This window comes from Vulpes lagopus, chromosome 5, assembly GCF_018345385.1.
Source record: "Vulpes lagopus strain Blue_001 chromosome 5, ASM1834538v1, whole genome shotgun sequence".
NCBI lineage: Eukaryota > Metazoa > Chordata > Mammalia > Carnivora > Canidae > Vulpes > Vulpes lagopus.
This window is the reverse complement of record NC_054828.1, coordinates 11,841,701-11,963,140: the sequence shown is the minus strand read 5'-3', so window position 1 is coordinate 11,963,140 and position 121,440 is coordinate 11,841,701. Positions and strand designations below refer to the sequence as shown.

The following is a 121,440-nucleotide window of genomic DNA, read 5'->3' as shown; positions in this document are numbered from 1 at the left end:
CAGGAGGGAGTCGGGCAGGTGTATGGGGGGACAGGGGAACAGGATGGGGAGAGCGATTGTCATGATGAGCACTGAGTAACGTACGGAACTGCTGAATTTCTGTATTATACACCTGAAACTAATGTAACACTGCATGTTAACTATACTGGAATTTGAAATTTTAAAGTTAATTAATTTTTTAAAAGAACGCACTTCTTGTGATGCATGTTGAGAAACAGAAAAAATGGTTTCATCATATTGTGCACCTGAAACGCATATAAGACTGTATATTAACTATACTTGAATAAAAACAAAATAAGAAACGAAAAATAATAAATCCCTAAGCCCAACCTTGGTGGAAAAAAATAACAGCACCTGACTCCTCCGCGAGGGCTGTGCAAAGCATTCTCCCACATGACGGTATTCGCTACAGCAGTCCCGGGAGGAAAACTTTTCGCATCCTTGTCTCACAAAAGAGAAGCCTGTGGTTCAGATGGCTGAAAGGACTTGCCCACGAAGGGGGGAGCGGGTCTGGCCTCCCTGGTTCGTGTTCTTGGCTCCCTGGCTGTCCCCCGTGAAAATGTGGGACACAAACCATCCCCGAAGGTGGAGGGGAGCCTGCAGCCCTAAGAAGGCAGATTGGAATTGTCTTGACATGGGAGGATGCTTTCCATGTAGGGATTTTATCCTCTGCTGTCAAGAAAAGAAAGAAGATCCCTCCCTGCCCAGCCCTGACACGCTACCCACCACTGGCAGCCAGTGAGCAACTGCACCAACCTTGAATTCCTCTTCTTCCCCATGGAGCTTGTGTTCCAAACAACCCTCCCGGATTTCCTCCAAAAAGGGAATAAAAGCTACCTCGCCTTTGTCTCTCCTGACTTGCCATGGTTTGCTCTGAACTGCCATTCCTCTGTTGTTCTTGAATAAACTCATTTTGCTGGTAAAATGGCCCTTTTATTTTTAAGGTTGACAGCCCAGAGGGAGAGAAATCCTTAAAACCCTCAAGTATTCTAAAAATGTGGTTTTCAGCCCTAAGTTCTCCCTGTTGGCTGGAGATGAGTCACAAAACTTCCAATACCACGAGAACTGGCTGCTGGATTTCAGCCGGCCAGTGGGCGCGCCCGACAGTCTGAGTCCCCAGTGGCCGGGCCGCAGGGGGTGGGAGCTAGGGCTGGCTGGGCCCATGTTGGCCCACAGCCCCTGGCACAGGTGTCAGGTGCTCCTGACCCAGCTCCCCACCTCCAGGGGGTCGGACAAGCTGCCCTGAAGTGCTTCTGTCAGGGCGCTGTAGGCCTGAACCCCGCTGTGTCCAGGTCTCCCTTCCACAAGTGGTGGAGACTTCGGAGCATCACACAGCCCTGCTCAAATGCCCCCCTCCCAGCTTCTCACAACACCTCGGTTTCCTTGCTTTTGGAAAGCGTACATACCTGACTGTGGTACTGAGGGGATGAAGAGAGGAAGGGAGGAACTGTGCTCGGCACACAGTAGGTGCTTAATTAATAAGAATTGCAATTTCCTGAGCACTCGCTGTGTAGCTCAGGCACTGAGCAGTCCCAGTATCTGCATGACCTCCGTCCGTCTTCCCAGCACACCCTTGAAGGCGTCTGCTGTCCCGGTCACCTCCATGTTCAGACGAGGACACACACGGACTTGAAAATCAAGTCCTTTCCCCCAGATCATGAAGCTGCCCGTCACCGACTCCCTTGGTCCTGCTCGTCCAGAACTCAGCTCCGGAGGAACCTCCAGAGAGCAGGCTTTGTCTGACAGTGAAGGAAGCTCCTGGAACTCAGCACCTAGGTCCGTGTCCCTAACCCCAGTCAAGCACACGTAGGTACTCAGTAACTGAAGTCAGCAGAAGTTTCCAGGAGATCCTCTTAGCGCCCTTGCCCCAGGCCCAGCCTGCCTTTTGAGCTTACCCTTCCCTGCACGACCACCGCCCCTCATCCAAGCCTGTGCCTCAGCCATGTTGCACTTCCAAAAGCTTCCAGAAGATGCACAAAAAAAAAAAAAATGCCCGCTGCAGAAGCCCAGCACAGTCCCATCCAGGCCACCTGCTTGGACACACAGACACCACCAGACACAGGGTCATAGCACATGGTTCTCTTTATTGTGACGCTCAGTGGAAAACATCTGTAAACCAGCTTACTGTAGTGGTGACAGCTGTAACACATGCTAAGGCACTTTTAAAATATAAAAAAGGGGTGGGGCTGGGAGCTCCGTTCACTCCTTTGTGACAGCAACTGGGACCTGAATTCAGAGCTTTTTAGCCATATGTAGCTTTCATATATCATCATGACTTCAGTTGGTTTTTCTTTAAAAAAAAAAAATGCCTTCTTTGCTATAAGTAAGTCTAAATGCAGCATATACAAAACAGTTAGGAATACAGGTAAATTCAGCAACCAGTGTAGACCAGTGTAGGACAAGCTACTCTCTTCTAAACATGGTTCCAAAGGAAAGGCAGTGATAAAGACTTGGAATTTTATCATTTATTATAAGGGGAGGGAAACTTTTTTTTTCCTTTCAAACACAACCGTGCAGATGACAGATTTTTAAACCATACCGAGTCCTCGGTGCAGATAGTCTACAATCGGGCCCCAGTCTCTGAGTAGGTACAAGGTCATGCGGGAGGGCCACTGGCCCTTTGCAATGCTCTGGCTGTCAGACTCGGGACAAGTCCCTTAACCATTAAATATATTTGGTCCCCAAGAACGTTGGGAGAAGCCACTGCTGGCCTTTCCAGCTTGGCCCCGAGGCCCTGTCTGCTCGGCCTGGCCCCGCTGTGGCAGGGGCAGGCTGCCCTCGGCAAAGGAGGGAAGGGGGTAGTCATTGCACTTGAGACACTTTAGAAACAGGAGGGGACAGTGGCGCTGCCCAGAGCAGGTGGGGAGGAACGACTCTCCTTCCCCGCCCCCCGCAGTCTGTGCCCCGCACAGAGGTGGCGGCCCTGGGCCTGCTCTTCCCCAATCACCCAGGGCCCACGGGAGTCGGGGGGGGGGGGGGGGGGGCAATGGGGTGGAGGTCGTGAGGTCGCCGTGTGTGATTGCCAACAGCAAAGGAGGAGGGGGAGCTGGTGGCGGAGGTGGGGGAAGGTGACAACTCTCCTGGGGTGTCGGGCTATCAAAACTTCTTAGTCTGAAGAAAAATAGATTCGTAGAAAACTCTTTGCCCCTCCCCGGTGGCCCGCCCTCCTTGCCTCGCCATCTTGTGCTTTTTTGGCAAGAGAGGGCCAAAGATCCTGCTGGTCACTCTGTTCCCAGGCCAGTGGCCCAAGACTCTGACTCTTTGGTATCAGGTTCTGGGGGTAGGAGGGGAGCAGGAGGGGGCTGCAGCAGAGAAAGCCGAACGCCCTGGAAAGGCCTGGGGTGGGGAGCGGGCAGGGAGGCACAGGCCTGAGGTCCCCTGGCCTGGCGGGACTGGGTGAGGAGGTCATAGTCACAGCAGTCCCAAGAAGGTGGACGGGGTGCTGTGGGGCTGGAAAGGGGAGGCGGAGTCGTCTGTCGGTCTGTCCGTCCGTCTCGGGCAGCCGGAGGAGTGGTTACTCGGCAGCTTTGGCCTCAGCCCCGTCCGCCTTGCCGTCCACCTCCTCGTCTGAGCAGTCGCCAGCACCTTTCCGGGCCACCCGGCGGGGCACAACAAACGGCAGGTCCCCTCGCCTGGGGGCAGAGGCACAGGGTCAGCAGGGTCGCTAGGGTGGCCGAGTACCGCTCTCACACTTCAATGCCATCTTTAGAGGGACACGAGGCCCAGACATCCGACAGGGCCTCGGGCCCCCCGGCCTCCCACTTTACCCCAGAACACGGGTGCACAGACGTCACCTTTCATACAGATGCTCAAATGGCATACAAAATGAGGTGAACCCAAGAGGTCACCGAGTGACCATCCTGTAAGCACATCCCAGCACCTTCTGATCACACATAAGAAAGTTAATATTTGTTGTGGGCCAGAATGTTGGAGAGAAGTGAGAATCCTGGAGAAAAAGACCCTCTGCCTCCACCACTTGAACTTCTTCAGTGGACCCGCTCCTCGGGATCCACACCACAGCCCCCCAGGGGCGCAGGCCTAGATGGTCAGGGCCCTGGGCCACACCCAGCCCATGCGTACCAGGGACCGGCAGGCCACCTCGGGCCACCACTGGGGCGAAACACCCAGCCTGGACACCTTCTCATGAGGTTTGGAGCTACCAGGCCAAGTGTGCAGACGAAATGGGGACAAAGGACCCCAAGAGCCGCCATGCACCCGGAAGGCCAGGGAGCTGTCCAGCCGCGGAGGACAGCGCAGCATGGGGCGCCTGGCTACTGACCGCCAGGGCACAGATAGAACCAGCTCTGGAAGCTTTGTCCACAGTGCACCCTTCAGAGCCCACGGGCTTCGGGGAGGGGAGGCAGGGCTCACCTGAGCTTGTTCTTGAGGGAGCTGACCTCGCGGTTCATGGCATCGGCGGTCTCGGTGGCGTCCTCCAGCTCGCGCTGCAGCTTCCGGCGGGAGGCATTGGCCCGCTGGGCCTCCTCCTCGGCCTCCTCCAGCTGCCGCTTGAGCTGCTTCAGGCGGGTAGATGCCTTGTCGGCCTGCAGAGACAGGCGGCCAGTGGCCCCGGTTAAGGACGGGAGCGTGGGAGGGTCCCGGGGCCCCACCGCTCGGTGTGCACACACACCTGGTCCTTGAACTGCTCGGCGTTCCTCCGCTCGTCATCCACCTGCAGCAGCACGTCCTTGAGCTTCTTCTCGGCCCGACGCACCTGCTTGCAAGCTGCCTGGCGCTCCCTGCGAGGCACAGACGAGGCGGCTCAGGGACCCTCCTTCACAGGGTCCTGCCACCTGCCAGCAGCCGGATGAGCTGTCCTTAGACCTCGCTGGCATCTCCCCCACCTGGAGGCTCTGAGGCTGAGGAGGGCGCTCGTCACTGAGCACCCACGACCGTCGGTCTACGGGAGGCATGGTGACCAGCTCCATTTCACAGATGAGCAAACGGGCTCAGGAAGGGAGGGGCACAGTCCCAAGAGCATGTATGTGGCAAGGGGAGGGAAAACTGAGATTTGGGGCCTGGGGCGACCTGCCCATTACCACCAAAGAAGCCTCAGTCTTAACTGAGCCCGCAGACTGGCTGCCCGATGGGACAGGAACCCTCACCTCTGCTGATTCAGCCCCCAGGGACAGTCACCAAAGCCCCCAACTGCAGAGGTGGGCCGTGGGCTCCTCGGTGAACTCCGTGAAGCTCAGTGGAAGGGATGAGGGCGGGTCAGGAGGGGACATGGGCCCTGGGACTTGGGATTCGGGCAGGCACAGAGCACCCTGCAGGTTGTTGCGGGTGATGGACAGGAACACCTACTTGGTCTCGTTGTCCAGCTGCTCCTCCAGCTGTGCGATCTTGGCCTCGAGGGCAGTGATGGAAGCTTTGTACTTGGACTTGACGGTACCCTCCATCTCCTGCAGCTTGACCTTGAGCTCCTTGTTCTGGCGCTCCAGCTGCTGCCGCGCGTTCTCGTTCTTCTGGGCGTGGCTGCGCTCGAGGTTCAGGTCGGTGTTGATCTGGTCGATCTGTGGGAAGGAGGGCAGGTGACCTCGAGGAAGGCTGGGCATGGGGGGCAGGGAGCACGATGGGGCAGAGGTGGGGCCGCTGGGTCCCACAGAGCCCCAAGCTCTGGGCCCTCCCAGGGTAGGGAGCCCTGCCACAGCCAGGGTCCAGAGAGGGAAACCAAGGGAGGCTGTTGCAGGTGCCAGGATGCACTGGGAGGGGCACCCAGGGGCCCGACCCTGCCTACCTGCAGGTTGGCCTTCTTCAGCCGATCGTTGACCAGCTCCGTGTTGCCCTGCTCCTCCTCCAGCTCCTCCTCCAGCTGGGCAATGCGGGCCTCCAAGCGCCGCTTCTCTTCCAACGCCAGAGCTCTGGGTGAGGCAGGGAGGCAGAGTGAGACGGTGCCTGTCCCGGAGGAGGGGCGCCCCCCACCCTCAGCTGAACACACCACGCCAGGGCTCACCCCTTGCCGCTGCTGTTGGCGATCTCGTCTGCCAGCTCGTCCCGCTCCTGCTGGGCCTGGCGCTTGGCACGCTCGGCAGCTGCCAGTTCCTGCCACGAGAACCCAGACCGTGACCCGCTGGGGCCACCCACCTGAGGCCCCGCAAGCCCCCTCCCCCGTTCCTGGCACTCTACAGCACCATGCTCCCCAAGCCCCCCAAGCCCTGGCCCTTCCTCTCGAAACCTCTCCCAAGTCTGCCTCCTCCACGAAGCCCTTCCTCATCAGCTCCTCTGATTCCTTCCACTGAGGCCACAGCTTAGGCACATGTTTGCAGAGCCCCTAGATCTAAGTGTGGGAACCAAGTCATGTGCTGGGGATGTAGACATAAATAAAAAACCGTCCTTCCCTGACGGGAGGCTGGTTCCTCTGCATCCCAGGGAAACCAGAAGTCAGAGGAACGAGGCAGGGATGGGAGTTAGGGCAAGAGCACAGGGCCTCTGAAAGCCAGGTGGGTAAGGTGGTCTCAAGAGAGACCCACACATGACCTCAGAGGGAGGGATCACCTCAGGCCAGGCAGGTGAGAATAGACTAGGACAGGCCTGGACACCCAGCCCAGCAGGAGCACCGGGTGGCCAGTCAGCTCACGCTGTAGACCGCCTAGGGTGGAGGGGAGGCCTCTGGGATATGGCTCACAGGTGACCGACAAGGCGGTGCGGGTCTGGGAAGGTTCCCCCTTGACAGGAGCCAACGCCCAACAGGAGGTGGTGATTATCACAAAGCCTCATTTCACGCAAGGGAGCTGGCCCCAAATGGCGACAATTTAATTCACACAGCGTTTTAATCACACCAGGGAGCCCAGCTACTTAATGAAACCCTGCAGGGAATTGTTTCACGAAGCCAAAACCACCCCCAACCCACTGCTGGAGTCAGGCTAGTTCGCTGCCAGCTGCGCTGGGTGGCCCAGGCTGGCCCAGGCTGGCTGGGTGGAGGCCCTGGGTGGCGGCTCTGGGCTGCCCCCTGCTGGTGACCCCGAGTGCCCCTCTGAGGCCCGGCCCACCTCCTGCAGCTGGATCATCTCGGCCTCCATGCTCTTCATCTTCTTCTCGTTCTCCTTGGCCTGAGCCAGGATCTCCTCACGGGAGGCACGCGTGTCATCCAGTTCCCGCACACAGTCCTTCATCTGGGCCTGGGGTGCAAGGACAGGCTTGGCACCCTCACCACGGCCACCGCCCCTCGCAGGGATGCCCCACCCCTGGAACCTCAGGCGGCCCTGCAGCCCGGAGCCATGTTCAACCGACTTGGCGGTAAAAGGGCAAAATAATAGACAGTCGTCTCTTTTACCCTGTGCCATTTTCACATGATTTTGACCATCAGGATTTACCAAGCACACCTCTGGCAGCGTTAACACCGCTGGCTACACCTTAACCAAAGCTGCAACTTGGGCCACACTTTCTACAACTGGCTGTTGACCCGAATGCGGCACTCTGACACCATTCCCGGGACACCTGCCACTCTAGGTCAATGCCCACCTGCCGGATCAGCCCCCACTACAGGGTAGAAACACGTCTCCTTTGTTCTTCTCCCATAATTCGTTTTAACTCTAAAGATCTTGCTCAAATAGGGTTTTTTTCCCTCTTCTGCAGATAAATCCCAAATTGAGATTCCCTGGGCCACAAGGCAGCAGATAGAATTGCCACCAGCAACATCGGCATCTACACCCTAGGACCTCACCAATGGCCCCGACTACATTCTTCCTGTGGCTGCTCTTCTGGGTGCGATGTGGTTTCGGATAGCTGTTTCTTAGGATTTTTATCTTTAATGCTTATCTTGATGAACACTGAGTTCAGACATACCAACACATCAGTGCATCGTATGCCTGAAACTCATAAATAACACTGTATATTAACTACGCTAAAATTATTATTAAAGTACAAGAAGGAATACATGAATAGACAAGACTTGTGATTTTTAATCCTTGATGAGGGGAGTATCTCCTAAGTATGTGTCCTGTGCTCTGGGCTGCATGTGGGGTTCTGTGCTCAGCTCAGAAGCTTCACTCACTGTCCACCAAGACCGGATCAGGTCGGGAGCCAAGGCTCTCTCTGGTTTACTCTGGAAACCCGCCACCAACTGACTACCTCCCTAACGTCACTGCATTTCGAGGTTTCCATGGCTTTGTTTCCTTGTTTACTAGACACACAGTCAATGATCTCAGCGCAGCTTTGCTTCTGTTTTGCTTCCCCTCAACCCCAGGGCCACAGTCTCCATCTGCGAGACAGGGCTAAGGGCACCCCATCTGTCTGCGGAGAGGGGAGGGTGGCACCTCTCAGCATGTCCCGACACCATGCTGCTGGTCCAGCCGACCTCACCTGCAGCTTCCGCAGCTGCTTGATGGCCTCGTCTCGGTTCTTGTTGGCGGAGTCGATGTGGGCCTCCAGGTCCTTCAGATCCATCTCCAGCTTCTTACGAGCAGCCACCGCCATCGAGCGCTGCTTCTTCTCATCCTCCAGCTCAGCCTCCATCTCCCGCACCTGGGGCACATGCCAACAGCTTGGGAGGCTGCACCCACACCCAGACCCAGGCCCGCTCTGAGCCCGGGTGGGCTACACAGGGCCTCTGGGGGCCCATGAAGGTTACTGGCCTTAAGGAGAAGGTCCCTGAACACTGAGACAGAAGAGTGGAACATAAGGACAGGGGAGGTGTGGACAAGGAGCCCCCAACACAACCCAGGGAAAGGGGAGCCAGGGCGGGGGGCGGGGGGCTGTCCCCAGCATGCCCCTGCCCAGAGCCGGTCTCGGCCTTGTTCCAGGGAAGGGCAGTGGGAGGGCCTCCACACCTGTCTGACCAGCTGCTTCTTCTTCTCCTCACTCTGCTCGTCGCGGCCCTGCAGGTCCCGCTCGAACTGGGCCTTCATGGCCTGCAGGTTGACCTCCAGCCGCAGCTTGGCGTCCTCGGTGGCCTGCAGTTCGTCCTCCAGCTCCTCTAGCTGGGTCTTCATCTCCTCCACCTGCTGCTCCAGAGCCCGCTTGGACTTCTCCAGCTCGTGGACCTGCCACCCCAACCACCAAGGAAGGCTGAGTCAGGAACAGACGGACAAGGTCCCCAAGGTCCCTGACCTCAGGGTTCGCTCAGCCCCTAGTCCCTTGTGACTTCCCCACTCAGGTCCCTCTAGAGCCCTGGTGGCTGACATGGTACTCACGCTCTTGCCGACGTCATCCTTGGAGCTCATGAGGTCCTCCATCTCAGTGCGGAACTGTTTATTGAGCCGCTCCAGCTCCGCCTTCTGCTCCATGGCCTCCTCCAGGGCCCGGGCCAGCGACAGCGCCTTGGTCTCCTTCTCCCGGGCCTCTGCCTCGGCCCGGTCACGCTCCTCTGCATACTTGGCAGAGATGGTCTTCTCCTCGGCCAGTAGCTGGGGAAGAGGAGGTCACCGTGAGCATGCTGACCTCAGGTGGGCTAAGCACCCGGACCCAAAACTCCTTGGGGAATGAGCATCCTAAGTGCTGGTCTAAGGGGAGGGGAGCACGAAGAGCTGCCACAAGGCCATCACCCAGGGTACCCAGCGGGCTCCAAGTGGGGCACATGTCGTCCAGTGTGTCCTCGTAACCAGACAAGGTGATCTCTGTCAGCACGCTGTGAGGTCTGTTTAGTTTGGATTATTTGAGAATCATGATTCTGTACGTCATATGGCGACCCTTCCATGAAAACCCACAGGAAGCATGACACAAGAAAGGCCCTGTTCTCCTGAACAACCACTTGGTGTTTCCTTTAAAACCCACGTGGAAAAAAAAAGAAAGAAAAAAAACATGTGAATCGGGACGCCTGGGTGGCTCAGCCGTTGGGAGCCTGCCTTCGGCTTAGGTTGTGATCCGGGATCTAGAATCAAGTCCTGCATTGGGCTTCCTGCGAGGAGTCTGCTTCTCCCTCTGCCTAGGTCTCTGTCTTTCATGAATAAATAAATAAACCTAAATAAATAAATACATACATACATACGTACATATTTGAATCTGGTTGCTTAGAGGCCCAGGCCCCACCTGCAGCCCTCATCAGAGATGCCCAGGTGTTCACTCTCCGTGAGGGCCCACCATGGCCAGACCTCGTCTCCCCATCTTCCCAGTCCCTCTTGTCCCGGTACCTCTTTATTCCCCAAGGCCCTTAAAGGGCCAGGCCATGAATGCTCTAGACTTTGCTGGACTCTGCTGCAGAAGCACGGAGCAGGCAGAGACAGCCGCAAACAGGGGAGCGTGATGGAATCCAGCACACCTTCACCCCCAGCACAGGGGCACAGGGCTGCACTCGGCTGGTTTTGCTGACCCCTGATTTATTCTATTTTTCTATCCTACCCCACAATCTGGGTCTCTGAAAGCTGCCTCAGACCTTGTGGAATGAGGTGGAGGTATGCCAGATAAATAAAAACCCTACATAACGGGGGTGTCTGGCTGGCTCAGTAGGTAGGACATGCACCATCTTGGCCTTGGGGTTGTGAGTTCAAGCCCCATGTTGAGGGTAGAGAAAAAGAAAAAAGGCAGGTGGGGGGGATTCTACATACGAATAAAACTGGTTCCATAGAAACAATCTGAAAAATGTAATAAATGGGAAAGAGGAAGAGATGCCCTGCCGTGAGGGGGACCCGTGTGCCTGCCCCGCGGCCTGTGCCAGGTGGGAAATGAACGGTGGGGGGGTGCCTGGGGCCCACACCTGGTCAAACTTCTTCTGCTTCTTCTCCAGGTTGGAGGCGGTCTGGCGCTGGTGGTCCAGGTCCACGAGCAGGTCGTCCAGCTCCTGCTGCAGCCGCGTCTTCGTCTTCTCCAGCTTGTCGTAGGCGGCCACCTTCTCCTCATAGCGCTGGCCCAGCCCCTCCAGGTCCTTCTGGAGCTTCCTCTTCGCTTCTTCCGCGGTCTCCAGGCACCCCACGCCATCCTCCATCTTTTTCTTCATGTCCGTCACCTGGGCAGGAGTGTGGAGTTAGGGAGACAGCCCCGTGCCCCAGGGCAGTGGCAGCTGGCCTACACCCCATGAGCGGAGGCCCAGGCACGGGGATGCCCCTCTTCCATGGGGGCAAGAGAAATGGGGTTTCTGCAGAGGGTGTCTGCCCAGTGCATGCAGTCCCGGGGAAGGCCTCTCAGTCAAGACATACACCAAGCCTCTTGTTTCTTGTTTTACAGACAAGCCCAGAGAGGGGAGCCTCCTCCATCGGCCTCTGCCCAGGGACAAAATCTGTCTGCTGGAGGCAGGAGCTCTGGGGGGACCCACCCCACAACCCCTCTTGGCACCCACAGACAAAACTGTCTTGACGCACACACATGGGCTACCCCACCCAGACTGAACATGGACTATGGGCCACCTCCAGGAGGTGGTGTAGATCCTGGCCCGGCACAAGGAGGACCCAAGACAGGATGTGCAAAACAGGGCTCTTGATCTATTTCTGGTTGCAGACCCTCTGGGAGTCTGGGAAGAAACTATAGCCTCCTTCTTATAATGACGTTTTAACAGGCATAAAATTCATAGGATCAGCAAATAAACCAATACAGAAAAATGCAGGTGACGGCGGTGGTGCTGGCATGGCTTCCTGCCTACGTTGGTGGTATAAGAAAATGCTACACATCTGTCAGGTTGGTGGAAATACAGACCTGATATCTCCTCCATCTAAGCTGACAGACCCCTGAATTCTACCTGGGGACCCTGGCTAGGAGGTTCTCCAGCTGGAGAGGGCAGGAGGTCCTGCAGGAGGACACCCGGCTTGGGGCAGGCCTGGGCCTCCTCTGCCCCTCGGGCCTCCCCTGCTATGTCCCAGGCGCCCCCTGCCTCCTGGACCCCCTCTGTCCTCTGGGTCTCCCCTGTCCCCCGGGCCCCCCCTACCCCCGGGCCCCCCTTACTCCCAGGCCCCCTCTGTCCCCCGGGCCTCCTCAATCCCCCAGGCCTCCTGTCCCCTGGCTCTCCCGTGCCCCCTGGACCTCCTCTGTCCCCTGGGCAGGCAGGTGCCCAGCAGGAACTCCCCAGCCTGCAGCACCCCTGAGTCATTTGGGTGGCACGCTGATAAGAACCTGGGCATGGAGGGTGGCGATCTGCTTCTCCAGGTTCCGCTTGGCCTCCTCCTCCTCTTCCAGCTGCTCCTTGAAGGAGTTCTTCTCATCCTCCATCTGCTTCAGCTTGGTGCTCAGGCTCAGCTTTTGCCGGTTCTCCTCCTGAAGCAGCTCCTACACCAAGGATGGGGGGGCCGTGTGTGCTCAGGAGGCGCAGGGTCAGACCCGCATGGGCCCCACACCCCCAATGGGAGGGAGGAGCTGATCCCTTGGATCCAGCTGAATTCCTGGTTGGGGAGGGGGTGGAAGATCCCATGGATACAGGGGAAAACGGGGCATCAGAGGAGCTGGGACCCGCTGCCACCTTTACCTGTGTGTCCTGAAGCTGGGACTCCAGAGCAGAGAAGTCCTTGGTGAGTTTGCTGGACTTGCTGTCAGACTGGGTGAGGAGACCCATCACATTGTCCAGCTCAACCTGTGGTGTGTCGGGGAGAGATGGGACAGGAGGGACAAGGCGCATGATTGCTCTGGCGCCACCTCAGCAGTCAGGCAAAGGGGAACTGCACCCCGAATGCCTCACTGACAAGCCAGTTTGGGGGGCGGGGGGAGAGAGAGAGAGAGAGAGAGAGAGAGAGAGGTGCACAGGCGGGGGAAGCCCTGGAGATCTGGGCCAAGGCCCAGGAGCCACAGGCAGGCACTCCCGGCCATGGAGGCCTCACCTGCAGCTTGGTAACCTTGTCCGCCAGCTCCGTGCGCACTCGTTCCCCCTCGGTGAACTTGACCTGCAGCTCCTGCAGCTGGGCCTCAGCCTTCTTCCGCTTGTGCTCAGAGTCCCCTTTGCCCTGCTGCAGGACCTTCACCTCATTGGCCAGCTCCCCTCGCTCGTTCTCCAGGGTCTGCTTCGCCTTCTCCAAGTTGGCTTTCACCTGGTGGGGACACAAGCCAAGATGTGGGAAGGGGCGTCTGTGTCAGGGCAGAAGGCTGGTCCTCCTTCCAGCGCTGGGAGAGCTGTCAGCTCCAGATCCAGAATGTGCTCTTAGCGAGCCTGCTGGCAGGCCAGTTCAGGGATGGTGTGCTGGCAAGAGCCCTGGACCCGGGAGCGCAGGCCTGACCCACACTCATCACTCGGCTGAGCGTGACACGTGGCCTGGGTCCTCACCTCTAGAACGATCCCCGCCCAGCCTCCTTCACGTTCAAGTGTAAAATGTAATCATCACTGACGCTAGGACTTAAGCAGTGTTAGAAGATGAAGGAAATTATAGTTGCTTGGAGTCAGGCTTCCAGTAAAGCCTCTGAAATTTGACATTCTGGCTAATAACGTAACGATCTTCCAGAAAATATAAAAGTGGCATTTATAGAGTCCACCTGACATTCCCATTCTACTGGTTCTGGGGGAGCCCACGCACCCGCTTTGTCTGCTCCAGCTGCTCGGCCAGCTCCTCCACGGCCTGAGAATGCTTCTGCCTCATCTCCTGGATCTGGGCCTCATGGGTCTTGGCCTCTTCCTCAAGGGTCTTCTTCAGGATGTTCACTTCCTGTTCACGTTTGGACCTGGAGAGAAGCACGGAATGTCCTCAGAGCGGAGGCCCGGGGCCGGGTGTGCCGCCGGACTCTCCCTCCCGTGTGTCTCGGCTGTGCGTCTCCAACCCACACTCACATACCCACTTTGTGGAGGAATCGGGGCCCTTTCAGCCTGAGAGCCCACCCTGGCCTCACTCGAACTCCAAGCCAGCTTCCTCGACGGGCCTCCCCCTCCTGACCGACCTCTGCCTCCCACACACCCCCCCCCACCTCAGGGACTTGGCCACTTGGCCGCATGGCACACCTGAGCTCCTGCTGGGCAGCCGTCGAGTCCAGAGTGTCCTCCAGCTCTGTTTTCAGCGCCTCCAACTCTTCTCCAAGGTCCCGCTTCTGCTTCTCAGCTTTATTCCTAGAGGCTCGCTCAGATTCCAGGTCTTCCTGGAGCTCGGAAATCTGCGATTCCAGCTCTCGGATCTTCTTCAGGGCCATGTTCTTCTGGGTGGCTTCCTCCTCCACTCTGCCAGAGAGACCAGCAATATCAGGGGAGACTCTTCCCACCCAGAGAGCAGAGGGTACAGAAAAGGCTTCAGAGAAGAGCAGCCACCGCCGCTTCTGGAAGCCATAACCACGCCCTCAGGTGCCCCTCTCCGCAAAAACATCTAAAGCTTCCAGGAGATTTAAGAGCAAAACCACTTTGAGAACTGGAAAACCTCACAGGGGAGCCACGTCATTTTCCAAACTGAAATTCGGTGCTCTGAACATAAGGAGAAGAAAAACTAAATATTAAGTGAAAATGAAATAAAATGCTAGAGTCCATCATTCCAGCAACCAAGGAAAAAATACGAAGGTGCCAGAGACGCTCTCTGGGTGATGGCCACCTGTTGGTGCAGGTTCGTTTGCAGCAACCAGTGTGCCTCCCCGGACTGGGATGTGATAGTGGGGGATGGACAGGGGTGTATAGGAATTCTCTGCACCTTCTGCTCAATTTTTTTGTGTATCTAAAACTAATCTTTTTTTTTTTTTTTTCCCAAGCACATCTGTAGTCAGAAAATTTAAAAATGCCTGAAAGACCTATGGTGCTTGGGTGATGTTGTGGGTGACTTCTGGAGGGGTTACAAATAAATGACAACAAAGGAGCCACACGGGTGCTCTTAGTGGACAGGACAGGTCTTGCTGTGCAGCAGCTCCAAGGGCAAGGGGTGCTGGCCCCACCATGGGCTGAAGCAAGGCCCTCACCTGGCCAAGGCGGCCTGCAGCTCCTCCTCTTTCTTGGCCAGCTGCATCTTGAGCTCGGCGATCTGAGCCTGCAGCTCGGCGATCTGGTCATTGAGGTCGGTGGAGTCCCCCTCTAGCTTCCGACGGGTCTTTTCCAGCTCTTGACGCTGCTTCTCCTCTCTTCGGAGGCGCTCTGAGGAGGGAGCCCGGGGAGATCAACAGAGCCCTCAGTGCCCACTGATTCTTTTTCCGTCCTTGTTTTTCATTCTTATGTAAAATACTGAGTTTTTGTTATAACCCATGTGAGCCTTAAAGGATAACGATATGGAGATACTCGTACCCAACACCCGGATGAAAGAAAGCACATCCCAGGTCACCCCAAACCCTGTTGACCTGCCCCGCCAGGGACCTATGCTCCTCTGCAGGTCGTGTTCACAGCCCCCTTTAAGGCTGCACCAGGTTTGCCTTCCTAAAAACCAGCTTTAGTTTTGCATGAACTTAAATTATGTAAAGAAAGTCCTGCATGAATTCTATACGGTCGGCATGGGTCGTGGGTCAGGGTCCAATGTCTGGCTTTACGATTTCCACTAGGACGTCCCTCAGGTAATCCCTTGACCTTGCTGTGGGTCATCTGAGTAACAAGGATGATGAGACAACCTGCGCCATTAGGTCGTGAGGCTCATGGGCATGAGTATCTGCAAGCACTCACCACAACCCCTGACCCAGTAAGGGTTAGCGACTTTATTCCCTGACTTGTTTTTGTCAGTCAATATTACAACCCTGAGACTTAGCCAGGTAAGTGTCACTGCAGTTGATCCATGTGGACCAGTCTGGGGCTCTGTTGCGTGAACACACCAGAGCTCATCTACTTGTTCAACTGGCGGCATTCGGGTTGTGTTCACTGCACACCCTCAGGAACAGTGCTGCTGGGCGAGCTGTCGCACACACGGCCCAGGGTGCTGGGCTGGTTGTAGGCCCGTGAGGCTCCAACTCCGCCAGGCAAGGCTGGACCGTTCCAGACCACCTACCCGTTCATGCTCCCACCAGCCGTGTGTGTGTGTGCATGCGCGCGCATGCACATGGCTCACTTGGGCTATTCCACATCTTTGTTAATACTCATCAGGGTCAAACTAAAACCCTGTGTGTTCGCCTGCCCAGTGGCTGTGCCCTCCTGGACCTGAATGACACTGTGTTTCAGACTGTTCCCGGGTGACGGAGGGAGATGACAGGCAAGGCCTCTGCCAGCACCTCGAGTCCCCTTGCCACCCTGTCTCACCACATCCCCCAAATGTGAGGGGGGCAGGCGGGGCTGGGCAAACCCTCCTGGTGGTCAGCCTGGACAGTCTGGGCCCGACGTGTGCAGGGAGTCAACAGCTGCCTTGGACACGCCAGGTGGCCCCACATCTCTGCTGAGGGAGCACTGGTTTCTGGCATGAGCTCGGAGCCCCCACAGCATACTACTCTCTCCTCTCCCTCTGCTGTCTACACCTCTCAAGAGGCAGGGGCAGGAAGTCCTCAGATAGACCCAGACCTGCATGCTACCCCGTCCTCCTCCCGGGACTCAGGGAGACAAAGGCACAACGGGTCACCTGGCCTGAGTCAAGCAATGGCCTGTCGCGGCATCTGTTCAGCACAGTAGAGCATGCATGGTGTGTCTGTACGCATGACTCAGTTTAGTCCCCAAGGATACCCGTTCCCTGTGCCCCCTTAGAGGGAAGAGAAACCAAAGCCCACAGAGATGATGGGATAGCTGTAAGATGACCCAGAGCTGGGCTCAGACCTACGACCTCTTAGCAAGTGAATCTTGTGCAACTCATGACACAGACAGTAGAGAAATGCCAGTGTTCTGAGAGCCCTTCAGGTGGGGGGGACATTCCTTCCCAGTCCCGCCAGTGCCTGGAGGCCCAGACCCCGTAGGGACCAGAGCTGTCGCTGCGGTTTTCAGGGCAGTGGCTGGGGGGTGCAGACAGTGAACCCGAGACCAGTGCAGTGCTCCTGATCCTGGCAGCCGGGCCCAGGAGGGCCCTGGAGCAGCGATGCCTCGGTTCCTAGGTCAGATGGCTGTTACCCTCTTACCTTCCAGGTCGGTGATCATCGCCTCATGTTTGTTCTTGAGCTTCGCGAGGCTCTTTGATTTCTCCTCCTCTTCCATGAGATTGGTGGTAAACTCAGCTATTCTGTCTTCAAGAAGCTTCTTCTCCTGGGGGGGGGGGGGGGGGCGCCAAGGGTGTCAGTTGAGCACAGAACACTTCAGCTCTCTTCAAAGTATGACTTACCCACAAATTTAGGATTAAACCAAGGAGTGGGCATTGGTTTAATACTTCAGATTCATTAGGATTTTCTGGATCAAAGGATAACCTTGAAAGGTCACTAGCACCCCTGAAATAGCTGGATAAGTTTCCTTAGGATCTACAAATGTGGGTGCTATGTCACCCTTTGGGCTCAGGTAAGAAAGGCGTCCAGCCAGCATCGGCAAGGGGGTGGCTCGACGCTCTGTACCTAGCACTCATCCCCTGGGCAGGCTGGGATCTCTGCCTTCCTCATCTCCCCAAGCACCCAGGCTGCTCTCCCCACTTTCTGCTGCGTGGCCATCACTGGAGTCATAATCTTAGCGAGGTCCCCAACAAAGCTGACTACACAGGTGACAGCACGGGGATCTCAGTCTCGTGTCACAGGGTCCACAGGCAGGCATCCTGTCGCTTCAACCCCCACCACATGCTCGGGACTGAGAATAGCCTTCTGACCCTGTCTTTCTTTCTGTGACACGACTCTGGGCTTTTATCTGCTCAGAAGCAGACTCTGACAGGGACCCAACTTGGCTCTAAGAGGAGCAGTCAGTACCCTGGGGACAGTTGGAGGAGGGCACCTGCCCCTCAACAGTAAGCCACCACGGTGCCCAGAGCCGCTGGTGACAGACGTGCAGAACCTCCCAGGTGGCTCAGCTACAAGTCTCAGGAACCTGTGGAGAGCTTCGCTGAGGAGGCCAGACCTCTCCCTTGGGCCCCACATAACGGACACATGCCTTCAAATAGGATGCTGGTGCTCGGAGGCCACGGACACCCAGGAAAACCATAGTAGGCAGGAGAGGGAGGGTGGTGGTGGGCCCATACCCTGCCTGCACCCAGCCACCAGCACTCCACAGCACTGTGGGCCTCACCTTGGCCAGCTTGCAGTTCTGGTCTTCCATGATGATCTGGTCTTCCTCCAGCTTCTTCAGCTTGGCCTCGGTGGTCACCTTCTCCAGCTGTAGCTTCTGGCGCGCGCTCTCCTCCTCCTCCAGCTGCTCCTCCAGTTCCTACCACGGAGTCGGGGAGACCGTGAGGGGCGCAGACCACACAGACCCCGCCTCGGGACCCAGACCTGGCTCCACCCAGTTGAGGGGTCCAGTCTTCCAAACTGAGGCCAGGGCACAAAGGACGCCAAGGCCCCGGACCCACTGTGTGCTCGGCTTGTTATGAGGGGCTTCCTTGAGCAAGCTGCCCACCAGAGGCGTGGGCAGAGCTGCTGGCCCTGGCTCCCGGGACTGGCCGCGGTGAGGACAGAGGGAGGGAAGTTAGTTAAACTGGCTTTGGTGCTCTGCTGGCGGTGCTCGCAGAGGTCTGAGCCCGTGGGAGAAATCGCTGCCCCCAGAGAGCAGCACCAACAGGCAGCCCAAGCAAACAGAAGAGGGGCTTTCCATGGCCCTGGGATTTCTGCGTTTCCTCCAGCTCTGGGGGCACACGCCTCCCTGCACCCCATCCCCTTTGCCCCTCCTTGCAGGGAGGGAAGGGGCTCACTTGGATGTTTTGCTGCATTTTCTTCTTCTCTGCCTGCAGATGCTGGCAGCGCTCCTCTTCCTCCTCTACCCTGGCCTCCAGGTCATGGCAAATCTCTTCCAGCTCCTGCTTCTTGGCCGTCAGACGGGCCCGCAGCTCCTCAGCCTCAGCACACAGCTCTGTTTCTGCCTGGAGCTGCTCCTGCAGCTGCAGCTTCTCTGCCATGAGCTGCCAAGAGCACGTGAGCAACGTGAGCCCCTGCATGTTCCTCAGGCCCCAGCAGTGCAGAGAACCCCTCACTCGGCCTCCCGTGGTGAGGAGACCGTCCTGATGAGACCAGTTCCCATCTCTCATGTTCTTGATCTTCACCACTACCCAGCAAGCTGGGCACCGCCATCACCAGGAACAGGCTCATAAGGCTAACCCAACACTCAGGAGCTTTCCACCCCACCGGGGGCCTCCCTACATCACAGGACCCCGAATGGGGCCTGCAGGGAGATGAGCTGCTGTTACAGTGACAACAAAACCTGGCTGTCAACTCCAAACACGCCCCGCCCACTGGTGGCCAGCAGGTGGCGGCACCTGGAGCGGCCGCCCCAACTCCCTGGGCAGAGCCTGCTGACACCTACCTGGGACTGCAGAGTCTCCATCTCTGTGAGCCTGTTCTCTGCAGCCAGCTGCTTCTCGCGGACCTTCACCAGCTCCTCCTCCTTGGCCATCATCTCCTCCTCCTGTCGGCTCACCTGCAGCAGTGGCTTGACCTAGAAGAGACAGAGGTAGAAGTGTTTGGCTGACGATAACCATCGAGGCCAGCAGTCCCCTCACCTGTGCCCAACGTAAGCCCGAGGGAGTGACGGACACCCAGACACGCTGTGGGGAGGAGGCACACACTCAGACCATCTTTCTGGAGATGGATTCGGTGCTATGCTGCTAAGCACGGGTCAGAGAGAGGACCCCGTGTGTGCATGAAGATGTGCAGGGCGGCATTGTTTACAACGGTGAAATACTGGGAATGAGAGAAAGAAACAGCGCGGGAAAGATGACCAGATAAAATCGGAAACGGCTCCAGGGAACGACATGCTAACTTTTAAAAGATGATGCTCGTGAAGGAATTTTAAATGGAAAATACGAACACAAGACTGTTTATGCAAGTCAGAGCTCAGCTAGGTAAGAACGCATACGGTTTACAGAGCGGAGATTTAAAGGGAGTAAAGACAGGGGATAAACATGGAAACATCTGCCAGATGCCAGCGCTGGCTCAGGGCTGAACAGATCACACGGAAAGTTTTATTTTCTTCTTTATGCTTTTTGTTACCCTACCTTTCACCAACTGCCAGAAGTTATTTACTACAGACAAAAGCAGCCTGAATGACTTTTGTGATGAAGGGATTGGGAGGGGTGGGGAGGCAAGGGAGCAGAAGGCCTGTCCAGCGGTGTGCAGGTTCTGACCCACCGCCCTGCGGCTCCCTGGGAGGACTGAGCCCCCAGCATACGGGGCCCCAGCAGCCAGGGCCCTCACACCCTGGGAGCTGCTCTGAGCCTGATGGCAGGCTGCGACCCTCCACGCCACATGCTCTAGACCCTGGGGGGCAGGCCCAGCTCAGGTTCACATCAGCAGGCTGCAGGGCGGTGGGTGAGAGGCGGAGTGCTGCTCCCAGGGCCCTGGGGCCTGCAGAGGCCAGTGTGAGGCCTGCCTGTCCCCTCCACATCAGAGGCCGTCACAGCGCTCGTAGGGCTATGGTGTGGGAGGGGCCCCTTCCAGAACCCACCTTGGTGAAGAGCCTCCACCACTGCCAGTTCCGCAGCTTCAGGTAAGCGGCGCAGTTCCTCTGCAGGACCTTCATGGCTGTCAGTTGCTGCTGCCGCTTGGCAAAGGCCCTGGGGAGAGGGACATAGTCAGGGCAGGGGACCACAGACCTTCAGGAGACCAGAGGTTTTTTCAGGGGACCTTAACCCTTCCTGCCTGAGACACCTCAAAACAGAAGCATAGGGAAGGAGCCTGGCCTTGGGGTTGAGTCCTGTGGGTGCCCCTGTAGAGGGTGACAAGGACCTAGGTCACCAGGCCACTTTCCTTCACCAAGGGGTAGGTGAGTTCATGAAGTAATGAGTTCTGCATTGAGTATGACACTGGTCATTAAAGAGATGCAGTGACTTCAGCTTCCCAGCCTCCTGCCACTCACTATCAGGGGCCTCTGATGCGGGGGGACAGGAGGATGTCAACAGCCAATGTCCTGCAAAGGTGGGCTTAATGTGTCGGCTTGGGGGGCTTTGGGATCAATGAAAGCTCCATCTGCCCAACCACAAAGCCATGCTGTGTCTCCCAGGGCTCCCAGCTCACACCGGAACATTCGGCCCCGAGCACAGACACGGGTTCAGGAGGCCAGCATGCAGCTGCCATGCCCACTGACTGCTGCAGGTGAGCCCCTCTCTCAAACAAACTGCTCGGGACTCAAGGACGGTCTCCTGCCCCAGGAGCACAGGTGACTCTGGGGACAGCCAGACTCCAGGCATCATCCCCACACGAGGGACATGCTGAGGAATACTGGTAGGCAGGCCTGTGTGGAGCAGGCAAATCAGGCACTGAGTCACCCCCTTCCCAGCCTCAGGCATAAATCCAGAAAGCAGGGGGCAGGGAGCTCCTCCTGAGCGCCCCTCAGACAGACCGCCGACTGGCGCCAGAGCCCTGTACAGCAGGAAAGCCGGGAAGGGTCCCTTTAGGAACTCACTTCCTGGCCAGGTAGCCCCTGCAGCAGGCCTGGAACCCGATAATGACGTCTGTGATCTTCAGGTCCCGCTCCTCCTCCAGGTGGGCCAGCACGCCGGCCCGGAAGAAGACCTTGCTCTGGCCGATGCGGTACAGATTGCTGTCCAGCTCCAGGGCTTTGATCTAGACGGGAGCAGAGCGATGCATCACACAGCGGAAACACACAGAACCTCCACACTAACGGGACCTAAAGGTCTTCCCTCCTTCCACCTCCCGCCTCCACGCTCTGCAATCACAGCCTACAAATGCCCGGCTGGGCCACCCTCCACCCAGAGGTGGCCGAGCATCATCATTATTGTCACGACGAGGACACGCTCCAGTTCAGGCCAAGCCCAGGACCAAACGCTGATTAGGTGACCTGGGGCTGTGCTTCCTCAGCTAGAAAATGGGAATAATGCTTTCTTTAATTAGAACTGAAGAAATCCAGCAACTAACAGAGCCTCCTCCCCAGTATGGCTGTGAGAAATGAACAGGAGGGCACAGAGCTTGGCACAGGGCGTACTGTGTACGCAACAGATCTGCGTGCTCGTTACCATCACTGTGTGGTTTGGGTACAGGATGGGCTCTCTCTGCCTGGGAGAGGATTCAGAACAAGCTTTGAAAAGGGAGGAGTGGGATCCAAGGGAGCTTGGGGCCCCCATACAGTCCTGGTAACCGTGGAAGAGGCCCCAGGAGGGGCCAGCACAGGCATCTTCCCTCCCTGTCTGAAGGAGGGATACCCCTCACTGGGACAACCACTAACCATGTCTCCTGGAGAAAGGGTGGCCCACGCACCCTCCCTGGTCATGCCCTGCTTCCCCCCAGGCTGGTGAGCCCTGGACAGAGGGAGTAGTCTCCTCCCTCCTCATCCCCACCTCCCAATCACCTAATGCAGAGCTTTCCACATAGTAGGAGGTATCAAATCCCTTCTTCCCTTTCCTTTTTCTGCCAATCCCCCTGCTCATCCTCTCTCCTCTTTGGAAAAGAATGCAGAATAAAGACCACAGAAGGCAGTCGCCACTAACCCTGGCCCTGTTAGGAACAGTGTGACACCCATATAGTGGGAAATATGACAGGGTGGGATCCAGCCCCAGCTTGCCCACTGAGTCACTGTGGGCCACCATGCATTCTAACAGAGGTCAGAGAGCTGCTGCATGTCAGGCACTGCTCCAGGGGCCGAGAGGAAATGTCCAGAAGCAGGCACTGCAGGGGCTAGGGGCAGCTGCCATGCTCCGGGCCTGCTGCCCTGGTGCCAACCATACGGGGCATGACAACCAGAGGAAACGTGAGCCAGAAAGCATGAGAATGTGCCCCAAAGGAAGGGACCAGCTCACAACAGTACCCTGCCATGGCCACAGAGCGTGTCCTCCACCCTGCCCACATGCCACCCGACCATCCCAGCATCCCAGTGCCGAGGGGGCCTCTGCTCGAGACACCCTGCAGATACAGGACTAGAGCATCAGCAGGATGACAGGGCACAGGCATCATCCAGGTACAAGGATGTGGGTGCCCACCCGCCAAAGGTCCACCCCCAGAGGGAGGCAGAGGCAGCAGCTCTACTCACCATGAGCACGCACGCCTGCTTCCCATCCATGAAGCCCTTAGGAATGGAATTTGGTGTCAGGATCTCATACCTGAGGGAAAAAAATAAAAGATAAAAGGCTGGTCAGTCTACCCCTTGCTTGGATTCCAAGTGGCCTGGAACGCACAGGGGAGAGGAGAACTGTCCCTCTAGGACAGCGCATGTAGGATCCTCCTCCCAAAGTCTCCCAAGGAAGGAAAATGTTCGGTAAATCCCACCCTGCTCTTTCCTTAGACTGAATGACCCAGAAAGGCTGCGTTGTTTTCCAGAAAGAATGGAAACTTACATTGGACTGTTTGGATCACACTGGACCGTTTGGGTCACTCGGACCTTGTGAGTCACATTGGACCACTTGGGTCACTCAGGGGTGAGCTTTAGGTTGGCCTCACCGACTGCTCATGGCCTGGTGTCCACATCTGTAACCTGGGGTGGCCACACTCCCCATTCCCCCCAGGTGCTGCAGGGACTGCTAACAGGTGGGATGGTCGCAGAGTCAGAGGGCTGCATGGCGCCAGCAACTGGCACTAAGCGTGGTTATTACATGAATGGGACCGTGTCACCCATGCCCCTCTCTGCATTCATGGCCAGGAGCCACAGTGCCCTGCGACCTGCATTTCTATGAAGCTCCTCTGGCACCCCACTTTCTGGCTGATTCCTCTTTAATGCCTCTTCCAAGATCCTCTAACGGTAGCAAACAGGGCCAGGCCCCCTGGTTGCTAGGCGTGACAGCCAGCTAGGTAATTTCTGCTTCGGTAATAAAATGGGGAGATCCCTTCTCATACAGAGGGTGGCAGACAGCAGGGACGGGAGGAGCCAGCCGGACCTCAGCTCCATAGGGATGAGGAAACTGTTCCCTCAAGCAGTGCTCTGCACCGGATGAGGCAGGCTACAGGCCCCGCTCACCTCTGCCGGAACTCCTGGAAGACCACCCTGTTGGGGAAGCCCTGGCGGCAGATCCGGATGCCCTCGAGGACCCCGTTGCAGCGCAGCTGGTCCAGCACCAAATGCGGATCCAGTTTGCCAGCCTGGAGACAAAAATATATGCATGTGGTCTTAAATCCGTGCCTAGGATTGACGGAGAAGGGTGGGGCAGGCCTCTGCGGACTCAGCAGGTAAAAGCCCCCAGGAGGGGGATCACTGCAGCCCACAGGTTTGGACAGTCAAGTTTCCTGACTGTGGCTCAGGAAAGGCTCCAGTCAGGTAGTGCACCCCAGCCGGAAGACAGGCTACCACTGCAGCCTATCTGCTAAGAGTGCCTTGTGCTGACCCGCAGAGGGTCTCCCCTGAGGCTCACGTGTCGGGGCGGGGGGGGGGGGGGGGGCGGGGGGGAGGAATCAATCACTTCTGCTCAGGGAGACAGACAGGGGCCCAGCACCCGCACCTTCTTCTCGTGGTTGGGGATGATGCAGCGGACAAAGTTGGGGTTGGTGTTCCTCAGCGTGGCCATCAGCTTGGCCAGCTGTTCCTTGTAGAGCTGGCCCACGGTCCGGAACATGCCCTTCCGCGTTTTAAAGGCCCCGGGCAGCGCCGTCTCAGACATGCCAGCCACCTGGTCCAGGCCGATGATGCGGTCCACTGCAGATACCACCCGAAAAGCACATGAATGCCCAGTGGGCCTGGAGGGGGGTGGAGGGACAGGAAAGAAACAGACACCCAGACAAAGGAGGAGAGACCACAGGACAGCAAGACCATTTCTACTTGGAATCTACACAGATGGCTAAGATAACTCCAAATGCTCAGCAAACTTGACTTTGTGAACAGGAAGCAGGAAAGGGTTTGGAGAGCCTGGAAAGCCACAGGGGGGTGGGAGGGTGCGCGGGGAGTTCATATTGCACATCTTCAGCCCTACTCAAGCTCTTACTGCCAAACAGATGTACTAAAGTGGCAACACTATTTCAGAATAGCAAGGGGGCTATTCCACTAGGCTGGCTCTAAGGAGGTGTTAAAATCTGACCTACAGAATCCTGTAGTAGTTTCCTAGTCCCATTAAAAAAAAAAAAAAAAACAGTATCCTGAATTCCCACTGACCTTTACCTAAGAGCAGTAGGAGTTAGAAAGTAAGAGCTGTACAGCTACCTACCATTGTCTATTAGGATTCTAGATGATTCCCTTACCATTTGGAAGCCTGCCTGTGCAGAGCCCCTAAATCAGGGACTTAGAGCAGCACATGGCGTCAGAACAGAGGCCCCAAGAACCAGCACTTGTCACAATGAATATTCTGAAGTCTGTACACCCCCCCTTCGTGCTCTTGTGTCTTACTTGGGCTCCTAGCACATGGGTCTTTATCATCTCAAACACCCTCCGAGGACATAGCCCTTGCCGCCATGGCACCTGCCCAGAGCAATGAGGAACGCTTTCCTCAGGGGTGAAAGCAAAGTAATAAGCAAACCCAACCAAAGTGGCTGGTGACTTGAAGTCAGTTTTAAGCAAAAGCCAATATTCAATCTAAAGCCTTCCATTACTGGATGTAAAAGCTAAGAATTCTGTGACAAAGTCACAAAGTTTCCTATTCCTTTGTGACCAGACCTCTAGGATTTGTCTGAAGACAGCAAAATGAACAGGTGCTCAGGACAGAAGCCGGGAGTGAGGATAGACCTGCTGAACCGGTCAATTAAAATGGGAGGCACTTTTGACCTCACGCACCGGGGCACATTTCACTGGCTACTGAAGGTGTCCTGGGAGTGGGTGGCTGGCGAAGGCCACTCAGGTTGCCCAGAGAAGGTCGAATGTGCCCCATGATAACCGGCCGTTTCATGTGAGCATGTCCTGCCCCCCCAGAGGCCCAGCCCAGAAGGAACAGGCCCTTGCTGACAGTGCCAAACAAAAGCAGATGCTATTCTAGTTTTAGCTTTTGGGTGCAAATACACACAGCAGGGCGCACGACACCTAAACCTCATGCTGAGACACCCACAGCCATTCAAGCAGCAAAACAGTGCTGCCTCCCCGGGGTGGAGCTCTGAGGAGGATATGAATGTGTACACTGGGCTTTGTGGGGGTTTTCCCCCCTCTCTCAGATCTCTATACAGATCGAGGTTGACAGCCTGCCCACAGGCCAGAGGCAGACCAGGGAAAGGGGCAGTCGGGCAGGAAGAGCCAACAGGTAAGAAGACTCCACAGAAGCGTGCCTCACACAGCCCTGGATGCATCACACACAAGGGACAGCACTCCGGGGGGGCCAGTCACCTGGTTCTAGGTGGAGAATGGGAAAGCGCTGATAGAAATAGGCTCTCTGAGTGCTCTGCATCTCTGCAACAGAGAGGTCAAAGCAAAACCAGGCAGAGGGAAAGGAGGAACCGACAGAAGCAAGGAAGAAGAACTCCCGAGCAGCAGCCGGCCGAGGAGGGGCAGGCCACCTGCACCACGAGGCTCTGGGCTGCCGGGCCGTTCCCACAGGTGGAGGCTGGAGGCCCAGCCCTCATCCAGGGCGGGAAGAGGCCCGCCGCGGCCAGGGGGCACGTACCATCCTTCCACAGTTCCGAGACGAACTTGTCTGATGACTGGTGCAGAAGCGTGGCGATGTTGTCGTTCAGGGGGTCCATGTTCTTCATCAGCCACTCGTCGGCTTTGTAGTCCACCTGCAAGGGTTGGGGGCCCAAGTCACAGGTTGCCCTGGAGACACAAGCTCTCACCCAAGTGCTCTGGAAAACAGCTGGCCCCCATGGGTGGCAGGGTTTAAAAACGCGGACATCCCTTGACCTGGTATTTTCTTCCTCAACAAAGAAGTGAGTAGCAAGGGCGGTTGGTCGTCAACAGGACATTCTCCGCGGTGGGATGTGGAACAGCAAATAAAACTAGACAGGACACAGATAGCCAGCAATGGGGGATTGGCTGAGAAGTGTTATGTTGCAACCTTTGATAGAATAGCTGGTTTTTTATATTTTTAAGGTAATATAAAAAAAAAAAAATCCTGGCAGGACATAACCAAAATCTTATAGTATTTCTTTTTAGTAACAGGAAACAGATTTTTGTTTTATCTTTTCAGGATGTGTGAGTTTCCCCTGAGCTTGTATTCTTATCTTTTCTGAAATACGTTCTTAATAACTAATCCATTGCACTTTTACTGCAGAACTGCCTCAGCCTCCCTCAGTGTAGAGCTGACCACTGTTTTGGGGCCGATACTCCTCTACAGCCCCTTTTGGAGGCTCTCGCACATGTGCACTGCTGTGGATGATGGGTTGTGTGATGTTGGGTTCTTGTTACCTCCTGGAAGGTGAACAAAGGCCCAGAGACAGCATCTTGGCAACCTGGCCATAGCCAGCATGCTTGTCCTTTTAGCTGCTGCCCTGCAGCCCAAGCGTGCACACACATGGCCAGTTTCGTTTGGGCTCGCCCCCAATGGGTTTTCAGGTGTGCCCATCTTTTTTGCATTATAAATAATACTGCAATAAAAGCCCTGTGAGTGGCTCTGTACGTGCATTTCTAACAGAGACAGATGGCAAGAAACAAGGTTGTTCGGATTTTTTTGTGTTTTTAATGGTTTCTATTTTTTTTATTATTTTATATATATTATATTATATTATATTATATTATATTATATTATATTATATTATATTATATTATATTATATTTTAATGGGTATTTTTAAAGTCAAGAGTTGTGTGCTTCAGCAGCCATAGGGACCAGACGAGCTACATAGAAGAGGCCGGGCAGTGTGGGGCCACAAGAGCAGCAGGTGGGGACCAGGTGTGGCTCGGCAGCAGCTGTGAAAGCTCACGGCTCGCCTCACCTGATTCATCACATGTTCTGGCCACGAGTGTCAGGAGCTTTGAGAAAGGAACACAGAACTTGCTGCAACCAGCTTGATTCCCAGCACAGACCTCTGTGGACTCGGGACACCCCTCTTCGGTTAGCAAGGAGAGCGGTTTTGCCATTTTGTGGCTGGTCAAACTTGGCCATGAACAAAGCTGTCACCCAGAGTGGTGGCTCTCAACCAGGGTGACGGTGCATCGCTCGTGTTTAGCGATGCCTAGGGACCTTTTTGTCTCATCTAGGGAGAGTGCTACTGACCTCTGGTGGGTAGAAGCCATGAGTGCTGCTGAACAATGCACATGACAGTCCGGGGACACCGCAGATGGTACAGCCCATGGTGTGAGGAGCGCAGAGGCTAAGCAGCCTTGCCCTAGACTGCTGACCTGTGCCGAGCACTGGACTTCACAAGCTCATTTAGGACACCTAACACTGCCCAGCGACGGTTACTTATTTTCCAGATGAGGTGATCAAGGCTCAGAGAGATTAACTGGTCCAAAGTCACACCGCTTATGAGTGACAGGGTTCTAGTTCAAACTCCAGTGTCTGCCTTAGCACAAATGTCACTTCCACACCCGGAAAATGCCACTAATGATGGGACACCTGACTAGCAGTCTGAGTACCTTACAGGACTGCTGCAAGCCCTAAGTACAATGGTGCACAGAACAGTGCTCTCGCAGGTGTGAGAGCCACATGAATGTGAATTCCTGCCACCAGGCACACTGCTGGAGGCATCACGAGATAAGCACTGTCCTTGCCAGCCCCCCCCCCCCCACCGGGCTGCCCAGCTCCTAGGCCTAAACAGCATCATCTCTGCCCCCCCCCTCCCCAGGAAGGGCCAGCCGGCACCTTCCCACCCACGTGCTTGCCTCACCTTGCCTGCATAGTGGATGATGCAGAAATCGGCTTTGTCCTTCAGCTGCTTGGGCTTCTGGAACTTGGGGTGGGTGCCCTGCTCCTGCACCACCTTCTCCACGAAGCTCTTGTCAGTGGCTTTGGGGAACCAGCATTCCTCATCCAGTAAGGCCAGGATGCCAGGGGGCCCTGCCTGGGAAAAACACAGCATCACACAGGTGAGCACGACCTGGGGAACCCACCCCACCCCTACCCTCACAAGAAGCCAGAGGTTAATATTCAGAATCCCCAGAATCTCAGCAGACGGTAGGTGGCACTTGTCACCAAAGGCGGCTGGTAAAAGAAGCATTAGCAGAACTCAAGAATTCTAGTCTGGGGGGTCTGGCCAGCTCAGCTGGTGGGGCACACAACTTTGACTTCAGGGTCATGAGTTCGAGCCCCACATTGGGCATGGAGCCTACTTAAAAAAATTTTTTTTTTTTTTTTTATGATAGTCACAGAGAGAGAGAGAGAGAGAGGCAGAGACACAGGCGGAGGAAGAAGCAGGCTCCACACACCAGGAGCCTGATGTGGGATTCGATCCCGGGTCTCCAGGATCGCGCCCTGGGCCAAAGGCAGGCGCCAAACCGCTGCGCCACCCAGGGATCCCCGAGCCTACTTAAAAATAAAAGGTAGATCTAGTTTAAAAAGAAACTTCTGGGGTCTCAGCTGTGGCTGACACACCTTAACCAGATGATCCATCACCAAATTTCTCCAGCTTTGTTGCACTGGAAATCCCCTGGGAGGTCTGACAGATGTGGGCCACGGCCCCCATGCCCAGGGGCTGTCCTCAACAGGCACCTCTGTCCCTGGAGCCACTGAGACACTGCCCCACATGCTGTGTCTGTCCCACTATGTGGTGAAATGTGACACTTCAGTCAAGTCCTCCAAGGAAGCCCCCAGAGCCCCAGGAGCACACTGAATTGATAAGAAAGCCAATTAAAATGCTGCGGGGCCTAGCCAAGAAGACTCTGAGCCAGATGGGATCCTATTCATTGGAAAACTTAACTGAGGGGGCACCTGGGTGGCTCAGTGATTGAGCTCAGGGTATGTTCCCGGGGTCCTGGGATTGAGTCCCACATCGGGCAGGGAACCTGCTTCTCCCTCTGCCTGTGTCTCTGCCTCTTTCTGTGTGTCTCATGAATAAATAAATAAAATCTTAGAGGGGAAAAAAAAAGGAAAACTCAACTGATTTAAGAGAAGCTCACCATAGAAGTAAATTGCTTAATATTAGGATCACCAGTCATTTCAACCCCTGCCCCCTGCCTTAACTAACACTTCCAAGCACCCAAACTTCTTCCTAGATCTTCCAACTAATTGGCATTTTGGTATAATTCTGGTTGTACCCATTTTCAGCAGCTCAGGACTCTAGGAAGATGTGAGTTCAGTGCTTTTACTCAATCAAGAGATAACCCAGGGGCACCTGGGTGGCTTAGTGGTTGAGTGTCTGCCTTTGGCTCAGGGTGTGATCCCAGGGTCCTGGGATCAAGTCCCACACTGGTCTCCCCAGAGGGAACCTGCTTCTCCCTCTTCTTATGTATCTGCCTCTCTCTGTCTCTCATGAATAAATAAAACCTTTAAAAGAGAGAGAGAGAGATATAACCTAGAAAAAGAAAGGGCACACCCTGTCCAACCTAAAACACAAGATGACCCCAACCACACCTGGCAAGACCTTTCGCTATGAAGTGAAGGCAAAGGAGAAGGCTCCTTGGCTACCGCCACCCACCAACAGCCAATGCTGGGGGACGGCAGCTCTGGCACCGAGTTAGTCCTATGGAGTCCTAAGGGGAACAGACCACGCATGCCTCAGCACCTGTACACCCTGGCTCTGCACAATGCCACGCTGCGGCAAAAGCACCTGGGATAGGATGCTATGACACAGACGCATGTCTGTTTAAGACAAAGAAAAGCCTGTTGAGCCCACCCGTCAGGTAAACACTGGGTGGTCTTCCGAGACTGAAGACGGGATCCTTGGGCATCAGCCACAGCCTCACCTGGCCAGCAGCTGGGTGAGGCCCTCAGGCACCAGATCTGAGCCCGCAGGCTTATTCCTGCAGGTGGCACCCACAGGGCGGGGTCCCAGACACAGTCCCCCATCGGTGCCCCCCCCCCGACACTCAGTGTCCAAGGGGGCGAGTGGCAAGCCAGGTCTGAGCAGGTCTGGCTCTTACTGGCTTCTCGATGAGGTCAATGCAGGGCTGCAGGTCAAGGCCAAAGTCGATGAAGTTCCACTCAATGCCCTCACGCTGGTACTCCTCCTGCTCCAGGATGAACATGGTGTGGTTGAAGAGCTGCTGCAGCTTCTCGTTGGTGTAGTTGATGCAGAGCTGCTCGAAGGAGTTCAGCTGCAGGGAGAGAGGGCTGTTAGAGAGGGGCCCACTCTCCTGCCATGACACCGTGGCCCTCCTCGGGCAGCTCGGTGCTGGCCCTGGGGAGCCCCAGTGGGCAAGTGCCTTCCCTTACCAAACCCAGAGCAGGGGCTCCTGCTTTCCGGGGCCCAAGGACCTTTCTAGCTGCTTGGGAAAGCCTCTCTCAGAACAAAATTTGAAAATGAATAAACTAGATTGATGACAAAGGAAAGGATGCTAAAATATAATCATCAAATTACTGTGCCATACGAATAGATCATGCTTCCTTATTAAAAAGCACGAGCTGCGGGCCTTGTAACTTCCAGAAGTTTGAGGCAGATGAGTGTAAATGACATCAGAACATCTCTACAACTGCTATGCATGAAAAGCATCTGATTTCCACTAGAGACAGACCCCAAGCACTCCTGGGGCCACTTGCAGTTTGTATATTTTGCTCAACTCACAGCTGAAAATAAATGTGCCACATCAATGAGATGTTAGTGAAAAATAAAGAGGTCATTTCCACCCCCACCGAGTTCATGATCTCTCTAAAACCTGCCACAGACCCCAGGTTAAGAACCTCAGATCTCCTGCAACTATCATTTTTCCCAGGCCTTGCGTCTTCATGGGCAGAGACAGTGTCTTGTCCCAACGCTTAATAAATAGTCGCTGGAAGAGTAAATCTCAGAAAGCACCTGCCCAGGAAGGCTCCCCTCCCAGGACACCCAGTAAAAGGTCCCATTGTTTCTAGCACTGCTGGTTGGGAACGGGCATGAAGCCCCAGAGGGGCCTTGAGCTTAAAATATGCCCAAGTGAGGTGTCCTGTCTCCACATGAGGGAGGAGGTGGCCCACTGAGATTGCCATGGGGCCACAGGAAAGAAGATTCCTAGCCCCAAGAGCTAGGAGAGGAGCTCACATCAAAGATCTCGAAGCCAGCGATGTCCAGGATCCCGATGAAAGAGGCACCCTGCCTCTTGGTCTTGTCCAGAGCCTTGTTAATGCGCAGCACCAGCCAGCGGAACATTCGCTCATAGGTGGCCTTGGCCAAGGCCTCAATGGCAAAGTCAGCCTGGGGTCGGGGGAGACAGGGAACACACCCAGGAGAACAGAATGTCAGATGCAGGTGCTTTTAAACTTTGTAACCCTTTGCTCCAATAACCCCCCTGCGGGGGGACCTTCCCCCAGAGACAGCTCTAAGGACAGGGTAAAAACACTTCGAACACAAGTATATTCACTGCAGTGTCATTTATAATGACCTAAAATTGAAACAACTTCTATGCCCAACAATACAGGCATAGCATTAAGTACTTAGATACTCACAAAAAAATTTTTAAGATAAAGAGACATACTGTGGTAAACTACAGAAGAAATGATGAAACATACGAGGTTTCCTTCAAATAACAGGTGTGGGAGGTGGGGGACTAAGATTAATGATGAGCCAAGACCTGCCAGGAGTCAGTTAACTCTTGAAGCTGCCTGTGCAACAGGCACGTGGGGCTCATTTCTATTTTGCCAATGTTGGAATAGTTCTATGATTTTAGAAAAAGCCAGGGCGACAACTAAATTTTAGGGAAAAAAAGCCTCAGGGTGCCAGGGTGGCTCAATCGGTTGAGTTTGATGCTTGATCTCAGCTTAGGTCTTGATCTTGGTTGTGAGTTCAAGCCCCACGTTGGGCTCCACGTTGGGCATGGAGTCTACTTATTTATAAATAAATAAATAAATAAATAAATAAATAAAGCAAAAATGTAAAAAAAAAATAAGTAAGTAAAGAACCTTGTAAGAAATAAATATCCCACAAAGGTCACTGGCTAGTACTGTGACAATTTTTTTCCCTTTTTCTAGCTTCTTTTTGTATTTTCTGAACCTTGAAGTGTTCATGTAGAAGTTTCGTAACAGAAAGATAAAAGTTCTTTAATTATTAGGGAACTGAAGAGTTGGTAATAACTACATGCACTGTCTTTAGAAAACAGTGTCCCTGGGACACCGGGGTGGCTCAGTGGTTGAACGTGTCTGCCTTTGGCTTGGGGTGTGATCCCGGAGTCCCAGGATCAAGTCCCACATTGGGCTCCCTGCATAGAGCCTGCTTCTCCCTCTGCCTGTGTCTCTGCCTCTCTCTCTGTTTCTCATGAATAAATAAATAAAATCTTAAAAAAAAAAACAACAAACAAAAAACAGTGTCCCTGGCTGTGGTGGGACAGCTCTGCACAGCATTGCCTGTGGGCCACCAGCCACCAGCATGGGGCACTGTGGACAGCACCCTTAGGAAAAGGGACTAATCAAGATGAACTTTGAAGTATATTTGAGAGGTGGGGGGATTAGCACCTTAAAAACACCCACCGCCAGTGGCAACAGAGGGGCCTGGCGAGGTGAGGGGACCCAGCTCCTGGGGGAGTCAGGGTCCCTGGTGAGGGTGCAGCTGAGGCAGGATGCTGCTTTCACCACACACAACAGGACAGCAGGTGGCGGAGAGGCAGCTGCTTGGCACAGGCCCGAGTGTGGGGATGCCGCCGTCCTGGCCCCAGAATGAGCTGTGCTAAGACAAGCAGCAAGTTCTCGCTTCACCCTGTACCAGCACAGGACGTGCCCCACAGTCGCCGACCAGCCAGTCTTGACATCGACTCCATGCAACGGGACACCACGTACATGTGGCCCTTCCCTAGCCTGCAGTTTCGGGTAGCATCCTGACTCCCAGGGCCAGTTTCCTCGTGTTCCTGCTGCAGGTAAATGCCACCCTGCTCCCCGAGCTGCTGTGGGGACTGGACGAGGGCCCCTGGCCAGGTGTCTATTGCTGCAGTGGCCCAGAGTGGGCCCAAAACCGGCTGCTGTGGCCAGCGACCCTGTAAAGGAGGCAGCCCGATTCCCCGGCCAGAGAGCCTACCTGTTCCTTTGTCTGCGCCTTCTGGACGTAGTCCCGTCCCACCTTGATGCGCGGCGTGAGGATGCCTCGGGTGAAATCCGTCACGTTGATCCCCAACAGGTGGGACACTTTCTGGGCAGCTGCGATTTTTCAAAGAGTAAGGAAGGGAGAGATGAGAAGTTTTAATTAAACCCAAGAGATGGGCACCTGGGTGGCTTAGTGGTTGAGTGTCTGCCTTTTGCTCAGGTCATGATCCTGGGGTCCTGGATTGAGTCCTGCATGGGGATCCCTGCAGGGAGCCTGCTTCTCCCTCTGCCTGTGTCTCTGCCTCTCTCTCTGTCTCTCTCATGAATAAATAAAATCTCAAAAGAAGAGAGAGAGAATGAGTCCCTCTGCTTAGCTGAGAGGTGGTAACCGAGTGGTCACTACTAGGACAACTGGCTCCAGGCCCTTCCTCAGCAGGGTGCAGAGTGCCCAGCTCGCCGCTCAGACCCCATGGCCATGGCACCGCAGCAGCCACTATCCTCACCAGGGCAGGGAGGCATGTGTCCTCGCTGGGGGCCCGGGCTGCTTCCTCTGCCCATCCTTGGCCACAGTGAGGAAGTGGGCCCTACCCGCCAACAGGATGAGAGGAACAGCCCTGCCACCCCACCCGCAGTGCTAGGAGGCGCAACAGCACACATCCCACGGAAACAGCTTTTATGGTCCAAACACGCATGCATTACTATGGCTGATGGCTCAAATGGAGTTCCCTGCAGTGACTCAAGGGAGCGGCAGTGGCCGAGGAGCAGGTGTGGCGGTGGCAGTGTTTCGTGGTCCTAACGTGTTCATGGGTAAGGCACGCACGAAGATGCAGCAACAGCAGGAATCACTGTTTCACTAACTGGGACAACTGGTTTGGCCTCCAGAGAGAGAATGAAACCCTGGTCCACACGATCAAGGGCTTTTCTAATTTGTCCTGATGCTTACTCCCTGATGCAGCACCAGAGTCACGTTCCTGTATGTTTTACTAAAAAAAAAAAATTACAGAGCATAGCCAGCCATAAATACACATAAAATGAAAAAGAAAGAACTGACTGGACTTCCTACAAGACTTCTTCTCCTGAGCGAATCCAAGCCCAGACCCCGGGCCCTGTGTTCCAGGTGATGGGACCACGGGCGTTACCTGTGTTGTCGGGCATGGACGCCTGGTCGGTGTTACGTTCCTTCTTGAAGACGATGTTGCCGAGCTGGAGAACCCCTGAGATGACTCGCAACAAGCCTTCAGGGGGCAATTAAAGGTAGGGATTTGAGTAAGCCCCTGGGTGAGGGCAATCACTCCCCCAGGGGCCCTTGGACATGTGGAGGGCCCAGCCACCCCAGAAAGCTCACTACCAGAGCCTTGGGCAGCCCTATGCTTAGACCTGAGCTCTGTTAAAACTCCCAAAACTTCTAAATCTGGACCAAGAACATGCCTCTGACCTAAAGGGCCCACTGGTTATTTTTGCAAATGAAGTTTTATCAGACAAAACTGTGCCCACCATTTACGTACTATCTGTGGCTCAGCCAAGGTGGCTCCAACCCTCACGTTAAGAACAGGGTGTATTCCCTTTCTCCCCCAGTCTTTTAAAAAATGAAGCTAAGAGGCCTCTTTACCCTCTTTCTGGGGAAACAGGAAGACACAGGCATGTTCCACACTTGACCAATGCAAAGATCCCAGCCCCAGCCCCTTTCAATCCTCCACTGAGATGAAGCAGAGATGTTCCTCTTTCAGCAAATGGCAAGCCCTGGAGCAGGAGGCCCTGAGCAGTGAAGCACCTGACCTTACTCCCCGTGTTATCACTGGGAGCAAATAACCCTGGAACTCCGATCTGAGGTACCATTTCCTCCTGGCCTCTAGAGGACTCTGAGTCAGAGCCAACAGGAAGCTCTCCCCAGGCTGATCAGCTGCCCCAATGCCTCCAATGGCGCAATGACCAGTCTCCCACCTCCCCTCCCTCACCCCAGAAGGGCCAGCTCTGTACCCATTTGTTCTTCTTCTGGGATGCCCATAATCCTCATGGCCTCCATGGTCTCCTGGAACATGTCCTTGTCCTGCTGCCCAGGGATGGTGACATGCCCATTGGACAGGAAGCGGTATTTGTTGTATGGTTCCAACAGGAGATCAGCTGAAAGGGGTGGAGGGCAAAGGTGGGGTCGGTGAGGTGCTGCAACCAGGGTTCTAGTCAGCACTGACTGTGACCTCAAAGGTTTTGGAACATGGGAAGCACCCCTGAGGCCTGAGCTATCCCAGAACTGCAGAGTAGCCAGTCCCTCTGGGAGACTGACCCCTGGGAGCGTCAGGGCCCCGTGATTCACAGAGGCACACTCCACCACCCTGGCTTTTCTCCGGCGTGCTCAGCACAGAAGGCCAAGGCCTCGGAAGGTGCCTGGCACTTTCACTCCCCGACTACAGTGTGGCCCGACTGGGGCCAGCAGCCCATGTGCCAGGTTGCTGGGCTCAACTACTCACTCTTCAGGTGCTCTCCAGCCCCAGACAGGAGGTAATAGAAGATGTGGAAGGTCCGCTCCTCCTTGGCTTGGCGGATAGCACGTGATTTCTCCAGAAGATCTTTGCAAACGTTAAGGAGCTGTGTAAGCAGGAGGGAAGGCAACTTTCCGCTTTCCCCACCCCCATCAAAACGAACTGAGGGACGCCTGGGTGGCTCAATGGTTAAGCACATCTGCCTCCAGCTCAGGGTGTGATCCTGGAGTACAGGGATCAAGTCCCACATCAGGCTCCCTGGATGGAGCCTGCTTCTACCTCTACCTGTGTCTCTGCCTCTCTCTTTCTGTGTCTCTCATGAATAAATAAATAAAATCTTTTTAAATATAAATAAGTAAATAACCAACTGAACCTCATGAGGTAGCAAAGGGCAAAACAAAACAAAAACAAACTATCTTGACGCTCCTTCCGGGGAGGATAGCCTGTCAAACAGCAGCTCTGACACTCAGGAGCCCTGCCTATTTAAATAGCCCCTGCCCATGAGGGGCTAGAGACCAGAATATTCTTGCCAGTGAGACTATAAGGCCTACATCCAGGAGACATAAAGTAGCACCCACTCAAATTCTGCCCCTCTGGGAACCTCTTCATCATCCCATCTCTTCCAAAGTACAACTCTATCCTGCCACTAACGAAAAACCTGAGCTCAGGGTTGGGTGTTCAGTGAGCTTCTCCTGGTACCCTTGCCAATGCCACAGGTGAGGCGTCCCAACAGGCCCATAAAGGGGGGAGGACAAGAGCTGGAAGCGGCCGCTTCCCTCCCCACCAGACCCAGGATTCCTGTGGCAATCAACCAAGGATACAAGTCTCAATGTTGGCTCCAACGATATAGCCATTGACATCAAAGTTGATGCGAATGAATTTGCCCTAAAAAAGACAGAGGAAGCCATCAGAGGCCAGAGGCCAAGGGAGAAAATCAGGAGACCGCCCACCTCGGAGGCCAGGGGCCCTGCGCCCCGCACTACAGGGGTACTCAGGACTACCAGGGCCACGCTGCTTAGAGCCCGGCCCGCACATGGTCAAGAGGGCCCACGTTCCCCACAGAGGTGCAGAGATGTTCTCTACTCCTCGAGCTGGCCCTGGCTTCTAACCCACTGCAGCAGGTTGTTGCAGCAGGTCCTACAACAGGACAACCAGTGGGACTGGCAGGTAACTCCCCACTGCTTTCTGCACTGCTAGGTTGAAGAAGCCACTTGTACAGGCCTGCCCCGACTGGAGTGTGACCCAGCCCACTCCATGCAACAGGCCGGGGAAGGCAATAGGCGCCAAAGCTGGGGATGGGTGCGCTGGCCCCGTAACTGGCCGCTACTCACAAATCGTGAGGAGTTGTCATTCTTCACAGTCTTGGCGTTCCCGAAGGCCTCCAGGATGGGGTTGGCCTGCAGCAGCTGCCTCTCCAACTCACCCTACAAGGGAACCCAGACGTGCAACTGAAGTCCGGGCAGCGGCCTGGGCTGTCACGCCTGCTCTGTCAGGCAGAGGGGACACTGGCAGATCCATGTCTATGACCCATGTGCTGGGAACAGAGGCTTCCAGATGAGCCCTGACCACACCGGCCCTGGCCTCACCCCAAGTCACTCAAGAGCAGCCTTCCCGACAGGCCTTTGGAAATCTTCAGTGGCTTGGACTTACTTCCCAGGACTGACCAAGTAGTGTCCCTAGAAAGGGAAGGTGGGTGGCTCTCCCGGCTCTAGGAACCTGGCACGACGGTCCAGACTGCCAGGGAGGACGTGCTGGGAAGCAGCCTGGGAGTCAAGGAGAGGCACCGTTTCTTCTCCTGGACAGAGTCCCTACCCTCTAGGACAATGGCTCCGCTCTGCCCTGCCTGCCGCTGGGCCCCACCCAATACCCGACAACACTTCTCTTCCTTTTTACAGGACAAGGAGAGAACCAGCTCCAGAAAAGACACCAGCTCATTTCATCCGTGTCCCACTAAACTCTGCCTTTTCCTTGCTGGACCCTGGCCTGCCACCCTCCAAGCCTGCTGCCAGCATGTCAGGTGTCCGACAAGGCCCACTACGGGCTTTGAACCGCCTATCACTAACACGGACGAACTCTACTGTGGTCTTATGGGACTCCATGGTTGACAAAACACCCCCTTCTACCTCCTATCCTGGGTCCTCATGATGCTCAGGGTGATAAACAGGGTGGCCCCAGTTCCCGGAAAAGAAAACAGGTCGAGGGAGAGGGCATGATTTGCCCGAGGTCACCCAGCTGTCAACCAGCACAATGGGGACCAAGTCTTCTATCTAGCACCTGTTGGTCCCCGCCGTAGCCCCCACCCTGTACAGCCCTGCTCAGGCTCTCCTCTGTCAGGTTAGATCAATTCTAGAAGCAGCCATCACCTTCCCAGCAGGCCTGGTAATAACCGACACTGGCTGAAGAAAACTCGGCTCTCATTCACCTTAATACCTGGATCCTCTCTAGGGGGAAAGAATATTGCACAAGGGCCAGGCTGGCTTTTGTATTTATTAGCAAGGCTGGACCCCGGCCAGGACTTTACGGGAACGGCTGCCTGTGAGTGATGAAAAGGAAAACTGGTAGTAGCAGGAGCTCCCAGGAGAGTCGTGAGGTACAGCCTTCCAGGCACACCTGCTGCAGACAAGACTTGTCTGCTGAGCTCTGAGCCAGAGACGGGAAGGGGCCCGAGCAGGCCCTCCTCCTCCAACTGCCGTCCTCAGCCAGGGCTCCCCACAGGGGTCTGGGGATCTTCTGTTTTCACACCACAGAGATGAATGAACGAAGGTCAGCAGAGCCACAGTGAAGGGCAAGGGGTCCCTGTGTGCTTGGCACCAGCAATCCCAGGACACTGGGCTTCCACCCACAGGGCTTGGGTGGGTCTGCAAAGCCTGCGAAGCCAGCCGATGGAGCCCGATTTGGATGAGCGCTGCTCCCCCACCCACTAAAACGGTCCTCTTGAAGCACAGGCCAGGCTGCCAGGCTGGCTGAGCCACTCCCATTCCTATTTCCACAGACTGGGAGCATGGTCCCCACCAGAGCCTGCTGCCAGCTCCTATTTGAAAGCAGAGCTAAAGTCTGTTTTGGGACCCCACACTGTTGCCGTGGAACGTGGGACCACCTGGCCATCTAGGGAGTGGCGACGTCAGGCTCCAGAGCCAGGGTCCATGCAAACAGTGGTGAAGGCCAACCTATGGGCTCTTCCTTATTGACCCATAATGGGCACAGGAGAGACCTTTATTTTTCAATAAAATCTGCACACTATGACATTCGGAGGGTCTGTTGGCAGTGTATGCTCATAAGATATGGAATTACCCATCCAGTTTATGAAAGGCTTCAATGGGTGGTGTTTCTGCCAGTGGCTTCCAAACTAGCACATAAAAAACAGAGGGAGGAAGGGGAGGGGGAGCCAAAGGTCACTGCCCAGGCTACAGAAGTCTACCTGCAAAGTCCCTTCCCCCAAGCTGTGCCTTGCCAGGCTGCAGCTCTGGCCAAAGCCTGGCCTTCCCATGGCAAGGTGAGATTTGGGACATTCCAGTGGGTAGTCTCGGGACAAGCAACTGGGTCAATGCAAGGGAGAGCTCTCGCCCAGTGTATGCCATGATAGGTTCCAGAATACGAGAGCCACAAACCCAAGTTTGAGCATCTCGGGCCCCAGCTGTGTGCAGAAAATCACTGTACGGCTTCAGGCAATAAATCAACCCAACTGTCAATGGCCTTTACAACTGAGAGCCTGAGCAGTAATCGGAAGCCAGAGGCAACCTATTCAATCTCCGGGCTGGGGACAGAGTGCCTGTCACAGGCTACGACCTGAGACATAGAATGTGACAAGTTTGCTCCCACTTATCACCCCACCCCCAGCACACAGTCTTCTCCAAGCGGGGTGCCAGGGGCCAGTCGGCCCCCCCTGCAGCAGGAGCCCCATGGGTCTCCATTCTTGCTCTGTAACTGTGGTCCCATCTCCCATCCTCCAGGGCAGGGACTCCAAGGTCACCCTCCAGAGACCCAGGAGCATGTGAGGCATTTAATAAATAGCTGGAAGATGAATTTGACTGCAAATTCTGAGAAGGAAAACCACAGCTAGGGGACTCCTAACCTCACAGTCCTGTGTTTAAAATAGGCCTCCTAAAAAGAATGGAAAATGGAGGTTGGAGAGAGAGAGCAAGAAAAATTTTATTGGTTTCTAAATATAACCCCTGACACCCCACGGAAAAAGATTCAGAATGTCTTGAGGAGTTTGGCACATGAAAAGTTACTTTTGGTTCAGTTCCAGAAGACTGTACTCATTAGGACATTCTGCAGGACACACCCCAGGTCTGCATGCAAAGAGACACACACCGCTACTTACTGACACGCTGTACACAGCTCCCCAGTAAGGGGGAGCCACAGAGAGACGGCGCAGGTGCCCCCCATGGCTTGAGGGGACACCATGGGCACTTAGACTTCACAAGGAAGCTTAAGAGTGTGTGCTTAGGAGAAAGAGAGAGAGCACCACACGGGCATGCTTTTGACCGATCACCCTGAGCCCTGGGAAGCTCCAGTGTGGGGCCTTCTGGGCGCAGCTCCTGACAGGCACACTGGTGGCAGGTGGGGGGCCAGCCATCTCCATCTGGTCCGGACACTGACCACGTGGGGCTCCAGGGGAGCAGATGCCCGTTCCACTGTGCCCCCTCCCCCGGGTCGGGGTTCTGCACAGGGCCTTATGGCTGCCGCGCACGTGGGAACAGTGGGCCTGGCCAGAGCTTCTGAGAACAGCTTCCGGGACAAGGCCCATACCCGCTCTGCAGGAGCTGACATTTCAGAGTGCACAAGAGGTCACCGTGTGTCACACACCCCCCTCCGCCCAAGACAGTCAGTGAGCCGAGCCTACGAGAACAGGTCTAGCTGCAGAAAGTGACAATGGTGTGGAGTGAAAAGCTGCTCAGGAAAAAAAATACATAATTCAAGGGCACACGATGGGCAGAACACGCATTCCCGGTGCAGAACGTGCAGTAAACGTGCAAGCTCACCTAGCGAGGACACTGCTGAGTTCGACCATAATCCATCAAGAGGGAGGGGGAGAAAAAGGGAAGTGAGATGACTTTCCAGTTGCCCTTCCTCTCTTCACTGGGGGAATGTCCACCCAGAGGCATTTCAACAGCGGGGAAGAGAAGTGGGGATGCAAATGCAGGCCTGCCCGAGAGGCTTCGGGTCTCCATCAACTTGAGAACCAAGTTTTGGGATCTCTCTTCTGACCTCAGGGGTAGGAGGCCACACAGCAATTAGCTGCAGACCCCGGGAGGGCTGCTTCGCAAAACCCGGTGCTCTCCCGTTTCCAAAGCAACTCAGAAAGTTAGGAGGCTGGGGGAGAAGCGGACTGGCTACCACCGGACCCACTCCCAAGACGGCCACGCTGCAGCCGCCGGGAGAGTGGGTCCAGCCTCTGCTCCAATTCCCAAAATGCTCCAAACCACAGCTTGTTAAATGCTCTTCCTCGGGAGGATCGGGCGCCTCCATGGGAGGAAGGCCCGCACTCACCTGGTCCTTCTTGCTCTTGTGTGAGGAGGCCACGTGCGCCAGATACTGAATGACTTTCTTGGTGTTTTCTGTCTTGCCAGCTCCAGACTCACCCCTGCCGAGACAGCCATGAAAGTTCTCAGGGGAGACACGGCCAAATCCCCAAAGTCTGTCCCTTGCCCAACGTACTGCGCTCCACTATCTCCCACTCTGCTGGCTATTAGTGGGGGACCCAACAACACCTAGCGGCGGGAAAGGGAAGAGGCAGATGAATGCTGGGTTCTGGGATCCTCACTCTGGCCGCTTCCCATGGCCCTCGGGCAGCCGGACAGCAGGACAATCAAACACATTGCCTGCCCTGGTCACTTGGCAGCCCTCGTGTCCACAAGTCTCAGGCATCAGTTTTAGGCAGCTATTGACTCAGAGGCCAAAGGCACTTATACATGTCCCTTCGAAACCCCTTGAAGGAATGTTCTGTGCCATCAGCTCCCCCAGCAACAGGGTTTATTTATCTATCTCCTTGTTCGGTTCAGAGGAGGGCAAGCAGCCCCAGTGTCTGCTGCAAAGCAGGTAAAGAAAGCCACTGTTCAGAACCAGAAGGAATGTGTTCTGGAGGGGCCAGTCAGTTCCCAACTGTGCTTTGCTGAGAAGACTCCTGCCTCTCCCTGATATGAACCTCCCCACACTGGGAACTGGCTCCTCCGAGGAGGGTGAGCCAGTCTTTGACCCTGAAATAAAGCTCATCCGTGCTGGGGGGCTGCCGAGAGCAAACCTACTACCTCAATTAAGACACATCCCTTGGGGAAGGAATGGAGGCTTGACGGGGAATGTTACCCATCGGTCTGGGTTGGGGTAGGAGCCCTCAGAGTCAGAACAAATTGGGGTGACATAGGCCCGACCCCCAGGCAGAAACACTTACGTGCACAAAATGGACTGGTCCTCTCGGTCTGAAACAAAGGAAACATCACGTTAACTTCTACGGGATACAAAAGCCTCCCCCTCGGGCTTCTGAAGAGCGGCCCGTTTCACAGAAGCAGAAAGCCTTGACTACTGCCCTTTGCAGAGGGCCCCGCACACCAGCCGGTGACACCGACCCAATGCCTCATTGGATGAGGGAGGGACATGGACAGGTGGCAGGAGCTCAGACTGCCCACCCTCGCGCCTGCCCGGCCCCTAGGAGGCCCCCTCCCAGGAAGCTCCCCAGGGATCTGCTGCACTGAGTATTGAGGGATGGGGTATGCTCTGAACTGGGGCGGGGGATCCATGTGCTCTGAACTGGGGCGGGGGCCCCGTGTACTGTGAACTGGGGCGGGGGGGCCCCGTGTGCTGTGAACTGGGGCGGGGGGCCCCGTGTGCTGTGAACTGGGGCAGGGGAGACCTGTGTGCTGTGAACTGGGGCGGGGGCGCTGTGTGCTCTGAATTGGGGTGGGTGCCACAGGGAGAGGAGGCCTGTGCAGGTGTGGGAAGTACCGTCCCGTCCTCACTCAAACAAGGATCACAGGTGAAGCGGCTGGGTGCGGGCTGGGGTAGACAAGGCTGGCTTCGCAGTGGATCGGCCCTCGGGGTGCATGGGCCCCCCAGACACATGCACGGGTGCCCAGAGCCCCAGGCCCCTCGTGTGATGGGGAGGAGAGCACACATGCACGAAGCCCCCACGGTGTCTGGCACATGGGGGCCGTGACTCTGGTGCAGGGGCCGTATGGAAGGAACAAGATCACAGCTTCCGACCGGCCTCTGGGACAAGCTGGGTCTCGAGGCCCGACTGTCGGGATCTTTCAGCAACAGTCTCCAGCTGCACCTCAGTGAGCAAGGAAGGATATAAACAGCCCACTCCCCTCGCTGCTGGAAGAACAGTAACGTCCACACTCTGCAAGCGAAGTTTGACAGAAATGCTTGCAGGTGTTTGGGCTGACCTGGTTCAGTGCGGGGGTTGGGGTGGGGGCAATTTTAAAGTGATAACTGAGAAGACAAACTTATTTTTTTCCCTCTTCATCCCACCCCATGTCATACCCTCAACTCCTTGGGGTCAAACCAGCCAAATCCTGGACCAGGCCACTTACTAATATTTGAGCTGCAGTGAGGCATTTCAACCTCATGTCTCAGTTTCCTTATCTATAGAGTAAATATGCTACGAGCTCCCTGGCAAGTTTAGCTTGGAAAACAGAAGTAACAGATGAAAAGAACCCGGCAAGGAAACAATGAACTCCACACATGGCTGCAGTTTACTACTCCGTCATGAAGTCTCCACGATGGGTGGTGGTGGCACTGTCAGGGCAGTGGGAGTACTAGTCAAGGAGTCATAGGAGTACTAGTCAAGCAGTAACAGAAGAGTACTAGCTGAGGAGTAATAGGGAAGTAGCGGGTACTAGTCGAGGAATAACAGAAGACTAGTCAAGTAGTAATAGAGAAGTGCTAGCTGAGGAGTAACAGAAGAATGCTAGTGGAGGAGTGACAGAGGACTACTGGTCAAGCAGGAATAGAGGAATAGGAGCTAAAGAGTAATAGAGGAGTACTAACTGAAGAATAAGAGAGGAGTGCTAGCCAAGGAGTAATAAGCACTACTCAAGGAGTAATAGAAGACTACTAGCTGTGGAGTAATAGAGTACCAGCTAAGGAGTAATAGAGGAGGACTAGTCACTGTTAGCATTAGAGGTACTGCATGAAACCCAACGTTGGGGACCTGGAAGGACAAGCTTACTAGCTGCCCCTGGCCGGCCAGGCCCTGCAGAACGGGACAGTGGGGAGTGACTCATGGCTCCCTGTGTGCACAGCCTCAGGAGACGGATTTAGCCATTCAACACCAACAGAAAGCACTCAGCTGGGTCACCTGCTGGGTCACTTTCCTGGTCGCCAGGAAAGCCTCCAATGTGCCCACCTCAGCAAGCACACGGGGCTGGGCATTCCTACCATCTCTGCCCCCAACTGACGGTCACTCGGGTGGGGGAGAAGAGGACATGCAGAACAAGAGGCAAATATGAGCCACACACCCAACACCAGTGGCAGCTGCTCCCACCCTCCCCCCAAGAAATCCACGGTGCAGGGGTGCAAGGGAACTCAGCCAGGCACCCTCACACACGTACCGCACACCCAGCTCACCACTGTGGAACTGCCCAGAGCAGGCAACCTTGCTTCCCCACTCCCGGCCCCTGTCTCCACATTCCCACAAAACAGAGACCAGGTGGCCAGGGTCGCAGAAGCCTCCATAGCATCTCCATAAGATAGATGGGACGAGGCAGGGGCTGAGGGCTGGAAGACGGGGCAGTCGCCATCACCTGCCCCCCCCTCCAAAGACAGTGTGGCAATAGGCACGGTCTGGAATGCGCAGGGCTGTGATCCCCAGGCCTGGCCTCCCCCACTGCCCACCCCCCACCACCCCACCCCACCCTGCCGCCCCACGCCAGCCCCGGCTGCAGGCATGTTTAGTCACTGCTCCACAAGTGGGCAAGAATGTACCTGCGCGTGCTGGCAAGCTGTAAGGCAGCAGCAGCCGATGCTACCATAAAAGGAAACATTCCCATCCCTTCCAGAAGGAACCGTTTTCCCAGGGCTGTCCAGGCCCCGTCCCTGGGATGGCTGGAATTCCTCTAATTGTGTGAGGAGGAGTCAGATGCTGGGCTGCTGAACAACAGGAAGCAGAGCCCCACAAACACACACACACACACACACACACACACACGGGCATGTGCACACACACGCACACAGACATGGACAAGCTGCACGAGGACGCAGAGACAAAGATGCGCATGAGCACAGGCAACACACGAGCACATACAAGCACACACGTAAACACGGACACATGGGGGGGTACGCAGGTGCCTGCGCACCTGCACATGTCAGTACATACACAGAGGCCTGCATGCGCTTCAATTTCCAATCTGAGACCCAAATTCTATGCAATCTACATCCACCCCACCACCACCACTCCCTCCGCTCCTGACCTTTCACCTCCAATCCCTGAAGCATAACTATCGACACAACCCAAAAGGATACATGCCCATACTTTCATTTTACACTTTAAAGAAGCGTCAGTTCACTTTGCCAGAATATTCTTGTGGCAAATGCTTTTGCAGGGGAAAATTGATGGAGGCCCGTCTCATCACCTCAGCTCTTATCCCCACTGCTTGGCAGCCCAAATCCACCTGTCTACAGTGAAGGACACCGTGGCCCCGTGAGTCTCGAAAGGCCCTTTCAGTTCTTACAGTGAGTCTGGGTCTGTCATCTTGTGGCCTCACCACAACCTGAGAGTGAATAAGGCAGGCACCGTCCCTGTTCTGCGTGTCTGTTCTCACAGTGCTTCTGGGCTTGCTCCTGAGCTCTGAAGCATCTGTTCCCAGTACTGAATGGTCAGAATTCTCAGCCGCCAACAAGCTCTCTGCCTCAGTTTACTCTGCCACACTCCAGTGCATTCCAGCGGGGACCCTCCCGAACACCCACTCCCTCAGCCCCTCCCCACACGGTCACCTCACGGCACACACACTCCAGGGCTCAGTCTGCTGTTGTGACCGAAGTCCTCCTTTGGGCCTATGAGACTGAAGGCTTGTCTGAAAATGCCCTTTCGGGATCCCTGGGTGGCACAGCGGTTTGGCGCCTGCCTTTGGCCCAGGGCGCGATCCTGGAGACCTGGGATCGAATCCCACATCGGGCTCCCAGTGCATGGAGCCTGTTTCTCCCTCTGCCTATGTCTCTGCCTCTCTCTCTTTCTCTATCATAAATAAATAAAAATTTTTAAAAAAAATGAAAAATGCCCTTCCTTATGCCACACCAGGAGACAGACAGCTAGACAGGAACCTCATGGCCCAGAACCATGGAGGACACCCACCAGAGACAACCCAGTTCTGGGAAACGGGTTCCTTCCCGGAATGAAGGCATGTTAGCCTGCCAGAGGCCCCAAACCCGTCCTGCCTGGTCCCTAACTTGGTGGGAGTTGAGTAGAGACAGGACACGAATCTCTCTATAGTGATTTTCAACTCTTTAAGAGAAGCAGCAGCCTTGCCTCAGATACAATCTTCTCGAATTCCTCATTTGAAGAACAGGAGATGAACACCAGAGCTGTCTGCGTAGTGGAGACAGGGTTCATCAGAGCACCCTTAGCAGACCACTGTCCAGGCATGCAGAGCAGTGCCAGAAGAGAGAGGACAGAGATTCCCACTCTGCACTCCCCATGGAGATGCCTGGCCCCTTGGCCTCTCAGAATCAGAGGCCAGGGCCTCACCAGCAGGGCTGCTCTAAGGACTAAATGACATCAATGCCTGAAGCATGCAGAACAGCCCAGGTGCCTGGAAACATTGTCCTTAATAACCCCAGGCCTTTTGCACCTCCAGAGCTCTGCACTGTGCACCATCCCCCGAACAACAACAAAAAGGTTTTAAGTTACACGTTCAGCAATGAGGCCATTCCCTCTCCTGATTTTTTTTTTAACCCCAAGCCCCCAGAGGCCTTTCGGAGCTGATGGACATCCAATGCAGACAGGTGTTTCCAACCAGCTCAGAAGGCCCAACGCAGGTGGGAGGAGGGGAAACCTGACCACAGGTCTCTCACCCCAGGTACAGACGTATGCTAGGGGCTTTATTTATCGTTCACTTCCTCAGCAAGAGGAGCTGCTGATTCTTGTCCATAAAAGGCCACAAGGCTCACAGAGTGGTGACATCAGCCCCAACAGGAAGTACAGAAGGAAGAGACCGGGCCTGGTCCACCAACAGCCGCTGCCGGGACTGACTCATCAAACTCTGAGATAAAACCTCTCGGGCCTCCTGCGGACCTGCTCTTGGAGGCACACCTGGATGAGCACTGTGCCCTCAGGATCTGTCTTCAGGCCAACCAGGCTTGATCAATGGCCGTGGGCCAAGAAAAAGGGAAAGCAAAGGGCAGGTTCAGGTTAGCTGACACACCTGCGTGGGGTGAGGCTGACGAGGTGACGCACGACCAACAGGCCTACACTTTCCACCACCCTGGGTCGCTCACTGTGCGAACTCCTGCTCCTTGTCGCCTGGGACAGGAAGCATCAGGCTGCCCAGGGCAAATCCCTGGGCTCCAGAGTCAGTTCTCCCCAGACTCCCATGAGTGTCAGGATCTCATGGGCCAAAACGCAAAGTCTTTCACCAGGTTCAAAATGTGGAAAGACCTGTGGGTTCAAGCTCAGAACTCAGAGGGCTGGGAAGGCCCGGAGCCACGAGCACTCCTGCCCCAGGCTGCAATGAAAGAGCTATCCACTCTCTTAGGAAGTGTTGGGGGCCTTATAAACTCATCTGGGACTCTGCCCAGAGCCAGCCCCATTCACGAGCTTGGGCTACAGGCACCTGGGGATAAGTAGGGAGGTGAGAACAGTAGGTACAGCTGGTGCTCCATGTCGGCACAGGCTGCACACCGACGCCAAGCCCCAGCCCCCTGGGTCATGGAGCCTCTGGCAGCCTGCTTGCTGAGCCACCCACTGCCCCTGGCTCCTGAGCACGCAGCGTGGTTGCCAGCAATGTCCTCTCCAAGGCACAAAGGTAGGCCCAGACCAGGGAGATGCTGGCTCAGCAGCAACCCCAGCAGGAACACAGCTGGACTTGGCCCAGAGTCTCCACCCACACCCTCCCCAAGGTGAGGCCGTGTGTGAACCCCACTGAGGCAGCCCACGTCTCTAGTCCCAGGAGGCCAAGAGGCGGAGAAGAGGCACCTCCCCCAGCAGGCACCCTCAATAATTAGAAAGAAGCCCCAGGGCCTACACTTACAACTTTCATTATGGTAGAGGGCAGGCGAGGTCCCAAACAAGCCCTCTCTCAGCCAAAATGCACCCAGCCACTCACACAAGCCGAGCTGAGCTGCCAAGCTCCCGGTACGCAGGGACACCCGCCAGGAACAACTGCTGGCTGCTCAGACACCTTGTCCATGGGCAGGGCTGGGAGTGAGAACGTTCTCTGTGTGGCACTGCTGCTGAGACAGCTCAGACAGGTTTGTCAGGGTGGAGGGAAATTCAAAAGTCACATGTGAGTGCAGACAGCCCACAGCAAACACCACTGGGATGCTCAGAGAGACCAGACCTGGAGGTCAGTCTGCTTTGCTCTTGAACCACATTCCCCTTGGGGAGCAATAGGAAAGAGAGAGGGCACTGGGTGGCTCAGCGGTTGAGCGTCTGCCTTCAGCTCAGGGTGTCATCCTGGGGTCCTGGGATTGAGCCCCGCCTTGGGCTCCCCGCAAGGAGCCTGCTTCTGCCTCTGCCTATCTCTGCCTCTCTCTGTGTGTGTCTCATGAAAGATAAAATCTTAAAAATAAAAAAAAGGAGAGAGAGACTTGGGGGGGTCCCAGCGGAGTCCGACAAGCCCCAGTCCACAGCTCTGCAGAGCATAGGAAGGAAGACCAACAGGACGCTGAGAACAAGGTGGACAGTACCAGGCAAAGCTCTGGCTTTGTGAAATGCCCTTGGGATGAGTTTCATCAGGCTTGTTGGAGAATGGCAGGAACATCTGTGCCAGGAGGTGAACAGTAATGGCATGGAGAGACACATCCTAAAGAAGCCAGTTGCTCCCGTCGCCCTGACAAGGGTCGATCAAATGAAATGAACAGTATGTTGGTAACTACTAGGCGAGAATTCACTCCCAGGGCACAACCTCTGTCCTTGGCTCTCAGCTTAGACCTTGGCCCTGCTGTATTTGTGGACTGGCTTCAGGGTGGAAACCAGATCTTCATCGAGTCACAAAGTCTGGCTGGCATGACATACAGGGCCCCGGTCAGTACTGACTGTCGCCCAAAGGAGCACCAAGGGTCCTCAGTTTTCTGCAAAGGGGGACACTGGGCCAACAGCCTTGGTCCAGACCAGAAGAATTTTACAGAAGCCACTTAATGAATCCTGACTTTCATGCCTGCAGACTTTGAGCACTGACTTTTCTCTTTAGACAATTGGTCCTGTTCTCATCTGACAGCTTAATTCCAGAAATCGGGCAGGGGGAAGGAAAGCAACCCTTTATTCTGAACACACCAACATTCAGTCCTGACCTATTGGAACACGGCTCCGCTGGAGTCTCAGAGCCAGAACCTGAGAGAACAGGAAAAACGGCGGTAAGCAGGGTTCACAGGCAGCCTGGGAGGAGCACGTCCAGGGGGCATTAAGAGCACAAAGCAGCTCAGCCATTACTGATTGTGCAGGTGACTTCTGGTTGTTTGGGGGTGAGGGGTGGTAACAGAGATGCCACATCTTCGACCACCCTCAAAATTTCAGTTCCTGAAGAGCACTTCATTCTTGTCCCCGACTTCAGGTGGCCTGGTGCAAAGCACAATAGGCCTACTGGGTTGAAATTAAAAAACTAAACAGAAAAGTAAGCCAAAATAAAGCTGAATCCTTGAAAAGGATCTGTGAGCCACAGATTCCTCTTCTAAAGATTTTACAGAAATGAGACTGGCAGGCATGACCACATCATAACTAAGCAGCCTCGTTCCAAGGAGCAGGCTTTGCTTCCGGGGGCCTAGCAGGGCAGTGGTCCGGGTTCTGCTGGGCCCAGAGCTAGGGTCACAGGCCCCCCACCCCGGGTCCCCACCACACATGGCCAGAGGATCCCTTCAGTGTCACTCAAGGGCTGCCTCCCAAGGGCATGTCGTTCCCCTGAGGCCCCCTGAAGCCACGTGGGCCCACGGGCCTCCTGCAGCCTGCTTGGGGCCGCTGACGAGACGGGACAAGTCTGAGGCCGCGTCTGCCTGCGCACGCCCGTGTGCTACGCGGCCCTGCAGGGAGGCGCCTCTGACAAGTCACTTCCTGTGTGTGCTGCCACCCGGAGCCCCAGCTCTCACAGGCCTCCTAGAGATGAAGAAGTCCGCCTGGAGGAAGCATTTGGTTATCACCTGCATTAAGAGAGTGGGAGCGTGGAGGGAAAGAATGCAGTGCAGGGAGGGCAGGGGCGGTTCGATCAAGAGGCTGCATTTCCAGGCGCTCCCCACTACCTTCCAGGGGGCGCTCGTTTCGGCCCGGCACCATCCACATACACCTTGGGTCATCCCTGCAATAACCCTCCAAGGAAGTAGGCGTCACTAAGCCAAGAGGCCACAGGGAAAGAAAGGCTCAGTGAAAGTGGCCCCCTAGTCCACAGGGACCAACAGAGCCAGGCCCCAACCCAAATCCAGTGCAAACCCAGCTCGCTCTTCCTCACACACGTCTTGCTCCCAAGGCAAGTTGCTCCTCAGGCTGAGGCTTACAGAGGCCCAGCAAACTGGTGCCGGTGACTTTACTTGTGGAGGTGCTGGGTCATTGGCCAAAGCCCCTCACACTTTGCCCCAGCCCCCGGGCTAGGTGGGGCTCCCTGCCCGTGCCGGGCTCGCCTGCTCTCTCTCTCAAGTTCATCTCCCTGCCTCTCAGGACCTCCTCCCGTTGGGCCAGGCCTGGTGAGCGCACAGTGACCATGTGCGGCCGGGAGCGCGCCCCTCTGGGGTGGGCCAACGCGGCACCCGCGGCCTCCACGGCACAGACGGGCACTCGGGGCCTGGCTCCGGAGCTCCCCGCAGACAGCGGGCCCTTTGTGTGCAGCGGCGGCGGGCAGGGCTCGCTGGCAGGGCCCAAGCCTCCTGGCCGGCGCGTTCCTGCTCAAGTGGAGTCATCACATCTGTGGCTGCCTCAGCCGCCGGTCCTGGTGAGTGTGCTCGCAGTCATGCTTCACTGTACCCTTGAAGCATTTCCCCAGCGCCTCACCCACACGGTGCTTCCCACCCTCAAGAAGGCCTTGGAAAGCAGACAGCTCCCCAGAAGCAACTGGCAGGGAGAATGTGGAGAGGGAGTGAGGGCCTGCAGCCAGCCGGCTGGCCAGCAGTCCTCCAGACACAGCCAGAGGACCTGGGGCAGCAGCCCCGGGGGACAGGCACCAGGGCGGCAATCGGGAGACCCTGGTTTCTGGGGCTGACTCTGCGGGCCCTGGACAGGTAGATCTTTATTTCTGGCCCGAAGCCTTCGGATGTGAGGCTAGTGCTAGAACTCTACCCCTTGTTTGCCCTCAAAGGTTAGTCAACCAACTGACAGAACGTGGACACGCAGTGGACACTGGGCCACTGCCTGGTGACCAGCCGCTTCCCGCGCAGCTTCCACCGAGCAGCAGGGGTGGGACTAGCACAGAGTCAAGGGTTAAATAGTTCTCAGATTAGGTTAGGCCTGGAATGAAAGCAGACCCTGCTACCACTCCCCCAGAATTGCTGGGAGCTCATTAAAATACCATGAAGTCACCGAAAGTGAACCAAACCTGGCATTTTACCTAATCAACATTGAGGTTTTCTGCTAGTCTCTCTGGGGAGAGAACAGATTCTTCAGTGGGTGTATTCTCCTTTCAGAACCCACGTACACCCTTACCCCCAGAGGGAGACCCTGGAAGGCCAGGTCCCAGAGGAAGCCAGAAGCGCCATTTCCCAACCAGGTCACACCTTATATAGACCATGCGCTGCTCCTGCCCTGGGACACACCCCCATGCCCCACGGGGCTGCCGCTGCCCAGAGAGGGACAGCCACACAGAGTTCATGCCCATCCTCAATGTGCCTTTACCGAATCCCAAGGAACGGTTCAATCCCCAAGGCAGAAAGACCCATTACTGGCCAGGACAACAAATTAACCAAAGGGAAAAGCCAGGGTTGGGAGGGTAAACCAACCAAGTTACCATGGGACTTTAATTAAACCCAAGGTTGAGGATTAAAACAAACAAAACTGCCAGGCACGTCTGGGCTGCCCTGGAACCGCTTATTGACACATACCTGCCAGCCTTTCCACAGAATCCGACCTCTGCAATGCCTTCCCCGCCACCTCTGGCCTCAGTGGCCACACCTTCCCCTCAACTCGCAAGACACCTGACACCTGCTGAAGCCGTGCTGGCACCAGGTGTAGGTAGCAGCTTGTCTTGTCATATAGCCATGGCCCCAGATGTCTGGGTACAAACATGTCTCATCCCTCCCCCTGGACTGCCAGGGCCTCCAGTGCCAGAATAATGTACTAGACCTCTTGGTATTCTGGCACTTTCTATGTCCTATCTCCATGGACTCCTCCAGCGTGCCAATGCTGCCATGCCCCATCCCGTGCCCATGGCAGACAGCACTAATCTATCCCAACATTCCTTGGCTTTGAGTCTTGGATCTTTGACATGCCAGGCCCAGAGGCATTACTGATCCACAGGAGTCGATACTCAATAAAAATAATCTGCAGTGCTTGGTCCAGTGGTGCTCAAGTGGGGGCACTTTGGCCCACCCCTGCCCACCTTGGGAACATTTGGTAGCAATGTCTGCAGACATTTCTGGTTGTCACCAGAAGAAGGAGGGAGCTGCTGGCATCTAGTAGGTAGAGGCCAGGTTGCCGCTAAATATCCTACAATGCATAGAACAAGCCCCCCACACCCAAGGGAGAATTCTCCGGCCCCAAAGCTAAAGTCCGCCAAGTTTGAGAAACCCTGGCTTACTTAGTCTGATACACAGGCAGAGTGACCATATGATTTATCATCCAAACTGGGCAGCTTTTCAAAGTGAAAAATGAATACTAATACTAACTACAGGACAAGCGGCACTCATCAGGACTCACAGATGAAAGACAGGGAGGCCCCAGGAACAGGCAAAAGGAGCTCATCTCATAAAAGTCCCCAGACAAAGACACCAACTACCTTATTTGGCAGAATAAGTGCTAGTATGCCATAAGCCACAGGCAGCTCAGGGAGGAAACCCTTTTCTAGTTCCCGTTTAGAGAAAAAGCAGAAAAGGAACTAAGAGGTGCTTTTTAAGAGGTGAGGGGCAGAGAACACCCCTGTTCTCCCCACAAAGCCTGTGCTAAGGAGTTCACCCTAACAGCCCACTGACCCTGAAGCATCACTGTCCACACCTGACTTAGGGCAACAACCACAACTCCTCTCAAGAACCTTCTTTGCTGGGATCCCTGGGTGGCGCAGCGGTTTGGCGCCTGCCTTTGGCCCAGGGCGCGATCCTGGAGACCCGGGATCGAATCCCACATCAGGCTCCTGGTGCATGGAGCCTGCTTCTCCCTCCGCCGTGTCTCTGCCTCTCTCTCTCTCTCTCTCTCTCTGTGACTATCATAAATAAATAAAAAAAGAACCTTCTTTGCTTAGTGAACCACCTTATCCTTAACAGGAGAGCCAACTTCTCTTAAATAACTTCCTCTCTGCTCCAAGGAAAAAAAAAACCTGTTGCTAAGTGCTTTGCAGGTCAGCTGTAGACAACGAGAAGGGATTTGGAAATGTTCTCAGTAGGTCCCCACGGAGGCTAATGGCTGCACCAAGTCCGGCATTCATGAAGGAGGGGAGGGAAAGGCTCGCAGGCTGAAGGTCAGAGATTACGGGGACCCAGCACCCCCACAGATCATTAAAAGAGGCACCAGCACCTCTGGCTTCCTGGGCCCAGAATGGATTTCCATCCCTGGTCTCCAAAGAATGAAACACCTTCCCGCTTGCTCTCATAATTTGGGGAGCTCATGGCTTCCTGTCAAGGCCATTCTGCTATGGCCAAGACTCTCTGGTCAACACAAAGGAAAGCTCCAGCCTTCTGCAGATCACTCTCTTTATTTCAATGACCTCCAACCTACAGAGCTGACTTTTGACCCTTTAAATGTTTTTGTCGTTGGATAAAAATTGGTCAAATCTCTTCAAGAAGGAGTCATGCAGGCTGTCGGAAGAAAGGCTGGGAGTCCAGTTCCCAGAACTCCAGAGGCTGTTGCCACGCTCTGCATCATGACATTGTTCTTACGATAATGGCTTGCCTGACAGTCAAGGAAGCCCATGTGCTAGAAAACCGTTCAAATCCAGGATCCGAGGAAGGGAACATGCCCTAATTCAGCAGCGCAGGGCTCAGGAAGACTCCAGGGTGAATTTGCACCAGGCCAATTAGCACAGCTAGGAGAAAACTGACTCATAACCTCTAGAGACACAGACTCAGGGTCTTCTGGAATCTCACAGAATGTTCTCCCACCAGACTGCTTTAGTTAGCACTTTGAAACACACATCCTACTTTAAAACTAAAGGGCTGGCTTCCTCCAGAAATTTTCATAGACATAAACATAAGTCGAAGGCTAGGCCCAACTTGTACGTCCTGCATAATTCATCAAGCTTGGCAATGAAATACCTTCCCCACAACACCGTGCAGAACGAGACAGACTTGCTCACTGTCCCTTCAAACCGCTACACCAGGGATTGACTCTGCTAATACAACAAGGTTCTCTACCACCACTGCCCAGCTTCACTGCAATTTTATTTATTTTTTTTTCACTGCAATTTTAAAGGAAAAAAAAAATGCACATGTACGAGGATTTGGAAAACCACTATCGATATGAAGTCATGAGAATTCAGCCCTGCCTGGAAGTTGGGCTTGACCGGGAATTACACGAAATGCCACCACATGCCAAGCACTCAGCTGAGCTCGAGAATATATAGGTGACACGGGCCCTGTCCATGTCTAGGAGAGAAAACCAAATGTGTAAACACCTAAGTCAAAGTATCACTAAATCTAGCCCAGATATCCTCCCTGGAAGGCAGGTCACAAAGTCTTGTGTTTAACAAGAGATTAGGGACCTGCCAGGCATTGCAAGTAGTTGGCATGGGCAAGGTGGCTGGACGCAGGAAGGCCCGGGAGAAAAATGTAAGCAGGTCCATGTGGCAGGAAAGTCAGAGGAAGGCAGGAAGCCAATTACAAGGGCACTGTTTATGGCTAGTGGGTTCTGGGGTTACCTCTGGGGCCATGAGGAGCCTTTTCGAGTTTTTTTCAAGATTTCAAATCAAGGAGTTTGATCAGATTTGCATTCTAGAAAGATGACCCTCTGCTGAAAGTAGAGGGAGGGCTCTAAAAGTGAAGGTTAAGAGGTCACAGCAACAGTGCAGGCGAAAACCGTTGGGAGGCCATAACTGAGGTCATGGCCACAGGATAAAAGAGGGGCAAGGGGGTGAGAAATATGGAAGGAGATTAGATCTATAGGCAGTGCTAATGGACCCGAGAAAAGGAGGTAGAAAGAGAGCAGAGAGGGGAGGAGCAGCCAGGTTCCGGACCTGGGTGGCTGGAGAAACGGCAGCCCAAAGCAAAGGGAGCTGCTGAATCCCAGTCCTCAGCCAGAATGTGCTGGCAAAGCCATTCGAGTGGATGTGTCCAGCATCCAGAGGAATACAGGAGCGAGCGATGAGGCCCTGAGGGGCACCAATGCGCAGAGGCAAGAGAGGGGCAGGAGAGAATCATGCAGAGGGCCAGGCACCGATTTGGAGAACCAGAAAGAGGGTCACACAGGAAGGAAGGGCTTTCCAAAGGACTGGTCAAGATTGTCCAACGCTGGGGAGTGATTAGGTAAGAGAAGAACACATGAGTACCGTGGATTTAGCAATGCAGAAGGGAGGGTAACCTTTGTCGGACAATCTGCAGAAGGGGTGAGGGAGGCCTGTGGAGCAGGCACTTCCTCTACAAAGCTCCACTATGATCAGAGAGACAGCAGAGACAAACCAGAGGAGGTGCAGAACCCAGGAGATTTGGTGTCTGTTTCTTAATGATGGGCAAAACTCAAGCATGTTTCTCGACAGTGGGGAAGGAGCAAGAAGACAAGATATGAAAAGCCAGGAGGAAAGGGAGTAACTGGTAGAAGAAGGGGCCTGGAAGTGAGGAGACTGGCACAGAGAGTCTGGACAAGAATGAGAAATTGCAATAATTAGGAATTGTATTTTTTAAAGCTTCTAGAACACTCTCTCAACATATAAACACGTCCTTTGATAGCCATTGGCCTTGGTTCTCACACACCAGCTCAGAGGTCTCCATAATGCATAATGCACGGCGCCACTACCAGATCACTGTGACACTGAATGTGAATCAGCACCTGCAACGGTGTTCATGAGGCTGCAGGTGAAGACTCAACCACCAGGAAGGCTGAGGCACTCACCTTGCATCATACTCCTGTAGGCGGTGTCTGTGATGGCATAGATGTGGGGGGGCATCTCATGCCTCTTCTTGCCCTTGTACATTTCCACGATCTCTTCGGAGTAGATGGGCAGGTTCTTATAAGGATTGATGACCACACAGAACAGGCCTGAATAGGTCTAAAGAAAAGAGGAGCAAACAGAAATGGGTTAGGAAGTCTTGATTCTTGATAGTGTGCAAACTTCTGTGGCAAAGTTCCTGCCAACAAGGGCCGGGAGTCAGGCTGATGTGAAAGCACCCCTACAGCCCCTCGCTCCCTGTGCCCTGCCCTGCTGCAGGTGTAGCGGCGCCCACCACCAGCTCTGCGTGTTGGGTGAGGGTCCTCCCTCAACTGCGTGATCGCTGTCAGCTTTGCGTGCCAACAAGCTGGTGCCTCGGGCGAGATCAGCACACAGCAAGACAGTAGAAATCTGGTTACAAAACTCAGATCCGAGGACAGTAAGAGATGTGTCTGTCATCATGAGATGCAGAGAGAAAAGGATTCGGCTGCAGCAAGCAAACTGTGCAGAAACACCAAGTGTTCTGCCCTGAAGGCCTCTCATGAAGATATTCAAGCCTCAACTTCTCCAGCACTGAGAAAAACTCATGGCCCACCCCACCCAACCAGATCTTCTGTGGGATAGGACATATTACAGACAGCTCTCTCCCTCAAATCTTCTAGAGACATTCACATGGCAATCCTCAAAAACTCAAAGATCATTTCCCCGTCCCCAGTGAGCCTTCTCCAAGATGCGAGTCTCCTCTGAAGGGGAGCCCACTTAGCCAACACCCTTGATGTGAGGCACCCCAAAACATTGCCACCCAGTACTCCAAGGCTGATCTGACCAGGTTAAAAAATCAGACCCCAAGGTCAGATGTCCTGAGTTCCAATCCCAGCAAGGCAAGTTTCTTAACCTCTCTCCCTTCCGTTTTTCAATCTCCAAAATGGGGACAGACCCGCGGCTGCCTCACAGAGTAGTTATCAGGATTGGCACAGCATCCAGCACAGCGCTGTGAGCAGGTCAGGAGGGCAGATGCCAGCGGCAACCATCTAGACAGATCTTCCTTCAGCGTCTTATGGTCAATTCACATTAATTTGTGACTACTCTTTCCCTAATAACCTGCTTCTTTTTCTTCCAAGATCTTTCTTCCTGGAAGAAGAAGAAGAAAGAAGAAAGAAGAAGAAAGAAAAAAGAAAAAAGAAAAAAGAAGAAAGAAGAAAGAAGAAAGAAGAAGAAAAGAGACCCCTCACAAGCTGGGCAAGACTCCTGAGACCACCCAGGTGGCAGGTGTTCATCTGGGGGGGGTGCAGCTGTCTTTAACCCTCCAGAGCAACCCAAGCACCGTCTTCTGAGGACAATGCACCACAGGACCAGAAGCAGCCGTGCAAAGCCAAGATTCACACACACCTATGGCCCTTGACTCTGTGGAGTGACAGCTGAGGGTCAGGAGGCAGTTCAAGGCAGAGCTGGGAGCAGCCCTGGCTCTCCCGCCACCACCAGTGCAGAGCATCCTGGTCAGGGGCCAGTTCTCTGCACCCTTGTCTTTCTGTTTGCGTCATATCACCTCACTGTCTGGGGCTGTGCCCCTCAATCCTACAGCAGCCAACACCTAAGGGGCGCTGTGCTATGGGCCAACCCGGCCCCCTCCAGCCCCGGCCTCCCTAGTCCTGCCCAAACAAAAGATGGATCTAGTGGCTGAACCTAAAGACAGGTTCCACACAGGAACCAGTCGGGAGGACAAAGGCCCTTCCCAGCCTGGGCCAAGGGCAATGGCACTTGGACTTTGCAAGCAGAAGTTAAACACAGGAAGCAGAACTGGGGAGGCACCCGGTAACCTACAGCGGCCTGTGTGCAGAAGAGCAGCCAAGTTTGCAAATGACCAAGTGTGTTTGGCTGCCTCTTCTGTTTGGAGGCGGGGACTCGGGGCCCTCAGCTTTTCTTTCTTCCTGGGATAATCGGTCATTTGCCTTCCCTCCAACTACTTTTTCACGAGGGACGGGGGAAAGCTCCAAGGCAAAGCAGTCTGCACATGGTGCTGGCCACCTGCAGCGCGGGTTATCACAGGCAGATGAGAGAAAAGCGGGAGACTTCTGGTTTTTCCCTGGGGGGCAGGGATGAAGAGGAAGGCGGCCAGGGAGCAGTGAGGTCATCCCAGGAGCTCAGAAACAATTGAGCTCTGTTCCTGGGGTTTGAGAAAACCCACACTCTAGGAAATCAGCCCGATGAAAGCCAAGGACACATGGCCACACTTTTAGGGTGTGCCTCGGAGCCAGATGTTTGCAAACAGCTGTGACAGCAAAAGGGGACTGGGGGTTCCTGGGACCAGGCTTTCTGACAGCTGGGTGGGCAGATGGTCCTGCGGATGGTTCTCTTTGCAGAGCTCCAAAGGTCTCTGGGCTAATCTCATCAAACCAGTGGGTGTGAGCCCTACAGCCCAGGTGGGAAGATGGAGACCTGCCGGCGAGCCTCCCTCTGGATGCTCCTGGAGGTGCGGACAGAGAGCAAGTGGCTCTCTCCCCCACGGCCACGCCAGGGAGCTGCTCCATTCACGGGCCACAGAGGCTCTTTGTGATCGGCCGCCCCCTATCCCAGAGCTCACCCCCCAGGGAAACAGGCAGAGCAGCTGTGGGCCAGGATTAGCCACGCCGCCCACAACACCAGGCAAACCCGCTGCACAAAGGCTCCCGGGTCGCAATTTGGAACGATGTGTGCAGAGAGGTGGACTGTGAATGAGGCGGTGGCCCCCTGCCCAGCGGCTTTGATCCCCCCCGCAGCTCTGCACCTGCTGGGGTCCCCATTAGGGCAATTGCAGAGACAATCGACTTCCCTTCTGGGGAGGATGCTTAGGAAGGGGGCTGGTGTGAAGCAGGAGGAACGGCGCGGGAGGGGACAGATGCAGGAGTTCGGGCCTCCAACCAGAGTTCTGCCTCTCGAGGACAACCCACGCTTTCAGAGGAAAGATGAAGCAACTAACAGTGAACACACTTTAGTACTATTTCCCTTTGTGGGAGAGCAGACCGTGGGCAGCCAGCCAGTAGCGGCAAGCGCAGGCCCCCCAATGAGCATCAGGCTCACCAAATCCCTCGCAGGACAAAGGTGAACAGAGACACCAGTGAAGGCCTCACAGAGGACCAGCTGCCTTCACTAAGAAGAGAGCCCAGGCCCTGCCGTGAACCAGGTGCAGGCTGGCACTTGCGCACTTCTCACCAGCGAAGAAGTGAGGCTTGTGGTAGCCATGGTGTGTGGTGGGGAAAGGATCTGAACCAGGTCCTGGAGGCTCCAACTCTCACGCCGTTAATCACTCTGCTTCCCTAAGCAAAGCCCACGTCGGCTTAGGGGCCTAACAGGATGGGTACAATGAGCGATGGAGGCTGCCCAGGAGGCATCCCACTCCCAGATGATGGGAATCAGCTCCCAGCGGGCAAAACAGACAAGCAATGCTTCCTTAAAGGTCCCTAGTCTTTCTGCAAGCCTCCAATTCTGAATTTCAGTGGTCAAGATCCCTAGGGACAGAGGCTTTTAATTCTGTCCATACAATGTTCTTATGAAGAAAGAGGCAGCCAGGCTGAGGGTCAAGATACCTGAGCTCCAGTCTCAGGCTGTATGACTCTGTGCTGGGCTCTGGCCCTCTCTGGGCCTCAGCTTTCCCCACTTGCCATATGAGCAGATAGGACTAAGCTGGTTTATAAAAAAGGACTTCCAGGAGGACCATTCTGTGTGTGTCCTCACTGGTGGGTCCTGACTAATCAGGCTCATCCCCCAAAGGGTAGTCATCAATGGCAAGAGATTAAGAACCTCCCTATCATAAACCAATTTAGCAATCAGCATGGAAACACAGCTCTGGTATGCTATCTGGCCCAATCAGGAGCTCTGGGCAACCCAGGATGGTCCATGGCTCCACAGAGGACTTTGGCACGTTGCAGGGCACTCGGAAGTCCCTGACCAGTGTGGTGGGGAAGTGCCCTACGGAAATGTGTGAAGTCACCCTCAGATTATAGAGAAAATAAAATGGCTTACTGAGGGGGCCACTTACCATCCTTGTACCAGGATGAGCCCAGCATGTCCTTTATTTACATATGTGATCATCAACAAAGCCCCAGATCCAAGGCTTGGTCTTCCCACCAAAAGGGTTATAAGACCCTAGAGATGTTTTCTTCCTCCAATTCAAACACATTTTGAGAACTGTTTTTTATTCAGCTCCAAGACTGAGAAGGCCAAGGTGAACGTAACAGCATATTCAAACAAAGAGCTATTTTAGGAATAATAAGAGCCAGATATCTCTTCCCTACCTGAGATAAAACTAGAAGGAAATACCTTGGAACTGAACAGAAGAAAGAAGGAACTAGAAAGAACTCTGTGGCCCTAGGACCATAAGATCTTGGAGACTATTACACAGGAGATGGGGCAATGCCCCTCCTCTGATGTTTTCTAAAGCGGTGACAAGCGGTCTTTCTCCGAAGGTGGCCCCACTGGACAGAAGACAGAGAAAGGGCTGCTCCTTGTCCTCTGCAGGCTCCGGGCCTTACACACGTGCCGTTCTCAGATGCTAAGCCTGCTACGGCACCAGAACTAATGTGCCGCATGGGCTGCAGGTGCAAGCCTCGCTCCTGATGCTTGTCTCTGGTCAAAACACATTCCCCGGGGGAATAAGGTTCGAGGTCGTCACCCCAGCTTTCCTCAAGCCCCCTACTCCCCCAGGGCACCAGCGCCAGGCCAATGAGGGTGAAGGGACAGAGCCAGACCTCCCACCCCGGGCCCCACTTACGTAGATGAGCCCTGAGTAGTAGCGTTCCTTGAGGTTGTGCAACACAGAGGCTTCGTTGAGGCACGTGAGCTCAGCCATGTCCTCCACCTTGGAGAACTTGGGTGGGTTCATCTTCTGGATGTCATCCTTGTTCACCTTCACCTTCTTCCCGTTCTCCACCAGCTCCACGATGGCCTCCTCGCCCACCTCCTCCTTGAGGCTGGCGGGCTCAAAGCCGCTCTTGTCGGAAGGCACCCATACCAGCTTCTTGGCAGCCCAGTCGGCCTGGGCCAGCGGGTTATTGATGAAGTTTTTATCCACATAGAGATACTTATCGGCAGCTTGCTGCGCCATGGTGACTCACAGCCAGGACCTACAGCAGACACAAGGACAGAACGTCAGACACAGGGACCTCAGCTGCACGAGGCCCGCTAGAGCCCTCTTATCAGCACTGGAGTAGAACAAAACTTGTCAAACCAGGCTGCACAGCTTCCAGAACTTTCCCGCTCTCCATTTTTGAGAAAAAGATGCCCGTGATTGAAAAAACAAGTTGTCATTAGAGCCTCTGTAAGAAAATCATGGTAAGGCAGATCCTAGGATCCATCCACAATCACACAGATCTATTAACTCCCGTGGTGCCGAATGACAAGCCTTAGTTGAGTCGCACAGACAGATGGAACTATGGTCACTATGCTACATGCGCTGAGGCAGAAAAGAGACCACGCAATTTAAGAGCACTTCCAACAAAAGCAAGTTTCTAATTAGCCCTCCCAAAAAGGGCAACAAGCTACAAACCGCGCATAGCGGAAGTTGCCAGTTTAAAAAACTTTTTATTTCAGAGTCAACGAAGAGCGGAAAAAAACCACCACCACCACCACCACAACACACCAATATGTTGCCAAAAGATGATAATTCCACCTTGATAATACAGCCCAAAGAAATAAGGCTTGAGGAAAAGAAGTCAGGCTCCAGGAAACATCATGAGCAGTAAGAGTGCTTCCCTTCTGGGGCACTAATGCAAAGGCAGCCTTCACAATCCATGTCTCGGAGAACATGTGTGTTTGCTTTTTTCAAAACTCATTTGCAAAATAAAGATGAAATAATAATCCCTTACACCTGTGTGGTTTAATGGTTTATGAAACTGCTTTCACACGCACTTGGCCACCTGGAAAGATCCTCATCCTAACTCTGTACGGTAGGGGGGCACCTGGGTGGCTCAATAGTTGAGCATCTGGCTTTGGCTCAGGGCATAATCCCAGGTCCTGGGATCAAGTCCCAAATCAGGCTTCCTGTGGGGCACCTGCTTCTCCCTCTGCCTATGTCTCTACCTCTGTGTCTCTCACAACACATAAATAAAATTTTAAAAACAAACAAACAACTCTATAGGGTAAGAAAGATGTGTGCTTCATCCCATTTTACAGACAAGGAAACGGAGCTCGCTGGAGGAACCTCGAGGTCCCCCTGGGCAGACTGGTCCCATGGCCTTTCCACAGGATAACTACAGTGCTTATTCCTGCTCAAAGGCTCAGGCTAGGACCTGCTGGGAGGACAGCTGGTTTAGGTAAACAGAACACAGGACTTAGAAACTGTGGTCTGAGACAGAGCCAGCTCACAGCCACCGGAGGAACAGCCCAGAAGCTCACAGCCCAGTTCACAACACAGGAAGGCCTTTTCCTTATGAGGTCAAGGTCCCCTCCCCAGGCCCAGGAAGCCAGGAGGACCCCAGATTCAAATCCAGAGTTACCTGGGCTTTCACACTTCTAGATCCCAACGGGGACCTGGATGCCAATGAGGCTAGAGATTTGGGAGGGAGAGAACAAAAGGAAAAGTCTGGGCCGCCCAGGCCTTCTTATCTGGGCTCATTAAATGCTCTCCAGATCAAGACTAAGGGGCTCCTCTGGACATGCTCCAGGAGAGGGGTTGTTTTCCAGGAAATCTGCTCGCTCGCCACCCCCACCCCCCACAGGAGGGAAGGCAAGTCCATGGAACAGAGCCTGGCAGCCTCCCCAGCAACCTCAGCCAGTGGCTCTGTTTATATTCCCAGCCAAGCAAACCCTCACAGACCCTCTTAGGGGACCAGGGGTATCATCCACCTGCAAGGACCACTCCCTGAAAGAAAGCAGGGCCCAGAGTCAGACAGCAGTCCACAAGGCAGGAAGGGATGGCCTGGCTTCATCTGTGTGGGGCTGGAGTCTCAGGAGGCTGCAGTCCCCAAGCCACGCCAGCCTACTTCAGGGCTGTCCAGGCTCCCACACCCGCCAGGCCATCCAAGCAAATCAAAGGCTTCCCTCTGCCAGAGTACATATCAGCTGTCCTCTCCCTCTCTGCCATCCAGCTGACCACTAACTAGCCAGGCAGCCTCAAGTCTTAGGACCCAGGTTCTTGAAACCAATCTCTCCAACATGCCACTGTCCTGGTTGAGGACTTGGAAATATCACACAGCACATGGCTTCACAGGCTGCTGGTTCTGAACCTTTCTGCAAACTTCAAGCCTGAAATGGACATTCAATCTCCCATCAACATGCAAAAAAGGATTCACAAAAAAAAGGGGGGGGGGGATTCACTTGAACGCTGTCCCCCAAAATCCTAAGTCACTGCTGGTTAAGAGTTCTAGAGAAGACACCTGAGGATATCACATGCTCTTTACGAGATCCCTCCAAGAGGAAGGAAAGGGGATAGTCATTAGGTAACCTATCAACATCAAGCTCTCTTAACCATCAATCACCCTGCAAAAGATCTTTTATTATCCTCAATTTATAAATGAGAAAACAGGTTCAGAGAGGGCAAGGTACTTGCCCAGAGTCACTCAGTCCAGTCGTGGGGTAGGGCTCTAACCCAGATCCGCCTGCCCCTGCCCACCCCACCCCACTCTAGGCTCTTCCTAGCACACTTGTGCTGGGGTCCCTCAGATGAAGTCAGACTAGCATGGGAGCCAGGTCAAACTGTCGATACAGTGAGTGGGACATGGGATGTGTGGGGGAATACATCCCACAGTACTCAAAAGATGAGTTTGATCGGGCAGGCAGGGAAGCTGACTGAGTCTTCCCAGTGCAGACCATGTGGCCAGTTCAGAAAGCAGAGCACAGTGGAATTTTAACGTTCTCACTCCCGTGGCCAACTACTGTCCATGACAGCAGCCCATCAGTGATGGCACAAGGATTTCTGGCCTCTGCAGACTCACTTCATCCCAGCAACACCAGCCCTGGTAGAACCAATACAAAGAAACCATCTGGTGGCCTGGCACCTCGGCAGCACACGGGTTCCCTCCGGGCTGCAGGCCCTGGGCACTCAGCCTACCCTGGAAATCCAGGTAAGCCGCTCAGCCAGCTCTTCGGTGGGGGTACACTGGAGGGTGTGGACATGGCAGCTGCTCTCAGGGCACAACTCCACCTGGCTCCTCATTCTACCTTCAGGCCTGTCTACCTGTGATGAGACCTGAAGTCTGTACTTCCTGTAAGGAGGGGAGCTCATCCTGGGTCTCCTCAGAGCTGGACCAACAGAGAGGGCTGCCCCCCCCCCCCCGCCTACAGGGGTGCCAAGACCCCCGTGCATGGTCTAAGGTCTAAGGAGGAGTCCTCTCTGAGCGGAACTTCCATTTCGCTCGCCTGAGCACTGTTTGGCCAGGCCAAGGACAGAGCTATTTGGTGTCAGCAGCTCTGCTGGAATGACGTGGGTTAGCAGCAGTGCCAAGATCAATACATGGGTTGGACAAGGGGGGTGGGGGGCACGGAGGTCACCATAAACAATGGGGTTTATTAAAGCCCTCTCACCAGCACAAACAGGAACATCCACACTCAGTGACAGCCCCAGTGTCCACCTGAGTTAGGTGAAGACCCCAGGGCCTTAGCGGCCGCTGACCCATACACACCCAGTAGGACTGCCAGCGATGCAGATGGAGTAAGCCATCACTGCTGAAAGCTCTTAGAAATGAAAAGGAGTGTCAAAGAAGGGATGCTAGGGAGGAACAGCCACATCTCCTCTCCCTGGCCTGAGACCACACTAAAGGGCCTCTCCTGACACTCTGTACAAAATAAGATGAAATCAGAGAGGGAGGTAAACCATGAGAGACTCTTAACTCTGGGAAACTGAGGGTCATTGTGGGGTAGGAATGGGGGTCTGGGTAACTGGGTGACGGGCATATAGGAGGGCGTTATATGCAACTGATGAATCACTGACTCTACCTCTGAAACTAATAATACACTGTATGTTAATTAATTGAATTTAAATAAAAGTTTTTTAAACCACACATAAAAGTTTTCAAAATGAAAGAAAAATATCCCCATAAATTCCTAAGACCCTCCTCCTAAAAATCAGTTTTCTCTCTCTTTTTTTTAATGGTCTTTATAGTCCTTGTTCATAGAAACACTTGAGATTTTTTTTTTTAAGATTTTATTTATTTATTCATGAGAGAGAGAGAGGCAGAGACACAGACAGAGGGAGAAGCAGGCTCCATGCAGGGAGCCTGACAAGGGACTCGATCCTGGGTCTCTAGGATCACACCCTGGGCTGCGGGCACTAAACCACTGCACCACCAGGGCTACCCAACACTTGAGATTTTTAATAATTGCAGGCAGAGTGTGGAGTTACACATTGTGGATTTTTACTATTTATTATGACCATTTGTTTCCCCAGAAGGCCACAGTTTGCTTGCTGATCATTTTTATCCAAGCACTTCACTTTACAGCTGACAACACAGAGGCTCTAAAAAGGAAGGGATCCCACTCAGCCACACACGTGGGAAGCGAGAACTAGAATTCAGGACTCTTGACTCCAAGGCCTCCTTGGGAAACACTTTTAATGGCTGCATAATATTCCACAGTGGTGTGGTTTTTGTTTCTTTTTTTTTTAGACCACCACTTACTAGGTTTTTTCCTTATATGGTGGGCCACCTTGAGATAAATTTCCAGAAGTGCAGTTATTGGAACAAAGGAGCATCCAGACACTTTTATGGCCTTGAGAAGTATTATCAAAATGCTTTAAAAAAAAAAAAATGCTTTCCAGAAGGGTTGACTGTGGTGCACAGCCACGTGAGCAGCCTGCCCATGTGGCAGCAACCACACCAGCTCTAGGAAAACCCTCTGCAGGAAAAAGCTTGGGGGAACAGATTAGGGACCCTCAGGAAATTCTGGAAATTTGCGGGACTCACAGCCAGCAAGGAGTTAAGGCAAAGAAGGCAGCTTTCCCCACTGGAAGATCAGATCCGGTGGAGGCCAGCCCTTTCCACACCGGCTTCCTGCGGGTGCCAGTCCAACTCCAAGAAACCCAAGTAGTTGCCTTTTTAGGCCATAATCGAGAGGACACAACCAGAGGCTAAATTAGGACTCTCAGGAAATGATGAAACTGAAAGTAAATAGGTTGACCAAAAATCTCTGCTTTCAACCCAAAATGTAATTCCTTGATTGTCTGCTTTCTCCCCTTCCCCCCCACAACCCCTGCCCCCCAAAACATCCATGTGGACCTTTTACTCCTTTCTGTTTTCCCAAGGACCCTTCTTTCTCTCTTTCTCCCAGCTTCCCACCCTTTTGCTTGGTTCTCTTTTTACGGAGTTTTGTGCTTGTTTGGAAAAGAAACAGCTAGCGCCTTAAAGACAGAATTTATTCGCCTGAAGACAAATCACTGGCCCAAACACTGAGCTTGTCCGTTACGGGGGTCTATATAAAGTCTTCCGTAGCCACGTTCTGGGCCTGGAGCTTCCCACCCTGTCACTAAGGCTACCCTGTACGAGGGCCTGCCAAGAAGCCCTCTACTTCCTCCATCTCCACAGGTGAGGGCACCGAGGCCCACCCAGGTTCAAACTCAGACCCACTGGGCTTCCCCCTCAGCTGCCTTCTTCCCCAGGAGCTCTCTGGTACTCTCTGGAGAGAAAACACCCCGAGCATCCCCTGGTTAATGAAGCAAAGCAGGGCCACTGACACTAATTGTGCCAACGTGAAGCTGCAGGCCTTGCCTGCTGGGGCTGCTTAGGACCAGGGACTGCACACTCCCATCTTAGATCGCTGGTGCTGAAAGAAAGGTCAGGGGTCTGTCTGACCTTGGGTGAGCCATTTCCGTTCTCTGAGCCAAGGTTCCAGTTCAGAGACCCAGTGGCCCCAACCCAGACACCGGGAGTCTGTTCAGCGTGGTCACCAATGCTTGCAAGTAGGTTCCTCCGATTGTTTCTTTATCCCCAGCCCCACCCAGAGAGCACAGGTGAACATGTCCTCCTCCTTTCTTCCTAGAACCACTGTTTTTGAGTCAAGGAAATTATCAATGTGCCTGAGTTCCACTGTTAGGAAGGCTCTATGAAGGCAGCTGCTGAAGTAATAGAAATTGTCAAACCTCGGACATTTACTTATTCAACGAACAAGTGCATACGGAGGGTCTATGCGCAAAAATACTGTGACAAAGATACAAAAGACCCAAGGAGCTTATAACATAGTGGGATGACACTCATGCCACTAAAGTCCCAATCTGGACAGTGCAGTCTGCACAAGCAAAACCAGGCAAGCTCCTTGGTTTTTGTCCTGTGCACGGCTGCATGATGGGTGCCCAATACACAGATCTACCATATGCAGAGGAAGCACTTGTTCTGTGGCCGTGGGCACGTGCCACCTCTATGGCCCATCTGTAATACGGGCAGCATTACATACTGGTAATCCTGGTAATACGCCACCAGGAGCATTTCATGTGTCTTCTCTCTCTCTCTCTCTCTCTTTTCCTCTCTCTTGAGGCTGTTTCATTCAATGTATAATTATTAAATGTGCACAAGGAGATGGGACCCCCGTCACTGTGGAGGGGTAGACCATGTAACCAGCCAGCTCCAACACAAGACTCAATGAAGAAAGACAAAGGGACAAGTAATGCACTGCAGAAACACAGAGGAAGGAGTAGGTCAATGGAAAACTCAAAGCAGCAGGAACTTCATGGAAGGGATGGGGTGTAAACTGGGTCCCAGAAGATGGAAAGGGTGCTGGTGGGGGCGGGGGAGAGGTGGTAGCAGGCCGAGGGAGAAGTGGGGGGCAGTTCTTCATAAACTACATGATGATGTGATCTGATATGATTGGCTAAGGCAGGGCTGCGAACACCTGGGGCCACCTAATCCTTTGCTGTGGGGGCTGTCTTGTGTATTGTGGGATATTTAGCAGCATCTCTGGCCTCTCTCCCCACCATCTCCAGCTGTGACTGTCCCTGTAATACACTGTTATTATGTTATGGGATCTGACCTGAATCCACTACTGGACTGTACTCTAAAGATTCCTTAATATCCCAATTTAAAACAAAAACAAAAACAAAAAAACCTCAGGCAAAGGAGGCTGATGTGCCTCCTCCAGCAGGGCCCAAAACTCCAGAACCTCCAACACAGCTGTTTGGCTGGTGATTCACATGTAAGTTCACCAGCGTGAAGGGGTCCAGGTGATTCATGGAAGGCAGGCAGCAGCCACACTGGGGGGGGGGGGGGGGGGGGGGGCTCCTCTGGCTGTGCTGGCTCACACCATATTCTGGAATAATTCCATCAAATGCCATTTATTCAAAGTTCTTTTTTTTTTTTAAGATATTATTTATTTGGAACAGAGAAAGAGAGAGAAAGAGCATGTGCACAAGCTAGGGGAGCAGCAAGCAGAGGGAGAGGGAGAAGCAGGCTCCCCATAGAGCAGGGACCCTGAGGTGGGGCTTGATCCCAGGACCCTGGGATCATGACTTGAGCTGAAGGCCAACGCTCAACCAACTGAGCCCACCAACCAGGTGCCCCTATTGAAAGGTTTTGATAAATCAGGATTAGTCCCAGGGAGGATACCCAGATAAATGTATCCCACCCAGAAATCTCCTGCAAACCCCCTCAAATATATCTGAGTGCCTACCAGTTGATGTCTCCACCCAGAGAACCCACAAGCACCATCACCCTGAACTCCCCCAAACCTGCACTCCTTCTGGGTCTCCATCTCTGCGAAAGACACCTGGTCACCCAAGACCATCACTGTAAACTCCTCTCTGGTGGATTAGCAAAACCCTCTGTCAATCCCATGGCCAGTGCCTGGCTCCGGCTAGACTACACAACAGCCCCCTTCCTGGCCTTCCTTCTGCAGAGTCTTCTACCTCCTTCTAATCCATACCCCTTGCTGTCTTCAGGATGACTCAGCAGCTCCATTTCTTGTGCGTGCTATATCCTATTTTATTGATAATTACTCGCCAGTTTGAAATGGTTCAATGACTCCACATCTTCTCCAGAATAAAATCTAATCATCTTTGAATGTCGAGGAGGTCCTGTGTGACCCTGCCCTTCCTCATAACCAAGTCCTGTTCACAGCCTCCTCTGCACCTCTCTCAAATCTCAACTCCAACACCCTCAGCTGTAAGGCCCTCCTGGATGGTTACAAAAGGACTTCCCGTGAGTAATCAAACAGCTGAACTGCCATTATCTGCAGTTTCATCTGAGCACAGGAGGCAGTCTCATTCATGGATTTCGAATGTCTAGCACAATGCCTGACCCCAGTTCATGCTCAGTTCAAGTTTCCTGAACGAAATGAATGTATGAGCAACAAGGAAAAGAGAAAGAAGGAGTAGTGAGAAAGGTTTCTAGGAAGCTGGAAAGTCGCCTTGAACTGTGCAGAGGGCTAGAGGGTTAGGTTAGTTGACGGGAACAAGGAGACCGAAGCTGGCAGCACGCACAAGAGTCACGGCCACTTACCTAAATTGTTAAAAAACCCAGCTCATTGAAGGACTAGTTCTTCTATCTGTCCCCAAAACAAGAAGGCAAAGAAAGCACAGTAAGGCTTTCAATCCACAAAGAGAAATAGGAGTGAAGATTATTTACTGGTCCTCAAGAACCTTTGCATAAGGTTGAATAAAATCATCTGTTTTCTGGAACCTTCTGACACCTCCTGACTAACCAAGGTGGAGGCACCCACCGTCTATCACCAGACACACCAGAAAGGACCTGGGCCGATGTGGCATGGCTTTTACCCTTGTCAGGACTCATGAAAAGGCCTCAGGCCACCCTTCCTGCCTCTCAGAGAGCACTTAGCCTGCATCTGCTAATAAGCAAGTACTGCAGACACTCATCTTTGGTACCAACTCTCAACAGACAGATGGAACTTGGAAAAAAAACCACTGCGATGTGGAGCACCAATTCTGCAAATCCCAAGATAAGCCTGTAATGTGCTGTAAGATAATGGAATGGGTGTGACTTTAGAGTCATATGGACCTGGGTTTGAATCTCACGCTCAATTCCTATAATCTTGAAGCTGTTCAATACCACAATTTCTTAGCTTTGGAGTGAAGAAAAAATCTGTATCAGAGGAGCTGTATCTCAAATTAACAGGAAAGACTCAGACACTGAATAAGAACTTCTGGATCTCGTCCTCCTGACCTAATTAATCCTAATCCTTCTCTAGAAGGACACCTGGGCCTATGAAAAGTTTCTAGGAGTTTAGTGACTCCTTCTCCAGATTACATGAATCCAAGGAGAACAACATGGCACAGTGTGACCTCTCCCAGCTGGGAATTTAGCATGAAGGAGGAGGGCTGCATGGCCAAAGAGGTTGGAAACCTGCCTTTCCGTGGCCCTTCTGCAGTCATGATGCCCACAAAATGCTCTGCAGTCAAGGAAACCCGTTTCACTTTGTCCAATCAGGTTAAGCACCCTGGGATATCCTGCAGGAGAACTGCTCCTCAGTGCTGGCCTGGGAAGTGCTGGTCTGGTGGGATGTGCATGAGGCCTTGGGCAGAAGAACTAAATTTGAGTCTGGCTTGGCACAGACCAGCTGCTTGGCTATCAGGCTTGACCAAGATAGCGGACCACAGGAGCCGGCCTACATAAACACCAGGACCATTAGAACAGTCAGCTCCAGGGAGGCGTCCGGCACCCTGTCACCCAGGGCTCACCTTACAGTAGTCGACCACCCTATGGTGCTGGGTCTCCCAGGGATGGGGAGGAGGGAAGAGGTAGGGGGAACAGGAGGGGGAGGATCCTCCCAGAGCCCATGAGGCAGAAGCTGCTGAAGACTGGGAGGTTGCCCCCCTCCACCCGGCTTCTCCCCACCTCAGGAATGCTGTCTGCTTACAGAAGAAGCTAGGACTTGTTGCCATTAGCAGTATTCCAACCCAAGCCTGTGTTGATGCTTAGCAGATAAGAAAAGAGACCAGAGACAGGCCAGTGAGGAATTTAGCACCAGAGCCCTAGAACCCACCCCCTTTGCCCTTCCCTCCTCAGAGGCCACATGGAGGGGCTTCCCAGGATTCCTCAAGAGCCCAGGAACACAGAAATGGTCACATTAGCCTGACTACAGAAGGCAGGGCCTGGGGTTACTTTGAATTTGCCCTGTACCCAACACAATCAGACCATCACAAATGACACTAGAGGGACTAGAGGGACACCTGGTGCCTCAGTCAGTTGACCAGCCAACTTCTGGTTTCAGCTCAGGCTCAGGCTGTGATCTCGGAGTCCTGGGATAGAGCACAGCTCAGCAGGGAGTCTGCTTGAGGATTCTCTCTCCCACTCCTTCTGCCCCTCCTCCTCCTTGCGCGTGTTTGTGCACATACACTCTTTCTCTCCCTCTCTTAAAAAAAAAAAAAAAAGACACCAGAATTTCATGCATAGCTTCCCTCCCTCCTTCGAGGTAAGGACAGAAGGGGTGGGGGGGGAAGGGAGGAGCTGAGGCTGGAGGGGATAAGCAGAGCAGCTCACCCAGGATCTTATCACCCACGTTGAAGAATGTGGATTTTAGTTGAGGGACAAGGGGAGGCCACCTGGGGTGGGGGGAGGGTGATATCACTGGATTTGTATTTTAAGTAGATTACCCTCTCTGACCTCACTTGGAGGGGACAGGAGAAGTGAACAGCTGCAAAGCGGCCTGGACGACCCAGGAGTGGACTTGCAATATAAGAGAGGGGAGTCTCAGGACGGGGCTAGGGGGGACCCTGGTTAAATGCCACAAGATGAGGACAAATGAAGGCACAGGTATCACCCTGTGATACTACTGCAAACAGTCCAGCTCAGGCCTCAGGGAGAAGCAGGAGTCAATGCCTACCACAGGCATTTCCTCCAAAGTAAGAAGTGACCTGGCATCCCAGGGCCTCTCCAGCCTAAGTGTCTTGGGCATAGATCTCAGGCATCACATGTCATCCAGACCAAAGTGCCTAAATGGGTCTCCCCCACTAAGATCCCATCCCTGTCTTCTGGGCTATAAGATACTTTCTTAACTAATGAATGAATCCACCAGTGGGGGCAGAAAGCAGAGCGAGAAGACGCCCCGTTGTCATTCCATTCAAGAATTCTGACACTGAGCATGCCCATCCTGCCTAAAGGACAAGAACCTCGTGACCTTTAGGACCCAACCAATTCCTGTACCCAACACCTCCCAACTGTCCTTCCAGCCCCGCCCCAGACACTCTCCATTCTAGATACGGCTCCCTAGCGGAGAGCCTGTGCTCCGTGGCCAGCTCTCCCATCACCTGGGTAGACTTCCCTAACACCCCAGTGTATTATTCATCTAGCTCCCTCCCCTCTCCAGACCTGATGCCAGCATAACCTCCTTATACAGAAGCACTGCTTCTCTGCCTGTTTTCCCATCAGCCCTCAGACTCCTTGAAGGCAGGGACTGTCCCCCCACACCCCGACCCCACACGCAAGTGCTGACTGAGCCCAGGGATCACAGAGAGGGTCCTCAGTTAGTGCTTGTGGAAGTGAACCAAACTGTCCAAGATGCTTGGGTTCATGGCTCACGGTGTGTCTTCTTGGCTGCCCAAGAGAACAACCATTCCAAAGGAAACCCTCCTAAACCCTGCTAGTGTTGAGGGGGTGGGGCACATTAGCAACAGGTTATGCAGCTTTCACTCAATGGGAAGAGGCCAGGTGGAGAGGTGGAGAGGCCTCCGGCTGAATCTGCAGTAAGTCACCTACACTGGACCCTCGACTTTGCTTTTAATTGGTTCAATATTTGCGTAGTGAGATCACACACGGGCCTCACCTCCTCCGTGAGGCTTTCACTCAGCCCCCCTTTGGTTCTGCTGATAGGATGGTTTTTCTCTCCTCAAGCATGTGAGCAGTTTGCTGGAACCCAATGCAGAAAAATAACCATACTGAAAAGATCTAATTATACGGCTGCTGTCTCAATGGGAAAGTGCAGCATGCTGGGTTTCCTTTTTTTTTTTTTTTTCTTAAGATTTTATTTATTTATTCATGAGAGATACAGAGAGAAAGGCAGAGACACAGGCAGAGAGAGAGAAGCAGGCTTTATGCAGGGAGCCCGATGCGGGACTCGATCCTGAGTCTCCAGGATCTCGCCCTGGGCCGGAGGCAGGCGCCAAACCGCTGAGCCACCCAGGTGTCCTCATGCTGGGTTTCCCGAGTCCACATCATGACAAGCAGGGAAATGCAACCTGAGATGAGAAACTAAAGACAATTTCTGAAGACCACTCTGCCCAGGACCCACCAGGCCTACAGCAGCTTATTATTCTGAGTGATGTTTAAATAATACAAAAAAAAAAAAAAACCACACACACACACACACACACACACACACACACAGAAAAGCCCCGTAGCATAGCCACTACCACCAACAACCATCCCAACCCTATTCCTGCTGGGAACCCTATCCCAGGCACTGCTGGGTCCCTGAGGCCCAGCACATGTAAGTGCTGAATAATACTAATGAACTGGAGTAATGGGGAAGGTTCCAGCTTCCCAAAAGGTTCAAAGTCCAGGGGTTAAACACCATAGACTCTCTGCCACCCATTCTCAAAGTGCCTAATGATAAGACCAATAACCCTGCACCTTATTGTCCAAACTGAAGTGACTTCTGGTGTGGTTCGCCTCCCCCTTGAGCAGGCAAAGCAGCAGAGGCTCAGAACAGGTGGCCTCCAGGATCACATCACCTTCCTCCTCCTCCTCCTCCTCCTCCTCCTCCTCCACATCCAACCTTCCAGCTAAATGTGATGTTCATTTGTTTCTAAGAGACATATGACCGGCCGGGGTCGCCAACACAAACTTCCTGAATTGATTAAGTAGTCATTTAAGTCAACTCTGATAATGAGCTTCATCACTGAAAGGGAGACAGCCCTTCCAAACAGTGATAACTTATTCATGACCTTCCCAGAAGGCATCTTAGAAGGATCTCAACTCAGGAGGCAGCCAGACTGGCCCTAGAATTCCAGACCCATCACTTCCAGACCCATCACTTAAACAGAACAAACTTTGCCCAGTTGCCTTGGCCCCCTGGGCCTTAATTTCTTTGCTTATAAAAGGGAAGTGCTATCAGCTTCCCCGCCCCAGGACAGCTGTGAGTACATGAGAGCATGTGGGGGTGCAGCCCCCACCAGGTCTAGCTGACAGTCCCAGTTCTGCAGCATGGTCAGAGCACTGCTCAACTCACAGAACTATTGTGAGGCTCACAATGGGCTAACGGAGGAGCGGTGCTTGGTGGCGCCCCGGGGCCTGCAGGCCCCTCTCTCCACAATCTTTGCCTCTTCTCTCAAGAAGTCTGTGTCACCACTGAGTCCATAATGACTCAGTCACAAGCTCTGCCCTCACATAGCCCACTTCGGGGGGTTTTGAAGTCACATCCTGCTTAGCCTAACTCAACATGATTTATTCCACCCCAGGAATGTAGCTCATTTCCCAGAATTTTGTAAAGAACTTTCAAGAGTTTGATCTTGCAAGGGACTCCATTTACAGGCTCAGCTGGAGTGGAGGAGGAGATTTCGTTCAGCTCAGACCTGTAGGCGGGAACCACACAAAGTCAGGGCTGAAAGAGGCCCCCAGATCTCATCCTGGAGTGCCAACATTTTTTTTAAATCTCAACCCACAGCTTAAGAAAAAAAGAGAGAGAGAGAATTTAATTTAAAGGCTTTTAATCCCAAATACACACAAACAGGTCAAACAAAAGCTCCATAACATGATATATACATGCTATTCTTGGTATTTTCCATTTGAGTCTATTTTATTTCGTGTCTAAAAACACTGGTTGCTGCCTGTGAAAGTAATTTCACCACCCACCAACAAGGTTTCCTTTCAGTTGACAGTCTGAAAAATGCCAATCTGACACAACTGTCACTGGGTAGAGGCGGCTCGGACTGGTCCAGTGACCAGACCACAAGTGACCCAAGGCCACAAGTTAGGTCAAGGAGAAGCTGGAGCCCAAAGCCAAAGCGAGGCTCGGTGAGGGTCAAACCTGCAGCAGGTAGGATGGCAGTCACCTGACATGTGTCAGATACATTCATCGCCCACTGCTCCATCCCCTGATCCTGACAAGCTCAGTAAAGCTCTGGCATGCATCCTGTGGCTCTGCCCTATTCTTGCTCCTCATCCTCCCCCTTAAAAAGAAAAAAAAAAAAAACATTCAGAGGTTCAGGCAGGTGAAGCAAACTGCAAGGATGTGGGCATTTAGGAAACATCCTTTGAGGACCTGGAGCCCAGGGGGGCAAACGTGCAAGGACAGTGCTCCCTTGGTATGCGGAATCCCAAAAAATCCAATCCACTACAATCAGAACATCACCCCTCCAGCCCTAGCTAGTTGCCCAGAAGTGAAAGGATAGTAACAGGTTTTTTTTAATATATTTTTTTTAAGATTTTATTTATTTATTCATGAGAAACACAGAGAGAGAGGCAGAGACACAGGCAGAGGGAGAAGCAGGCTCCATGCAGGGAGCCTGATGTGGGACTCGATCCCGGGTCTCCAGGATCATGCCCTGGGCCGAAGGCAGGCACCAAACCACTGAGCCACCAGGGATCCCCCGATATTAACAGTTTAATGCAAGAAAGATCGCTATCCTATAGAGATGAGCTCAGAGAGGTGCTCTCTGCATACTTATATCCCTGGGGTAGCATAACCTAACCCTGTAATGAACAGACCCTCATGTCTGTTAATAGCCTGTTGATGGCATTTGTTCACACACACACACACACACACACACACGTGTGCACATACACGCTCTATAAACAGGAAACCCAAAGTTCTCTCTAGATCATTGGTTCTGAGCACTTTCAGCCAGTAAGGACCCCTTTGGGAACTGGATGAAGGCAGTTAACCCCACGCATGCCACCTTACAAAGCTCACCGAGACCCCCCACGTACAGTCCATCAGTTACAATTTCAAAGGCAAAAGGACCCTCAAGTGGCCTCCTTCTCCAGCAAGGCAACATGAAAGACCTGAGAGGATCCTCTTTCTTCATTACCCTCCAGAGGCATAATCAGGATCTCACAGAAGAGGTCAGAGGGGGCAAAAGACAAACTGCAGGGCAGCCTGGGTGGCTCAGCGGTTTAGCACCTGCATTCAGCCCAGGGTGTGATCCTGGAGACCCAGGATCAAGTCCCACGTCGGGCTCCCTGCATGGAACCTGCTTCTCCCTCTGCCTGTATCTCTGCCTCTGCCTCTCTCTATGTCTCTCGTGAATAAATAAATAAATAATCTTAAAAAAAAAAAAAAAAAAAAAAGACAAACTGCAGTCAGGACAAGCCAATAGTGAAAAGTTGGCACGAAAAGTGGAGGAGTCAGGATGGTGGGGCAGGAGGCCGTTTCCCCTGAGCTGCTCTGGATCACCTTGGACTGCAGGAACAAGAAATCCAAACCTATACAGCCAACAGTCTCTTCTCCCTACAGCTCCATCACTTTGGGACTATTCATGAGTTTGCCAGCAGATGCCAGCCCGGGGCACATGGCGGCCTGGAGGACAGAGCCAAACCCTCCCAAGAAACTAGGGTAGACAAGCAGCATCCCAGAGCCTTTGGCCTCCGGGCGGAGCAGGGGGATAAATCACTTGAATACTAGTCACACCGTGAAGATACAAACACACATATTGGGGCACCCGGGTGGCTCAGTGGCTAAACAACTGCCTATGGCTCAGGGCGTGATCCTGGTGTCCTGGGATCAAGTCCCACATCAGGTTTCCTGCAGGGAGCCTGCTTCTCCCTCTGCCTATGTCTCCGTCTCTTTCTCTCATGAATAAATAAAATCTTAAGAAAAAAAAAACCCACATATGTCCCACTTTATGGAAAACTTCAATTACTAGAGAAGGCTAATAATCAATCCCTAGAGAAGGCTGGCCAACCCAGCTGTCCTTGAGCAGGGAGCCTGGCTGCGGGATGACCTCAGCATGTCCTTCACCAGAAACCTGGCTGCTGCTTATTTTACCACCCACCAAGAACTGCTCCTCTGCCCAGGCTGTGGTCTGGTTCCAAAGGGGTCAAGGCTGAGCTGTGCGCTGGAAGGAAAGCACAGCAGCCCCCACCCCACATAGCTGCCAGACTGGGAACGAACCCACCCCACGGGGTGCACACACGCAAACTGGTACACACACCGATGCAGGCACACCTGTGTGCGTACGCACCCCAGGGATGCGGCACCAGGGCAGAACGTGACGCTTCTGGAATCAGGCCACCCTGACTCCAGCGTCACAGTCTCCACTCACAGGTCGAGGGAATGTCTGGGGATGTTATTTCAGTGCCCCGAACCTCCCTTCTCTTCATCTGTAAAATGGGCGCTCAGAGGGCCCACGTCCCAGGACTGCGCTGGCAAATAATAACTGCCACTAGCACTTGGTTCTGAGATCTCGCCAATCGGCAAGGCGACCCTGGGTGGTAGGTTGTAGCCATATCCTGTTTTGCACAAGAGGAAACTGATGCCCAGAATATTGAAATGCCTCACTCTAGGGCACACAGGTAGTAGCGCCTGGTGTCTGCGCCCTAGAGGTCTGCCTCCTGGGCCTCCTGGCCGGCTCACCGCTTCACTCACCCTCTGGCAGGTGCTGAGCAGCAAACACCTGAAGTCTGTAAAGAGCACAGAGGGATCAGCAGGAAGGGGAAGGAGCCCGAGTGACCCACCACCTGCCCCGCCACACGCCGCAGAAGGGGCAGCCCAGTTTCCCTGGCAAACTTCTTTTTTGACCTGACTTCCCCCCACCCCTCCCAGCTGTCCCCTTCAGATCCCACTAGCGAGCTTGGAATTTAGAGCACCCACTGGAGTTGTCAGAGACTTCCAACCACAACCAATTCGGAATGTCCCAGGTCCAGGAGCACAAAAGGCTGCCTGGTAAAGCCCCCGGAAGAGCTCTGAATCCTGCCCCTGATCTTTGCTCAGGTCCACACAGAGTATCACATTCTTCAGATTCTTGTTTGAAAGCCAGAAGGGGGGAGGGGGAGAGGCCTCCACTATGTCAACCTAAGGATAATTAGAACCTCTGACTTGTTTTAAAGGGGAAGAGGGCCATCCTTTCCCAGCTTCTCTTGAATACACTGGCCTGCCAAGGTGTGTGATACTGCAATAGTCTGCACACAAGGGGCTTCGCATCCTGGAAGCGTCCTCACTTAGAAGAGGCCAAGGTTCCGGTGCACTCAGCTATTAGGTGGTGGGGAGGGATGCTGCTAGATCCTCAGTCTCACCCTCAGAGGCCAATGTCCACTCCTTCTCTGACACAAGGCTTGAAGTGCTAACCAGAAAGTCAGCAGAACTAACTCCAGGTGGTTTGGAGGAAGGAACTGAGACAGTTGGAGGTGAGAAGTCACAACACTGATGGGGTCCTATAAATGCCACAGTGCCCAGTGGCCAGTAATTAATCCCATAATGAGGCAGTTTTCATAAGCACTTGGCGCAACACAGCCACCTCCTCCTCACCCTGGCAAAGGCAGGAAACAGTCAGTGGGCAGCAGGCCCAGCTCTGGGCAGAAGGCAGACTGAGAGCAGGGCACTGTGGGCTAGCAAGCGGCTTGGAGGTGGTGGCACTGGGAAACTGAGGGAGAAAAGCTAGTTTCCCCCACAGGAACCAGGCTGACCAGACCTCACACATCTGGCTGTGCATCCCCACCTGCTGCCATGTCTCAGAAGGATAGGGAGGCTATATACCTGGGCCCACAAGCCAGCGAGGCGGCACTGGGCCTCGTGACTCTAAGGCTATGTACAAAAGCACAAACTACGAACCCCCAACTTCACAAACATAGATAGCCTGCCCCTCGCCCCTATTGAAGGGGTTCATTGGGATGAGAAGGCAGGAGAGGCAATGAAAGCAGACATGGAACGTGTAGGAGCAGGGGAGGATTGAGCTCTCTCACTTGCTACCTGGGGCTCGGCACTTAGGTTCTTTGAGTCTCAGTTTTCCTAGCTATAAAATGGGAGCACTGAGGTGCCTGGGTAGTTCAGTCCATTAAGTATATGCCTTCGGCTCAGGTCTGATCCCAGAGTCCTGGGATCAAGCCCCACATCACCCCACATTGGGCTTCCTGCTCAGTGGGGAGCCTGCCTCTCCATCGCCCTGTGCCTGCCACTCCCCCTGCTTGTGTTCTCTCCATGTCAAATAAATAAATGAAGTTAAAAAAAAAAAAAAAAAAAAAAAAACAGGAACAATATTACCACCCTCATGGGATTGGGAGACTTTCATTGCAACAACCTGAATGTGACTTCAAACTTTATCATGATAGGAAAAACTGGTCACAATAGGTGTTTGAACCTATTGGATAAGTGGATAAAAGCAGGTATAAGACACTGGCACTGTGCTGGACAAACAGTGTATAAATAGGAGTACCCGGCTGGCTCCATCCGTAGACCACAGGACACGATCTCAGGGTTCTGAGTTCAAGGCCCAAGTTGCACATAGAGCTTACTTTGAAAATTTTTTTAATTTATGTATAAGATCAAACATATAAACAATAGAGCCAAACTTTACTGAGCATCAAAGTCCTCTATGGGGACTCTCATTTTCCTCATTCCACACACAAGGAAAAGAGGAGCAGGAAGGGTACATGGCTTGCCAAGGTCAAAGAGCTGGCAGGTGAGAAGATCAGGATCAGGACAAAGGGTCCTGCCTATTACACATTATGAGACGTACACACATCACAATGGTTAAGACTCAGGGCTCAAAGAAATAAAGCTTTCTACCCAGGGTCATGCAGAGCTAAGTGCTGAGGCAGATGCTAACCCAGCACACTCAGTAGAATGAATATACTGACCCGTTTCTCAAGCATACACTAAGTGCCGACTGTAGGCGAGGCCCCGTATAAGGGTCCCAGGAGCAACACCTCTAATGGGAAGAGCAAGACCTGAAAGCAGACCAGCTCAGAGAAGTGCCAAGGAGTCCCCGGTCCAGGGAGGTGTTGACACGGCAAAGAAAGCAATATCTCGCAGCATCTAGGATTTTACACTTAATTCTACAAACTGTTACCCATCACTTGTGTAAAAACAGTGTTTATGGCTCATCAGAGGGGAGAAGCCATCTCCCAAGAAGGACTGGTCAACAAGTAGGGGGTGAGGGGTACAATCACCCCGGAAGGAAGACAGAGCAACCTGGAAAGAACACGAGCCCGGCTACCCTGGACCTTGATCACAGTGGAATTGGCAGCGGAGAGGAGGAAGCAGGGTAGAAGGGAAAGGTGCCCTGGTGAACGAGGGGCGGGGAGCAGACAGGTGAGGGTATGGGGACCCACGGTGGGCAGGCATCCTGGAAGGCTCTCAGTCCCTTCCTACGTTAGCGACTCCAAGGACACCCACATGGGTTCTACTAGCCACACTTTACAGAGGAGGAAACCGTGGCTTGGAGCAGTGACATAAACACCTGGGGAAATCCAGAAAAGTCCCTTGCACCTGGAAGAATGGAATAATCCAGGACTGCCCTGGATTACTGGAGAGACCGCTACTGACACACTGACACACACACACCCTCTCTCTTCTCCCGATGCAGACAGACCTGTGTCCCACACCTCCCTAAATGCACCTGTTGAGGCTTTAACCCCAGGACCTCCGAATGGGACTGTCGTAGGTGATGGGCCCTAACAGAGGTGATGAAGGTAAAATGAGAGCATTTGGGTGGGCTCCCCAATCTTTTTTTTTTTTTTTAAATAATTTTTTTTTATTTTTATTTATTTATGATAGTCACAGAGAGAGAGAGAGAGAGAGGCAGAGACACAGGCAGAGGGAGAAGCAGGCTCCATGCACCGGGAGCCCGACGTGGGAATCGATCCCGGGTCTCTAGGATCGCGCCCTGGGCCAAAGGCAGGCACCAAACCGCTGCGCCACCCAGGGATCCCTGGGCTCCCCAATCTGACCGGTGTCCTAGTAAGTGGAGGACAGGAGCCACAGCCACCAGGGATGCCCATGCATGGAAGGCAGCTGGCTGCAAACCAAGGAGAGAGGCCTCGGAGGAAACCGAGGGTGCTTGCACCTCGCTGGTGGACCCCCAGCATCCCAGACTCCAGGGCTGGGGAGAGAGAGTCCTCTTGACCACGCTGGCCTGGGGGACTCCGTGCACACCCTCACCTGAGCTGCTTGCCTTGCTGCTGCCTGGTTCGCACCCCTCTAGAATGTAAACCACAGACTCTGGTTGCTTCACCCAGACATGCACCTGGCACCTAGGCAGTCTCCAGCAAACCCCCAGGAATTATACATATTTTAATGAACAAATAAACTGAGTGAAAATAACCCACCTGCTGCTTCCAGAGTCACCCACTCCCTTACCCAAAGCCTGCCGACTCCTGCTTTATCTAACTCACTAGTCCATGTACCCACCTCCCCCTCTTCTGATATAGGAGCTGGCACGTAACTGCAGATGGTATAATTTCCAAGACAACCTCTAGCGTATATCCATCACCCAGCAGTAAAGTAGGGGATGGGAGAGAATCTATCAAGTGCTGCAATCTCCTAGCTCATGTTTTCTTCTTATTACCAATTTCCAGTCAATATGTAAAAAATAAAATAAGATGAGGTTAAGGCATTGGTTTTGCTTGGTTTGGGTTTTTTTTGAGTGTGCGTTCAATGGGTGGCATTGAGGACCTGACAACTGGGACAGAAAGTGTCCTCGTCCAACATGAGCTCCAGGCAGCCGGGTACTGATCCAGGCTGCAGGGGGGCTCAGGGTGATGGACAAAGCCTGAGACACCAACAGGACAGGAAGTGCCCCAGTGACCTCACCCTCCTATCCCCACCCCATGGGGTGGGTGACAAGCCTGTGGCTCCTTTCTGAATAAAGGATCTCTCTCCTGACCTCCAGGCTCCCTGGAGCCAGGGCTGAGGGACAGGAACAGGGACAGTGCAGGGCTGGAAGAGGCAAGGAACACCAAACCAGAGCAAAGGCATTACATTCCAGGTTCTAGACCCTTGACCATGTGCATCTTCTCCCAGCATGCCCAGCTCCCAAAGAACTCCCTTACCATTACAAACACCTATCTGCTCCAAAGCCGCCACTAGGATTCTGAAACTTTTTCTTCACAACAAAACTAAACTGTTGCAACTTGTTGCTACAATCCTGCACCTTCTCTGGGCAGCAGGAGCCACAGCAGAGCCCCAGTGGCCTACTGGATGTTTCTGAGACCACCCCTGCCTCTCTCTGTGACTCAGGCCACAGGGGATGGGGTGGGTGAGAAAGATCTCCCAGTAGGGCCAGGGGGCTATGTCCCCAGCCCCCCTGTGGACAAGACCCCTTGGAGCCTCTGTCCCTCACTTCCTCTGAGTGTTTTCCAGCCCAGGCCTGTGAACTGCATCAGCCATTCAGATCTTCCTCCACTGAGCCCAGAAAGATCTCCCAGGTCCTCATTCCTAAGCTGTGCCACCACTAAAAACAAAGTGGTCTTCCATCTATCCAAACTGGGCACCCGAGCTGCCATTTCCTCCTGGGCTCACTTCTATCACAACCCACAACACTAGAGGGAAGTGCTTTCCACCCCCCCACCGCCCCCCGGAGTCCAGAAGTGAGCCCTTTGAGGGCAGGGCCTGTGACATCTCACGCATCTGCATTCTCACCTACCTCCTAGCCACCAGCAGTTTCTGCCCTAGTACGCCCAGGGGAGCAGCTGCTGAATGAATTTCCAAAGGGTCAGGGCGGCCTGGGTGGCTCAGCGGTTTAGGGCCGCCTTCAGCCCAGAGCGTGATCTCGGGGTCCTGGGATCGAGTCCCACGTTAGGCTCCCTGCATGGAGCCTGCTTCTCCCTCTGCCTGTGTCTCTGCCTCTCTCTGTGTCTCTCATGAATAAATAAATAAAATAAAATCTTTAAAAAAAGGGGTCACTAAAAGCCATGGAACTTTCTGACAATGTAAATAATGGTTCTTCCCCTTTGTGGCATAGCCATTAAAATAATACCTGTGGAGACTGCTGGAAGACAGTTACAACGCTGAACACATGACATTACCTGTCCCGCTGTCACTTGTACACTGTGCATGCCTGTGTACAGACAGGGACCCCAGGGAGAAGCAAGCGGTGGATGCGGTGAGGGGCAAATCTGCTTCCGGTCAGCTTTGTTATTATACTGTTTGTGCCATAAACACCCACCCTCATTTTACTTCAAAAAGGAAACTAATTCCAGCAACAGTTTCATCTTTCTCAACACTCCATGAAAAACTTCATCCCCCTAGTCCTTCAGCTGGGGACAAGCTGACCACACAACCCGAGGACACAGGCAGACTGCCCAGCAGCCACCCAGAGGCTAAGGATCCGGGGGTGGAAGGCTGCACTCTCACATTTCGCAGAAAATGGCACACGGAAGTAGATCTTAATGGGCCCTGTGGGCTACGGAGGGGGCTGGGAGCGGGGCTGGGGCCCGGTGCTCCTCAAAGGAGAGGAAATCCTTTACCACCTGAGCAAGAATGCTCCCTGGACATTCCATGCCACGTCCCTACCTGCAATCAGCTCGGAGGCCGCTTCCTCCCGGAAGCCTTCCCAGAAGCCCCTGGGCCCTCTTCCCTGGGAGGCCATCCACTTCTGGAAACAAGGGCCCCACCTCCTTCTCCTTCATCTCCATAGTCCCATTACCCAGCCCAGTGCCTGGCATAGAGAAAGCTCTGAGGAGTGATACCTGAATGATGCAGGTCAGATAAACAAATGAAGAAGGAAAGAAAGAATGTGCGTTTGCAAATGGGTTGAGGTCAAGAAGAGCCCACTAGTCAAGATGGCAGCAGGCCCTCTGGCTGGCTGGCTCTCCAGGGAAGACCAGCGAGGGCCCAGCTAACAGCAGCAGGCACGGCGGCCAGGATTCACGCTGCTCAGCCATGGTTTGTCACCTGCCCTCCCTTCGCACCAACCACATACATTTGAAGAATGGCCAGATGAGGTTAAAGGTGACGTCAGTAGCCAAGACAAAGCTACAGAACCAGCAACCCCACTCTGAATAGCCATTCACACTGTGGGATTGAGGCCCTGTTCTGCAGCAGCCCAAAGCTCTGCTCCTCTCATTGATTCTTGGCCACTTGTGCCAGTGGACGCCTTGGGACCAGCCCAACCTCTCACTTGTCAAGTGAGGAAACACAAGTTCAGGAGTGAAGGACATCTATAAAGTCACACAGCAGTCTGCAATCAGTGCTGGAATCTGAATACCTGCTCAGTCTCCTCATCTGTAAAATGGAGCTAATTTCAGGACAACTGGGTGGCCCAGGGGTTGAGCATCTGCCTTCAGCTCAGGACGTGATCCCAGGTCCTGAGACTGAGTCCCACGTCAGGCTCCCTGCAGGGAGCCTGCTTCTCCCTCTGCCTGCGTCTCTGCCTCTCTCTGTGTGTCTCTCATGAATAAATAAATCTTTTTTAAAAATGGGTAATTTCTTACCTCATCGGAAATGAGGTAAAAATTAAATGATTCGTGTAAAAGCACCAGCACTGTGCCTAGCACACAGCAAGTGCTCAGAAGAATGTAACTATTAGTACTCCTACTATCAGCACAGCTGGGACTTCAACCCAGACATCCTGATTCTCAGGCCAAAGTCCTTCCAAAGGAGCCTCTTCCTTCTTTCCCAGCCCACATTTCCCATCTTCCCGCCCCCAGCCCCGCCCCCTGGCAATCCTAGCCTCCAGGGGGCTGGCTCAAGGTGCTCAGAAATCCCCAGTCACTCAGGGTGCCCGGGCCTGCCTCTTGTGACAAGTCTCTCCCCAGTGTCCCAACCTCCTATCAGAGGGGAAGACTCTTGAGGATAGAGCTGGGCTCTGCCCTCCACCCACACCGAAGCCTCACCAAACCCAGCACAGTGAAAGCCATGCAGCTGCAGGCCCAAGGAGTGGTTTCACGACTGAGATTTGCCCAAGAAATTTGGCATCAACACCCTCATACCCAATAGCTGGTCTTAAAAATTAAAAATAGATGAAAACTGGGGGCACCCGGCTTGCTCAGTCAGTTAGGCGTCTGACTCTCAGATCTCAGCTCACATCTGGATCCCAGGGTTGTGAGTTCAAGACTCACGTTGGGCTCCATGCTAGGCATGGAGCCTACTTTAAAAAACAAGAGACAAAACAAAAAAACAGACAAAAACTTTAAAATGACTCCCTGCCACCACTTCTCTTACTCCAGAGATTTCCAGACAAGTGCCTGGGCATGTGCATCTGTCAAGTAGAGAGATGAGTAAATGGCATGCTAAAGCGCTAGCGGCCTGGGCCTCCTGTCCCCAGGCTTACAGGCAAAGGCTGCAGTGAGTCCAAACACTTGATACAACTAGGAGCCACCTCTGCACCAGGCACCGAGTGAGAACCGGGATCTAGACTGGAGGAAAGACCCCTGCCTCTGACCTCCAGGTCCCCTGACCTCCTCAGTCGGGTGGCTTCTAACATCTTCTCCCCCATCCCAGACCAGTTGGATTAAGTCACCCAAACCAGTTCCAATGCGGGTCTTTATGTTTATCAGACAGGAAGCTCCTTCTCCAGCCCAGTGACTTCATGCAAAACACAGGAAATTCGGTGGCTTTTGAACACAGGCAGCTCTAAATAAAGGAGCCTCTAAGGCTCTGTAACAGTTTGTAAAAAAAAAAAAAAAAAAATGCTTCATTAACACAGCTCAGATCAGTGTGACAAGGTGAACTGTACCATGTGAATGAAGGATGCAAAGGAAGTGACCGTTGACAAGCTCAGCATCTGACGCACATCTTCTGGCAGGTTCCAACGCCATCCTCACCCCCACACTTTGTTATCAAGGGATAGACTTGTTGGACTAATTTAAAATCTTTAAAACCTGACCACGTATTTCCTCCGGCCCGGGGGGGACAGGTGATGTTGGTGAGAACATGAAAGAGGGGGGAGGAAAGAACTGGACCACTTTAGGTATCTTCACATGTAAATTACAAGCCTGAAAAAGCAGGCATCTCCTTGTTGCTGGTGGGGAAACTGAGGCAGTGGTCCTTTAGCTGCTGGAGAAAAGGCGAGGCGCTGCTCCCAAAGTTCTTCTTTTGTTCCCTCCACCATGAGTTTCGTATTGAAAATACAAGAAATCGATCACCTCAGTCATTCAAGGACTTAAAACGACCAGCAATGAGGAGCGGCTAAGGGACAGTGGAAAGGCGGTGCGGCCCTCCGATCGGCCCACCCTGCTGCCTGGCACCTCCCCATGTGAAATATTGATTTTTCGAGCTGTGGGAACTTTCAGCTGAAGGCGCCCTGTCCAACTGGAAGCAGTTCAGAGAAACCCAGAGCACTTCCCACCCAGCGTCCTAACCGTGGCGCCCCTCCCCTCCAAAAAAGAAAAAGACCAAGGGTGTGGAAGAGCAGACTCTTGAGAGATTAAAGGAGCTAAGTATGTGTTGCTTGGCTAAACGGTGCATAAAGGCCAAGGAAGGGAAGATAACACTTTAAAAACACTCTTAAAACGAGGCCACGTGATTTCGAGAGAAAGGCGCTGAGTGAAACCAGGAGCCCCACGGCTTTCTACCAACTCACAGAACGAGCTTAGGGCAAACGGCTCCTTCTCTGATGGGCGGGGGAGGGGGGTGAAATTATCCCTAAGATCCCCTCCGGCTCACACATCCTCCGATTCCAAGGAAATTCCGCACGGAGGGTTTTCACTTTCGTTCGTTTTCTCTTTTAAGCAGGACACCAGGTGGAATGAACAGGTCAAATGAAAGGGACAAGTCTCCAAGGGGCAAAGTCCCCGAACCGAGAGAATGCCCGTGGAGGCGGAGGGGAGAGAAGCCCCCCCACCCAGGAGGCCCCCTTCTCCTCGGGGTGGGGCGGCCTTAAGGCCCCTGAGACCAAGGACCCGAGAGGCACCCGGAGAGGCACCCGGGAAGCCGCCGGGAGGGCAGGTCCAGCTGCTACACCTCCCACTTCCCTCCAGGCCTCGCCCAACCTGCCCGGGCAGGAAGCCACACCCTTCGGTGGCAACTTCCGGGAGGCTCCCTCCAGCCACAGAGGGAGGGATCCCGGTGGAGCAGCTGGAGACGAAGGGCCGCAGTCAGGCCCCAGACACTCCCAGGAAGGCCTCACCCTCAGCCAAAGGCCATCAGAGAGCCCCTCTGGGCCCACCTGCACGGGGCCGGGTGCTGTGTCCCAGTCTGGGTGCTGAATCACCTCAGGCTTGGGAAACTAGAGGGCAGGATGGGGCCTGAGAGGTGCCAACAGAAGCCCGCCTCAGTTACTTTTTAAAGAGACACACATCAGGGGCAAGAGGGCAGCTCCTCTCCTGCTCCCCAAATATCTGGTGCCTTCACAGCACAAGGTGGGGACAGGGAGTAGGATACCAGCCAGCATCCAGCCTTCAAACCATCTGCCCACGTGGTGGCAGGCCCATTTTAGACTCAGGCTCATTTTGTGCACTCATGTGTGACTCATGCCATTCCTCCAGGAGGCCCAGAGGCTGCCTGGCAGAGGACACCGGCCTGTCCGAGACCCCGATGGGGGGTCTTCTGGTCTTTTGCTGGCTTTGCCACAAAAAATCGCCAACTGGGTGGTGAGCAGTGCTGACAGCTTCTCCAGGACCCACAGCATCCAAGGCTACGACAGTCTTTCTTGAGAAGGCGATCAAGCCCTCCAATTCAAAACACCCTTTTGATCCCATTTTCTCAAGAACTTGGGCCTCTCCACAGTTATTAATACATTAAAGCCACAGGCCAGAGGCCGGAGGGACAACTGGGGATGGAGGGGGAAGGGTCGCTCTAGTCATTACAGTGACCCCGAGTTTAAAAAAGTGAATCCAAAAAAAAAATGTGAATCCAAGCGAATAAAGGTCTGGGTTAGCCCTATCGTCAGAATGGGCTTCCCAGGAAAGAACAGTATACGATTTGGAGTCAGGGGAATTGTGGGAAGCCTGGCAAAAGGGTATCCCAAAATACTTTCCAGACACACACTGCGGACTTCCTTTTCTCTTACAGCAAAGAAAAAGCAATCATCTATCATTTCCCAGAATATGAGGGAGTGGATCAGAATAGGCGTTTGTTTAAGGGGGTTACTCTGGCAATATGATGTCACGGGGAAGAAAAACAGGACCCAAAACGTTCCAGCCACGAGAGCAAGTCAGTCCATTTCCGAGACCCCTCCTCCTTCCTTGCACACAACAGGCACTCATTATGAAATTGGGAATCAAGAGCAATGCATTTTGAAGTTGAAACCCACAAGACTGGCCAAAGACCCCTTAGTTTCCACAGGTAATAAAACTAAAAAGGCATGTGATGCTCACTCCCACTCCTGCTTCCTGGGCCCTCCTCCCCTTCTGGAAGCAGCCACAATCCCCAGCATCTCAGTATCTTTCCATGCAGAGCCCAGGCGACATACTAGGTTTTACATACTACTTCGCCCCTAGTTCTTTCCACTTGCAACGTATCTTGCAGAGTGCACCCTATAACTACTCACAGATCGGCCTCATTTTCCCAGGGGCTACACTGCAGGATCGCCACTGTAGAGCTGTGCCATGATTTATCTGACCCTTCTGATGGACAGTTTGCTTGTTTCCTGTCTTTTTTTATGACAATGCTGTAAAGAATATCCTCAGACACTTCCTCTTGCCTATCTGAGCTTATCTGTGGATTGAATTCCTAGAAATTAGAGGGACTATGCTTTGGCAGACATTGCCAAACTACCTTTAAAAAGAGAGTTCTCACAATTTATGCTCCCATCGGTAGGGCATGAGAGCGTGCCCTCAACACTGGGGCATCTCAGAGAAATGAAAACTGATTTTGCCTGTTTCCCAGGCACTCTTGTGTTTACCTGGTGGGCACATAAAGTGGCATGATGTCTTTGTAGGATGGCAGGGCCCTTTCTACCAAAATCAAATTGTTCCCCAACCAGAGCCAGAGACCAGGTCTCCAGACCCCAGGGTTCTATGCTCTTTCCAAGTCACCCCTTGGCTCTACCCTGGACTTCCTGGACCATGGGAAACCATATTTTAGAACTAAAACCGGAGAGAGTTTGTACACCTTCTATCTGGGCCAGACCCTGAAATGGGGCTACTGAGCACAAGTTTGTCACAGAGTGCATCCAAAAGCAGCAGCGGATGGGCCCCCCGACCCACCTGGGCTTCACAGCCCGCAAGCACTGCGTGCACGCTTGCACACACATAACCACTCCTTTTGAGAAAGCAGAAAGAGCCCTGAGCAGAAGCAAAGAACACCACCTACCCTTCCCTCCCCTGTGTCCCTGCCTGAGGACCCAGGTTGTTGAGACCTGTTATTCACATATTTTCTTAAAACTGACAGAGCCACTATCTATCAGGCCCTTTACACACCTGATTTCTTTTAGTTCTCACACCTAATCCCTCAGGGTAGGTACTCATTCCCATATTACAGATGAGGGCATTGAAGCTCAGAGAGGTTATGTGACTTGCCTAAGATCATAGAGCTTATTAAGTGGCAGGGTCAGGATTTGAAGCCTGGCTCGATGCAAAGCTCCTGAGCCCACTCTTCCTAACTCTAAGAATGGCATTCTGTGAGTCCCAGGAGCACAGTCACTTCCCAGGTGGCAACCAGGGCTCCATTCTGTTGTCACCAGAGGACTGGAGCCCAGGAGTTCAGTGCAGCAGGGGTTAAGGCCGAGAGGCAGTGACTCTCTGGAGCTGCATGGGGGGGAAAGTGCACTTCCTGCCCCTGCGGGCAGAGATGCTGTTTTATGCTCAGCAAATTAGGACGTTTGTTTAATTAAGACGACACACAGATTTTGTTATTCTAAATATTTTTGGAACATGATGCTAGGGAGGAAGCTGTCAAGGCACGGGGGTTTTTTTTCCCCCCTTTGCTTTGGGTTTCTTTCTCCCCCTTCCAAAGGGTAAGGCCAGGCTCAGAGGAAAACAACAGCCAACCCCTCCCCTCCTTTTGAAATAAAGATGTCAAGCTGGTAAGGGCTGTCTTAAGTACTTTATTGAAGGATTAGCTAGAAGAGGAAGTGAAGAAAGCACAGTTAGCCTGGTTTCTAGCAATACCCTCCCAGGCTACACAACAATGCTGCATTTTCTAAGTGTGCTTTTCTCCTTCTAAAAAGCTAACAGATCCTTGTTTTGTTTTTTCTGGAGCAGAAACAGGCAAAAGGCAGCCTGTGATTAACATGCGTCCTTCATCCTGCAAGAGGGAAGTTGTCCCATCTCCAACCCCTTAGGTTAAAAAGTTAAAAAAAAAAAAAAAATTGAAAACCAGAGAGCTGGGACCCTGATCCCCTCTTTCCTCTCCCTTCATGTGCCCTTCAGGGAAGCAGCCCCACAGAATGCACCTCTGGAGCTGAGCGGCCCTTCCCTGCACAGAGCTTGCCAATCCAGGCACCTGGATCTGCCCACAGGCACTGCCGAGGCTTGCTGAGTGTGAAAAGTAGAGCTCTTTGGTATCACCCAGCAGCCAAGTGGGGGGCACACTGACTCTCAAATTACACTAAGCCAATCTCTTGATTGCTCAGTTATGCACTAAATGAGGCCTTCCTTTCCAACACTGAAGGCCTGCCTCAGTTTGCCAGATCGGCAGCCAGATCAGCAGCCAGCTCAGGCAGCGAGCTCCTTCGGAGGCAGTGTCCCTCTTGCCCCCCACCCCCACCCCCACTCCGGACAGAAGTGGTGGCCCCTCTCGGAATTCCTCGAGTCCTTTGTCTCCGGCATGCTTGGGATACTCATCACAGGCTGCCTTTGTATTTTGATCATTCAGACACTATTTCCCCTGAAGGACTGTAAACTCCTGGAGGGCAGAAGCTTCTGGGGTCTCCGCACAGTGGGCTGGCTCCCTTCTCCCAGTCCCCATGACTCACAGTACCTTTCTGAGGACCATGTCATCTTCACCTCACATTAGAGTCATCTACAGATTTGTCTCAGCATTCCCTAAGTGCTCGAAGGCAGGGGCCAGGTCTTACTCAACCTCACACCCCTCCACCACCTGGCCGAGTCCCTGGCACAGAGCAGCCAGTTAAATATTTGCTCAATTACACATCTGTGTACCCTCCCCCTGCACCCAGCAGCCTTGAATATAAATTGACTAATATTATTAATCCAGCGATTGTCTAAACAGGCCTTAAAGCAGCCTCCCTCCTACTAAAAGGGGAATAAACCATCAGGTGGTTATCAGGCAGGTCTCAGTGGAGTCAGAAATGGCCACAGTGTTGCAGGAAGCAGCTAAGGCTCTCTTCCCCTTCAACAGTTACTCAACAGTTACTTCGAGGTCCTCTTAAACCCAGAAAAGGATGCAGTGAACCAGGAGTTGTTGGGCCTCCCCACTGCCCAGCGGGGAGAGCCGCCGGGCTCCACGACCTACCAGGACCTGGGACTTCCCGGGAACCTTTCTCCCCACACCGGCTGGGTGGGGCCACAGACTGGGGCACGGACCTCACCCAGCCCCCAGCCCCCACCTCCAGGCAGCCGCCAACCTGGTCCTGGAGGGCTCGGAGTGGTTGTAAACGACTGGGCTCCCTGCGGGGACTGGGGGGGGGGGGGCAGTCCTGCCCCGGGTGTGGTCCCAGGGCAGGATGGAGGGAGCCTCCCGCCCCCGCACCCAGCACGGAGAAGTGGGGAAGGCAGGTAACAACCCCGGATCTGGCCCAAACCCGGACGATGCAAGAGCGCAGGCGGCGTCCTGGAGCGGCAGGGCCCAGCTCCCAGCCCCCGCCCGCGTGGGGCGGCCCCCAGGTGCGGCCGAGTCAGGTGCGCTGCGGCGGCCCGCGCGGAGGGCGGAGGGCTGCGGGCATCCCGGGGCCCTCCTGCCGGGGGCGGGGGGCCGGGGGGCGGGGGGCTGCCCGGGGAGTCCTCCGCGCCCCGCCGGGCCCCGGGCCCCGGGCCCCACGCAGCGCCGCACGGCTCCCGGCCCCCGCCCCCGCCCCGCCGGTCGCGGCGGGCGAATGAGGAAGTCGGCGGCGGAGGGCGGAAACCGAGCCGAGAGCAAGGTCTGCGGCAGGACGGCCCGATTCTGACTCAGGCGGCCTGACAGCTGCCAAACGGCCCCCGCCTGCCCGTTACCTCCGTCCCGAAGGCGCCGGCTGACTTCCCGGGGAGCCGCTGCCCGCCCCCCGCCCCACGCCCCCTCGGCCCGGCCCGGCCAAGCGGCGCGCCCAAGGGGCTAAGAAGTTTGCCCAACTTGGGCACCCGGCGGGGCGGGGGCGGGGCGTGCCGGGCCGCAGGGGAGGTCGAGGCTGCGGCGCCCCGCCGGGGGGGGGCTCCCGGGAGCGCCGGCCCAAGCCTTCCCCGGCTCCCGAGGCCTCGGCTCCCGCGGCGCCCTCCGCGGGCGTGGAGCAGGGGGTCCCGCGGCCCCTCCCGGAAGGATGCGGTGCGCCCGCCCGGCCGCGCCGGGGCCGAGAGCCACACGGCCCGCTCGCCCCGGCCGCCGCGCGTCCCGTCGCCCCCACCCGCCCCCGCCCGGAGCGGGACCGGCCGGCGGGGCTCGCTCACCTGGACCTGGATCCGCGCCGGGGAACGGGCGCCGCTTCTCCCGAAAGGGCTTCCTCGAGCGCGCGGGCGACGGCGGGGTGGGGCGAGCGCGCGAGGCCGGAGCTGCAGCAGGTCAGTCTCGCTCAGCCTTCCGTGCCCTGGCCGGGAACCGCGGTGATCTGCGCGCCTCACCGCACCCAGCTCGGCTCCTCGCCGCCTCCCCGCCCCGCCCCGCCCTTGCAGCCGCCCGCCTATTCCAGCCCCGCGCCGGCTCCGGGGCGGAGCCTGGGGGCCCGACACCGCCCCCCGAGCCGCCTCGCCCACTCCAGTCCGTCCCCGGCCTTGATGGACAGACCTCTTGGCCTGTAAGAAGGAAGGTGGGCGGGGCCTCTGGGGCCGGCGGGGTGGGGCATTCACCCTCCCCATCCGCCCCCACCTCCACCCGCTCCACCTTCCTCCGCGCTTCCTAGGCGGGAGCCCCGCCCCCGTGGGCGGGCCCGACGGACAGCCAGGTTCCAGGGGGAGGATTGACACGCAGAGCGTCCAATCAGGAGGAGGAGGCGGCGGCTCGCGGAGGGCTCGGGCTGGGGATTTGGTGCATTGCCGGGCCGGGCGAGGCCGGGCGGGAGCCGGCGGGGAAGGTCCGCGGCGCTGACGCCCCGCCCCTCGAGCTGTTTTCCCGGTCCCATGTCATCCTACCAGAAGCACAGATATTAAGTACCATATATGGGAAAAGTGCTATTTTACATAATTATGATGGCCTGTGGGGGCGGGCGTGGACTCAGCCCGGGATCCGCTGCGGGCGCCCTGAGTTCGAGTCCTGACCCTCCCTTTGGGTGGGCACGCCGGGGTCGCCGAGCCTCTGGACCTTCCTCAGACCGGTCCCGGGGCGCATTTCCAAGGCTCTCCACCTGCACGCGATGAACTCGCACACTTCCCTTAAGACATTTGTTACCAATGTTTTCTTCTGTGTTCTTTTCTTTTATTTTTTTTTTCAGGTAGGCAAGGAGCCACTCCTTTTGGTTACTGCCCACTACACGAGGATAAAAACTTTTTTATTAAAACTTGTTTTTAATTTTTTTAGGGACGCCTGGCCGGTTCAGACAGTAGAGCATGAGACTCTTGATCTAGGGATTGTGAGTTCAAAGCCCACATTGGACTTAGAGCTTACTAAGATATTGTTTTTTTTATTTTTTTTTTTTAAGATTTTATTGATTTATTCATGAGAGACACTGAGAGACAGAGACAGGTAGAGGGAGAAAGAAGCAGGCTCCCTGTGAGGAGCCTGATGTGGGACTCCACCCCAAGACCCCCTGGATCAGGACCTAAGCTGAAGGCAGATGCTCAACCACTGAACCAGCCAGGTGCCCCTAAAAAAAATTGGTTTTTAACTTAAGAAGATGTTTATACTTATCTTTACTCCACCTAGAATTTAAGTTGGTTATGGAATGAGGGAGAAATACAATTTTCCCAATGGCCGGTTGTCCATTCCTTATTCATAACCTTTCTAAATTTTTCTTAATTTTTTATTTATTTATGATAGTCACACACACACAGAGAGAGAGAGAGAGGCAGAGACATAGGCAGAGGGAGAAGCAGGCTCCATGCACCGGGAACCGGGAACCCGGCGTGGGATTCGATCCCGGGTCTCCAGGATCCTGCCCTGGGCCAAAGGCAGGCGCCAAACGGCTGCACCACCCAGGGTTCCCTATTCATCACCTTTCTAATTTATATATGCTCAGACATGCTTCTGAGTTGTATCCATTGATCTTTTTTGTGTATTCCTGTGCTATTTCCAAAATAATGATGGTAGCTTTATAATACATTTTATATCTAAGGGGCCAAATTTCTCATAACACTTCCCTTTCAGAATGTTCTATCTATCATGACTAACCTATAACTTCAGAAAATATGTATGATGTAAAAGTAAAAGAGCACTGGGAAAAAAAATTTGGAACCCTAATAATTACTACCAACAATATACAGGAGTTCTCAGTCACTAAGAAAAATCCTAAGTATTCCAAAATAAAAATGGCCAAAAAAGGAATAGACAAGTAAGAAAAGAGAAACATAAATGGCCAATAATCATGGGGGAAAAAAGGTAAGTCACTAGAAATACAAACAAAGAAATGCAAACAAAATATCATGAGATACCATTTTTCAACCAAACAAATTTTTTTTAATTAGTAAAAGAATAAAAATGCCCACTGTTGGACAGGCTTAGAGATACAGATGGGAGAGTAAATTGATCAATTTTCTCTGAGAATTCACCACAAAAAAATAATTGGAAAAGTGCACAGATAGTGGTTTAAAAGGTATTCCTTTCAACATGGTTTAGAGTCACTAAATATTAGAAACAAAAAAATAATAATAAATAAATCAACAAAACAAAATATTAGAAACAAATGTGAAAAAAAGAAACATGTATAATATGAGACTGATTGAATAAATGTTGATATATCTATGTTTTAGATATACCCAAAAAGTCACTAAAATTTTATTTAGATTTGTATTTACTGTTCTAAAATATACCAAGTAGGGATGCCTGAGTGGCTCAGTGGTCGAACATCTGCCTTCAGCCCAGGGCATGATCCCGGGATCCTGGGATCGAGTCCCACATCAGGCTTCCCAGTGGGAGCCTGCTTCTCCCTCTGCCTGTGTCTCTGCCTCTCTCTCTCTGTGTGTCTCTCATGAATAAATTTTTAAAAATCTTTACAATATACTAAGCAAGGAAAAGCAAATTGTAAAATGCTATTATAGCAGAATTTCATTTATTTTTGTGCAGTGTTTGTATATCTCTCTGGTGTGTGTGCATGCATGCCTATATAGAGGCAGAAAATGAAGTTTAAAAGGCATTGTATTAAAGTGTAAATAAGATTTATGTCTTGGTAGAAGGATTGTGACTAATTTTTTTCTTCTGCTTATCTGTGTTTCTAACACATGTATCACTTGCATAATTTATCAAAAGTAGAAGAAAATGACTCGCTTAGATGTCACCTCTTCTAAAATGTCTTCCCTGACCCTGCAGGCCAGTTAGGTGCCTATCCTTTGTATAATCACATCATCTTTCCCTTATCTCTTTTGCACACTAGATTTTAATCCTCCATCCACTGACTGTTTCCTCTGCCCAGGCTGGAAGCTGCCTGAGAACACATAGGGCTGTGCCTTCTTTGTCTCTGTGGACCTGGAGCTAAACAGCCTGGCATAAAATGACTATTTAGTGAATACCTGAGGAGGATTCAGCATCTGTTTCCTTATCTGTAAAATGGATATAATCACGGAATATTCTTTAGCCCCAAGAACTGTTGTGAAGACCACAGGAGACCCAGACCTCAAGTTGTTTTCTAAACTGTTAAGTAGGGCCACCTGGGTGGCTCAGTGGGTTAAACATCTGACTCTTGATTTTGGCTCAGGTTATGATCTCAAGGTTATGAGGTCGAGCCCAGCATCAGGCTCTGTACTAGGTGTGGAGCCTGATTAAAATTCTCTTCCTCTCTCTCTCTCTGCCCCTCCCACCCTTCCTCTCTAAAACAAAAACAAAATAAGTCAATTGCTAAGTAGTATGCACTTATGGGTAGAGCATTATTGATAACGCTCATTTCCATTTTCCTCATATCTCCTCCAGCCTCCTGGCACCACCTTCTCCAGGGAACTGAGGTCTCTAAGAAGATGGAAGGCCTCTAATGGCCAGGTCCTGAATTCTCTCCTCCCTATCCACTAGCCTAGATGCTTCCTCAACTCAGGAAATCCTCCCACTGGCAATCCAGCCTGGTAACTCCTCCTCTATCTCCCAAGAACCGATATCCTTGATAAATTTTAGGAAAACATTTCATCTATTTTGTCTAAGAACTAAAATAACATTATGATTAGTATAGAAAATATTAAAAAGAGAGAAAATTTGAATCACCCACAAACTTACTACATTATTGCAACTATTAACAAACCTTGTGGCTGGCTTCCTTCAAATCTGTATAAACACACATACATATTTTCATAAAATTGAGAGGTCCACATATACACATGGTCACTTGATATATTACCAAGGTGCCACTGCAAATAACTGAAGAGAAGATGGTCTTTTAATAAATGGTGCTGGGTCAATTGCATATCTACATGTGGAACCGTGAATCTTGACCCCTACCCTCACACCATTTATGGAAATAGTTCAGGATACATCACAGTCCTGAATATAAAAAGCAGATAGCATGGGGATCCCTGGGGGGCTCAGCAGTTTGGCACCTGCCTTCAGCCCAGGGCTTCATCCTGGAGTCCCAGAATCAAGTCTCGTCTCGGGCTCCCTGCATGGAGCCTGCTTCTCCCTCTGTCTGTGTCTCTGCCTCTCTCTCTCTCTCTCTCTGTGTCTCATGAGTAAATAAATAAAATCTTTAAAAAAAAAAAAGCAGATAACAAAAATTCTAGAAGAAGGCATAGGAGAATTTCTCCATGACCTTGAAATAGGCAAAAATTTCTTAAGATAAAAAGTATAAACAATAAGAAAAGAATGTTAAATTGACCTTAGTTAAAATTAAGAACTTTTGGGGTGCCTGGGTGGCTCATTCGGTTAAGAGTCTGCCTTCAGCTGAGATCATGATCCCAGGGTCCTGGGATAAAGCCCTGTGTCAGGCTTCCTGCTCAGTGGAGAGTCTACTTCTTCCTCTGCTCCACCTCCTGCTTGTGTTCTCTCCTGTCAAATAAATAAATAACATATTTTTTATTATTTTTATTACTTTTTTTTTATTTTTTATTTATTTATGATAGTCACAGAGAGAGAGAGAGAGAGAGAGGCAGAGACACAGGCGGAGGGAGAAGCAGGCTCCATGCACCGGGAGCCTGATGTGGGATTCGATCCCGGGTCTCCAGGATCGCGCCCTGGGCCAAAGGCAGGCGCCAAACCGCTGCGCCACCCAGGGATCCCCTTTTTATTACTTTTTAAAGATTTTATTCATTTATTCATGAAAGACACACACACACAGAGGCAGAGACAGGCCGAGGGAGACGCAGGCTCCATGCAGGAAGCCCAACGTGGGACTTGATCCTGGGACTCCAGGATCATGCCCTGGGCCAAAGGCAGATGCCAAACCGCTAAGTCAGCCAGGGATCCCCAATAAAATTTTTAAAAAAATATTCGGGGCCTCCCAGGTGGCTCAGCGGTTGAGCGTCTGCCTTTGACTCAGGGCTTGATCCCAGAGTTCTGGGATCGAGTCTCACATCGGGCTTCCTGCATGGGGCCTGCTTCTCCCTCTGCCTGTGTCTCTGCCTCTCTGTCTGTGACTGTCATGAATAAATAAATAAAATCTTTAAAAAAAGTTCATAGCAGCTTAAAATAGCCAAAAACTAGGGGGAGAAAAGTATATCAATGGTAAGAAGAATATATGGATTCTGTTCATTCAATGCACTAACACAGGGAAGGAAAGAACAAAATAGGGTTAACATGTAAAAAAAATCCCAATGTCCATGAACTGATGAAGGAAAGAACTAAATGTAGCATCTTCATATAACGGAATATTGCCTGCTACAACATGGATGAGCCTTAAAAATATGCTAAGTGAAAGTAGCCCGTCACAAAAGAGCACATATTGTATAACTTCATGTATATGAAACGTCCAGAACAGGCAAATCTATAGAGATGGAAAACAGATTAGTGGTTGCCAAAGGCTGGGGAAAGGAAGAAATGAGAAGTTACTGCTAATGGCTAGGAGGGTTGGGTTTTTCAGAGTACTTTTTTGTTTCTTTGTTTTTTTGAGGCAATGAAAATGTTCTGAAATTGGATTGTGGTGATGGTTGCACACTCTGTGACAATGCTAAAAGCCTACTGAATTGCATACCTCAAAGAGCTGGGGTTTTTTGGTGGGTTTTCCTGTTGTCGTTTTGTTTTGTTTTGTTTTGTTTTGATTTTAGACAGAAAGAGAGAGTGTGAGCAGGGGAGGAGCAGAGGGAGAAGGAGAGAAGCTCCTGCAGACTCTGTACTGAGGGCAGAGCCCAACACAGGGCTTGATCCCCAGACCCTGAGGTCATGACCTGAGCTGAAACCAAGAGTCGGGTGCTTAACAGACTGAGCCACCCAGGTGCCCCCTGAATTTTATACTTTATGTATTTATGTGTGTATGTATTTATTTTTAAGCTCCATGCCTGATGTGGAATTTGAACTCACAACACTGAGATCAAGAGTCATAGCTTCTACCAGCTGACCCAGCCAGGCTCCTTCTCCCCACCACCCACTCTTTAAAAAAAAAAAAAAAAGACTACATTTATTTGTTCATGAGAGACACAGAGAGAGGCAGAGACACAGGCAAAGGGAGAAGCAGGCTCCCTGCAGGGAGCCTGATGTGGGACTTGATCCCAGGACCCCGGGATCATGCCCTGAATCGAAGGCAGACGCTCAACCACTAAGCCACCCAGGTGCCCCGATATGTGACATATCTCAATCATGCTGTTGTTTTGTTGTTTTTAATGAATGAATCTCACAGACATACTGTTGAGTAAGAGTTTAGATAAGAAAATAAAAGCTAGGGGACCCCTGGGTGGCTCAGAGATCCTGGAATCCTGGAATCGAGTCCCGCATCAGGCTCCCTGCATGGAGCCTGCTGCCTGTGTCTCTGCCTCTCTCTCTCTGTGTGTCTCTCATGAATGAATGAATGAATGAATAAATAAATAAATAAATAAATAAATAAAATATTTTAAAAATAAAATAAAATAATAAAAGCTACCGTGTGAGTCCATTTATGTGAAGTTCTAAAATAGGCAAAATCAATCTCTAGTGACAGAAACCAGAATGAGGTTCCTGCTGCAGTTTGTGAATGGAAGGGGCCCACAGAGCCTTATGGAGTATCGGAATGTTCTATATCTTGATCTGGTTGGTGATTATTTTGGGTTTACACCTGTAAAATTTATTGATTTGTACACTTAAGAGTTTTGTGCTAGGCTTACTATAAATTATATTTCAATAAAAAGGAAAACAATAAAATAAAATTGGAGCAAAATATAAATAATCGGTAAAGATGGATACAGTATGAGAGTCCTTTGTACTACTCTTGTGATTTTCTATATTTCATTCTTTTTTTTTTAAGATTTTATTTATTTATTCATGAGAGACAGAGAGAGAGAGAGAGGCAGAGACACAGGCAGAAGGAGAAGCAGGCTCTATGCAGGGAGCCCGACATGGGACTCGATCCCGGGTCTCCAGGATCACACCCTGGGCCAAAGGCAGAGCTAAACTGCTGAGCTACCGGGGCTGTCCTTATCTTTTCTTTTTTTTTTTTTTTAAGACAGAAAACAGATTCTCTCCCTGAACAGGGAGCCTAATATGGGCGCTTGAACTCACAACCCTGAGATGAAGACCTGAGCTGAGATCAAGAGTCAGACACTTAATTGACTGAGCCACCCAGGTGCCCCTCTGTAAGTTTTTTAATTACATAAAATTAAAAGTTACAAATAACGTAAAGAATTACAATTTGAATTATACTCTATATATGGTTTTGTGTTCCTGCTAATTATTTTTCTCCTCAACATCTTGGCAGCTCACCCACCTACAAGCATACTTTGGATTCCTCTGTCTTAAAAGCAAACCAGAAAATGGACTGTTACCTAAAATATACAAAGAATTCTTAAAACTCAATAATAAGAGGATGACATGATTAAAAAATGGGCCAAAGAACTTAACAGACACCTCACCAAAAAAGAAACACAGATGGCAAAAAAGACATATGAAAAGTGCCATCATGTCATCAGGGCAATGCCAATTAAAATGAATTCTTACTACATACCTATTAGAATGGCCAAATTCTAGAACACTCAAAACACCAAATGCTGGCAAAGATGTGGAACAATAGGAACCCTCATTGATTGCTGGAAGGAATGCAAAGCTGCTTTGGAACGCAGTTTTTGGCAATTTCTTACACAACTAAACATACTCTTGGGGAGCCTGGAGGCTCTGGTAAGCATCTGCCTTCAGCTCAGGTCATGGTCCCAGGGTCGAATCAAGCCCCGCAGTGGCCTCCCTGCTCAGTAGGGAATCTGTATCTCCCTCTCCCTCTCTTGCATGCTCTCTCTCTCAAATAAATAAATAAATAAATAAATAAATAAATAAATATTAAAACAACAACAACAACAATAAAAAACTAAGCATACTCTTACCATAAGATCCAGTAGAGAAAAAGATGTTTACCGCAGTCTTATTCATAATTGCCAAAACCTGAAAATAACCAAGATGTAGGTGAATGGACAAATGGTACACCCAGACAATGGAATATTACTCATCACTAAAAAGAAATAAGCTATTGAGTCATGAACAGACATGGAGGAAACTTAAATGCATATCACTAATTGAAAGAAGCCAGTCTGAAAAGGCTACCTTCTGTGGGATTCCAACTATATGACATTCTGAAAAAGACAAAACTGTCAAGATAATAAACAGATCCATGGTTGCCAGGGGCTGGGGGAGGGAGGGATGAACACAGCCCAGACAATTCACAGGGCAGTGAAATACTGTCTGGTGCTCCAGTGGTGGATACATTCCACGTTCCCCCTCCCTCTCAACACCGATTTCTCCAGAGCATGAGTGGTCTGCATCAGGCCCTCAGATCTCTCACCTTGCTCTCACTCACCTTCAGCCCCTCCTCTCTCTAAACTCCTCAGAGATCAGCGAAAGCTGCATGTCTCACCCAGGTCTCACCTTCCTAGACAGTATTTGAAACTAATCAACATCCCCTCCCACCAACAGAGACTTTCTAGAAACTTCCCAGAGGGACCCATCACCTTCCTTGTTCTTCCTTCCACAAGGGCTGGAGCCTCTACCCCACAGCCAGGGTGGACACTCAGCTTGAAGGCACAAGGTTTGGGCTGGGTCTGTTTATTAAAGAAGGTGTTTCATCCAGCTAGCTGGTACCTGTGTAATACCTGTTATTCAGTGGGGGGGTTTTTGTGTTTTTTTAATAATAATTTTTTTAAGAATTATTTATTTACTTAATTAATTCCTACACCCAACATGGGGCTTGAACTCATGACCCTGAGATCAAGACCTGAGCTGAGATCAAGAGTCAGATGCTTAACGGATAGAACCACCTAGGTGCCCTTTGATCAGTGGTTTCAATAATGGCTCCACCAGAGGCTCACATTTATTCTTTTTTTTTTTTTTTTTTTTTTTTCACATTTATTCTTTTACCATGTTCCGGGCACTCTGCTAAATGCTTTATTTAAGACTTAGCTCAGTTAATCCTCATAATCACTGTGAGGGTAGATACAAACATCGTCCCCATTTTACAGATAAGGAAGCAGAGGCTCAGGCCAGTTGGTTGGCTTGGGAAATTCACGCACCTACTAAGCGGTAGAGGTGGGGAGTAGCCCCCAGTCTGTGGAACATCAGCTCTCCTCCTCTCCCCCCTCTCCATCTGTGCCCTCTGTCCCGGGACTCCTAACCAACCCCCCTACTTTCACATATCATCTCTGTGGGAATGACTTCCACATCCATACTTCCAACCCCAGCCTTATCCTGACATTGGGTCTATTTTTTAATTTGTTTTTATTGGGGCACCTGGGTGGCTCAGTGGTTGAGCATCTGCCTTTGGCTCAGGTCATGATCCTGGGGTCCTGGGATCGAGTCCCACATCGGGCTCCCTGCATGGAGCCTGCTTCTCCCTCTGCCTGTGTCTCTGCCTCTCTCCGTGTGTCTCTCATGAATAAATAAATAAAATCTTAAAAAAAAAAAAAAAGGCAGTAGAAATAGCTTTTCCTTTTTTTTTTTTTTTTTTTTTTTAGCTCTTCCATTTTGAATTCTTTGGGGTATGTACTCAGAAATAGAATTGCTTAAAAAAAAAAAAGAAATAGAATTGCTTGATCACATGGTCACTCTACTTTTTTTTTGGGGGGGGCGGTATTCACCACAGTGTTTTCCACAGTGGCTGTACCACTTTACCTTCCCAGCGGTGCACAAGGACTTCAGGCTCTCCACATCCTCCCAACAATTGCTATTTCCTGGTATCTTTTTCCATAATGAAAAGATATATTTTCAACAAAGGAGATATGTACAACAGGAAAATAGGTGAGATTTTTCTGGGGCTTTTTTTTTTTTTCTGGGGCTTTTTTGACTGTAGCCATCCTAATCGATGTGAAGTGGTACCTCATCGTTTGGACTGGCATCTCCCTAAAGATGTGTGATGTTGAGCATCATTTCATGGGCTTATTGGCCATTTGTATGTCTTGTTTGGAGAAACATCTACTCACATCCTTAGCTCATTTTGGTGTTAACAGTTGTCTACAAGTTCTAGATATTAATCCTATATCAGATACATGATTTGGGACACCTTGGTGGCTCAGTGGCTGGAGCATCTGCCTTCAGCTCAGTTCATGATCCCTGGGATCCTGGGATCCAGCCCCATGTTGGGCTCCCTCTCTCTCTGCCTGCCACTCTCTCTGCTTGTGTTCTCTCTCTCTCTCTCTCAAATGAGAGAGAGAGAAAAAGAGAGAGTATAAGCGAGGTGAGGGACAGAGGGAGAAGTAGACTCCCCACTGAGCAAGGAGCCTGATGCAAGGCTCAATCTCAGGACTCTGGGATTATGACCTGAGCCAAAGGCAGATGCTTCACCAACTGAGCCACCCAGGTGCCCCATAAGTAAAATACTTTATTAAAAAATTGTAAGATTTGTAAGTATTTTCTCTCAGGCTGTGGGTTGCCTTTTTACTCTATTGATAGTAGATTCTGATGCACAAAGAGTTTTGACTTTCATCAAGTTTAATCTGCCTATTTATTTTAAAGATTTTATTTATTTATTCATGAGAGACACAGAGAGGGAGAGGCAGCGACACAGGCAGAGGGAGAAGCAGGCTCCCTGCAAGGAGCCCGACCTGGGACTCCATCCAAGGACCCCGGAATCAGCCCTGGGCTGAAGGCAGGCGCTGAGCCGCTGAGCCGCTGAGCCACCCAGGGATCCCCTAATTTGCCTACGTTTTTGTTGCATGTGTTTTTCAATCTTTTTATCTTAACCAACATTATTTTTTAATACTAGAACAATACATCCTAGACAGACAAAATACCTTGGGATGGATATATAAGAAGTGGGGGGTTTTCTTTGAATTGGGTGGCTAGGAAATTGGGGTGGACGATTTTTCATTGAAAAACCCTTTTATATCTCTTACGTTTAGACTCATTTGAATGTATTATCTATTTATAAATCAAATTTAAATATAGAAACAGGGCATGAGCCTGGGTGGCTCAATGGTTGAGCTGCTGCCTTCAGCTCAGATTGTGATCCCGGGGTCCTGGGATCCAGTTCCACCTCGGGCTCCCTGCAGGGAGCCTGCTTCTCCCTCTGCTTGTGTCTCTCATGAATAAATAAATAAAATATTTTAAAAAATTAGAAAACTTATGCTACACATTAACATCTACATATAAAATAAAACAAACTCATTTTTAAGTTATAAAATATTTTTAAAAACACAGAAAAATTTCTAGATTACCTATAGTTCTCTTACCCAGGTGCTTCCCTCTTGTTCAGTGTCTAATGATGAACTCCCACCATCCTGGTTCTTGCCAAACCTGTCTGTGCGCCTGGCTTCCAGCTCTGCTCACATTTCCAGCCTCTCCATGCCAACCAGGCCCAAAACCAGAGGCCTCCCCTGTCCTCCCTCTTCCCTAGAAGCCTGCAGGCATCCCAAGACCATCTTTCCCAGGCTTCCTTTCCTTCTCCCTGGACTCTCTCACTGCCTTCTGTCACTTGCCCTTCCTTCCTCCCCTCTAGACAATGACCTTACCATCACCTGTCTCCTCCCTCTCCCCCTCCCCCATATTTTCCACATCCTGACTTGATTGTTGTGAAATACAGCTATAAGCATCAGCTCAGCCCAGCCTCACTGAGCTCTTGTGTGCGGGCACAGTGGACACAGAAGCACTTGGCACAGAGATTGGCTTATTACATCCTCATCTCAGTCCTTTGATGTGGGTACTATTATTCTCTCCCGTTTCCCAGATGAGAAAACTGAAGCACAGAGGAGTCAAATAATTTGCTTAAGACTACAGTGGATCTCTCAGATGCTAATAACATTGTAATTATTATTTGTTCATTACTCTCAACAACCCAATTGTTTTGTTTTTTTTTTTCCTCCTCATTTTACAGAGGAGAAAACCAGAGCACAGAATGTTAAGGAATTTGATCGAAGTCTTTGGGCCAATAGGTGGCAAGGCTGGGGTTTGAACCCAGATGTTCTGGCTGCACGAAAATCCCAAACCTCTCACCTGGCTGACTGCCCTGGCCTTCAAAGACCCAAGAAGGCATCCTGCTGCTTCTCCAGCCTTCAAGAACCTTCCTAGTGCTTTCTGTGTGATGCCCAAACCGCTAGCCTGGTGGCCTGGGCCCCGTGTGTCCTCCCACCTCCCGGTGAGCCCTGTCTCTCCCTGGTCCTCTGCAGGGTCCTCTACCCCGAGCCGCGGCCGTTCCCTGCACTCTGAACCAGCCACTGCCACGCTGCTATTCTCATTCCTTTTCTGCCAACTCTGGCCCCGGGGCCCCCTCCCACCTTCAGGACCCCAGGTCCCTAGGGGGAGGTGACTTCTCCCTCCACAAACCTACGGCATGTTTGCATCTCTCTGAGGGCGCCTCTTCCTTTCTGTCCCGTGTCTGTCTTGTCCCATCAGGGTCAGAATCCATGGTCTGGGGCCCCTGGGTGGCTCAGTGGTTGAGCATCTGCCTTGGGCTCAGGGCGTGATCCCGGGGTCCTGAGATAGAGTCCCACATCGGGCTCCCCACAGGGAGCCTGCTTCTCCCTCTGCCTGTGTCTCTGCCTCTCTCTCTCTCTGTGTCTCTCATGAATGAATAAATAAAATCCTAAAAAAAAAAAAAAAAAAAGAAAGAAAAGAAAGAAAAAGAATCCAGGCTCTGCCACTTACTGAACCTGTCTGTGCCTCAGTGTCCTCATTTGTAAAATGAAGATGATAGATGATAGTCCTTGCTAAGCTGGGCTGTGTGCGAGAATAAAGAGGATCTGTGTCAAGCACCCACAGCACCGTGCAGGGTGAGTGCCAGAGGGGTGCTATTATGATGATGATTGCCTGTCTTCCTAGCTTATCTCCACTAGGAGATATTCCCTGAGGGCTTATTATTTGCCAGGCCCCTGCCAGGCCCCGTGGCAGGGGTGGCAGGGGTGGTGGCTGACAACCTGAGGTCAACAAGGGCTGACAGGATGGCCCAGTAGTTGTGGCCGAGCCACCACACTGTAGGGTGCCAGGTGGAGGGGGCAAAGGGTGGATTCTGGGGGACAGGGGAGGTGTTCAGCACAGGCAGAAAAACTGGGCACAAGGCCCAGTGGGGAGAAGACACAGACTGTGTGGGACCCTGAGCGGCCCAGTGTCGAGGTGAGAACAGCCAAGGAGCAGGGGGTGTCGGGAGTGGCAGGGGCCTGCTACAGAAAGCGGGGGTCTGGCGCCAGACGCATGGCAGCAGCATCCTCACCTGGGAGCTTCTTAAATGCAGAGTCTCAGTACCCAGCCCAGACCCACTAGAACCCAAACTGCATGGTCAAAAGCCCGCCCCCCCCCCCCCCCCCCCGGTTGGTTCACATCATTGTGACCTGAGCCGAAGGCAAACACTTGCACTGAGCCACCCAGGCGCCCCCCTACGATTTATATCTTCAGTCTAGGCTCCACCAGCCTAGGGGGCTCCAGGTCCTCACTCGAAGGTCTACACATCCCCCTTTCTCTTGAGTCTTTCTTTGAGTGTGATGAGTCCCTCAGGAGCCCCCTCAGACCCGCCCCATGGGGCAGATGGCCTCCCCCGAGCTCCCACCGCACCCTGCGCTTGCTTCGGCCATGGGACCCTCATGCCCTCAGCTTGCCTGCCTCCGGACAAGGAGGCCAGGAGCTTCTGAAGGGCAGATCAGTGCTTTGTTTGTGCTTCTATCCCCAGGACCTGGTGTGGTTAAATGTTTGTGAACATTTATTATTTAACATTTATTTAACATTTATTAAATGAACAAATAAATAAGCTAATAAGATTAAAATAAGAATATATGTGAAAGCAGCACACAAAAGCTGGGAAACAAATTATCCATTTGTGTATGGTATTTTCTCACAGATGGGTGCTGGAGAATAAATAACCACGCTTCTGGGTTTGGGGGTTCTTTGGGGTTTTTTGACAGCTTTATTGAGATATAACTCACATACCATACATTTTACTCAAAGTATACAGTTAGTTCAGTGGTTTTTTTCAGTATGTTCACAGGGTTATGCAACCATCACCACTGTTTAATTCCAGAACATTTTGATCACTCAGAAAAGAAAAAGAACCCATATCCATTAGCAGCCAGCCCCCATTTCCCCACTACCTTCCCCCTCAGCCTTAGGCAACCACTCATCTATTGTCTGTCTGTCTATCTTTGCCTATTCTGCACATTTCACATGAATAGAATCATGCAGTCTGTGGTCTTTTGTGTCTGGCCTCTCTCACTTGCCATGAGTCTTCAAGGGTCATGCCTGCTGTAGTCCACATCAGGCCCTTATTCTTTCCTGTTGGTGAGTGACACCCCACACTCTGTCCCCCCGCCCCCCTGTGTGTCCTTCACACAGGTACACAGCATTTAGCTTGTGCAGCAACATTTTCATCCCATCTCATTGCCTCTTGACATGTTGGAGGAGGGCGGTACTCATCCCCATTTTGCAGATGAGTACAGTGAGGCTAGAGGGAGCACTTGTGACTTTGCCAGAGACCACAGTCTATTCACCAGCAGTCATGACTCGAAGTCCTTCTGTGTGCCCTGCTGTCTCCCTCCACAATCCAGACTATAGCATGTGGCTCTTCTTCCCTCAATAACCCATTGTTCCTGGTGTCCACAGTGTCCTATGGCCACCAGGCCTTGGGCACACGGAAGTTGGGGTGTGTGCTCAACGGTTTTAAGCCTTTATTTCATCTGGGTTTAGAAGCCAAAGGTCCACCCTCTCCCTAGCCTCAGAGCAAACAGGCCATTTCTCCATCCTGGGTGTGGATGGTGAGGACACAGCCAGAAGAGACGGTGCTCCAGAGGAGATGGTGCTCCAGGAGTCCTGGATCTCAGTCCACCCTGCCTGAGAGGGACCTGTCATACCTGCCCCAGTGTCACCCAGACCTCTCCATGGCCCCTTCCTTCTGCTTGCCACACCCCATCCTCCCCGGCCAGGAGGGCCTTAGCAGCACTTAGCACACTAGGGTGTGATGTGTTTCACGTCTGCTACCCCCAAACCTGGGAGCTCCAGACATGAAGAGTCCTCATCATTTCTGTAACACAGAAAGTGGCACTTAGTAGGAACCGGGCCAGTATTGGTGGGATGGATGGATGCATCTTCCCATGTTTTAATATCAGTGCCTACAAGGGGCACCTGGCTGGCTCAGTCAGCAGAGCATGAGACTCTTGATCTTGGGCTCAGGAGTTTGAGCTCTATGTGGGGTGTAGAGATTACTTTAAAAAAAAAAAAGTAATAATAATAGTGCCTCCAATCTATTGCGTGCTTACCACAAGACATTTTATCCTGACAAGCAACCCTCTAATGTGGTATCTAATCTTTTCACAGAAAAGGCAAAGTTGACAGGCCCGAGATCACAGACAGCAAGAGACAGACCTGGGATTTAAATCTAGACCTATTTAGGGAGCCTAGGGGTAAGCATCCAATTCTTGATATCAGCTCAGGTCATGATCTCAAGGTCCCCAAGTTGGGCTCAGCTCCGCACACAGCAGGGAGTCTGCTTAAGATTCTCACTCTCCCTCTTTATAAGTTGTTATTTACTTATTTTTTTAAAGATTTTATTTATTTATTCATGAGAGACACAGAGAGAGAGGCAGAGACATAGGCAGAGGGAGAAGCAGGCTCCCTGTGGGGATCCCGATGTGGGACTCGATCCCAGGACCCCGGGATCATTACCTGAGCTGAAGGCAGACACTCAACCACTGAGCCACCCAGGTGCCCAAATAAATAAATCTTTAAAAACAAACAAACAAACAAACCTAGGCCTATTTATCTCTCATCTATTTTTCACCACCAGCAGGTCCCCTCAAAGGGCAAGTGGGAATTTAGAATCAGATTTTGGGAGTGGACGGTTTATTTTGTTTATTTAGAGATTTATGTATTTATTTGAAAGAGAGAAAGAGTGAGCACTGGAACATGGGGGAGGGGAGAGCAGTGCAGAGGCAGAGGGAGTAGGAGAGAAGAAGATGCCTTGCTGAGTTGGAGTCTGAGATGGAGCTGGATCCCAGGGCCCAGGCACCCCGGGAATGGACGATTTTTTTTTTTTTTAATGAAGACAAGGTTACCCAAAGCTTCTGAAATTTTACTCATCTGTGATCTCTGCTACGAGATGGAGATTGTACTTTAGGTATCGAGAGAGAGACCAGCTCAGAGGGGTTAAGTGACTACCAAAACACACAGGAGGACTGGAGCTCAAGGCCAGACTGCCTGTTTCCAGGGGCAGTACACCACAGTCACTGAACATTTATTCCACTTGGTGTTGCTCAGATGGAAGTCTCAGTTTCCACTGAGCAGCTTTAAAAGTAGGTGAATAAATTCAAATCATGGAGAAATCAGCAGAACCCTCATACATTGCTGGTGGGATTGTGAGAAGGTACAGCCACTTTGCAAAACAGAGTGGCCTAGCTCCTGATTCTACTAAACAGTTACCATCTGATCTAGAAATTCCACTTCTAGGATTCTACCTAGAAGAAATGGAAACGTATGTCCATACAATCACTTGTCACAGCAGCATTATTCATAATAGCCCGCCCAAAAAGGGGAAACAACTCAAATGTCCATGAACTGATGAATGGATAAGCAAAATGTGGCCTTTCCATACAATGGGAAGTTATTTGACAGTAAAAAGGAATGAAATTCGGACACATGTTACAACATGAAGGAACCCTTCCTTCCTTTATGTGAAGGACACTAGTCACAGAGGACCACGTATTGTACAATCCCATTTATATGAAATGTCCAGAATAAGCAAATCTACAGAGTCAGAAAGTAGATGAGTGGTTGCCAGGGGCTGAGCGGAGGAGGGAACAGGGAGTGACTGCTAATGGGTATGGGGTTTCTTTTGGGGATGACGAAAATGTCCTGGAATTTGATAGTGGTGATGGTTGCACAGCTCTGCGACTATACTAAAAACCACGGAACCGTACACTTTAAAAGGGTGAATTTTATGGTATGTGAATTATATCTCAATAAAGCTGTTATAAAAAGAATACAAATAAATAAAAATGAAGTGACCTTTGCCTTTCCCAGGTATCTGAAGGTGAGAACCGCCAGCCGGTGTGCTCACCCCACGCCCATGCTGTGACGGGGCATGGCCTCCTCTGAGCACCCAGCCTGTACCCCCTGAAGCTAACTTTGGCATGTTTGACTTGTGGGAGTGTCCGTCAGCCTCTCTTCCCTGCAAGGGTGCATTTTTGACATTTGGCCTCATTTTACTTCTGTGCGGCAAAGGACTTTATGGTCCTAATGCATCCCTTGCTGAGAGATCAGGCCACGTGGTGCCACTTCCATCCCAACATGGGGAAGGCATCTTGGCAGTCCAGCCCAGCTGGGTGGCGATGGAATCAGGCTGACATCACAGGATTTCAGCCATTCGGGGTAAATGCAGCTTGGACACCCCATGCTAAGTCGGCCGGAACAGAAAGACAAGCATGTGGGATCTGACACCCAGACATCTGAGTTTGAATCTCTGCCCTACCATCTACTAGCTGGGTGGTCCTGAGCATCCTCTTAACTGCCTGGGGCCTCCAAATGTTGCTCCTTTGAAAAACCAAAGGGGATGCTTTCAACTTCACAGTTAAAAACACTGAAGGGTTCCTGGCTATCTACACTTTGGGTTGTCTACTGAGCCCAGTGGCCTTAGCGTCCCCGGGGAGCTGGCTAGAAAGGCAGACTCTTGGGGCCCCGGGCTTGACCCCTGAAATCAGAATCTACACCTTAACATCAGGCCCAGGGGATTCATATGAAGGTAAAATCTGAGAAGCACTCATGAGAATTCAATGAGACGAGGCAGGTGAAAACCTGGCACAAACTGGGTGCCACACACATGGATGTTACAGTGTTTTATTGTTATTTAGAAAGAGGGCTGGCCTGAGCTCCCAACTGCCACTTCCTTGCTGTATGATTTTTTTTTTTAATTTTATTTATTTATTCATGAGAGACAGAGAGAGAGAGAGGCAGAGACACAGGCAGAGGGAGAAGCAGGATCACTGCGGGGAGCCCGATGTGGGACTTGATCCCAGGACCCTGGGATCACACCCTGAGATGAAGGCAGACGCTCAACCGCTGAGCCACCCACGCGTCCCCTGGCCATGGGATCTTAAGCCAGGCACTTGACCACTCTGGGGCCTTGGTGTTTCCCTGTTTCCCTGCCCCTTCTCACCAGAGTGGTTTGGTGGAGTTCATCTGATATAACTTGTGGGAAAGTGCTTTAAAAATGCGAGGGCTGTATGTGTACACAGTTCTCTTGGCCAATGTGGAGAGAGTGACTTGCAAGATTCTGGAGATAAAAGATTTGAAGCACTAGCCAGAGGGGCAAAGACCCGGGAAAGCTTACAAGAGCTCTGGTCCTCTAGAAGCCCCTCCACCCTGAAGTCATTGGATCAAAGGAAATGGGGACAAAACCACAAAATGCTGTCAAGCAAGATAGGGAGGTAGGGCAAGATAGGGAGGTAGCGGCAAGGTAAGGTGCAGGCTCCCAGCTGGGGCCTCCTTGCAAATGGGGCACAGGTATCAAGCCTCAGGTAGTGTGGGTGCAGAGGACAGAGGTAGCCCCTCCCGTAGATGCCAATGTCTGATTTAGCTGGTCTCCAGGGGGCTGGAGATTCCTCCCCTGCTTACATACAGCCCCTCTCTCAGGGGGGCTAGCACACAGGATGTGCCAGGATGTGTTTTCTGAGAACCCTGCACATACTCGCTCCCGAAATCCTCACAACAGGTAAGATCTCTGTCAATGCCCCACAGTACAAATGAGGCCATGGAAGCACAAAGAGGTTAAGTGACTTGCCCGACACCACAGAACTAATAAGGGGCCAAGCCAGGCTTTTTTTTTTTTTTTCCAAATCCAGGCCATCTGGCTCCAGAGCCCCTTTCGGAGCAATGCTTCAACTGCATTGCAAAATAAGAGACTATTTTTTAGAGCAGTTTTAGATTTACAGAAAAATTGGAGATTTCCCATATAATCCTTCCCACGTGCACAGTCTCCTCCTGCCAGAGTGGTTGTGATGTTATTTATAAAAATGCACATATTTGGTCATTCAGGTAACAAAATATATTTCTCATATTTGCTCTTGGTCAGGTTCCAGTCTCATAGCTCCTAAAACCCTTGGAATCTCCTAAGTGTTGACAGCCACAAAAGCGCCTTTTGTTATGTTAATGGTGACTTTTGGAAAGCACCCGAGGGTGGGCCTGGGAGGGGAGGGATGCTGGAGGCTGAACAGGGAAGCTGATGGCTGATGACCTAATCAGCTGTGCCTTTGTAATGAAGCCTCCATAAAAACCCAAGAGGATGGGGTTCAAAGAACTCCTGGTTGGTGAACACAGAGTGATTCCGAGAGTGATATGGAAGCTCCATACCCTTCAGTAGGCACACCTCGCACCCCTTATGCGTCTCTTCCCTCTGGCTGTTCTCCAGTTATATATCTTTTTATAAGAAACCAATGATCTAGTGAACAAACAGGTTTCCTGAGGTCTACGAGCAGCTTTAGCAAATTAATGGAATCCAGGACGGGGAGGGGGTATCTCTCGAACCTCTGATCTAGATCCCATGGGTCAGAAGCACAGGTGACAACCTGAACTTGTGGTTGGCATCTGAAGCAGGGGTGGAGGGGAGGGATAGTCCTGTAGGATTGAGCCCTTCACCTGTGGAATCCAACCTTTTTTTTTTTTTCTTTTTTTTTTTTAATTTTATTTATTTATGATAGTCACAGAGAGAGAGAGAGAGAGAGAGAGGCAGAGACATAGGCAGAAGGAGAAGCAGGCTCCATGCACCAGGAGCCTGATGTGGGATTCGATCCCGGGTCTCCAGGATCGTGCCCTAGGCCAAAGGCAGGCGCCAAACCGCTGCGCCACCCAGGGATCCCTGTGGAATCCAACCTTGTCTCCAGGTAGAAGCATCAGAATTGAGTTGAATTATAGGGCACTCAGCTGGTGTCTGGAGCATTGCTTGTTGATGTGTGGGGAACCCCCCCCCCCCGCAAATACACACACACACACACTGACCTGATGACCAGAACCCTTTTTTTTTTTTTTTTAAGATTTTATTTATTTATTCATGAGAGAGAGAGAGAGAGGCAGAGACACAGGCAGAGGGAGAAGCAAGCTTCATGCAGGGAGCCCCACGTGGGACTTGATCCCAGGACCGGAGTCGAAGGCAGTCGCTCAACCGCTGAGCCACCTAGGTGTCTCAGACCAGAACCCTTGTAACACGGAATGAACCTACACTGACACATCATCATCACCCAGAGTCCATGGTTTACATTAGCGCTCACTCTTGGGGCTGCACATTCTGGGGGTTTGGACAAAGTATAATAACATGATTCCATCATTATAGTATCATACAGAATCTTCCCATTTCCTTAAAAATCCTGTGTGCTCTATTCAGCCCTTCCTCTTCCATCCCCACCCCTACCCCTGCAACCACTGATGTTTTTTTAGTCTTCATAGTTTAGTCTTTTCTAGTTGTCACATAGTTGGAATCATACAGTATGTATGTAGCCTCTTCAGATCGGCTTCTTTCACTTAGTAAAATGCACTGAAAGTTTCTCCATGTCTTTTCATGGCTTGGTAACACTTTTTTTTTTTTTTTTTGGTGCTAAATAATAGTCCATTATCTGGATATACCACAGTGTATCCGTTCACCTGCTAAAAGACATCTTGGCTGCTTCCAGGTTTTGACAATTATGGATAAAGCTGCTGTGAACATCTATGTGCAGAATTTTGTTTGGACAAGGGTTTTCACTTTTACCGTGTTTTAGCCTGGAGATGGAGATGGTTGGTTGGAGGCTGGCCTGAGGTCCATGTAGCCCAGAGATCAGGACTAGATGTGATCTTCTAGAACCAGAAGAAGAAAAAGAAAGAGGAGAAGATGAAAGAGGAGGAGGAGAACTATTAAAACTGTAGTCCTGTTTATCAGTCCAGTAAGGAGGTCTGAGGAATCAGGGTCACTGAGCAATTTCAGGTCTGCTGCCTAATTGGTTATGTTCCCGTAACAGCCCTCATCGCAGAGCAGTACGTGCTGGATACTGCAGCAGGTGCTTTACCATGGCCATGTCCAAAACAGCGTTCTTAGAGTTTTTGTTTCTTTACCCTCAAACCACCATATTTTATAGTACAAATATACTCATATAAATGAAACAGGTTTCCCCAAAATACTGTGATACCTTCTAATCTATTTCATTGTTTAAAATGCTGGTCATGACGTTGACTTCATGGCACATTAATGGAATTTTATTGACAGTGTAGCTTTTGGCATGTGATTGAACCTCCATAAGCCACCAGACATACCTCAAAATGTTGTCCTGAGTGGTAAGTGAGATAAGGTATGTGAAAAGTTTAACACAGGATCTTTAACACAGATGAGGGCCCAATCCAGGGTTGAACCCCAAGCCGGTTCTCCTTCCCACAATTCCATGGTGCCTCTCTAGAAGAGCCAAACTCACTGGGTATGGCTTTCAAAGGTTGTGCTACTGATTAGAGCTGTCATTTGGATAGAGGCCAGGTTCACCACTTCTGGCAAATATAAGAAGCTGTCCTCACACTCTCCTGGATCAGTGACCATCTTCTCTCCCCTCTCCACTGTCCGATTTATCTTATTTATTTACTTTTTATTATTTGTAAGTAATCTCTACACCCAACATGGGGCTCAAATCAAGAGTCCCACGTTCCACCGACTGAGTCACCCAGGCACTCCTCCATTGTCCAATTTAATTCAACATCCATTTGCTGGGCAGACTGGATGCATAGCTATTCCTCCTTCCTCTTCCTCAGTCTGAAACTCCAGCTACTGCACGGTGCCCTCCTTACTTTATTCAGATTGCTCCTAAAATGTCACCTCCACACAACCATCCCTAAACCACTAATCCAAATGAGGATCGGTATCCCTGTCTACGGTAGCCCCTGTTTCCTGTTTTAGTTTTTTTCCAAGCATTGTCACCACCTACCCAATGATAGAGTGTGTTGGTTTATCCATTAAACTCTTCGTCTTCACTAAAACATAAGTCAGGAGAGCAGGAATTCAGAGAGTTGGTTCCCTGGTCTATCCCCAATACCTAGACTAGCTGCTGGTGCAGAGCAGGGGCTTAATAAATGTTTGTTGAATCAATAAATGACACTGAGCCAAAGCCTGGGTGGTAGGATGATGAAACAAGGGGGACCGTGGGGGGCTGTGTGGGTGGACATTTTGACAATTGTGCTTGGACAAGTACAAACCAAGTGCCTGGAAGCACAGAAGAGGCAGAGATCAACTCTGGATAAGGGAGGGGGTGGAGTGATCCCAGAGGCTGGGTAGATCTTCAAAGATGGAGCTGTAAGGAGAGTGTCTGTGTGAAGGCAAAGTGAGGACAGAAAGGTGGGTTGGGCACAGAGACCAATCTATGGGGCTATAGCTTTGGCTTCTCAGAGTTGATGGGCAGGTGGGAAGAGGCTAGAGCAGTTGTAGAGGGCTTTGAATGCCAGGCTAAGAAGTTTGGCATTCCCAAGTCTCTTACAGTGTCCTACGAAGATCTCTCCAGGGGCAGCTGGGTGGCTCAGTCAGTTAAGCATGCCACTCTTGATCTCAGGGTTGTGAGATCAAGCCCAGGCTGAGTGTGGAGCCTACTTTTAAAGGGGGGGAGGGGCACCTGAGTGGTTTGGTGGTTGAGCGTCTGTCTGCCTTGGGCTCAGGTCCTGACGGGGGGGGGGGGGGGGGGGGGGGGGGGGGGGGGGGGGATTGTCCTGCATAGGATTTCCCCACAGGGAGCCTGCTTCTCCCTCTGCCTGTGTCTCTGCCTCTCTCTCTTTGTGTGTCTCTCATGAGTAAATAAATAAAATCTTTAAAAGAAAAAAAAGATCAATCCATTTATCTGTATCTACACCTGTATATCTATGTCTGCACACACGTGGAACACATTTATATATGTACACCCTATGAGAACCTACTAAAACATAAAATTTAAATACATATGTACAATTTTAAGTTAAATATAAAATTTAAAATAATACATATTTTTCATTTTATTTTAAAAATAATTTTGGTCTTGGGACACCTGAGTGGCTCAGCGGTTGAGCGTCTGCCTTTGGCTCAGGGCATAATCCCGGAGTACTGGGATCGAGTCATGAATAAATAAATAAAATCTTTAAAAAATAATAATAATAATAATTTTGGTCTTCTTTTAGTTATTTTTTTAGGTAGTCTCTACCCCCAGTGTGAGGTTCGAACTACAACCAGGAGATCAAGACTCCCATGGTCTACCGACTCAGTCAGCGGGCGTCCCCCCAAAATAATATATACACATATTTTTTAAATTATGTTTAAAATACATAAATAAATAAAAATAAAATTATGTTTTAATAAACTCCCACGGTCCACAGTTGGGGCTTAAAGGCTTCAGGTTGGAAACCTCCCTCCCGCTCCCGCTCTTCCCGCCTCACTTCCCCCCCAGCACGTCCACCAGGAGTAACCGACCTCGCTCTGCTTTGCGAAGGTCCCGCAGATGCACGTTTCCGGGAGGCCGCGCTTTGCGAAGCGGCTGCGTGGAGTGTAGGCGGTCCACGCCGCGGCCCTGCGGGCGTCGGGCCCCGGGAGGCGGCCAGGTGGCCCTCCCGCGCCGCCCGGGTCCTGCGCTCCACCCCGGCAGGTGGGCTGGTGGGGCCCGCCCACCGCGGCCGCAGGAGCCAATCGGGCACGTTATGCAAATCGCAGCGAATTCCGCTCCTCCAGGTCGGCGGTCCCGACCCAGCGCTGAGAAGGCTGGAAAATCGTGGCCAGAAGAGCTTGGGAGCCGCGGGAGCTGGAGAGTTGGGGGTGGGGGTGGGCCGCAGGGACGTAGAGGGCACTGACGTCGAGGCTTGAAGGACAGCCAGAGGTCATTCCTCCCGGGCTCGGGGCTGCCCGGCCCGCCCTGCGCGTCCTTCCTGCCAGGTGCGCACAGAGGCGGTGCTGCGAAGTCACTACCGGCCGACGCGGCCCCGTCGGAGGCAGGTTCAAGGCCTGGCTCCCGGGGGTGGGGGGGGGGGCAGGCCCCAGGGAGCCGCGAGCCCTGCAGCCCTCCTGCCTGTGCCGCTGGCCCGCCGCGTGCCTCTGGGCAACCCCGCCTCAGCCTCCCCACCTGGAAAATGGGAGTGATGACACCACGCTCCTAGCGACAACGACAGGATCAGTGGGCTAGTGGAGTGTCACCGCGGGAGATTCTGATCTCCGCAAGCCATAGCGCCTGGGGGGCTCAGCGGTTGATCGGGTGCCTTCCGCTCAGGTCGTGACCCCGGGGTCCTGGGATCAAGTCCCCGCATAGGGCTCCCCGCAGCGAGCCTGCTTCTCCCTCTGCCGGTGTCTCTGCCTCTGTGTGTCTCTTATGAATAAATAAATAAAATCTTAAAAAAAAAAAAAAAAAAGCCTGATCTCTGCAAACCATGGTGCTTGACCATTAGAAGAGTATCACTTGGACGTTAGACCAGATGACCCGTTCCTGGTTTTCCTAGATTATTTGTGGTGTGACCTTGGGCAGGTCACTTTACCTCTGACTCTTTCTTTGACTCTAAAGTAAAAAAATTCCAAGGGCCATCGTTAATGGCTTAATGAATTAAGGTTTAAAAGGCACTTGGCACAGGGCCAAGCCACAGTTCCTAGAACCACAGGTCCTTCTGGAACTTCAGTTTCGTTATCTATATGCTGGATACAACGATAATGTCTTCCCTGCCTGCCCCACAGGATAGTCATGAGCCTTACACATTGTGTGACACTTTATAAATAGGAAAACATCATACCAGTGGTCATTTGTGATATTGCCAGGCAGCCGGCACACTGGAAAAAGTGTAATGTTGGCCCTGGCTCTGCCTTTTATTCTCTGTGTGACCTTGCACATGTTACTTTATCTGTCCAAAGGTCAGTTTCCTCTCCTGTGATATACCAAGTTTATAGGATCATTGTGGACAATGGGAGGATGGTGTGTGGAGAGTGCCCACTATATGCCCAACACACAACACATTTTGATAAACAGTACCTATTATTACTAGCAAGTTTTTCTTTCTTTGTTTTTAGAGAACGGGAGGGGTAGAGGGAGACAGAGAAGACTAAGCAGGCTCCATGAACAGCATGGACTGACCCAGGGCTCCCTCTCACAATCCTGAGAGCATGACCTGAGCCAAAATCAAGAGTCAAATGCTTAACCGCCTGAGCCACCCATGTACTGTACCAGCGGGTTTTCCTTTAAATGTCCCTAGATTCTATTTCCAGAACCAAGGGCCTGGGAGATAAGGGTGAGAACAAGACTTGCTTCTCACTGTACATCCTCCTGTGTCATTTGACTTATATTACAGTAATGCATCATTAAAAAAAAAACATATAAAATTGAAACTAAAAAGGGAAATACAATTAATCGTGTAAATGTAATAAATAATGCAAATCAAAACAATGAATTAAAATGTAAAACTAGAGACTCTAGTGATGTGGTGGCACTTTGGGGAAAGAAGCTGGTGATTCTCTGGGCCCCAGTACTGAAGACGCTGTCCGGGGTCCCCTGGCCCCTTCCTACCCACCCCTCCATCTGCTTTTTTCTTCCCTACTCTGGCAGGATGAGGCGTGCAGGCCTGGGTGAAGGAGAACCTCCTGGCAACTATGGGAACTATGGCTGTGCTAACAGTGGTTATAGTGTCTGTGAAGAAGAAAATGAGAGACTCACTGAAAGTCTCAGAAGCAAAGTAACTGCTATAAAATCTCTTTCCATTGAAACAGGCCATGAGGTTAAACATCAAAATAAATTATTAGCTGAAATGGATTCACAGTTTGATTCTACAACTGGATTTCTAGGTAAAACTATGGGAAAACTGAAGATTTTATCTAGAGGGAGCCAGACAAAGCTGCTCTGTTAGATGATGCTGTTTTCATTGTCTTTTTCGTCATTTATTGGATTATTAAACTGAGGTGATGCAAGTGTGAGTTTGGAATTTGTTCCAATTTAACTGCAGTACCACTTTGGTGAAAAAAAAAAAAATCAGCATCAAAACAGTCCTAATTTTCAAATATTATGACTTTTTCCATTGAGGATTGCTGAATTTTACTTGTTTTGTAAATCCCCTTAGATAACACAGTGCTTAAAAAAAAAAAAAAAAAAAAGATAACCCAGTGCTCCTTGAATACTGTTGCTTAATGACTCATTTTTTGCCCCTATTTTCAGGGGTATTAAGGTGGCCTGAAGTCACTGTGGCCCTAATAACTCTTTTTCCTGTTGTTCGCTGTCAAATTAAATAGCCATACAAAACGCTTCTGTTAGCATAAATGTAGGTTTATCTTCCATGTGAAGAAGCTTAGTGGGAAAATAACAGAATCCCAGGAGAGCCTGGTGCTGAACTCTTGAGGTAGTGAGCAAGTTTGTGATGGAATGGTATATGTATTTTCCTAATTGTCATCAACCCTGATACTGTACTCCCCTTTCCTCCTGTATTTGGTTAAAATTGTAGACTGATTTCCTTTTACCTACAGCTTTCCTCTAAAATTCTATGACATGACTCCTCTTTCCCCTCTGCCCATGACCTCATCCTTCACTAAAGCTTGTACTTTGGCACATTTCCTGTAGGGCCCAAAACAAATGTATACCAGTCCAGTTGTTGTTTTATATTAACTTTATACATACCCTTGACTTGGCGTATAATAGTTTTATGATTTTAGCTACTTAGGTAGGCCATTTGCTTGTCATTTGTGACAGAATAATGTGAAGCTAAAGTCATTGCTCAGCTCTGAATGGAAATAAAATTAACTGCCTCTGCTTTATTATGTGTTCAAAATAGATATTGAAAGTACTCGGACTTGGGGTTAAATTGCTTTAATCTATATGTTTATAGAAAGGAAAACAAAGATGGATAGAAAGAAATATTAAGATGTTCTTAAATACTCTGTATTGTTACCATTTGGAATTTCCCCATTCATGGGCTCTAAAAATAAAATTTTTAATGAAAAAAAATGTAAAACTAATTTTTAACCTCATGAGTAGAGGCCTTGTCTGAGATGAGAAGAAGCCCAAATGTGAAGAATAGCCTCATGTCCACAAATCCCAGAGTTTACCACGGAGAGGCAGAATCATGATTATTTTCTAAGATCACTGGGAAAATTTCCAAACCCCAGCCAGGGGTCACCTCTGAGAGGAGTGACCATGCCTTGGTGTAAACATCCCCAAAGCTACTCTGAGGTCATGTTCCAAGGAGGGAGATGACCTGCATTTCCCTGAGCATCACAGGTATGCAGGACTCAGGGTGAGTCATTCCTCCCACCAGACTTGCCCTCCAACCCCAATAAGGATGGATACCTCATTAGGGAGTATTAGCGTTCCCCCAACCCCAGGGCCTTACATGGGTACCGACTAGCCATGGGATGTGCAGCCAATCCACACCCACACTTCTCCAACTGTCCTGGGATGCCTGGGCCTTGGACGGCCCTCCTTTTCTTCCTCCACTGGAGGCCACGGTCTCAACTAACTACCACTACTCTGCCCTGAGGACTCCCATTCAGCTGGAAAGAGGCAGGAAGGAAGAGCATCATGGCCCAGGCCCACTCTCCCTCCTGTGTCCTCTGGCCCATCTGGACTGTGTGTGGCAGGGACCTTGAAGCTCAGGTTCTGTTTACAAATTACTCATCAAGGCGAGGGAGAGGACATAGACCTTCACCTGCCTCATCCTGGAAGGGACACAGGAAATTTTCACTTCCGGCCTATTGGCCGGAGCCAGTTGTGGGCTCTGCCCATGGGGAAGGGTATGGGCCAGCGCTGGGGAGGGTCTGGGAGATTTGGTGAGCGTCGCTGTGGCTGCCACAGTCCTTCTGCTCAACCTTTATTTATTTATTTTTAAAAAAGATTTTATGTATTTATTCATGAGAGACACAGAGAGAGGGGCAGAGACACGGGCAGAGGGAGAAGCAGCCTCCCTACGGGGAGCCCGATGCGGGATTCGATCCCAAGACCCCAGGATCACGCCCTGAGCCGAAGGCAGATGCCCCACCACTGGGCTACCCAGGCATCCCTCTGCTCAACCTTTAGAGCAACATTAATTAACTTTAGAACCAGAGGACACTACAGTGGGAGGGATCTCAGGAGTCATCTCACCCTGTGACTTCTAACACATCAGAAATCTTTGGGTTGTTGTCAAAAATGCAGAGTCCTTGGTCCTACCCCAGGACTCCTGAATCAGAACAATCTAACATGGCACCAGGGAAACTACATTTTTAAAAGCTTACCAGGTAACTCTAGCAGCAGCCAGATTTGTGACTCACTAATAGGAGCCTATTCTTCTTTTACAGATGAGGGAACAGGCTCAGAAAGGGACTGTGACTTTCTCAGGACTACACAGGGAGTGAATGCTGGAGCTTGGACCAGAGTATGGGCTTCTAGGCCAAGGCTTTTACCACCTGTCTCTATCTGCCTTGGCTTCTTTGTTTTTGTTTTTGTTTTTAAAGATTTTATTTTTTTATTCATGAGAGACACACAGAGAGAGGCAGAGAGACACAAGCAGAGGAAGAAGCAGGTTCCCCACCAAGCAGGAAGCCCAGTGGGGGACTCAATCCCAGGACCCTGGGATCACGACCTGAGCCAAAGGCAGATGCTCAACCACTGAGCCA

At 52.1% G+C, this 121,440-nt stretch overlaps 3 protein-coding genes across 3 annotated transcripts; 1 reads left to right on the top strand and 2 right to left on the bottom strand.

Annotated features, from left to right (window-relative positions):
* Nucleotides 1-2,064: 2,064 nt before the first annotated feature.
* On the bottom strand, nt 2,065-92,890 carry MYH9 (myosin heavy chain 9). Its single transcript, XM_041757488.1, has 41 exons — nt 92,684-92,890; nt 61,225-61,576; nt 56,441-56,597; nt 42,512-42,539; nt 41,614-41,707; nt 37,452-37,544; nt 36,942-37,005; nt 36,109-36,207; nt 35,621-35,764; nt 34,783-34,878; nt 33,639-33,757; nt 31,677-31,829; nt 30,583-30,756; nt 28,392-28,565; nt 26,232-26,346; nt 24,153-24,346; nt 23,675-23,796; nt 22,754-22,823; nt 21,173-21,333; nt 20,216-20,324; nt 19,076-19,207; nt 18,468-18,674; nt 17,849-17,986; nt 16,768-16,891; nt 14,713-14,884; nt 13,781-13,993; nt 13,362-13,506; nt 12,675-12,881; nt 12,326-12,430; nt 11,977-12,129; nt 10,631-10,879; nt 9,132-9,344; nt 8,769-8,981; nt 8,302-8,463; nt 6,990-7,118; nt 5,954-6,042; nt 5,738-5,861; nt 5,305-5,513; nt 4,631-4,739; nt 4,372-4,544; nt 2,065-3,632 (listed from the first exon to the last, which is right to left on the bottom strand). Exons 2-41 carry the CDS (start codon nt 61,555-61,557, stop codon nt 3,515-3,517), a joined length of 5,883 nt encoding a protein of 1,960 aa, XP_041613422.1. The 5' UTR covers nt 61,558-61,576; nt 92,684-92,890; the 3' UTR covers nt 2,065-3,514.
* Nucleotides 92,891-112,926: 20,036 nt separating this feature from the next.
* Nucleotides 112,927-117,568, bottom strand: LOC121491729 (basic proline-rich protein-like). Its single transcript, XM_041756928.1, has 3 exons — nt 117,545-117,568; nt 116,305-116,977; nt 112,927-113,693 (listed from the first exon to the last, which is right to left on the bottom strand). The coding sequence occupies exons 1-3, from the start codon at nt 117,566-117,568 to the stop codon at nt 113,680-113,682; spliced, it is 711 nt and encodes a 236-aa protein (XP_041612862.1). The 3' UTR covers nt 112,927-113,679.
* Nucleotides 117,569-118,353: 785 nt separating this feature from the next.
* On the top strand, nt 118,354-118,706 carry LOC121492220 (BET1 homolog). Its single transcript, XM_041757586.1, has one exon. The coding sequence runs from the start codon at nt 118,410-118,412 to the stop codon at nt 118,704-118,706; it is 297 nt and encodes a 98-aa protein (XP_041613520.1). The 5' UTR covers nt 118,354-118,409.
* Nucleotides 118,707-121,440: the final 2,734 nt, after the last annotated feature.

Bases quoted from the DNA above. Each gene is read 5' to 3' on its own strand.
- LOC121492220 (XM_041757586.1), top strand. From the start codon at position 118,410: ATGAGGCGTGCAGGCCTGGGTGAAGGAGAACCTCCTGGCAACTATGGG.
- MYH9 (XM_041757488.1), bottom strand. From the start codon at position 61,557: ATGGCGCAGCAAGCTGCCGATAAGTATCTCTATGTGGATAAAAACTTC. The intron at 21,334-22,753 runs GTGAGTAGAGCT...GCTCCCGTCTAG, and splicing joins AGCAGGCGTGCGTGCTCATG to ATCAAAGCCCTGGAGCTGGA. The intron at 19,208-20,215 runs GTGGGTTCTGGA...TGTCTCTTCTAG, and splicing joins GGTGGAGGCTCTTCACCAAG to GTCAAGCCACTGCTGCAGGT.
- LOC121491729 (XM_041756928.1), bottom strand. From the start codon at position 117,568: ATGTGTAAGGCTCATGACTATCCT. The intron at 116,978-117,544 runs GTGGGGCAGGCA...CGTTGTCGCTAG, and splicing joins GTAAGGCTCATGACTATCCT to GAGCGTGGTGTCATCACTCC.